The 133,978-nt window shown below is 37.3% G+C and overlaps 5 protein-coding genes and 1 long non-coding RNA gene across 9 annotated transcripts in view; 4 read left to right on the top strand and 2 right to left on the bottom strand.

The window, feature by feature from the left end:
- Positions 1 to 6,262: 6,262 nt before the first annotated feature.
- LOC121383662 lies at positions 6,263 to 8,635 on the top strand. The gene has a single exon (XM_041513756.1). It carries the CDS (start codon positions 6,263 to 6,265, stop codon positions 8,633 to 8,635), a length of 2,373 nt encoding a protein of 790 aa, XP_041369690.1.
- A 4,098-nt stretch (positions 8,636 to 12,733) lies between these two features.
- On the bottom strand, positions 12,734 to 13,495 carry LOC121383661 (uncharacterized protein F54H12.2-like). Its single transcript, XM_041513755.1, has one exon. It carries the CDS (start codon positions 13,493 to 13,495, stop codon positions 12,734 to 12,736), a length of 762 nt encoding a protein of 253 aa, XP_041369689.1.
- A 15,429-nt stretch (positions 13,496 to 28,924) lies between these two features.
- LOC121384433 lies at positions 28,925 to 35,933 on the top strand. Its single transcript, XR_005959385.1, has 2 exons — positions 28,925 to 28,974; positions 35,577 to 35,933. It is a non-coding gene; the product is annotated as an uncharacterized LOC121384433 (long non-coding RNA).
- Positions 35,934 to 40,534: 4,601 nt separating this feature from the next.
- LOC121383166 (hamartin-like) lies at positions 40,535 to 79,052 on the top strand. Its single transcript, XM_041512996.1, has 22 exons — positions 40,535 to 40,676; positions 41,765 to 41,944; positions 44,014 to 44,117; positions 49,180 to 49,332; positions 50,620 to 50,764; positions 51,416 to 51,570; positions 52,024 to 52,097; positions 52,957 to 53,129; positions 57,132 to 57,326; positions 58,045 to 58,121; positions 59,139 to 59,586; positions 62,487 to 63,074; positions 63,652 to 63,789; positions 66,308 to 66,474; positions 67,835 to 67,965; positions 68,819 to 68,915; positions 69,307 to 69,402; positions 69,770 to 69,911; positions 71,269 to 71,357; positions 71,916 to 71,984; positions 73,063 to 73,180; positions 75,752 to 79,052. The coding sequence occupies exons 2-22, from the start codon at positions 41,824 to 41,826 to the stop codon at positions 76,099 to 76,101; spliced, it is 3,630 nt and encodes a 1,209-aa protein (XP_041368930.1). The 5' UTR covers positions 40,535 to 40,676; positions 41,765 to 41,823; the 3' UTR covers positions 76,102 to 79,052.
- A 4,654-nt stretch (positions 79,053 to 83,706) lies between these two features.
- On the bottom strand, positions 83,707 to 92,148 carry LOC121384147 (28S ribosomal protein S18b, mitochondrial-like). 2 transcript variants are annotated; one of them, XM_041514398.1, is made up of 6 exons: positions 92,029 to 92,148; positions 88,978 to 89,122; positions 86,925 to 87,019; positions 86,272 to 86,343; positions 84,736 to 84,862; positions 83,707 to 83,917 (listed from the first exon to the last, which is right to left on the bottom strand). In XM_041514398.1, the coding sequence occupies exons 1-6, from the start codon at positions 92,092 to 92,094 to the stop codon at positions 83,835 to 83,837; spliced, it is 588 nt and encodes a 195-aa protein (XP_041370332.1). In that variant the 5' UTR covers positions 92,095 to 92,148; the 3' UTR covers positions 83,707 to 83,834. The 2 variants fall into 2 exon arrangements, with proteins under 2 accessions (XP_041370332.1, XP_041370331.1); XM_041514397.1 differs by having other exon boundaries at positions 92,008 to 92,127.
- A 2,572-nt stretch (positions 92,149 to 94,720) lies between these two features.
- Positions 94,721 to 133,978, top strand: part of LOC121384649 (serine/threonine-protein phosphatase 1 regulatory subunit 10-like) — a 40,470-nt gene continuing 1,212 nt past the window's right edge. The window contains exons 1-22 of one of the 3 annotated variants that reach the window (XM_041515126.1): positions 94,721 to 95,108; positions 95,336 to 95,398; positions 105,876 to 105,935; positions 116,154 to 116,251; positions 116,517 to 116,603; positions 117,236 to 117,420; positions 118,181 to 118,261; positions 119,993 to 120,277; positions 122,062 to 122,143; positions 122,998 to 123,143; positions 123,664 to 123,845; positions 124,461 to 124,647; positions 125,290 to 125,475; positions 126,305 to 126,369; positions 126,764 to 126,817; positions 127,316 to 127,443; positions 127,809 to 127,884; positions 129,596 to 129,901; positions 131,136 to 131,214; positions 131,903 to 132,085; positions 133,323 to 133,514; positions 133,893 to 133,978. The exon at positions 133,893 to 133,978 is cut by the window's right edge and continues 1,212 nt beyond it. In XM_041515126.1, coding sequence (XP_041371060.1) covers positions 105,915 to 105,935; positions 116,154 to 116,251; positions 116,517 to 116,603; positions 117,236 to 117,420; positions 118,181 to 118,261; positions 119,993 to 120,277; positions 122,062 to 122,143; positions 122,998 to 123,143; positions 123,664 to 123,845; positions 124,461 to 124,647; positions 125,290 to 125,475; positions 126,305 to 126,369; positions 126,764 to 126,817; positions 127,316 to 127,443; positions 127,809 to 127,884; positions 129,596 to 129,901; positions 131,136 to 131,214; positions 131,903 to 132,085; positions 133,323 to 133,514; positions 133,893 to 133,978 — 2,709 coding nt within the window. In that variant the 5' untranslated portion in view covers positions 94,721 to 95,108; positions 95,336 to 95,398; positions 105,876 to 105,914. Of the gene's footprint in view, positions 95,109 to 95,335; positions 95,399 to 98,073; positions 98,624 to 105,875; positions 105,936 to 116,153; positions 116,252 to 116,516; positions 116,604 to 117,235; positions 117,421 to 118,180; positions 118,262 to 119,992; positions 120,278 to 122,061; positions 122,144 to 122,997; positions 123,144 to 123,663; positions 123,846 to 124,460; positions 124,648 to 125,289; positions 125,476 to 126,304; positions 126,370 to 126,763; positions 126,818 to 127,315; positions 127,444 to 127,808; positions 127,885 to 129,595; positions 129,902 to 131,135; positions 131,215 to 131,902; positions 132,086 to 133,322; positions 133,515 to 133,892 lie in introns of those variants that run through there. The other 2 variants (XM_041515125.1, XM_041515127.1) reach the window with 2 other exon arrangements.

The raw sequence follows: 133,978 nt of genomic DNA, 5'->3' as shown, positions 1-133,978 counted from the left end.
GATTTCTGTTACAGTTTGTTTAGTCCCCATTCGTTTCTGTTTACAGTATTTTCATTGGTTTACATCACAGTTTGTTCAGTTCTTCTTACTGGTTTCTGTTAAAATTTGTTCAGTTTTAATTATTTATTTCTGTTAGTTTTGTTTGGGGGGTTTTGCCCTCATTATTGGTTTCTGTTGCAGTTTGTTCGGTTCTCATTCGCTTCTGTTTACTTTCTTCATTTCTCATTAGTCGTGTCCCTTTAATCATCGGTGCTATACTTCAAATGCCCATTTTTTTCTTACTATACTATTGATCTCAATGTAAGATGAATGACATTTTTTAACAAACAAACTTAAAAAGAAAAAGAAATAAAAAATTACCAAGCTGAGAATAAAAAACCAACAAAACCAAGAACGTACGCACAAACTCCCAAACATGTGCAGAACACAATAACAAACAAACCAAAAATATTATGCGTAGAACAGCCCTGACAAAAGGCGTTTGGAAAATTCAAAACATATGTTCGTTCTGCTGATAAGATGTAAATCTTAAGGCAATAAAGAACTTGAACTTGAACCAGCTTAGAAATGTCAGTGTAAAAACTCGTGACCTTTCTCGATAATGTTTCGTGAGTATCGGCTTCCATAATAACTTAACAATTATCCGTCAACACTGCAGGGTCGAGGCTTTGGTAAAAAAAAAAAAAAAAAAAGGCATTAAACCACGTGGAACGCTTCAATGTGTCACGTATTACAAACGGAGGGTTCTAAAGCAGTTTGGCAGCAATCATAACATTCCAACAAACGCTTTTAAACTTGCTCTGCAAAAATGGCACGCTAAAAAAAAAACGACTACGAAGCGCTCGTCGGCGCTGTACAAAAGTGTAAGTGTGCTGTTGAAGTCATTAAAATACAGAAGAAGAATAAATAGCAATTTAGTTGAGCTGTCAATAAACATATGCTATATAAAGTGAATAAGTTATATTTACCTAATAGGCTTGTTTTCGTCCTTGTGTTCTTTTGATGACAGTATCTAGACGAAGTATGAAAAAACTATCACATCTGAATGTGTTCAGTGTATCAATATAGCTGAACATCATACAAATATAATAGGTTGGGTTTTTTTCCTTCTTTCTTTTTTTTATTTTTTTTTTTTTTTTTTTTTTTTTTTTTGGGGGGTCTTTCTTTCTTTTTTTCTTTTTTTAGAAAGGTATGTTTTTTGTTAGTTTAACTATTTCTTTATTTATTTCATGTAATTTTTATTTTTATTTTTATAAATTCCTCTTTTAATGATTTTGTGTGGAGAGGTGTAACCATCCTTCTGTCTCTGAAAACAAGAAAGAAAAAGGTTGAAATTACCATTAAATATGTATATGACATGTACATTTTATTAAATTAAAAATAAAAATGAACAAGACGTGTATCTTGTGTAATTTTTTAATTTGAAGAAAGGAAGAGCAAGAATTATAGTTATTTTAAATAAAATACTCACAAATAATCCCCCAGCAGTAAAGTTTTACGCATAGGGTTGTCATTTTCTTCTTCCTGTTAAAACAACAATTAAAATTACTTCATATCTGAAGCATTCTACTATTAAAGGTTTATATTCTTTTCTAATGATCCTAATGCGATGGTGTTGCTAGAAATACCGAATGAAAAAGTACACTAAACAATTCACTTGATATTTAAAATGATTTTTGGCAACAAACATACAAACAAATAATTATAACAAGACTGTTATCACACACTGTTATACCTTAATTACACAACAGATGCTTACTCTTTTCCTTTTTCTTGATAAATCAAGTGGTCTCTCTTCTTTTCCTTTCTCTCCTTTTTCCTTTCTCTCTTTCTCCTTGTTCTCCTTCTCTTCTTTTTCCTTTCTCTCTTTCTCCTTATTCTCCTTCTCTTCTTTTTCCTTTCTCTCGTCTTCCTTTTCTTTTATTTGTTGTTGTTGTGCGTCATCACTGAAAATAAATATTACAAACTGATCATCATATATATTTTGTAATATATGTATATAATAATATAGTTTTTTTAGAAAAAGTAAACTATACAATTTTATCTAAGTAATATAGTGTATGTTTTGCAATATGATCTATAATAAAACTGGGCATTTACATTAGTCAAGCATGTTTATAATGTACAACATAAAAAGTAGGCCCACTTACGGATAATCTTCAAACAATTTGAAGAACTCGTCGAGACTGTAAATAAAAGAAAAATAAACAGATGAACAGTAAGAGTCATTGAAATATTCTTGGTATTTGTAAATTACATTAGTAAAATATAATATCAAACAGTAATGTATTGGGCTTTTTAATAACAACTCTCTAATTTTCCAAATGTTCATTGCATCTGTGTTAAAACTTTAAAAGAAGTTTCTTTAAATATCCGTTATAGTAGTAAAACGTTATTCAAAGATGATGAAAAGAATTATTTCAGAATAAAATATTACAAAGTTAATATTAAGTAGTATATACATACGTAGTTTCGTCGAACCAGTGTTCCATGATGCGTGTCTGTGGAGAGACATGCCTCATGCTCTTTTATATCTAAAGTTTCACGAAGCGCGCCAAAATTAAGGGAAAAAAACCTTTTACTTGTAGTATACTATATAATTTACATATACCGTTCTGATTTTCTCAGGGGCCTTGACATATTTAAGAAAATGTCAAGGATTCATAGTCATGTTAGTGCGTTTTCATTTCCCTCATTGCTTTTTGTAAAAAGCTAGTTCAATGCCACGATATTGCCGCTTTAGAACAGGCCACATCAGTGCACGGCACAAATATCATATTTATCATATGAACTCTGACATTCACCGGTTCTAAAACTCTGTGATACAGCTGGCGCTCAGATCATTATCAATGACTCGACCTAGTCCCTCGACACTATGACACCATTAGACAACAAGCACATAGCTGTGTAATGTTTTAGGCGCTAAATTCGGCTGGAGTAAAAGAAACACTTTTAGAAAATACCGACGAGTTCACTCACCGTAACTAATACGTTAAGGGCGTTTGAATTAAAATTAGAGTGATTATACAAATTTGAGTTCACTACTTACATCTGACATTATAGGGTACAAATTTATGTTTCATTGTCCTTAAAATTAATAAATAGTTTTAACAAAGACTATTCGGGTTTTTTTTTAATTGATACATTTAATATGATGTAGTATACAATAAACATAATACCAACCCTCCCCCTTGAGATGCGTAGCTGTGACACTGTCAGTCTTATGGCTAGAATGTACTGGGTTCGCATCACGTTATAGGTTCCTATTTGTTGTATCGCCATTGTATGTGTACGGTTTAGAACCGGTTTTTTTTTTTGCATTTTACACGAATCACGTATTCATCTTATTTGTTTAAACTGTAGTTGTTCTTACAAATACGCGTTACTTAGTAGGGTTTGAATTATACTCTTTTTATAATGCCTAGCTTTTTACATGTATTTCTTTAATGACAGTATTGTGTGGAGAGTACAAACTTAAAAAAAAAATTTTTTTCACAGTTTTGCATGCGTATCATTCAATAAGTAGCTTACTTATGATATATATATATATATATATATATATGTATGTATGTATGTATGTATGTATGTATGTATGTATGTATGTATGTATGTATGTATATATGTATATATATATATATATATATATATATATATATATATATATATATATAAAAATAAATAAACAAAGGCTGAAACTATGCAGACAAATATTGCGTGTAGTCTTGTGGTGGAAAAAAAAAACCTATATGCATTTGATGCTTTATTATTTTTGGAGACGGTAGGTGAGAAACTTAGGTGGGTTATTTTTTCCAGATGGATCGCTTCGTCGTCAATACCTTCGCCATTATCGATTCGTTCACCAGTAGTGATGAACTGCTTACCTGGGCTAAACAATTTGATCTGGAAAATAACGAGTATGTCAGTATGAAATTGATTGAATTAATTTGCAATGAAATCTAACAATCCGAGGGAGATAGTACATCCCCATCGGTTCCGGAGATCAGTGATTCTGAGCACTTGTGGTCTCCTGAATCCATAATATAAGAAGAATACGAAGAATGGTTCAAATTATGTGATCAGCACTGGAATCCAGAACACGACGAACTTGCCCAACTATGTATCGATGATGGAGAATGGCACTCAAGTGATGATGAGCCCTCAAAAGTAGCAACGGATAAAAAGAAAAAAGGCCTGCCATGTCCGTTTTGTTCTGCTACCTTCAGGAGAATTCCCGACGAGAGGAAGCATAAACTGGAGTGTGATCAGAGACCATCGCCACCACTGTCATCATCATCGTCGTCGCCACAACCGTCGTCGTCGTCATCTGAACCACCGGTGAAACGCCAGCGGACGATCAACCAGATGGGTGGAATTGGACCTGTTCCAGAAGCTCCTACACTCAGTCTTCACCATATACTTTTAACAAGAAAGATGTAAGGACTCACAAGAAGACGGAGGCAACTGACACGACGTTCAAAATTAAATTCAACGAACAGTGGCAAGGGGAAAAACTCAAAGATTTACACGGAGAATTACATACCATGTTCGAAGACGTTCTGGAAGAAGCCACCAGCAGTTTACTAGGTAGCGACCTTGGAAGGGTGATTCTTCACTACGACTCAACTTAATTCACCGATCGTGGTACCCCTGCAACCACTGTCCGAACTGAATGCTGGCGTCATCTTGGGGCACATCGAGAAAGTATTACAAAGCCAGGAAGATTTGCCTTTGGATGCATCCTTCAGCATTCAGATCGGCACTATTCAAATACCAAGAGGAGGAAGATCTGATACCACCCTGACTGATCTCACGGGTCCCGACAACTCAGTTCACATGAAGAAATCACTCGTCGAAATTGTGAACGACGACAATCTGTGCATGCCCCTAGCTATCGGTGCTTCCTGGGCCAAACTTAATTGTATCTCAAGCAAGGACTGGCAAGACTTCGTGGGTGACCGCCATTCAATGACACCTCTTATCGAACTGATTTTACGATACAAGATATGTCCACTGTCATTTTTCAAGAATTTAAGAAATAAGAAACGTGCTGAGCAGAAGATGCTAGCCGCGAAACTGTGTGAGTTGGCAGGTGTCCCGACAGATCGTCCCTGCAGTTTGAATGACATCCCTGCCTTCGAGAAGATATTGGGATGTCAGATCCTTGTGGTGAGTGCAGAGCTGGGAAACAAATTTCTAAGAGTGGGCGACCAGACGTCAAAGGAACCTAAATTATATCTATACTTTGTAGGCCAACCACGACCACATTTTCACACAATTGTGAAGATTACAGGGCTTTTTTCGGCGTCTTATTTTTGCCAATACTGCTTGAAATCTTACAACAACAAGACACATCATTCCTGCACATTAACCTGCATCGTGTGTCACAACCAAAACTGTCCCGAAACCGACGTGCAGATATCGTGCCTCCATTGTCACGTGACCTGTAGATCACTAGATTGCTTTTGGCGACATAAGCAACAGAAACGAGACAAGAAGGGACATACTATACCTTCCAAATGTGTGAGTTTTTGGAGATGTACCACCTGCAAAAAAAATCTTATGTAGAAGTGAGAGGGATCCTAAACTCCACACCTGTGGGGAATGGGAATGTCCTTGCTGCAACAGCTACGTGGATCAAGGGCATCTCTGCTACCAACCTGTCAAAGAAATCAACGACACCCGCACTAAATTCATATTTTACGATTTCGAATGCCGCCAGGACGAATTGCTGCAATGCAAGGAAGGATACCTGCCCATTGGAATCTGTCCCACGTGTCCAGGAGACAATTGCAGTCATCGATCACACTGTCAACATTGTCAGCAGTCGTGGTGTGGAAAACATCAACATGTCCCAAACTACCTGGTTGCACAGACAGCCTGTGAAGCTTGTAAGCACCAATCGGTCACAGAAGAATCGAAATGTACTGGATGTGGTTCAAGATGCCCCTGCTGCAACAAACGTGACAAGAAGAAACAGTATGTGAAAACACCATGTGAGCAGACTTGTGGATACCGTCAAGTCATCTTTCAGGGTGATGGAGCACATATTCAGTTCTGTCAATGGCTGTTCCAAGACAACCACAAAGATGTCACGGCTATCGCCCACAATAACAAGGCATATGATGCGTACTTTCTTCTAGAATACATGATTGACCAGTCAATGTATCCTCAGAAAATAATTTACAATGGATAAAAAATCATATATCTGCAACTGGAGAGAGAACTGAACATCCGGATTATCGACAGCTTAAATTTTCTCCCCATGAAGTTGGCAGCCTTCCCCAAAGCCTTTGGTCTGATGGAATTGAAAAAGGGATATTTCCCCCATTATTTCAACATCCAAGAACATCAAAACTACCATGGACCATTTCCAGACCCAGAGATGTATGGTGCCAACTATATGGAATCCAAGGAGAGATCAGAATTTCTGAAGTGGCATGCCGAACAGCGTATGTTCGAATTTCAAAAAGAAATGAAAGAGTATTGTGTCTCAGATGTGTCTGTTCTCCGGGAGGCCTGCTTAAAATTCCAAAAGCTCATGCTCGAAGTTACTGGTGAAAAGCAGATCGACCTTGACACCGACGCTGTCAGCTACATCAATGGCATCGATCCTTTTGCACATTACATCACTATAGCTTCGGTTTGTATGGGCATCTTTCAAAGCAAATTTCTGAAAGAACACCAGCATGCCAAACTCACAGATGGTCAACAGATCACGGACTGGATGACGGTCAGAGAGGATGGATCCATCAAGGTAAAACCTGATTTGTGGATGACTGAAGAAGAGCTGAGAAATCGTGGGATGACCATAGCTGAATCTGACACTGTGCCTAGTCCCATAGCCCAAGTTCCAAGCAGTGGCTATACAAGAAAAGACCAATTCAGCAAAGTATCTATACAGTGGTTGGAATGGGTTCAACACCAAAATCCTATTAAATACCAGATGCAGCATGCTCTTAATGGCGGTGAACATCTGGTACCAGACACCCATTATCGACTAGATGGCTACTGTGTTAAAACAAACACGGCATTCGAGTTTTATGGTTGTTTGTGGCATGGCTGTCGCCAATGTTTCCCACATGAGCGTTCTACCACAACACATCCAAGAACCAAACAATCCATAGAAGAACTGTATGCCTTGACATGTAGAAAGAGGGAAGAACTCAAAGCCAAGGGATACAAAGTCATAGAAATTTGGGAACATCAATTCCACCATCTCCTAAAGTCAAACCCAGAGCTGAAACAATTTGTGAACTCTTTGGATCTTCAAGACCGTCTCCATCCAAGGGACTCATTCTTTGGAGGAAGAACGAATGCAAGCACGTTGCACTACAAAGCAGAAGAAGGGGAAGAAATCAAGTATGTGGATTTCACATCTCTGTATCCGTGGGTCAACAAATATTGCCAGTATCCCGTGGGACATCCTGAAATCATTCTCAAAGATTTTAAGCCATTGGATGAATACTTTGGCATCGCCAAGGTGAAAGTGTCACCTCCCAGAAAACTTTACCATCCTGTCCTACCTTACCGTTCCAATGGAAAACTCAAGTTTCCACTGTGCAGAACCTGTTCGGATCAGGAATTACAGACGCCATGTCACCATTGTGATGACGAGAGAAGCATTATTGTAACCTGGTGCATCCCCGAAATTCTCAAGGCTATAGAGAAGGGATATAGAATCATCAACGTCTACGAAGTCTACTATTGGCCGGAAACTACACAGTACGAGCCAGCAACGCTTGAAGGTGGTCTCTTTGTTGAATATATCAATACCTTCCTCAAACTAAAACAAGAAGCCAGTGGATGGCCTGTCTGGTGTTTGACAGATGAAGACAAAGACCAATACATCAGGCAATACCGAGAAAAAGAGGGTATTCAGCTAGACAAACAGAAAATCATAAAGAACCCTGGACTTCGTTCGTTGGCCAAGCTGTGTCTGAACAGTTTCTGGGGGAAGTATGGCCAACGTTTAAACATAAAACAGTCTGCCTTCATTCACGAAAGCAATGCAGACGTTTTCTTTCAGATGTTGGCAGATCCCACCAAAGAAGTGATCGATTTCCACGTGTTGACAGAGTCCATTTTACAGCTCGAATACCAACACAAATCCACCTTTGTCCCAGAAGATTTAAAAACCAACGTTTTCCTGGCGACGTTTACCACTTCTTGGGCGAGATTGAAGTTGTACAGTGTGTTGGAGAAGCTGGGTGAAAATGTGTTGTACTACGACACGGACTCTGTCATCTTTGTGGCCAGACCTGGAAATTATCAGCCCCCTCTGGGAGATTATCTCGGAGAATTGACTGACGAATTAGATGGTCAGTTCATGACTGAATTTGTTAGTGGAGGTCCCAAAAATTATGGCTACAGAACCAACAAAGGCTCAGAAGTGTGCAAGGTGCGAGGTTTTTCTCTGAACTATGCCAATGCACAGCTCATTCACTTTGAAGCTATCCGTGAGATGGTCTTGTCACCGACCAGAGATGGTACCCTCACCGTGACGAACCCATCCAAAATTTCACGAGAAAAAAGGAAGAGAAAAATTTATAACAAAGTGGAAGAGAAAAAATACAAGATAGTGTACACCAAACGTGTCATTCTAGACAATTTGGACACTCTTCCCTATGGCTATTAAAGTTCTGTATGAATTATCAAACTTGGTATTTTTCCTCCATTTCAAATTCGGTATAAAACATCAAACTTGGTATTTTTCCTCCATTTCAAATTCGGTATAAATGATCAAACTTGGTACTTCCCCCCAAAATCAAACTTGGTATGAATCTGTATCTTTTTTTTATCGGACTTTGTTTGGTCGCAGTTCAAATTCACTTTTGTTTTATTTTTTTCATAATTAGTCCGATACATTTGTGATTTATGGAGTAAATACTCCTTTCTTTTCTTTTTTTGGCCGGCGATTCAAATTTTTTGTATAAGTAACCTAAATTATCCATGCCTTATCCCACTCTCCACTCACCTCTTGGACACAAACAAGTTGTGTTTACGGGGAAGCTGCAAACTATTGTATATAAAAAAAAAAAAAAAAAAAAAACCCACATGGACAATGTTCATCAAACTTGGTATAAAATCTCAAATTTGGTACAAAATCTCAAACTTGGTATGAAATAACAAACTCGGTATGAAAACATCAAACTTAGTATGCAATTCATGGTACACCCCCTCAAACTTGGTATATCCTACTCAATCTCCTACCTCCCCGTCGGTGAGTAGGGGGCAACAGTTCTGACTGGCTAACAGGAGAGAGTACCATATTTATTTTTGCAATAGAAAGACAGAGAGGGATACATTTAAGAAGAGGGACACAATTGAGAGTGGAGGGACACTCAGGGACACATTTTAGTCAGGAGGAACACATGCAGGGACACATTTAAGAGTTGAGGGACACATTTAGTCGGGGACACATTTAAGAGTTGAGGATCACATGGAGGGACACAATTGAGAGTGGAGGGACACATTTTAGTCAGGAGGGACACATGCAGGGACACATTTAAGAGTTGAGGGACACATGGAGGGACACATTTGAGAGTGGAGGGACATGGGAGGGACACATTTTAGTCAGAAGGGACACTTGCAGGGACAGGGAGGGACACATTTTAGTTGGAAGGGACACATGCAGGGACACAATTGAGAGTGGAGGGACACATGTAGGGACACTCAGGGACACATTTTAGTCAGGAGGGACACATGCAGGGACACATTTAAGAGTTGAGGGACACATGGAGGGACACATTTAAGAGTTGAGGGACACATGGAGGGACACAATTGAGAGTGGAGGGACACATGTAGGGACACTTGCAGGGACACATTTTAGTCAGGAGGGACACATGCAGGGACACATTTAAGAGTTGAGGGACACATGGAGGGACACAATTGAGAGTGGAGGGACACATGTAGGGACACTCAGGGATTGAGAATGTAGGGACACATTTTAGTCAGAAGGGACACTTGAGGGAACAGGGAGGGACACATCATTTGGAGGGACAAGTGGACACACATTTGAGAGAGGAGGGACACATGGTTGGGACACAAGGAAAAGGGACACATGAAGGACACATGTTTTATTTAACAGGACACTCAGGGACACATTTTAGGGACACATGTTATACAGGGGACACATGCAGGGACAGGGAGGGACACATTTTATGTTGGAGGGACACATGCAGGGACACATTACATGTCAGGAGGGACACATGCAAGACTCTTCCGATTTTAGTAGGGACACATTTGAGGGACACATTTTAGGGTCAGGAGGGAGGGACACTTGCATTTTAGTCAGGAGGGACACTTGCAAGGACAGGGAGGGACACATTTTATGTTGGAGGGACACATAAGGACACATTTTATGTTGCAGGGACACAGAGGGACACATTTTATGTTGGAGGGATACATTATAAATAGAAGTCATTGTGAAAAATATTGTTACTTTAGCAAAAACGCTTTTTAGTGATGGGTCGTGTCAGAAAAGATTGTCCCGTTCCTGGATGTCAGGCCAAGAATTTATTGAAACTATCTAATCATCTGTCTCAAGTGCACAATTTGAAAGACAGAGTATCGTGGTTGACAAAGGAGACATTTGAATCAGTGAAACCCACATTACCTAAAAGTGCCATTTCGTGGAGTCCCGAAGCAGTGGTCGATCCCACACGACCTTGGTGGGAAACACAGAGTTTGGCTCCATTCGAGCCTTGTTCGAGCATGTGTGTATCAGGTCCAACGGGTGCTGGTAAGACTCAGTGGGTATACAGACTTCTGAAAAACTTGAATGGTATGTACGTCAAAGACCCTCCAAAGAAAATGATGTATTGTTATGGCGTGTATCAGCCACTTTACGATGAGATGGAAAAAACTGTAGCTAACCTTACGTTTCATCCAGGATTACCTACACAGGTGGACATAGAAGACTTTGCTGATGAACAACATGGACTCGTCATTTTGGATGATCTCAGGCACCAAGTACTGAAACACAAAGACATAGAGCTACTGTTTACACAAGGATGTCATCACAGAAGACTGAGCGTCATATTCATTACCCAAAACATTTATGGACAGGGAAAGTCTGCAAGAACCATTGCTCTCAACACGTGGTATCTCGTTCTGTTTAAAAACGTGAGAGATACGTCGCAGATTATGACGCTGGGCCGTCAGTTGTTTCCAGGATGTGCAGGTGTTTTGGTGGAAGCTTATAAGGATGCCATGAAGACCCCTTTTAATTATTTGGTGGTGGACATGTCGCCCCATGGTGATGATAAGCTGAGACTGAGAACTCGGATATTTCCCAATGAAGACTCCATCGTCTACGTCCCGAGAGTATAAATAGCAGCCCATTTTTAAAGCCACGTCAAAATGTCTCAAGTCATCAAGGAGAACTTGTCTTTTCTTCGGTTCCTGTTGTATGGAAAATCCACGAAGCAGACAAATCTACTCTTGAAACACATTACCACGGATCAGTTGAAAACCTTGACCTTCATTATTGCCAATATATTGTATGGTGACGTTCCACTCTCCAAACAGGCATTTGAAAAGTTGAAGAAACACAAACAAGTATTACGTGTGTTGGGTGACAAGACGGTTTCTGTCAAGAAGAAGAAAAAGGTGTTACGAGCTGATATCATCGTACTCGTTTTACAGAGTATAGCACCCTTGTTAAAAACAGTATAATGCAACACGTGACAAAAAACATTCTAGTGCCAGAAGAAAAATATATACGACTATTAAAAGGACAAGTGATGGATGCAACACAACCCAAACAAATTCAAGATGGAAAAGGGCAAACACCTCCTATTGTGTCCAAACCCGTGGCTGATGTGAAAAGGAAGACAATGGACCCAAAGAAGACAGAAAAGATGCTGAACCCAGAGAAATCAATAAAGATGGAACCAACCATACAGAGACAGAAGCGGCCACCAGGAATACCACAACGAAAGAACAAAAAACAATTTAAATGGAAATCATTGTAAAGTGGAATAGAGGTCTGCTCCTTAACCCTTATCTCCACTGGTTTGAAACGGGAGCAAATAAAGTATTTGAAAAATGTATTTGTTATTATGTTGTTTATGTATTGTAGTAAAAACAGAACGCAGTGCCATACCTCCCAACCGTCCATCGATTCGAGCGGGACTTGTGTGGGCTAGCGAATTTTTGGGTTGTTTTTCATTTATTTCTAATTACAATCTCTGGTCTCTATAGAGACAACTACACATATATAAAATGGACACACATTGGGTTACATCGAGAGCCCTTAAGGGCAAAAACTATAATGTACAATGATTAAAATAAGTTAAGGCAAACTGATACACGATGGCTTCGTTGACTCTAGTATCTGAACAAAAATAATTTTGAATGTCTCTGAGCGAAGATCCCGTCGATTTCATCATGACATAAAACAAAGCAAAAAGTCCACACGAGTTGCTGTTGGCGTCTTGGAGCACCCTGTCGTTGTGCACAGTGTGTACACTGTTTCTCTGCAAAAAGGCTCGAAACTGTCTCTGGTAATATTCTGGAGGCTTTCCAAAACTGTCAAAGAATTCTCCATGGTGAGCACTGTCTAACCATATGGCCACCCAGTGTTGTCCTCTCATCGTCGAGGGTTCTGTATTGACGATGAATCCTCGTGGAAAACGGGTCAGTCGGTGCCGTGGAAGTTCGTCTGCAGCATAGACTCTGACATGTCTCGTGACTGGATCAGCGTTCAGAGCACATACCAACTGTAAGGTGTTCATGGTTCTGCATACAAGATGTTCCTGGCTCCGTCGATTTGAAGCAGAAGGTTGTCTTCTGAGTAGATCAAACAGTTGACTGTTTCTGGTAATGCTTTTTTAAACTGTAAGTCCAGTCGTAGATTACCCCTTTTTATAAGATCCAGGTATCCATCCTTCAAATGGTAAGGTTCCAAGGTGAATTGATGCAGAGCATATCCACTTCTAAAATCCTCCCTAGACACGTCCAGTCCTATGGATTCTCTTCCTTCGAACAAGTTGTTGTAGGCCGAGATGTACTGCTTGTTACCCACGTGTAGTGGTTGAGCAGGTAACGATTCTCCATTCACATATAAGGCAATGGTGTCGAGATCGTACATAGCGAAATTAAATGGATTTTTGGAGTAACTGCCATTGATTGCCTCGGCAGAGACCAGCGCCACCACGACTTTGTTGGGACATTTGTTTTGAAACAAGTGATCCCAAGTGAAGCTGAGTTGTCCCTTGGGTATGGAGGCCACTTTGATGTCGCTCCTCGTGAAAGGATATTTGGCTTCAGTGTCCTGCAACGTTTTGGCGTGGGCCGTAATGATGGCTGTGTTGGGTCGCACTTTGCAGACTCTGAGGTACACATCTTGGATCTTGACTTTGTAATCAGGATTATCTTCTCCTGCCATCAGATGAAAGGAAGGCCTGGTCCGGAACAGTTTGATCTGTAGATTGACGCCATTGATGAGATAACGTTTTATGTCGAAAAAGTCTTCATATAGCGGTCCTTCCATATCCACGGTGCGACTCAATTCACATAAATCACCTCTGTTGGAGCAAATCCCGCATTGATGCCCGTTATCGGGTCTACACTGTCTATAGCATCATACGAGTCTTTGTAGTAGAGCTGAGACTGAAGAGATGATTCTTTGGCTGTGGACGTGCCATTCAACAACACTTTGAGATAACTCTTGTAAGGATACAGATTGGTCGAGGTGGTGATGAGTTTTCCATTGAGTGTCAGATCCACTTGAGACCACAAACTCTGAAGCCACAGATTGACGGGTCCCACCTTTTCATCTTTTGTCAAGATGCTGCCATCGGCTTTGGTGATTTTGGCTTTCACGTGTAGTTTGGTACGTTTCAGGTCGATGTAATCGATGCCTTGTCCATAAACGTTAAACTCCACAGGACTGTTTTCTGTGGTGATCTGAGATGTGGGTCTCGTGTCCTCATAATAGATTTTTTCCACAGAAGTGAATGTACGTGGAAGTTCAAAAATAGATAATTCTTCGGCATGGGCCTCTACTTCAGCTTTATTCATATAGGAAGCCATCTTACTTCTTTTTACTAAAGCGATCTGTCTTCTGCTTTTTCTGATTGCTTCTGCTCGTTGTGTCTCCTTTGCGCTTTCTTGGTGAACTGACTGGTTACTCTGTTGCTTTCCCTTTTATACTTTTCAGAAGGCGTTTCTGTTCGGCCTTAGCTTGTTCCACCACTTGCTGCGTTGGGGAGACCATGACAACACTGGGTGCCGGGGGTTTGTTCTGTTCCTCTTTTTCTTTTTTCCACGTTGGGTCGTAGAGTTCTAGGCATCGATCCACACTGTACATGATCTGACTCTTTCCACCACGTTGAATTTCGAAGTGAGGCTGAAGTTTGCCTTGTGCCTGCAGCTTGTAGAAACGGGTCCACTTGTCGACGTTTGGAACGTATAGCTTGTATTGGTATGACATGTTGCTCCTCTGAAGGTTCTATCTCAAATGATGATGGTTTTTGACAGACATCCTATTTATAGAGATCCTGCATATCTCCAGCGATCCGTGACCACTGACCATACGGTTTTTGCTTTCATCTGATCCAAGTGACTGTCGTTCAAAATGAAGGCTAACAAAGGGGTGTTTTGTTTCAATATACGTTTTCTAGTTCTATTCATCACGGTCAGGTGATACCAGCATTTTCAACATGTTCAGATACTCGTTGTTAGACTGTAAAAATCGACGTTTTTGTCCTGCTCCGACGTTAATACGTCCGTCCAGCAACCCTTGAACGATCGCCACCAAGGCCAACATTTGTTCTGCATTCATTTCATTCAGTAATCCCAGAGTCATCTGATAATCGTGAATGTTCGTCATCATTTTTAAATAATTGTAATGTTTCAGAACGTATTCAGCCATGTCTTAAAACCAAAAAGGCTGTGGTTTCACGTGAAGTGTCACCGTCACTGGTTCCGTGATAAATGAAGCTGGATTGCCATCTGCGTCCTGTATATAGATGTCCACGATCTGCAGATCTTCCAGTCTCAGGGGTATGTAATGATATTGTGGAAACACAAATGACCTTTCCTTTTTATTCCCCATCAAACAGATGCGTCTCAACAGGGGTTACTGTTTTTTCACCCACATGTGAGCTGTGGCAGATGTTGGAACACATGTAGATGTCACGAACGTCTGATTTTCTCGAGACGTCCCAGTTCTGAATGGTGATTTCGGTGGCTGCTACCACCCACTTTTTACCGAGATGTAGTCTGTCATACAGATTGACTCTAAAAGACCAGTGTGTGTTGTCGGGAAAGTAAGACGTGCTGTCTGTACTTCGAATGGTAATGTACTTATCCATGGTGCTTATTAGTTTTGATCTTGGGATTTGGCAGCAGATAACCCAAACTACTGCTGAGTAGTGTTGTCCACAAGTCAGAATTACCTCGATCGAGAGATAAGTTGATGATACACGTAATCACCACTACGTATATGATGATGATCTAAGAGAAAAAAACTGTTTCCGATTTGGCCACACGTTTACCAAACAATGTCCTGGTATCACCCGAATGACTTCTTGACAAAGGATGTGTCTCTACAATTTCTTCCATGCTAATGAAAAGTCATGTGCTGAGGCCTTTTATACTGTTTGATATCGAACAACATCTGCTTCTGGAATCCACGAATTGTACTTCTTAGGCCAGTGAAGCCATTTCACCAACACTTCTTTCTGTTTGATACGAGTTCTCTTTTTTATGATATCTTAGATATGGTACAGTTGATCAGGATTCTCAGTCACCTTTTGAAGTTCAGCTGCATAGAATGTCCCTTCAATGGGATCGCCACCCCAGTCCTTTCCTTTAATTGGTACAAGTCATGGCTTTGAGACCAGTATCTCGTTTCAATGGTAAATATTTCACCAGACCATTTTTCTTGCTATTCTCGATCAAAGGTGCCCCGAAGATGACTGACTCTTACTTTGTCACCCACGTTAAAGGTAAACTTCTTCTTCTGGATTGTTTTCTTAGGTTTGATCAGATACTGAGACAATCGAACCTCTTGTTCATTCTGTTGGTTGACACTGTTTGGTGTTTGACCTAACATTCGATGTTTGGTATGGTTATAACTATGGACGACCTTCTCTAGGACATTCACGTTTTTTAACATGTAGCAATAGAGACGCATTTTGATGGTTTTAATGACACGTTCGGCATAACTCACTTTGGTTTCATTGAGAGTAAACAGCTGTGTTATGTCATGTATCTTCAACAATGCTTTGACCCTGTGGTTCTTGTATTCTGACCCCGAATCAGACTGAAACAGTTTGGGCTTTCTGGACTCTGATTTCCAGAATTCTGTCAAAGCATCTACCACATGTTTCCCCGTTTTCGATTTGAGTGGTAGAACCCACAAGAACCTGGAAAATAGGTCAATGATCACCATGAGATATTTCACCCCATCATTATATTTAGCCAAAGTGACCATATCCATGAGATACTTTCTCCTTACTTGATGTGTCATGGTATAGGTTTCTTGACCTTTCAACCATGTTTTAATACGTGTCAGAGAAATCTTAAATTTACCCTCTGCTTTGACAGCTTGACATAATTTAACAGGACCTGCATAACTCCCAGGGTGTTTTGCATCGTAGTAAAGTGACTCCAGGTACCATTCCCACTGAGATTCAAAAGATACAACACAAAATTTATTACTAAACAACTGATTGAAAATGTAGTACATAAAATGCCAAACATACAGTTATTACATCATGAAATAAACTCTAATGTCTGAACACGTTATTCACATAGGGACATCTCGGGGACAGTCTATAATGTTCCATCACTGGATCGTCCATTCTCTGCCATCAACAACAGTAACAGACGACAGCATCGTGATCCCCCGTGTAATAGAAACCTGCCTTGGTAAGTTCCCTCGGTTTTTGACTAACTATATGGGCCACCATCCAAATGTCTGCATACGTGTATAGAATTCTCTCATTTCGGGTCGATGACAGAACAGATAATGTCTCAAACAGTAGTCTTCTTCATAGTCATCGGCTCTATATTCTTGGGCAGCGTCCGTTTGATCTACGGGTTCTTTGATTTCACCATCTTCATAGTCAACATCTGTTTGGAGTTCACGGGTAGCACCTGCTCGATCTGTGGGTTCTTTGATTTTGCCATCTTCACGATCAGCATTCTCTTTACGAGTACAGTCACTTCGATCCATGATCTCTTTTCCATTTCTATTACAGTAAATCGTGTGACTTTCGGAACACTTGCAGATCAAGACGTCGTCTTCGTCGCTACTGCTGCTGCTACTAATGCTCCTCGAATATCCTGATGCCATCGTCTTCGTTCCAGATAGAGTGCAACAATACACAAGAATGTCAGAATCATAAAAACATAAGGCCATGATCGAGTTCTCAATCACGAATGAACCCCTGGGAAAGAAACACACCTCTTATATACAAGTCACCTATATACCATTTGGGTCAGTTCTGGCAATATCAATTTTCATTCTACTGATGATACTCGTTGGGGTTGCAGAACGAGCACTGTAGAAATCCCAGTTGTTTCTGATGGTCTTCCTGCATAGCACACGGTACAATCGAGTTCAGTTCTGGCACAAAGTCACTCAAAATTTTGAAACAGTCTTTCAGTTTCTCCCATTGTTGTATCAAAAGGAAAATCCCCTTTCTTGATGGTTTCATGGATTTGGTTTCACCACACCACCACCATTGTCGAATGTCTACCCCGGCAATGTTCTTGTCCACGCTGACATGGACATTGGCACCAATGTGATGGAACAGCTTGGTATCTTTACCGTGCTTTAAGTCCACTATAGTCGCGTCAATATGGCCGGCACATGTAGACAGTTCCACCCAATGCTTCATAGTCAGGGTTATACCCCGCTTTGTTGGGAACGTTTTTCCCTTGTCACTCTCAAATTTTCTAATGTGAATCAAAAGTTCTCTCTTCCACGGCTTCGCCATGACATAGACATTTTGACCAATCTCGTTTCAACACTGCTTGTAGTTGTTAAACTAGTCATATCTGGAGTTTAATGAACGTAGATCTGTTGTTTAGAAATTTCGGCGAGCGATTGACGATACTTAGAAAATACCCCCTTTATATATCCAAATGCGAGCCGAAATAGGTCAAGGACAAAGCATATCTGAAACAGTAAAAAATTGGCCAAGACCAATAATCGGTAAGCCAGGCCAAGGCCATCGAGACCCGTTTAAGTCTATCAGGGACATGGGCGGGATACCGGTAAAAATCGGTCACACACCTGAGTCACGGTCAGGTTCCACCAAGGTATACCAAAGTCACTGCTCTCTAAGTAGGTCAAGGCTAGGTGATGAGTCACACACCAAGTACGCCAAGGCTATGACTTACACCAAGGTCGCACACCTGCCAAGTACACCAAGGTCACGGCCAAGGTCAGACTATAACGACACACCTATGACTCGTACCAAGGTCAAGGTCATGACGCCATACAGGCCTCCTTACTACTCTCATCTTTTTCCATTTTTTTCCATTTTTCCATTGGAAGCAAGCAGTGCCGGATTTATAAGCGGGCAATTGCCCAGGGCTCCCTGCCAGAGCCTCCCCCCCCCCCCCCCCCGACTGAGGACTTCCTTTATATAAAACAAATGTAATAAATATTTTTTTTAAATGTAATAAATATAACATTAGTTAATTTTTTTATTTGTCATGTAATTTAATTTCTATGTTGAGGGGCCCCCGAACCTGAAGTTCCCCGGGCCCTCCAAGGTCTAAATCCGGCCTGGGATGTTTATATGCACCATCTCACAGACAGGGTGGCATATACCACAACAATTGATATGTTAGTCGAGGTGCACTGGCTGGAGCGAATAATAGCCCAATGGGTCTACCGACTGGGATCGATCCTAGACCGAACGCGCATCAGGCGAGCATTTTACCACTGGACTACGTTACCCACCCCACCACCAAGTCTCAAATACAATTTACAGTATTTAGTTGTACGTTATTTGTACTTTATATGTTGGTACTTATTTATACATTTATTTATTTATACATTGTGGTGTTGTACAATGGGTTAAGGTTAATTTTTATTGTTATATTACTGTGTTATTTTAAATAAGCCTATTTGTGGTTATATTTGTTTCAGCCTTTGAGATTTGAGCCTTGAACATGAGTCTGCGAGATGACAGTGATGTGACCATCAGCCTTCTGCAAGAGATGTTTACAGGCTAGCATGGTATGGTTGACTGTTAGGACGTCTGCAGGAGATGTCAACAGCCAACCAGACGAGATGAGCTAGTGACTGAACAGTTTGTTATCAACATGACACTGGATGAGTTATTCGTGATGGTAACGATGACAGTGAATTTCAGATGTGTTAATTAATTATAAAGACTGAACTAGCTGCAGAAGCAGATTACTTTTAGGCTTAGGAACATTGCATTGCTAGAAGGTTAGCGGACATTAGAAGATCATATTGGGATTGTGTCATCTATTGTATATTCATATTTTGTACATAAAATGTGTTCAAATGTTTTGTTGTTGGACTACTTTTTTTGACAGTGCATCTTACTGATATTCAATATCTCGTCCATGTGTGTGTGTGTGCGTGTGTGTGTTTGTGTGTGTGTACTCTAAAATAATTTATAATTATAGACAGAAGACCCCAATGTTCAGATCTCTATAACAACATTAATTAGTGATACCCCCCCCCCCCCCCCCCCTGGAAACATAATTCAGTTTAGACCACAAGAAAAGAAATTTAAAATTAAATCATTACGGAATAAGAAAATAGTGTACTTAATTGTTGAGAGTAGCGATTGTTTGTGACGCCGCAGTACTAACTATTCTTAGGAAAATCAATTGGTTTAAACAATATTTATTTACCAAATTGCATTGGCAATAGATTGGTCAATAAGATATTTCCATACATTATAAAATACAAATGCAATAATAAAACCCCCATTAAATACATTGTTTCTAAGACCAATATTTGTGTGTAAACAAGGTGCACATGCAGAGAGAGAGAGAGAGAGAGAGAGAGAGAGAGAGAGAGAGAGAGAGAGAGAGACAGACAGACAGACAGACAGAGAGATGGAGAACGAGAGAGATGGAGAGAGAGAGAGAGAGGGAGGGAGAGAGATAGAGAGAGGTGCAGACTTTACATCACACATCAAACCGTTTCCTTTGGGAGGGAGAGAGAGAGAGATGGAGAGAGAGAGAGAGAGAGAGAGAGAGAGAGAGAGAGAGAGAGAGATGGAGAGAGGTGCAGACTTTACATCACACATCAAACCGTTTCCTTTCAATAATGAACGTCTACATTGCTTTAAACATGAATTGCTTTAAACATAACTATATTCTAATGTGTTGAATAGTTGTGATTTCCTGATACGATATTTTGTAATCAATATGTTTATAATGTAAAAATGATCCCGTCACGAAGTTTAGTGTATAGAGGACAATAAAGAATATTTAAAATGCTCAGAATCTTCAATATGGTCACACCCACAAGTAGGTTCATCTGATATAAAACGCGAAATCCTGTGACCGTTTAAATTACTGATGCCAAGATGAAGTCTACAATATAATATTTGTTCTCTTCTAGTACCCAGGTAAACATATGTTGGAACTTGCTTGTCGTCCTTTTGTCATTTTTTTTTTTTTTTTTTTTTTTTTTTTTTGGGGGGGGGGGGTTTAAGTTAATAATGCTTTAGATTTTTTAGTTGGGTGTCTAAAGAATTTCATAATTGAGTTCGTGATGAGCAAAATGAATACGAGTGTAATTTAGTAGATGAAAAATTGTAATCTTTCATTTTGTTTCAAGCCATATAGAGTTGTTTCGCTTAGTTGGCGTGGCGTTCGGTTATTAATAATTGTGTACAGCATGATACATTTATGACGTCTGGAATAAAACCAGTTCCATGGCAAAGATTTCATGTTACTTACCTTTCATTGCTCCACATATAGTACGAATAGCATCTAATTTTAAAGTTGCTAAATGTTTCAACTGGTCCCTCAGATACTTAGCCCTAACATACTGACGTAAAAACCGATGTTTATGCCAAAATCCTTCACCGTCATCCGATCGAGCAAACGCAGTGCTAAACCTGCCCAATTTGTAACCTGATCGAGCAAACCCAGTGCTAAACCTGCCCAATTTGTAACCTGATCGAGCAAACCCAGTGCTAAACCTGCCCAATTTGTAACCTGATCGATCAAACCCAGTGTTAAACCTGCCCAATTTGTAACCTGATCAAGCAAACCCAGTGTTAAACCAGCCCAGTTTTTAACCTGATCGATCAAACCCAGTGTTAAACCAGCCCAATTTGTAACCTGATCGAGCAAACCCAGTGTTAAACCAGCCCAATTTGTAACCTGATCGAGCAAACCCAGTGCTAAACCTGCCCAATTTGTAACCTGATCGAGCAAAACCAGTGCTAAACCTGCCCAATTTGTAACCTGATCGAGCAAACCCAGTGTTAAACCAGCCCAGTTTGTAACCTGATCGAGCAAACCCAGTGTTAAACCTGCCCAATTTGTAACCTGATCGAGCAAACCCAGTGTTAAACCTGCCCAATTTGTAACCTGATCGAGCAAACCCAGTGTTAAACCAGCCCAATTTGTAACCTGATCGAGCAAACCCAGTGTTAAACCTGCCCAATTTGTAACCCGATCGAGCAAACCCAGTGCTAAACCTGCCGAGCAAACCCAGTGTTAAACCTGCCCAATTTATAACCTGATCGAGCAAACCCAGTGCTAAACCTGCCCTGTCCCTCACCGCCTCGGACGATTATGTTGGATTTTATTCAAAATTATGCAAAGTTTATTTTGTTTAATGACACCGCTAGAGCACATTAATTTATTAATCATCGGCTATTGGATGTCAAACATTTGGTACTTTGTATGTAGTTAATAATATTAGTGTGTATTAGTGGTTAGCCTATTATGTGAAATATTTCTTATCGGCGAACTGGAAAATTATCAATGTAATGGTATTTAGTGTCAAACAGGATTTTTGTTGTACTAGAGTGGGAATCTTTGCCTACCGTGTGCCAGGGAGCCATTCTGTGTTTTTGCCATATTTTCATTGACGACAGAGAGCTTTTATAACCGTCCAAATGTCCGTCTAGTAGCTCACTCGGGCTAGAGAAACTGGGTAGGAAATTAATTTCGTTTAGAAACATCCGCATGGTGCTGCTCACCCCATTGACTACCTTGCTTGAACTTTATTAATGTGCCTATATCCACTGAATGTTCAGACAGACATGTCCACCCTGGGCCCAACCTCTGGGTATGGCAGTGACTAAGTTTAGGGCAGAAGTGGGCAGCTGGTAAAGTTCGAGGTGGACGGAATTTGGAATGCCAAGTTAGAAATTAGGTCTAGGACCTAAACCAAAGAGTCGTTGCTCTTGTTAGAATGCCTTGACTACCAACGTTGTTGACGTCAACAATGCTTTGACGTCACATGATTATTACAGTAAGTTTATGGAACCGCTTGGAAGGTCGGTGAGTTTTTCCTTTGTATTTTTTATTGGTTTCTTTTTCACTTATCTGCAGTGGGGTATGGAGGCACTATCTGTAGTGGGGAGCTCAAATCAGATTTTTTATCTTTAATGATACAGAGTAGAAAAACAAAACAAAAAACAGTCGTCCTCAAACGGGAGTGCCTTTGCCTCCAACCCCCTTCCCCGGTTTCCGCTTGTTCTTGTTCGTGTTCTTTCTTTTTTCTTCTTCGTCGTCTTCGTCGTCGTCGCAGCCGTTTTCTTCTGTTATTTTTGGTGTGTTTGTTTTTGTGTACGCGTGCGAGTTTTTAATTATTATCTTTTATTTTAATAGTTCAATTAGTTTTAGATTTTTGTCTGTTTGTTTGGTGGTGGGTGTTTGTTTTTTGGGGTGTTTTGGGTTTTTTTAATATGTGTGAGGCGGTTGTTGAACGCTGTGTTTTTGTTTTGTTGTTTATTTGTTTGCATAGGGCGGGAGTTAGCCATTTATTTTGCCCATTGTTGATCCCATCATGAGGAATTCGCACCCATCCACCCACCCACCCTTCAATTAAAAATCTTGCGTACGGGCCTATACGGGTAAATTGTAAAATATGGTCCCTGTCTCTCAGCGTCTCGAACGATTATATTGCATTTTATTCAAAATTATGTTAATAAAGTTTATCTTGTTTTACGACAACGCTAGAGCACATTGATTTCTTAATCTTCTGCTATTGGATGTTAAACATTTGGTAATTTTGACATATTGTCTTAAAGAGGAAACCCGCTACATTTAACCATTAGTAGCAACGGATCTTTTATATTGGTGTTTTCTTCTTTTTCGTCTACTTTTCTGAAGTGGGGTATGGAGGCACTATCTGTAGTGGGAGCGCAAATGACATGTGACGGCATTGTAGCTGGGTGCAATTTCAGTCTTTATGACTTTTTTGGAACGTTTTGCAAAAGTAAAACCAGTCTTTCGGATAATTCAACCTCATTTAAAGATTGTATATTCATACCAATGTCGGTGGAAATCTGTGAATGATTAAAAACATAAATAATAAAGCACCTATATACGCCAATACAAAAGCATAGCGAATAAATTAAACACGCAAGTGTAAATACGTTTGGTGTCTATTAAGTGAAAATATAGAAAAGTAATTCAGTTATGTACGTTTGTAAAAAAAACGTGGTGTACCATTTTTTTTTATTTTTATTTTTTTTTTTAAAGAAGAAAGACTGACCTTAAAGCCGCACACCCTAGTTTCATCCAGCGAAAATAAATTATAATCTACAAACCTGTAACACACTTAGATCACGTTTTTATCAAATGGAGTGAAAAAGCAGGTTTTATATCGATAAATACCATGGGAATCTCCATGTCCCAATTGCTTGAAATAATTTTGAAAGTTAGTATTCTGATGTCACCGGTAGATGTCGCTCGAAGCACAACAATGCCTACGTCACGACAAATTTCACAGACTTGGGGTGCGTTTCTTTCACCTCTCCTGGACATGTTCCAACTGTTCTGTCCTGGTTGTATCCCCTCTCCAGATATCGTAAGACTTAGCAAAATTATTGGTTTTAAGGGTTTGTAACGTTTTGTATTGAGACACTTACTTGTCTGAACTTTATTGTTACTGAAAATGTTCACGAACTGTGAAGAAAAATCTCACAAATGAACAACAACAAATCGGATGTTGATTGCACGAACCGTGCACGAGAAAACAAACCGAACCAAAATGATAACGGTCACGTGATATACCAACGTCTGTGACATTGAAATGGAAATATCCCCTCTAAAAATAGATTAGACCTTGTCTGCTCAACGGGTTTTTTCTCAGACGTGCGTGCGATTTATGAAATACGAAAAATGCATTTTGTGGTATTACAAAAACCAGGATTACCTAAAAACACTTCAGGTGAATGGAAATGTATATTCTAAATAATAAACGGTAAGTAAAGTGCAATTTTATTTGTGAAAAAAATGGCTTTAATAGCGAAAAACAACGCCGTAATGGTTAACAACTAGCCGTAACTAGGGTGTGTTCCTTTAAATCTAGAGTAGATGTCAACGTTTAGCTGTTACTATTATTGTACCACGCTTTGGTGTCGGTCCCTTTGATTTTACCCGTGGTGTATCCCATAGTTAGACCACGGGCGTGTCTGACCTAAATTTTAGCGATTGCTGAATGGGTGAAGAAAGTTACGCCTACAGGTCACATCTATAGTTCAGCAGGAAGTAAATTAGAACATTGTTTTAAAAAGTAACACTTTCACTAACATTAGTAATAAAGTTTCAATATTAATCTGTAAATATAGGATATATATTAAATAGTTTTGCTTCATTGTCCATTACATTACTTTATCAGTTGCAACATTTAAAAAGGACGCTAATAGCAAGAGGTCATGGCACACCACCCACGTTTCTATATTACACTGTTCAGAAGGCTTTAAATGTATTTGAACACCTACAATTCAAAGGCTATTTCTCGCTCCTGCCTGGTACATCAAAGGCCGTGGTATGTGTTATCCTGTCTATGGGATGGTGCATATAAAAGATCCCTTAATGCTAATCGAAAAGAGTAGCCCATGAAGTGGCGTCAGCGGGTTTCCTCTCTCTATATCTGTGTGGTCCTTAACCATATAACCGTAAGTAAAATGTGTTGAATGCGTCGTTAAATAAAACATTTCCTTCCTTTCCTAAAATTCAAAATGTCCGGGCCCACAAATACATGTATTTTATTCCACAGACATCTCTCCACCACCGCCCCCATTTTCTTATACACTCCGCGGGCCCTGTGTAAGTCTTGAAAAGTATCCCACCCCCAAATTACCTGTTAAATATATATTCATTCGTCTGTTATAATTATATACATGACTCAAAGACAGTGTATGGGTATGGGTATCTCTCAATATAAAATCATGGCCAAGCTCGTGCCAAAATTCACCAACATATATATTATCTACATGGTAATTATCAATCTAGCAATATATTACATTATCCACTAAATAAACCTATAAATGCATTGTATTCACCTGCTAAACATTTCATTTTTTTCCGGGGCACTTTAAATTTCGAGGAGGGATTACGCAGCGCTCTCTCCTTGTAGGTCTATCCGCGCCTGTAATGTCAGATGAATTAGTATTTCTGACATGTTTCCCCGTATAGGCTAATCGAAGCAAGTAGTCCAAGGCGGACCCAATAAATTGCAAAACCCCACACATTTGCTACGTCCGATTCGGACTACGAAGCAAGGTGAAATGTACCCGCTAAAATTAAATTGTAAAACTTCTTTGCGACCATGGTCACGTCATGAAGGCGTGGTAATGGGGGCGTGATACAAGCTAGTTACCCCTCCATCACTCGAGATTCGTCTAGTTAGATCACGGTTATTGCGGCCGTTGAGTGACGGGTAATAGATCTCGGGTTAGAATTTTGTTTCTAATTATTTTTTATTTTATTTATTTATATATTTTTTTTTAATTATTAATTAATTAATTAATTAATTAATAATAATAATAATAATAATAATAATAATAATAAATAATATTTCATTTATTTATTTGTTATTATTTTATAATTATAATTTATATTTTTTAAATTATTATCTTTTGTTTCTTTGAAAAAATTTAAATTAAATTAATCATCCACAATATACATCACTAAATTACCCCTAAAATGCGCTTGTGATTAGTCATAAAATTTTCTATATACTAGTTAATTACAAAACGAATCCTTTTGACACTTACTGGTGATGCCCAAGACAAGTACAAACAAACCAGGAGCTTAGGCTGGCGGGGGGATGGGGGGGGGGGGGGGGGTCATCTGATACCCTCGTCCGCTGAGGCTAAACTATTGCTTTAAAGTTCAACATACATGTATTAGGCTATACAAATATCCAGGGAAATTATATTTGCTTGAATAATTTTAAATTATTCGTTATGTTTTTATATTCGCGTGTGTATATATATATATATATATATATATATATATATATATATATATATATATATATATATATATATATATATATATACGCTTTATTATTTACGTTTTTAATGATTAATACACTTCCACCAACTTTGATATGAATCTACAATCTTTAAATGAGGTTGTATTGTTCGACATACTGGTTTTGCTTTCACAAAATGTACTAAAAAGGTAATAAACAGTGGCGGATCCAGAAAATCCATTTAGGGTGGAGCAGTGACATGAGGTGGAATGCCAAGGGAACTTTGGGGAGGTTTGGAGGGGGATCGTAAAAAAAATAAAAATATATATAATATATAATAAAATTATAACTATCGCAAAATTTAGGGGGCACCGGGCCCCTCTCCCCCCCCCTCCCCCCGATCCGCCTCTGATAAATACTGAAAATGCACCCAGATGCAATGCCTTCTCATATTATTGTGCGAGTTTCACTCCCTTAATGGCGGATCGATCACGTGATTCGAAACATGGCCGCGCACAGTACTTTGACGTCACTGGCCAATAAACCCGCCTATATCCACCCTGGGCCCAACTTCTGGGTATCTCAGTGACTAAGTTCAGGGCAGAAGGGACAGCTGGTGAAGTTTGAGGTGGACGGAATTTGGAATGCCAAGTTAGAAATTAGGTCTAGAACCTAAACTAAAGAGTTGTTGCTCTTGTTAGAATGCCTTGGCTATCAACGTTGTTGACGTCACATGATTATTACAGTAAATTTATGGAACCGCTTGGCAGATAGGTGAGTTTTTCATTTTCACCTACCTTTCTGAAGTGGGGTATGGAGTACAAATCAGATTTTTTTTTTTTTTATCTTTAATTATACCTCAAACGGGAATGCCTGTGCCTCCCACCCCCTTCCCCGGTTTCTTCTTGTTCTTGTTCTTGTTCTTGTTCGTGTTCTTTCTTTTTTTTTCTTCGTCGTCGTCACAGCCATCTTTTTCTTTTCTTCTTTTTTTGTCTCTTTTTTTTTTTGTTGGATTGTTTCTTTTTGTGTACTCGTGCGAGCTATTAATTATTGTTTTTATTTTAATATTTTAATTAGTTTTAGATTTTTTTTTTTTTTTTTTTTTTTTTTTTTGGTTTTTGTTGTTGTTGTTTTTAAGATATGGGTGAGGCGGTTGTTGAACGCTGTGTGTTTTTGTTTTGTTTATTTGTTTGCATGGGGCAGGACATAGCCATATTTTGGGGCCATTGTTGATCTCATCTTGAGGAATTCGCACCAAGCCCCCATCCCACCCCACTCCCCCACTACAATTAAAAATCTTGCGTACGGGCCTATACGGGTAAATGGTAAAAGATGGTCCTTGCCCCTCAGCGCCTCGGACGATTATGCATTTTATTCAAAATTATGCAAGTTTATTTTTTTTGACGACAACACTAGAGCACATTGATTTATTAATCATCAGCTATTGGATGTCAAATATTTTCCCATTAGTAGCAAGGGAACTTTTATAGGCACAATTCCATAGGCAGGATAGCACATACCACGGCCTTCGATGTACCAGTTGTGGTACACCTGCTGGAATGAGAAATAGCCCAATGGGCCCACTAACGGGGATCGATCCCAGACAGACTGCGCATCAGGTGAACGCTTTACTGGGCACTGGACTACGTACCGTCCCGATCCCGATCCCACAGATAATGCATGTAGTTAATAATATTATTGTGTATTAGTGGTTACTACGTGAACTATTTCTTATCAGCGAACTGGGAAATGATCAATGTAATGGTATTTAGCGTCAAACATAGGATTTTTGTTGTATTAGAGTGGGAATCTTTGCCTATCGTGTGGTAGGCAGCCATTCTGTGTTTTCGCCATATTTTCATTGACGGCTGAGAGCTATTATAACCGTCCAAATGTCCGTAGAGTTCTCAGACGGCAGACTTCACTCGGGCTAGAGAAATTGGGTAGGAAATTAATTTCGTTTACAAACATCCGCTAGGAGGTGCTGCTGATCCCCTTGACTATATTGCTTGATCTTATTAACGTGCCTATATCCACTTAAATGCTTCAGACACGTCCAATCTGGGCCCAATCTCTTGGTATGTCAGTGACTAAGTTCAGGGCACAAGGGGCAGCTGGTGAAGTTTGAGGTGGACGGAATTTGGAAAAGAAAGAAAGAAATGTTTTATTTAACGACGCACTCAACACATTTTATTTACGGTTATATGGCGTCAGACATGTGGTTACGGACCACACAGATATTGAGAGGAATCCCGCTGTCGCCACTTCAAGGGCTACTCTTTTCGATTAGCAGCAAAAGATATTTTATATGCACCATACCACAGACAGGGTAGTACATACCACGGCCTTTGATATACCAGCCGTGGTGCACTGGCTCACCGACAAGGATCGATCGGAAATTGGAATGCCAAGTTAGAAATTAGGTCTAGGACCTAACCAAAGAGTCGTTGCTGTTGTTAAAATGCCTTGGCTACCAATGTTGTTGACGTCAACAATGATTTGACGTCAACAATGATTTGACGTCACATGATTATTACAGTGAGTTTATGGAACCGCTTGGAAGATCAGTGAGTTTTTCTTTTGTATTTTCTATTGGTGTCTTCTTCTTTTTCATCTACTTTTCTGAAGTGGGATATGGAGGCACTAACTGTAGTGGCGAGCACAAATCAGATTTGTTATCTTTAATTATACCCAGTAGAAATACAAAATAAAAAACATTCGTCCTCAAATTCTTGTTTGTCGTCGACGTCGTCGTCGCAGCTGTCTTTTTTGTGGGGGGTTTTGTGTACGCGTGCGAGTTTTTAATTATTGTTTTTTATTTTAATATTTCAATTAGTTCACCTAGTGTACCACGGCTGGCATATCAAAAGCCGTGGCATGTGTTATCCTGTCTGTGGGATGGTGCATATAAAAGGTCCCTTGATATTAATGGAAAAATGTAACGGGTTTCCTCTCCAAGACTATATGTCAAAATTACCAAATGTTTCACATCCAATAGTCGATGATTAATAAATCAATGTGCTCTAGCGGTGTCGTTAAACAAAATAAACGTTGCATAATTCTGAATAATATGCAACACAATCGTCCAAGGCGCTGAGGGACAGGGACCATCTTTTTACCATTTCCCCGTATAGGCCCGTACACACGATTATAATTGGAGGGGGAGGGGTGCGAATTCCTACAAATGGCAACCCCCCCCCCCCCCCTGTTTACGTAACGTTATAAAAATGTGGACCTTTGGTAATTTGGGGGAGGGGTGCGTACACACCCGTCGCACATCCCCGCACCCTCTTGCGTACGGGCCTGCCGTATGTTAAAAATAATGGACCATCTCAAATTTACAAGTGCTACGTACATTTCGCCATTTTTTTATTTGTGATACATAAATTCAAATTAATCGATCCCATAGTTTGTTCATTTCTCATTATTAGTTTACATTACAAATTGTTCAGTTCTCATCATTGGGGGCGGGACGTAGCCCAGTGGTAAAGCGCTCGCTCGATGCACGGTCGGTCTGGGATCGATCCCTATATGTGGCTATTTCTCGTCCTAGCCAGTGCACCACGACTGGTATATCAAAGGCCGTGGTATGTACTACCCTGTCTGTGGGATGGTGCATATAAAAGATCCCTTACTGCTAATCGAAAAGAGTAGCCCATGAAGTGGCGACAGCGGGTTTCCTCTCTCAGTATCTGTGTGGTCCTTAACCATATGTCTGACGCCATATAACCGTAAATAAAATGTGTTGAATGCGTCGTTAAATAAAACATTTCTTTCTTTAGTTCTCATTATTGGTTTTGTTACAGTTTGTTCAGTTCTCATTATTTGTTTCAGTTAGTTTGTTCAGTTCGCATTGCTGGTTTCTTTTATATTTTTTTTCAGTTTACATTACTGGTTTATGTTACAATTGTTCAATTCTCAATATTGCTTTCTGCTACAGTTGGGTTTTTTTTTTTCAGTTCTCATTATTGATTCCTGTTACATTTTGTTACAGATTTTTCTGTTCACATTATTTGTGTCGGAACATTACAGTTTGTTCACTTTACATTACTGTTTCGGTTATAGTTGTTCAATTCTCGTTATTGGTTTCTTTTATAATTTGTTCAGTTTACATTACTGTTTCGGTTATAGTTGTTCAATTCTCGTTATTGGTTTCTTTTACAATTTGTTCAGTTTACATTACTGCTTCGGTTATAGTTGTTCAATTCTCGTTATTGGTTTCTTTTACAATTTGTTCAGTTTACATTACTATTTCGGTTATAGTTGTTCAATTCTCGTTATTGGTTTCTGTTACAGTTTGTTCAGTTCGCATTGCTGGTTTCTTTTATAATTTGTTCAGTTTACATTACTGTTTTATGTTACAGTTGTTCAATTCTCAATATTGCTTTCTGCTACAGTCATTTTTTTTTTTTTCAGTTCTCATTAATGATTCCAGTTAGAGCTTGTTTTCTTCTTCTCATTATTGATTACTGTTGCAATTTGTTCGGTTCTCATTTTTTGTTTCTACAGATTTTTCTGTTCACATTATTTGTGTCTGAACATTACAGTTTGTTCAGTTTACATTACTGTTTCGGTTACAGTTGTTCAGTTCTCGTTATTGGTTTCTTTTACAGTTTGTTTAGTTTACATTACTGGTTTATGTTACAGTTGTTCAATTCTCGTTATTGGTTTCTTTTACAATTTGTTCAGTTTACATTACTGTTTCGGTTACAGTTGTTCAATTCTCGTTATTGGTTTCTGTTAGTTTGTTTAGTTCTCATTATTAATTTCCGTTACAGTTTTTTCAGTTCTTCTCATTAATGGTTTATGTTACATATTATTCACTTCTCAATTTTGGTTTCTGTTGCAGTCTGGCCGTTCTAATTACCGATTTCTGTGAAAGTTTGTTTCGTTGTCAATATTAGTTTATGTTACAATTTATTCTCTTAGAATTGTTTCAGTTCGCATTATTTGTTTATGTTACAGCTTGTTCTGTTTTCATTATTTGTTTGTGTTATAGTGTGCATTGTTGACTTCTGTTAGGTCTATAGTTTGTTAGTTCGCATTTCTGGTTCATGTTAGAGTGTTCGATTCTTGTGATTGTTGTCTATTACAATTTATGCAGTACGCATTGTTGACTTTTGTTAGGTTTTTTCATTTCTCATTATACGTTTCTGTTATAGTTTGTAGTTCTCATTATTGGTTTCTGTTTAGTTTGTTCCTTTCTTATTATTAGTTTACATTACACATTGTTCAGTTCTCATTGTTGGTTTCTGTTACAATTTGTTCAGTCCTCATTATTAGTTTACGTTACCATTTGTTCAGTTGTCATTATTGGTTTATGTTATACTTTGTTCAGTTCTCATTGTTGATGTCTGTTGCATGTTGTTCGGTTCTCACTGTTCGTTTCTGTTCGTTTGTTCAGTTCTCATTCGTTTCTGTTTACAATTTCTTAATTTTTCATTAGTTTATGTTATATTTTTTTCTGTTCTCATTATTGATTTCTGTTACAGTTTCTTTACTTCTCATTCGTTTCTGTTTATACCTTTTGTTCACTTCTCATTATTAGTTTACGTTACAATTTGTTCACTTCTCATTATTGGTTTTAGTGTATGTTTGTTGAGTTCTCATTAGTGATTTACGTTACAGTTTGCTTAGTTTTCATTAGTTTCTGTTTACAGTTTGTTCAGTTCTCATTAATAGATTCTGCTACAATCTGATAAGTTTTTGATTTCTGTTACAGGTAGCTCAGATATCCTTACTGATTTCTGTTACTCTTTGTTCAGTTCACATTATTGGTTTATTTTATAATTTGTTCAGTTTACATTACTGATTTTTTTACAGTTCTTCTCATTATTGATTTCTGTTACACTTTGAACAGTTCTCAATTTTGGTTTCTGTTACAGTTTGGCCTATCTAATATTTTACATATTTATGATAAAGTTTAGGCCGTTGTCAGTATTAATTTTTGTTACAGTTTTTATTAATGATGACTGTTACCGCTTGTTTAGTTCGCATTGTTGACTTATGTTAGGCCTATAGTTTGTTCAATTCTCAGTATTGGTTTTCGCAACGGTTTGTTCAGTTCTCATTCATTTCTGTTTACAGTTTGTTCATTCTTCATTATCAGTTTAAGTTACAATTGCTTCGATTCTCATTTTGATTTATGTTACAGGTTGTTCAGTTCTCATCATTTTATGTTACAGTTTGTTCTGTTTTCATTATTGATTGATTTCTGTTACATTTTGTTTAATTCCCATTCGTTTATGATTTGTTCATTTCTTATTGGTTTATGTTACAGTTTGTTCTGTTCTTCTTATTGGTTTCTGTTACAGGTTGTACAGTTCTCATTCATTTCTGTTTACAGCTTGTTCATTTCTCATTAGTCGATTATGTTACAGCTTGTTCATTTCTCATTAGTTGATTATGTTACAGCTTGTTCATTTCTCATTAGTGGGTTATGTTACAGTTTGTTAATTTCTCATTAGTTGTTTCTGTTTTCATTATTGGTTTCTGTTGCAGTTTAATCAGTTTTCATATGTTTCTGTTTACAGTTTTTTCATTCTTCACTATTAGTTTACGTTACAATTTCTTCAGTTTTCATTATTGATTTATGTTACAGTTTGTTTAGTTCTCATTCGTTTCTGTTTACAGTTTGTTCATTTCTCATTGGTTTATGTTACAGTTTGTTCAGTTCTTCTTATTGGTTTCTGTTACAATTTGATAAGTTTTCATTATTTTTATTACTGTTTATTCTGTTCTCATTATTGGTTTCTGCTACAGGTTGTTCAGTTCTCATTCGTTTTTGTTTACAATTTGTTCATTTCCCATTTGTCTATGTTACAGTTTGTTCAGTTCTCATTAATGATCTGTTTCAGCTTGTTCTGCTTTCAGTATTGGTTTCTGTTGCAGTTTGATCAGTTCTCTTACTTTTCTCTTTACAGCTTGCTCATTTCTCATACGTTATTTCTATAAAGGTTGTTCAATTTTCATTCGTTTCTGTTTAGTGTGTTATTTCTTATTAGTTTATGTTACAGTTTGTTCAGTTCTCATTATTGATTTCTGCTACAGCTTTTTCTGATCTCATTATTCGTTTCTTCTACAATTTGTTCAGTTCTCATTCGTTTCTGTTTAAAGTTTGTTCAGTTCTTCTTATTGAATTGTATTACAATATGTTCAGTTTTCAATGTTTATTTCTGTTACAGTTTGTTCAGTTCTCATTTTTGGTTTCTGTTACAGTTTGGCCGATCAAATTTATTGCCGATTTCTGTTAAAGTTCAGTCCGTTCTCAGTATTAATTTTTGTTACAGTTTGTTTTGTTGTCATTAATGATGTCTGTTACAGTTTGTTCGGTTCGCATTGTTTACTTCTGTTATGCCTATAGTTTGTTCAATTCTCATTATTTATTTGTGCAACAGTTTGTTGAGTTCTCATTCGTTTCTGTTTACAGTTTGTTCAGTTCTCATTAGTTTATGTTATAGTTGGCTTTGTTCTCATTATTGATTTCTGTTAGTTTTTTTAGTTCCCATTCGTTTCTGTTTAGTTTTTTCATTGGTTTACATTACAGTATGTTCAGTTCTTCTTACTGATGTTTAAAACAATTTGTTCAGTTTTCATTATTTATTTATGTTACTGTTTTTTTTTTGTTGTTGTTGGGGGGGGGGGGTGGTTGTTCTCATTATTGGTTTCTGTTGCAGTTTGTTCAGTTCCCATTCGTTTTTGTTTAGTTTGTTCATTTCTCATTAGTTGTTTGTGTTACAGTTTGTTCAGTTCTTATTATTGGTTTGTTACAGTTTGTTCAATTCTCATTCATTGTTTCTTTCTGTTATTGTTTGTTCAGTTCTCTTATTGATTTTTGTTACAGCTTGTTCTATGCTCATTATTGGGGTTTTCTCTAGTTTGTTCAGTTCTCATTCGTTTCTGTTTAGTTTGTTGATTTCTCATTATACGTTTATGTTAGTTTGTTCATTTCTCTTTATTTACGTTACAGTTCTCATTATTTATTTCTGTTATAGCTTATGCAGTTCTTATTATTGCTTTGTATACAATTTGTTACGTTCTCGGTCATTTCTGTTTACAGTTTATTCATTTCTCATTTAAGTTTATGTTACAGTTTGTTCAGTTCTCCGTACTGATTACTGCTGTTACAGTTTGTGCAGTTCTTATTTTTCTCTGTTTACAGTGTGTTTATTTATTATAATACATTTATATTTCTCTTTCTTCAGTTCTCCTTATTGGTTTTCTATTACAATTTGTTCAGTTTTCATTATTACATTTCGGTTTGTTCTGTTCTCATTATTGGTTTTTGCTAGTTTGTTCATTTATCATTATTTTCTGTTTACAGTTTATTCATTTCTCTTTATAGGTTTCTGTTACAGTTTGTTCTGTTCTCATTATTAGTTTCTGTTGCAGTTTGTTCAGTTCTCATTCGGTTTGTTCGAGATTGTTCTGTTCTCATTATTGGTTTCTGGTAAGACTTATTTTCAGGTTTGTGTTGTGAGTTCCTTGAGTTCAAAATATTAGTTTATTTTGTTGGAGAAAAATGGTTTCTTCTACATTTTGTAGAGTTCTCATGATTGATTTCTTTCGAGTTTGTTAATTTCTCATCACTGGTTTCTGTTACATTCTGTTCAATTCTTATTATTGTTTTTTTTGTTTTTGTTTTTTTGTTAAGTGTAAATTTCTCATTGTTGGATTCTGCTAGTTGTTCAGTTCTAAATTATATTGATTGATTTGTTTTGTGTAACGAAACCACTGGAGCACATTGATTTATTAATCATCGACTATTAGACGTCAAACATTTGATAATTTTGACAAAATGGTGGGTTTCCTGTCTCAGACTCACTCATTTTTTCCATTTTTCCATTGGTAGCAAGGGATTTTTATATGCACCATCTCACAGACAGGGTAGCATATATCACAACAATTGATATGTTAGTTGAGGTGCACTGGCTGGAACGAAAACAGCCCAATGGGTCCACCGACTGGGATCGATCCTAGACCGAACGTGTACTTATTTATACATTGTGTTGTATTGGTACAGAATATCATTATTGGAGAGCTAAGCTTAGTTTGAGTTGCACCAGAAGTAAATATAATTGTGGTGTTGTACAATGGGTTAAGGTTAATTTGTATTGTTGTATTACTGTGTTATTTTAAATAAGCCTATTTGTGGTTATATTTGTTTCAGCCTTTGAGATTTGAGCCTTGAACTTGAGCCTGCGAGATGACAGTGATGTGACCATCAGCCTTCTGAAAGAGATGTCAACATCCAACCAGACGAGATGAGCTAGTGACTGACCAGTTCGTCATCAACATGACACTGGATGAGTTATTCATAATGGTACCGATGACAGTGAATTTCAGATGTGTTAATTAATTATAAAGACTGAACTAGCTGCAGAAGCAGATTTCTTTTAGGCTTAGGAACACTGCATTACCAGAAGTTTAGCGGGCTCAAATTAGTGAGTCATGGACATTAGAAGATCATATTGGGATTGTGTCAACCATTGTATATTCATATTTTGTATATAAAATGTGTTCAAATGTTTTGTTGTTTGACTACTTTCTTTGACAGTGCGTCTTACTGATATTCAATCTCTCATCCATGTGTGTGTGTGTGTGTGTGCGCGCGCGTGCGTGTGTGCGTGTGTGTTTGTGTGTATACTCTAAAATAATGTATAATTATAGACAGAAGACCCCAATGTTCAGATCTCTATAACAACATTAATTAGTGATACCCCCTGGAAACACAATTCAGTTTAGACGACAAGAAAAAATTAAATTAAATCATTACGGAATAAGAAAACTGTACTTAATTGTTGAACGTAGAGATTGTTTGGGACTCCGCAGTACTAACTATTCTTAAGAAAATGAATTGGTTTAAACAATATTTATTTACCAAATTGTAATGGCAATAGATTGGTTAATAAAATATTTCCATGTATTATAAAATACAAATGCAATAATAAAAAACCCCATTAAAAACATTGTTTCTAAGACCAATATTTGTATGTAATCGAGATGCACATGTAGAGAGAGAGAGAGAGAGAGAGAGAGAGAGAGAGAGAGAGAGAGAGAGAGAGAGAGAGAGAGAGAGAGAGAGAGAGAGAGAGAGGGAGGGAGGGAGGGAGGGAGGGAGAGGGACAGAGAGAGAGGTGGAGACTTTTCATTACACATCAAACCGTTTCCTTTCAATAATGAACGTCTGCATTGGCTTAAACATAACTCTCGTCTAGTACCCAGGTAAACATATGTCAGAACTTGCTTATCGTCCTTTTGTCATAGGGTTTTGTTTTTAAAGTTAATGATTTAGATATTTTAGTTGGGTGTCAAGAGAATTCCATAATTGAATTCGTGATGGGGAAAATTAAAACGAGTGTAAGTTAGTACATAGAAAGACTGTAATATTTCATTTTGTTTCAAGCCGTAGGCCTATAGAGTTGTTTCGCTTAGTTGGCGTGGCATTTGGGTGTTTGGTTATTAATCATTGTGTACAGCATGATACATTTATGACGTCTGGAATAAAACCAGTTTCATGGCAAAGTTTTCATGTTACTTGCCTTTCATTGCTCCACATATTATTATGCCGAAGGTATACGAAATGATTCGGGTGAATTACGAAAAGCATCTAATTCTTGAAGTTGCTAAATGTTTCAACTGGTCCCTAACATACTGCCAAAATCCTTCACCGTCATCCGATCGAGCAAACCCAGCGTTTGAGATTATTGAAACCCGTGCACGTGAAACGTGCAATGCAAATAACCCATGGTTTAAACTGAGGGTAATCTGTAGATTTTCATAAACACACTGATAACCCAGGCACAAGAAATTGGCCCTTTGTGTGCACTTCTAAGTATGACATCATATTTTAAGGATTTTCCTTTTAACATTATTTTCCTACTAATAAACGACTTTATTAGACAGTATGACGGTACATGCTCTTAATTTCTTTTCGCCTGTGGCGATATTAATTGTTTTAGAAGGCCGTGTGCAGTTCCAAATGCACTTAGCCCAGATGGGCAATTTGTTACGTAATACCTTCGCGCGATCGTGCATTCCAATATGCACTTAGTCCAGCTGTGGAGGCCATGTGGCCAGTAGTTACGTAATACCTCTGCGGGTGCGGTTTTTACAACCGTGATTTGGCGAATGGCGACAGCCAGTCTGACGATCAGAGAAAAATATACCGACTCTGGGAGAGGTGGAAATATCAGATGATAGGTGAGGTACCGCCTTGTACCCACAGGCGATATTCGCCGTCTCTGAGAGTTTTGAATAAATAGCTAGGATTTTAGATATATCGAGGAGAAACATTTGGAAGTATCCAGGGGCACGGACGTCGTCCACTGAACGATCTATATTAGTTCAGACGGGACTTTGGTAAATATATATTTTCTGCTCTGTGTATAACCTTGATGTGATTGATGTGACTTTAAATATTTTAATACTGTATTATACCAATATTATTTAGACGGTGCTGCCGGTCATCTGACGCAGTAATCTGTAGGCTCACTGTCCTAAATAATTATAAAAAGCTTAACCAGTCATCCTAGAGAACCTAGGTAATCTGTAGGTTATTGTCTTTATTGTGATAGGTACCAGTATTAATGCTGTGTTACAAGGTTACTGAATGAGTAGTAAGGGTTAATTAAAAATTAACCAGTTAGGAATAGAGCTGTAATTCTTTTTTAATTAAGTTCCCCTGGAAGCGTTTCTCCATTATCGCACGTGTGTGTGTTAGCGTTTCTCAATTATCACACGTGTGGGTGTTGTGTCACGGTGAAGTGATTAGCATATTGTGTAAACTAGACACCTAGAGATTAACTAATTAAGTGATCAGTTCTGGGTTGTTATTATTGTTGTTATTAATTAACTACTGCGGCAGTACATTTGTCAGCGTAGGTTAATACAGATTCCAAAGTGTATTGTGTTTTTGTTGTGTTTTCTAGTGAACTAAACGTGCTATAATAATATATACTTTATATAAGATCTTATCTCTGATCATACCTAGACGAGCCACATTAGGGTATAACCGCCCGTTACAGAGAGATCTAATAGATATACAGTTAGGAGAGATATTTGGACAATCGTGTTTTTTATTCAGTTACGGGTATTATAGAATCCCCGTGACAGACAGTAATGTTTGTCTGCAGTGCAAATTAAAGGTATACTCTTTAGGGAAAAAACATCTGGTCTCTGGCCAGCGGGTACGTCGATTTTGACCCTCCTGCGTCAACTTTTTCTCTTTTTTTTTTTTAATTTCCCGCGGTATGACGTCAATTTTTACCGGGATTTTCTTGCTAGGACATAAAACCGCATTTGGAGCCAAAATGGTCTTTATACTGGCTTGGATGATTAGCTTTCTTTAATTTCTCTCTAAAACAAGTCCTGTTGTTTTGATGAGTAGCATAGCTTGTTTTTAAAATCGAAGTAATAAAAATTGCCTTGTAAAGGAAAATATTTAGGGTACAAAGGCAAGGGAGGGGACACCATGGCCATTGAGGATGGACCAAGGCAGATTTGGAGGATGGTAAAAAAACAAAACCTAAATATAACCACTTTTTCTGTGCAAACCATAACAAGACGCATCGCCGCATTAATTCTGGAACTTTTAGTTTGACCAGAGACCGACTTTTTTGTTTTGCGGGTGGTGGGTGGACTTACATTTCAACAAATCATTTATTTGACCCAAAGTGCCATTATGCAACTATGATGATACACATGTCCCTTAATTTTTAAATCATCTTCAAAAATATGCTAAGGTAGGAAAAGGCATCTTACTAAAATATATTGTCACTAGTGGTCATTGGTGTTACTCGGTACCTGGTAACATTAATGACAAAATAATTTTAAAAAAATAATTCATGTTTTTTAAAGAAACGGTTAAGAAAACTGAAAAGGTGTATGTTATAGCAGACGAACTATTTTTTATAACAAAACGTTTCTTAAATTGATTAACCATTAAAATAATAAGATTGTAACACCAATGACTGTAACGAAACCTTTATATTTTAACAACACATTCATGATATTAAAACAAAACTACTCACAATTCTACATACGTCTGCTCCTGTTGACAAAAATGCCGATAACTACTTGTGGAATGTTTCTTCCAGAGAGCATTCAGGTTCTTTTGTTTCTCATTAAGTACATATAGTAACACTAATAAAATAAAACTCCAGGGAGAAGCTTATATCGTCCACCATCTTCTAAATACGAAAACTATTTACAAGAGTCTTTGGTTACTGGGTAATTCAGACATTAGTAGGTTACGTATTACATTAAGTTTATTCATGCCAGGTCTTTTATTATATATTTTAACAGGGTATGTTATGTATATATATTGTGTTAGGGACAGGTAACACCAATGACATTTTTCACTAATCCTGAATAAAATCTCTATCAAAGCAGATTAGCAGAGAGAACAAAATTGCTATGACAGGATTATATTACATGTACTAAAAAGGTATCGTTAAAAACAACAAACCTAGTTTTCTATGTATAACTTTGAAAGAAAAAAAAAAGTGACATAAAAGTGACTCTTTGTGTAGAATGACCTATATGACATTGTCTATAGATTACTGGAAAAGACTTAATTTATCATACAAATGCAGATGTAGTTGTGCGTATGACTCTAGGCTGTTTAACGACAACACTAGAGCACATTGACTTATCGGCTATTGGATGTCAAACATTTGGTAATTTTGACATTAGAGAAGAAACCCATTAGTAGCAAGGGATCTTTTTAAATGCACCATCACATCGACATGGCAGCATATACCACGGCCTTTAATATACCAGTCGTGGTGCACTGGCTGGAACGAGAAATAGCCCGATGGGCCCACCGACGGGGATCGATCCCAGACCGACCGCGCATCAGGCGAGCACCTTACCACAAAAAAATATTCTTATTCTACAAGCATGTATTCTTCTCATGTTTGATTCCAGGCCGGCAACGTGGGATCGTCGTAATGTAAGCACATGTGGACTAATTAATCAAGTTACAAAAACGTGCTGCTCGGCCAATACTGGATAAACTGGGTTAAACATGTACCCGAGTTTGTAGCTTTAACTGAAATTATTACTGGATTCTTGCTGGTGGAAAAGTGTGGAGCTCCACTTCCGGAAGGAGTCTCGTGACTACTTTTTCCTTGGCCTTCAAGTGGGAAAGTTCCGGTTCATTAGGGTTTTTTGTGTGTCAGATCAGCAGCTGATTTGCTGTAGCTGTTCTCGTCAGTTCAGCTAATTGCCATGCGGCTTTGCATGCTTTTGATTTATAACCTCAAATGTAAGGTGTAATTTAATGATGACTGTTTATTATGCTATCATTATTCTTAATGTAATTCCCTCCTTTTTTGGAGACCTTGGTCTGATTGAATGATAATAAGTTTTAGTGCAACGTATTATTAATTAAGGATTTTCATGCATCTCTTAAATTAAAGTTTAAGCACAATGTTTTTTGGAACCATCCATGCTATTGTCATATAGCTGCAGACATAGTAAAGGTGGTCATCAAATGGGCAACAAGCAGAGCACTCTCTCTCTCTCTCTCTCGCTCTCTGTGTCTGTCTCTTGCCCTCTCTGTCTCTCCCCCCCCCCCCCCCCCCCCCCCACACTTTATCTTACAAGGCAACGGTGCTCTCTCGGGCCAGGTTGTAGCTCAGTGGTAAAGTGGATCGATCCCCGTCGGTGGGCCCATGGGCTATTTCTCATCACAGCCAGTGCACCATGACTGGTATATCAAAGGCCATGGTATGTGCTATCCTGTCTGCTAATCGGAAAGAGTAGCCCATGAAATGGCAACAGCGGGTTTCCTCTCAATATCTGTGTGGTCCTTAACCATATGTCTGACGCCATATAACCATAATTAAAATGTGTTGAGTGCATCGTTAAATAAAACATTTGTTTCTCTCTCTCTCTTTCTCTCTCTCTCTCTCTCTCTCTCTCTCTCTCTCTCTCTCTCTCTGAGTTGTTACTCTGCAATCATGGATTTTGTTTAAAATCTTTGAAACACTTGTTGACATCTTTAAAAACAACTATTTATTTAATTTTGAAACCTTGGACTGTTCTTGCACTCATTGTTTGGGTCTTGCCTGCCAGTGGCAGTAGCTAAGCCAGTAACTTACATACATGTGCATTTATTTTTGTTATGTATACATATATGTTCTGCAATAATCGGTGTTATTCTATCAATATTAAAGACAGTACACGACAAATGTACCAGTTTCAGGTAGCTGTTATATAAGGAAAATGTGTTAAAAAAGGATTGTAATATTTATGCATGTCTTTAATAATATGATTTCATGTTTTACTGAACATTACTGTTGTAATAATTTGGTGTTATATTTAAAACATGTCTTTGTAACTTGATTTCAGACCTCATATTAGTGTAGCTGCTTCCACAGCAGATTGGTTGGAACCAATGTGTGTACATTATGGCCACCAGTCTCCATGGAGACCGCACACAGCTTGACAGCATTTTCCCACTTCTTGAGGGATCTGACATTCATGTGGCCGAGGACATCCGGAAACTCATTCAAGACAATCTAAAGAGCAGTATGAATATTTAAAAATAAAATAGTGTTATAGCATTAGTTTATTCCTGGGTTTGACACCCAATATCCGATGTATTTTTCGTGCTGGGGTGTCGTTAAACATTCATTCATTCATTTATCCTTGGTTCCCGTAAAATAGATCTGTAATGTTATGGATTGTCACAGATCTATATATTTCCACAGATTTCATAAATACCAATGCATTGCAGACCATCAGCAATTATGTTGCAATAAAACTGGTCTTTGACATGTTGATTTATTTTGATGTGTCATTTAACGTGTTGATTTATGTTGATGTGTCATTTAACGTGTTGGTTTATGTTGATGTGTCATTTAACATGTGTTGATTTATGTTGATGTGTGATGTATTATAGATTTTTTTGGAAACCAGGCTTTAGTTGTACTCTGTCCCAGCTGTCACAGAGAAGTCTTTTTCAGATTACAGGGCCCATATATTCAGAGCGATCTTAGCACTACGAAATCATAAAACCATTGTAAGCTATGACATCACTATGGTATGTGCTATGATGACATCACAGCCTACAATGGTTTTACAATTTTATTGAGCTAAGGTAAAATATAGGCCCAGAGCCCCTTTTTACGAAGTGATCTTAGCTACTACCAACCTTAAAATTTACAACCGTTCGACAAAGCAACCTTAGTGCGATTTTAAACTCAAACGTACTACAGTCGCGATCTTAATTAAGGTTAAAATCTTATATTCCATCCCATCCTACAAAAATGTTTTTTGTAAATAATTTCAGTTTTGTTTTATGTAAGAAGAAAAGTAAAAGTGTTTTGGAAATAAGAAAAAAACCTACTATTTTTGTGTCCACTTTAGAAAACAATTGGCTCAGATGTAAATAACTTGTAGTTTTTGTTTATAGATCGACAACAGTCATTCTTCGCACCCTTGTTTTGGCTTTAAAATTTAAACTTGATTTTGTTTAAAATTATGAAAAATAAAAACATAGCGAAAGTAAACTGCGTTGTCTGCTCTGGGAATTATTTTGATGGGTCAAGGTTAGTAGAGTAGTTTTTATTTTAATGTAGCATTGTAATGATATAGCTAATTTTGAATTTAAATGACGTGAGTATTCCAGTGACGTCACTTTCCATATTCTTATAATTTAACAATAAACTCGGTGCATGACATTTACATTCTAATAACGCTGGGAAAATCCTAATGCAAAATTTCTATTGAATTTTGTTTTGTTTTAACATTACTAATGCATTTGGGTTGGGGTTTTTTAAAGTCCTGTAATTAAAAAATTGTACTACATGTGTATTTACGAAATGTGGATCTGAAGTGAAATTACAGTAAGATATTATATTTATTGTGTACGAATCCAAAACAAGGGTGCGAAGAGTGACTGTCATTGATCTTAATGGTGAAAAAGGCATTCTACGATCATCAGCCCATTCCACAACACGGCGTAGCTTACTATAATTGTAAATTACGGTTAACATTTACAATTGGTACGAGGCAGTTGTAAGCCATTAATGTATCTGTCAAATGGCAGTTAGATGATGATTTGATAATTTTCTAAGAAGAATACTAACTTTTTGTGTAATAATGGATCTAATATATACCAAATACCTTTTATGAAACTCTGTTCGATGAAAAACAGTCTAGGCCTAACGACCTTCACACGAAAATAAGGGAGATAACTCCCATGTCTCATGCATTTGGCAATTATCGCTTACCAAATAAGCTGACAAAGTTGCTTCATGGGTGTTAGATACCAATGAATACATCAACATGTTCCGAAAAGTCGGTAACCAATTTATTATTTAACTACTTCGTACTTCTTTGCAAATAATATATTAATCATTAAACGGGCACTTGCGACTACTGTAAGGTTGCTCTGTGGAACGGCTGTAAAATTTAAGGTGCCAATTGTAAAACTCACATTAAGTCACTACAATTAACCTTGGCTACAATTCTTTTGTGGAACGAGGCCCTGGAGCTTTACTATGTTTGTGAAGTGTAATCACTATCAAATTTAAATGTAACATACATGTCTTCTCAGTGACTTGCTTGATTATTTTTATGATTTTTGTTCTTAGATAGAGAGTCATGGCTGGTGCACACGTTGGTCGACTATTACTATGTGACCAACTCTGTGAGGGCAGGAGAAATCCTCGCTGAAGTCCGGGAACCCCAGGACAAGGTTTGCCATTGCATGTTTTATTGAATTTTTGGAATATAATCATGAATAAGAGATTTATCTGGGATTTTTTGCCATGGTCCCATATGTAATAGGATTGAGAAAATTAGCGTGAGTAAATCATACTTGAGATATTTTTTTAGATCATTGAATGATGCATTACACTGTTAAAATTGATTTATTTAAAGAAGTTTATTTAATTATATATATATATATATATATATATACTCTTCAAAAGAAGAAACGCAAAACCACATTGTCGTAACATTTGGAGAATTGATTTAATTATTGAATGGTGAGTCCGATAATTACCAAATGTTGCAGGATTGTTCACAATTCACTCTAGTCCATTGTGAGTAAGTGATAGGACACACCACCAAGGTCAAGGTCATCTGGAGTCAATACCGGGTGTGGCCTCCGCGTGTGTTGACAACTGCCTGGCACCGCCTGCCCATTGAAGCAACCAGAGTATGGATGATGTCCCGGGGGATGGTGGCCCACTCGGCCTGCAAGGCTGCTGCCAGCTCGGGCAGGGTCTGGGGCTGTGGTTGTCGCTGTCGGAGGCGTCGGTCCAACTCGTCCCATAGATGCTCATTTGGGTTCAAATCCGGTGATATCGATGGCCAAGGAAGGACATTAATGTTGTTGTTCTGTAGGAAAGCCGTTGTGAGACGTGCTGTGTGAGGCCTGGCGTTGTCATGTTGGAACACTGCGTTGGCGTTGGCCATAACTGGAACGATGTGTGGCCGGAGGATCTGGTCAATGTAGCCCTGTGCATTCAGGTTGCCCTGCACGTGGACCAGGTCAGTTCTGCCAGTGTGTGAGATGGCTGCCCACACCATGACACTACCCCCGCCGAATCTGTCCACTTCCTGCATGCAGTTTGCCGCATAACGTTCACCACGACGCCTATACACGCGACATCTTCCATCATGACGTCGGAGCAGAAATCGGGACTCGTCACTGAACCACACCTGTCTCCATCGCAGTTGAGGCCATTGTCGATGAATCTGGCACCACTGCAGTCGGAGTCGACGGTGTTGTGGTGTTAAGATGACACCTCGAACTGGACGTCTGGCACGAATTCCTACCTCACGTAGGCGGTTCCGTGCGGTCTGGTCGGATATCCTGCGCAAACCTGGTATTGCTGCGGCTGTGGAGGTGGCAGTAGTCAATCGTTCCCGTAGATGGCGTACCCGGATGTAGCGGTCCTGCCCGGGTGTAGTGACCCGTGGTCGACCGGATCTAGGGAGGTCACGTGTTGATCCATGTTGCTGGTAACGGTCCCACAGTCTGGAGATGGTGCTTGGGGACACATGGAATGCCCTGGCAACGGCCGTTCTGGATTCGCCTGCGTCTAGTCGGCCGATGGCATTGTTTCTCTGCGGTTCACTGAGACGTGGCATGTCCTGGATTGTCAACTGTCGGCCAGATACAGAGGCCAGGCAAGCGAACACCCTGCACTTTTATACTGTCGGTGTTCATGTTGCACGTGCAGACAACGCACGTGCAGTGGTGACATGGTTTGCACGTGGCTGCGTTTTTGCGAATATTCACATTTTGAAACTTTATTTTACAGTAGCTGCGTTTTATCGAATGTAACCGTGGGAATGTGTTTGGGACATGCAATGACCTTATATTCACAAAGCATGAACCGGTAGGAAACATAAAATCGGAGTTATAACCCATTTGTACCCTTTTGCGTTTCTTTTTTTGAAGAGTATATATATATATGTTATTACCAGAGTGTTTTTCAGTATCGTCATATATTAGGAATAAAAATCGTATTATGCTCGCCAGAGGCTCGCATAATACATTATTTTTATTCCTAATAATATGATATTGACGATACTGAAATACACGAGGGTAATAATCTCTTTATCATATAATCTCAAGCTTCATACAACATGTTTTTGTAAACTGTACACACAACTTTAATTCCAGTCAGCCATTACTAGATATTCAAATGATGTAAGAATATGTGGCGCCTTGTATTTTTGAATGGAAATGACGTCAAACTCGAATGACGTCATTTTGGATGTCCTTATATCAAAATAAATTAGGGCCTAACATTTTTTGTTTTCTGAACGCTGGACAGCTTTCAGTGTCAAATTGCCATTAAAATGTTTTTATTTAAGGAATATGAATGCATATGTCAGTTATGGAGTGTCACCAAAGTACGTTTGCTTAAATGTCAATAAACCTAGTGCCGTAACCTCAATTAATTTACATCTAATTTGCAAAGTTATCAAATTCTTAAAGTATGTGATCTGAAAAATATCACATATTTTGATTGCACTGAAAATGTAAGATATATGATAAATATATATACAGTATAACCTCGATTTAACGCCAACCTCTCGTATCGCCAACTTTCTTCCAAGTACCGTTTGTTTTCTTGGTTAATTCCCTCTATTTAGCGCCACCCTCGCTATCCGCCATCTGCCAAACATCTTTTTGAACAAAATGCATTTTAGATGTTACAGTCCCTCGATTGTATCGCCCGTGCTCTAATTAGCTGTAATCAAGTGGCTTGACAGGAGTACATTGGCCGTAATTAAGCTCTACAGGAGTTGTTACTTTTCGTATTGTCTAATGATTGACTGTGTTACAGTTAGTTGTCAGTGCAGTGATCCCGCAGTTCAAAGAAGTAGTGGTACCAGACAAAAAACCGGTTTGATGATCATGTGACAATAAGGGATTTGGTCGGGCCATTCTGGGTAAATGCGTAACATCAGTTGTTTTAGTCCTAATCAAGTATGACCCGCGTTTAATAAATAAAGAAACATCCTTTTTAACTGTTATTGTGTGTAAGCTGTATAAGCTGATGAGTTAGTTGCAAAGCTCAAAGTGAATAAAGAATTGAAAATTGAAAAGCTTTTTTAAGAGCAGGGCCTCTATGCGAGTTTCAACTCAGCATTTGGGATAAATATCATGGTACCGATCAGGCATTTCATTGCAGTAAAATGGATTCTAAACGCAAACGTGTCCTATTAGATCCAGTTCGCAAGAGCGAAATCGTGAAATATTCGAAGTTAAATTCATCTAAAAGTCAGCAAGACATTGCCAACCACTTTTCTGCTTTGTGGGCGTATCCAGTGAAACGACGAACAGTGGGCGATATTTTACTACAGAAGGAAAAGTGGGAAGATGAAAACGTTGAACCAGCCCGGAAAAAACTAAAATTGGCAAAGCATACAAATTTGGAAGAAGCATTATTCTTGTGGTTCAGTAATGCGTGTGCTCAAAATGTCCCCATCACTGACGAAATTCTAAGAGTTAAAGCCAGGTCATTTGGTGCTGAACTTAACATTGCCGACTTCGCCTATTCCAACGAGTGGCTTCAAAGATTCAAAGCAAGACACAACATCGCCCAGCATGTCATTTCAGGTGAAAGTGCCGGTGTTGACAGACAACGGATTACAGACGGACGGAGCAAGGCCAGTGAGATTATCAAGCAGTATGACTTAAAAGATGTCTACAACACTGATGAAACCGGTCTCTTCTACCGCATGCTGCCAGATCGATCCCTCTCTACGACGACCAACAACAAAGGCACCAAAAAATCCAAGGACAGGATAACAATTGTGTTGTGCACCAATGCCGATGGTTCTGACAAGTTTAAACCACTCGTGCTAGGAAAATCTGCAAAGCCGAGGTGTTTTAAGAACTTTAATGTAAATTTGTATGTGGACTACGAGGCTAACAAAAAGGCTTGGATGAACGGGGAGCTGTTTGCACGTTACTTGGAAAACATGAACACCCAGATGAAGCGCCAGAAAAGACACATTCTGCTTCTCATGGACAACACGCCTAGCCACATCATTCCAAAGAAACTTTCTAACATAAGAATTCATTTCCTGCCACCAACCACAACAAGCCATCTTCAGCCACTCGATGCTGGCATTATTCAAGCATTCAAGGGACAGTATAGAAAGATGCAACTTCAACGACTTGTGCAGTGCATTGATGACAACAAAACGGGAAATGAGCTCCAGTTGCCACTCTGTGATGGGATTCGCTTTGTCAAACAAGCATGGGATATTGTTAGTGCAACGACGATAAAAAATTGTTGGATCCACACAGGGATCATTCCACGAGAGCCTCACGATGAGTTAAGCTGGACAGCAGATGAACTGACACCTTTGCGGGATCTCGTTGGTGACGTCACACACAGACTTGCCATTGAAGAAGAGTTGAGAATGGGTGTTGATGAATTTCTTAATGTTGACAAAGAAACCGAGACATTCGCCAATCTTACTGATGAACAAATTGTGCAAAGTGTGAAGAAACCTGATGAAAAGTGTGTCGACCAGGAAGACGATTCTGACCCTGAACCGGAAGAAGTTCCCTCAGCGGTATGTGTGCGAGACGCGATCAAAACAGTTCTTCGGTTTATAGAAGGTAATCCACATTCAGTTGAGTCCGATGTAAATTCGATAATTTCTTTCCAAACAAGAGTGAACGAGTTAATTCTTCTGAGCACACAGCAGAAAAATATTCTGGACTTTTTTTAAAAAGGATTGACTTTGACACTGTGCTATTCAAATTTACTGTACTTTTTACCGTTTCACCGTAGGCCTACTTGTTTACGTTTTTATATTTCCAATGTTCATTCCTGATTGACAAATTAAAATTAATGTTTAACTTGTTACCTTGTTTTTTCTGTTTGTTTATTGTTGTTTTAAACAAACTGTATGACATTTAATACATGCAGATGTATTAAATGGAAAATATGTTTGGTGGCGCATCCTTGGCACCCTCACTTTAACGCCAACTCGATATAACGCCAAAATCACGTAGGTACCACAGTAGGCGGTAAATCGAGGGTATACTGTATATATATTTTGGTAATTTTTAAATTGAGAATTTTCAGTGTCACTTTCTTTTTCTGTCTGTGGGATGGTGCATATAAAAGATTCCTTGCTACTAATGGAAAAATGTAGTGGGTTTGCTTTCTAAGATTATACGTCAAAATTAGCCAATGATTAATAAATCAATGTGCTCTAGTGGTGTAGTTAAAGAAAACAAACTTTTTGATGAGTATAAATTGTTTTTGTTCCAGTATTTAATTGACAAGTTGCAGGATGGTATAAAAAGTTCAGAACACAAACTTCCATCTCTGCAGCTGATGTTGTACTTGGTTTACAAACAGCCACCATGGACACACAAGCTGGCCGAGACATCAATCTTCAATGTCATTATCAAGTGCCTTAAGGTAAGTCAATTAGTTTTTCTATTAGTTAAATATATTTATTTTTTTAAAGTTTTCAGTCACCTTGAAACCTGTTCAGTTACCAAGTGCACAATATGTTTAGAGCTGGGCGGTATACCGTAAATATCAAAATGCCAAAATTTCGGTATTGAAAAATGTTTCCCACCATTTAGTAAAGCTAATGCTTTACAATATATCTGATGAACGCAAAATGGATGAAAAGAAGAGCGGGTGAGAGGGCCTTGTGTATGGAATTTAATTTAATTTAGATTATTTACCATATTACATGAAAATTATTCCCCACGATTGTACTGTACATATTGTATATAGACATGTATTTATTATGTATGCTGATGAGTTGTAAAACTTACGGCAATAAATAAACTTGAACTTGAAAAAAAAGAGAGATGAAATTAGCAGGTGAACCTTAACTCAGGCATGCATTTAAAGCAGAGTATACCGAAAATACCGCTCGATATAGGTATTATGCCAATACCGAATACTGTATCAATACTGAGGTAAATCACCCCAAAAATACTGATTCTGAACTTGAGATTTCAATATCACCCAGCTCTAAATATGTTATTTTCATACATTCATGTATACCACACATTACTGTCTGCTAAAGTCCAAGTGTCTTTATATGAATTTTCTGCAGCATTTCAAGTTTTGGTAGGCTTTATAGGGATGCCAATACTGCCTTCTGCTTTTGATCTTTTTTTCTTTTTTTAATGGGATAAACTATATTAGATTTGTCTTTAAAAAAAAAAACTCTTAAAATAAAAATAATAAAAAATTGTTTTTAGGTTCTCTAAATATTCAGGGAACCATATTTGTTGGTGTTTATGTTTTTTTTAGTTTAAATACTTTTAAATGGCTGTCTACACGCAGGCTTTTTCAGTTCCAGTATTACCGGTAATCGAATACAGTTGTAAACTGGATTAATATTGTGACATCCAAGCCTTTTGTTTTTGTAAATATGCACCTTAGCACATGTTCATGACATGTAACTTTCATGAACAACTGTTAGTGTCTCTTGTGTGAATCTGCAATGAAAATAATGTAATACTATAAATTATGCGACTTTAGGTTGGCTGCGAACAGTGCAAAATTTATATTTACACATTCTTCCTCCTCCTCCCCCCCCCCCCCCCCGATTTACATTAATTATCTACAGTGTTAATCAGTCACTACCTTGCCACAGATACGAGTCTAAATTCATATTCCAGGGATTTTATTATTATTTATGTTCTTATTTCCAATGTATTTTCACTGGTATATTTATTGTAGACTGAGGTTGACATTCCCGTAGTGATGACGGCATTGGTAATAATAACAGTATTACTTCCTGTTGTCCCAGTAACTATTGCGCCTCATCTCCAAGAAATATTTGACATATTTGGTCGTCTGGCTGCATTCTCTGTTAAGAAACCAGGTTTGTTAATTTTTTAAGGATATAATACATGCTTTAATAAAATTGGCTTTTTTATTCTTAGGTTTTAAAATTAATGTATAACACAGATATTTTATAGCTTGTTCAAGAATATCCAAATTGGTTATTCTTCCAACAAAAAGTAGTGAGCCGTGGGTTTTACTGTCATTTGGTGGCACAGACTTTCATATACTTTACTTAACACCAAATTTTCATTAAAACTTACAAATATTCTGTATTTTGTGTGTCACATTGTATATAACCTCTGTGATTACTTTTGTGTTTTTATCTTTGCTATTCTTAACCATCTATGATTTCCATATGAAGTACTGAATAACTGCAAAATAAACAATGTGCTAGTGCATCATTAAACAACTATTATTATTTTTTACAACAACATTGTTGTGGAATTATCCATTTCTCTGTTGAGTTATCTCCCTCGTCACCATGGGTTTTTTTTTTTTTTACTTCATCCATGAATTCAAATCACTTTAATGACTGCCAACAAAGGTTTGTACTTTTGAGACCATTGATGACTGTAATGTTTGGTGTTTCAGCCATCACATGGTTTATCTGTTAACTCATGATACTTTAATGTCTGGCAAATGTTTGTAATTTTCCGACCCTTCACAACTATAATATTTGATGTTTTAGCCAACACACCAGATGTGTTTCTACTCCATCTGCAAGTGGCCCTGTATAGTCTGTTCCACCGTCTGTATGGAATGTATCCATCTCACTTTCTCACCTATCTTCGACAGCAGTTCCAAAAGAGGGAAAACACATTCGTATATGATGAAGTGATCATGGTAACGTAAAAAGTGCCTGTCTTGCTTTTGCTTTATCAGTGTCAAAACAAATATTCTAAAGTTTTATTATTGAGTGCTGCATTAACTTTCTTAAGCAGGTTTGCTTGATGACACTTAAAATTCTCATTTCAAAAATAGATTCCAGCTTGTCTTACGAAGGCCATACATATATAAGTTACTCAAATCTCTAATGACATCATATGTATGCAGTGTGTGTATGATGTTGTCTTGCTGCTAAAAGTCTCAGACTTAGAGCCTTGAATCTTGATTCTAAAAGTTTAATATTAAGCACCAGGCCTGGACTCAAATTCTTGGAGCTCTAAAGACATTCATTCATGCATTAGAATAATAAAAATTTGTTTTAATTGTACTGAAAGAATTAAACTTTGATGCAAATCCCTTTTAAGTGTAAATCTGCAGTTTATAAGAGTCTAATTATGTTTTAATTCACAGCCAATGTTGGAACGAGTTCGTCTACACCCATATTTGATCACTGGTTCCCGTGATAGTGAAATGACGAAAGACAGGTATTTTATTCTGTATATTAGCCCTTTAATGTCTAGCATTTTCATCTAGTAATCTCACTCTATCCCGTTTTTACATCAGTAGAGTTCAACAACTGAAAACCAAATATGGGTTTGGTAAATTCAAGTTAAACTTTAGAATATTAGAGGAAAATTTAATATTTTTTCTGAACGTAGAAAAACCATTCATTCTGCTGGACACATTACTGAATAATCTTTTCTACCTAAACTTTATTTTTGATAGCACAAACTAATAACACACATATGTATGATAAAATTAAAGACATACTACTGGCTGCTCCTAGGTAATGACCAGGTTGCCACTACCATACCATTCAGTGATTAAAAAGGACAATTGAAATTGATTGCACTGTGATGTACAAGTTAACCTGAAAGTTAAGATTTTAGTTGCAAAAGACATTTCAGTTTATACAAGTTAACCTGAAAGTTAAGATTTTAGTTGCAAAAGACATTTCAGTTTATTTTTACCTGATTTTTTGTTTTAGGAGACAAAAGAAAGAAAATACTACATTTGTTTTGTTAGATACCATTTATCTTCCAACTCGTCATTTAAAAATCTGTCCAACTTGGTTTTGCTTGTTAGATACGTTTTAAAACAACTCATAAATTAAATGGTATCTAACAGCCACTCTTGTGGTATTCTCTGTTTATATTATATGTTTGATTTTTGGTGACTTTTTTGTTTTGTTTTCACAAAGACTTACAACATTTTGTGTTTTTGCAGGCATCATAATAAGTTGCTGATGCATAGTAAAAGTGTTTGATTTGCTCTGTTGATTACCTGGAAATATCTTTGTAAACTAAAATGTTGTTGAATTTTGTCTTGCTTTCTTGTTGCTAGGTGGAAACGCATGGAAACTCAGGACATTGTTGTGGACTGTGCTAAACTCTCTTTGGACTCATTAGAAGGAACTTGGGAAGAATTACACTGCCCCATATTTGCACGTGGTCGATACCGAACTGCACCAAAATTGTCTGACTCTAATATGGATGTATCAGGAAGTCTGCATTCATGTATGTCAATATATTATACTGACACACTGAAAACGCAAAACAGATATTTTTCAATATTTTGTTGTGATTAATGAAAAATATATTTATTGGATTTAAAATAACAATTTATGAGAGGAAGCCATTGATTGGTACTTTTGTCTGGGTTTTAATCCTGGTTTTGTTCTCGTTACACATACACTTCCACAAACACACAAAATGGTGTGAAATCCGTTCACTACATGCTCAATCATGCTGCATGCAATGCACGTGAAATGCCAGTATGTGGACACACAAAAGTCACGTAATGGTGTCATATTCCTCGTCACATTAAGAATGCCACGACTCGGAGAAGAACAAAGGGAGTGAGAACTGGGCATGGTTCAAGGGGGGGACTTCGCAAAGCCAAGTTGCGAGGACCGTCCGAGTCCATCCATCAACTATTGGACGACTTGTTGAACGTCATCAATAGACTGGGAGTGTCCGTGATCGACCTCGACCTGGTCAACGTCCCGTTAGACCCCACGCCAAGATTGGCAGATTCGACGACACCATCTCCGTGACCAGTTCAGAACTGTGACGATGACCGCAAGCAACACGATAGGACTTCATGGAAGGCCTATCCATCCGATGACGGTCATCGTCGACTCAGAACGGCTGGACTCCCATACAACGGCTAGACGCCCATACAACATGACACCGCGACGTCGTGCTGCGAGACTACAGTTTGCTCTCCAGAATGGTAATCATCCACCAGCCTTTTACCGGAGCATTTTTTCTCAGATGAGTCCCGTTTCTCTGTCTCCTTTGCAGATGGAAGAGCACGTGTGTACAGGAGATTCCATGAACGGTATGCTGACGGATGTGCGAGGGAACATGATCAGTTTGGCGGCAGTTGTCTGATGGTATTGGGGGCAATCAACTGTGATTTCAGGAGTGATCTCATCATTGTCCACGATGCTCTTACAGCCCAGCGTTATGGTGATGTTATTCTAAGACCAGTTCTCCAGCCACTTTTGCGCCATCACCAAAGACCAGGAGGTCCCCTTCTGTTTCAACAAGACAATGCCCGTCCACATACTACAAGAATTACCCAGGCATTCCTGCAACAAGCCAGTATCATTGTTATGAACTGGCCCGCCGTTTCACCGGATTTGAACCCAATTGAACACATGAGTTAGGACGTCATGAACGTCACCACCAGCCACCACCGCGTAACGTCGCTGAGCTTGCACAGGCGTTGCAGGAGGAGTGGAGGAACATTCATATGGCTTATTTGAGACGTTTGTGCCAATCCTTTCCCCGTCGTCTTCACGCATGCTCACGGCCCAGTGGTGGACACACCAGATACTGACCTTGATATGGGTGGGGGGTGTGTGTTGAACTTTTCGATTACGAATGCAACTCAATTACTGATGATAACTGGCCATGTTTCCATGTGAATGTATCTCATGAATACCAGTCATTAATGTCATATTACATTATCCATCAATTCATTAATAGTTTGTCGTTATTTGCAATGAAAAGTTGGTTTTGTGTTTTCATTGTGTTTCAGTATAGTTATATATTATAATGTTTTGAGAGCAACTCAAATTTAAGTTGTAAAGTTTTTAAGAAAACAAAAAATTGTATCAAACTTTATTTATTTTCTGAGCTACCAAAATATGCTGTTGGTTTACTTATTAAATATTTTTAAAATATATATTCCAAATTGCTTTTATTTACACCAGTCTGACCACTAAGGAATTGCATTCATTTTTGGTTATCCTTAACATAACTGTGCTTATCTTTGAAAAAACAAAAATCAGGTAGTGGCAGTCACATAGATTACTTCTATGTTTTATTGCAAAGTAAGAAGCTGGGCCAGTTCCAGCTAAAGCATTTCCTTTGACTAGGTGTAAGAAAAATAGTCTTGATTTTTACAAACACTGATGTTGTTTATTATGTACTGTTTCTTTTAATTTTTTCAGAAACTTTCCATAAAATTAATTGCTGCAATTCCAAATTGTTAAAGGAAACATGTCACGTAACCTATATTTGGCACCAACCATGTACATTTAATTATAAATTGAATCACCTAAAAAAAATTAAAAAAAAAAATTAATTACTTAAAATATCTCCATAAGAAAACCCCAGATACGAGCTCTTAGCGGAAATTGCCGATCTTTAATGAGCAGGGCAATCACGAGGTCCGTGACGTCAGAGACGCGTCGCTTGATCTGAAGCCTTACACTTAAAAGCATTAGTCCGTACCACTCATAAAGAATCTAAGACTTGCACAGCTTACCAAAACAATGAGTGTTCGTTCGCAAAACGTTTTGCCATATCAATTTGAGCTGTTAGTAAATGAAGAAAGACACACATTTACTTACAACAGTGATACTGAAGAAAAAACGGATAGCGAGTCGGAGGGTGGAGAAACCGATGGTGCCAGACCAGACCAGTCGACCAATTTACAGCCTGGCGCCGAAAGTAACCCGGAGACAAAACCAAAACTCGGATGCTAATGCCGAGGTGTATACTGTTCATATTTAGCATAAAGATACACCTCGATATGATGTATTTAAATATCGCATTTTTCATGTTCGGGCTGTACATAATGAAATCTGTATGCACAGTGTAAACAAACGCTCTAATTTACAAGGCGCTTCACTTTCATTAACCTGACTTGTAAAACAACATAAATGACTTGAGAGTATAATCAACTTTTTAACTAAATACATTTCAATTTGCATCAATAGAACGAAATGGGGTTATAGTATTTTTCTCTTTTAAAAAAAAGCAGCATATTATTAGGCCTATTGGTAGGGTGCATTAGAGTAAAAACGACCACTCACGATACCCATGTGATAATTTTCTTTTCTTTGGTACTACGTAATTGGTCAGTTTTGTAATTTTAGATGGAAAAGTCTACTTAATCAAAGTTTTTACAGTAATGAAGCAGGGCGGCTGATAATGTCCATAAACATTGTACTATAGTCGCGACAGGTTACGCCACAATACCCTGTGATCTTAAAAAACTGGCAAGTATTTTGTACGTATGTCTAGACAGTGGTAATCACTTACCTGGTCGATACCCTGCAACATACACCTGCCAATCAGGAATCACATGTGCAGGCCACGGAAAGAAAGGACCAATTAACTAAAACAACACTCCGATTCTCAAGTCAGCCCATGGATGAAACATAATAGTTATTTCGACACCGACAGTAGTGGGTTTTGTTTTTTTTAAACATATTTAAATACATCGTACCGAGATGTATCCTCATGCCAAATCCTATGTTTGTATATGCCATATTTAATTAATTATTGACATTTCCTTCTTCGGACGGTGAATACAGATTTTGTTATGTAGGCCTAACATGAAAAATCTCTTCTTTTAAAAAAACAAAAAAAAATCGACATTTTTGTTTTAACATATATAAATACATCGTGCTGAGGTGTATCTTTGTGCCAAATATGTACAATGTACACCTCGGCATTCGCAACCGAGTACTGCTTTTATCTCTGGGTAATATTCGGGCTCCGGGCTGTAAATACTAAAATAGGGACACCAAAGTACTATGCGGTGTTGGTGTCCAATCTTTTGTTTTGCGATAAAATACACGGGTCTTTCTTCGGATACAATGCTTTGGAAAACCGTAAAAAGACAATCCCGATCGTTTAAACTGTTTATTTTTACACCCGAAGGCCACGCAGTACGGTACTGCTGGACTGAAAAGATCGTAAGGCCCTTACTCCATATATAAACAGTTAACAACAATGGAAGAGTACAGCGGCTCTGACGTCACTTCCCTTTTTTTCCCGAAGCTCACGAATAAATATGCATAAATCGTACTTTGATACTGATTGGCGTAATTTCTTCATTTTAAGTTAACTACGCGTATTTTATTGTTATAAACTTATTTGTATAGTATTTTTATATCATTTTGCTTTTAAAATGAGCTATAATATGGTCTTGTGACATGTTTCCTTTAAAAATAATATAATAAAATTACTTTAAAAATAAATTGTTGTATGTCTTAGCTTTGAACCAGCCACAACCTCCCTACCAAGAGAAATGGCTAGAGTTTTGTGAGGAACTGCCCTGTCTGGATCTCAACATGAAGAATAGTCCCTCCCTTATTCTGGGTCTATCTACTCCACCATCGTCTCAGAGAACCACCCCAGCCACCAGCTTCATGGACACCAGCGCTTCAAGCTTGCCGCCATCGTTTGCTGGTACAGCTTGACTAGATATATTAATAACAGCAGTTTACATTAGAGAGGTTTCGCAACAACACCACTACTGTTACGGATAGTGATAGGTCACCACTTTGAGTGTAGTTGGTGATGTCACAGCAATTTTCTTTCTGCTCTTTACTATTAAAAGGTCTGCTATATGAAATACATTTTATGGGTAATATATAATTTAAAAAATAATACGTAAATAACACTTCAGAATTTTTATATTGATGTTGTTCATCACCTCATGTTTGGATTTATCATAGTTTGACACCCAATAGCCGATGTATTTTTCGTGCAGGGGTGTCATTAAACATTCATTTGTTCATTCCGTTAGCCCCAGTCCCAACGCTAGGGCCCAACTTCTTGATGGTGATTCACATATGAGAGGTTTAAACCTTGAACTATGCTCAGACAAATTTAGTTTACAATGATTCATTGATCAGTGACATATGTTTGAAATGGTTTTGTGTGCAAAACCATTAGGTTAAAATAGCTTTTGAACATAGGTCAAAATTGAATTCTTAACATGAAATGCAAAGTTTGTTTGACCCGAATTTGAACCATGAATCTTGGTTTAGCAGTTAATAAGAAATTGGGTCTAAATGTCTATAACATTGGAAGCCTGATTTCAACTTGCAATTCTAGATACTCCATTGTCAGGTCTTATCATCACCATCCTGTGATTTATTTTCTCCTATGCTGTTGATTTCAGGCACAAATCCTACCACTCCAGTATTACCATCAAAAGATGGAACTCCTCGGCAGACGCCAACTATTTCTGATGATCTGGTATTTATTCTCTTTGATTCTTAGATATTTGGCAGTTAGTGTTGATATTTATAGAGATTGTCACGGGATCTCTCCTCACCCATTTTAAAAAAAAAAAATTTCATAGAATAGGTAAACCTGTTTCATCCTATAGCAGTCTGATTGAACTTTGCATAATTATATTGCAATCATCATGAAAATGTTCTTACTGAACATGGTCTTATTATTAATAATAATTATGTATTCTTAAGTTTTATTACTGATTGCTATCTTGTTTAAATTACATCATAACTACCACCTTCTCAGTATGATTTTTTTTCGACATTTATTTCATATTTTGAGATATTTATAGCTCATGGTTGAGTGGTCACTTTAACGGTTAACTATAATAAAGTAAAGTTAAAACGAGACCAAAAAAGGTTTTCCCAAGTTGTAGTCAGATATCAGGATTAGACATTACATGTTTTTATTTCCAATAAAGGCTATCTCAATTTTATGAAAATTATTGAAAATCCTGCATTAAAATTGCTTTTTAGCTAAAAGGACAAGTGTTGTAAAGAGAGAAAATAGACTTACCGTAAACAGGGTGTTCATTAATTTAAAGTTTGTTTTTTGTTTAACGACACCACTAGAGCACATTGATTTATGAATCATCAGCTGTTTGATGTCAAACATTTGGTAATTTTGACATATAGTCTTAGAAAGGAAACCCGCTACATTTTTCCATTAGTATTATATGCACTATTCCACAGACAGAATAGCACATACCACAGCCTTTGATATACCAGTCGTGGTGCAGTAGCTGAAACGAGAAATAGCTCAATGGGCCCACTGACGGGGATCGATCCCAAGGGTGTTCATTAATAGACCGTTGGCAGTGATTGTCAGTGCCTGCCTACTCACCCAACCCCTCTCTGCCTACCTATTATACTTGCAGTTAAACACCTAATTGTGCTCAGTAACCACCTAATTTTTCTTAAATAGTAACCTACACTCTTAAGATAATGATTGCCTTAATTAAAATTATCTTCATTTCAGCTTGGTGGAAGTCGCAGCACGGTTACACAGAGAGGTGACCTGAAGAGACTCAGTTTGGGAAGCGGTGCTGGTCGGGTTCCGGCTTTCGGCGACTTGAAACTTACCCCAGTCTCCCAGCCCAACAGTATCCCGCCTTCACCCCTCAAACCCGAATTCACTGCCGAGCCACCACTGGGCACGCACAAGGCTCAGCCAATGAAATCCACGATAAGAGCTTTACGCTTTGACAAAATCACTGAAGTTCGTGCCAGCTGTGATAGGAAGAGTTCAGTAGATTCTGACAAAGAGTTGACGGACAGTGGGAAGACTGACCTGGAGAAAAGTCTTTCAAGTGATTCAGATAAACGAGACAGCCTTGATGGTGATAACCAGTTAAATTCGTTGTCACAGCCGGTTTCTATGGATGATTTTCATAACATGGTGCAGGACATCTCACCGGCCGATGAAGGTTAGAGTCAAAGTGATAAAATGTGATGTACAAAGAATTGTTAAAATTACAGAAGGTGAACTTTTGTGAGAGGGACATAGAATATTAATAGGGAGAACTTGTCAGCATTAATGTATGCATGCTTAGTCCTTGAAATTCATAGCACTTTGGGGGTCGGGACGTAGCCCAGTGGTAAAGCACTCGCTTGATGTGCAGTCGGTTTAGGATCGATCCCCGTCGGTGGCCCCATTGGGATATTTCTCATTCTAAACAGTGCTTCACGACTGGTTTAACAAAGGCCGTGGTATGTACTATCCTGTATGTGGGATGGTGCATATAAAAGTTCCCTTACTGCTAATTGAAAAGAGTAGCCCATGAATGGGCGACAGCGGGTTTCCTCTCTATATCTGTGTGGTCTGACGCCATATAACCGTAAATAAAATGTTTTTGAGTACGTTGTTAAATAAAACATTTCCTTCATTTCATAGCACTTTGCGACAGCAATTTTATACATATTTATAGGATATTAAATGAGTTTCCATTTTCAGTTGTTACGAGCTTTAGCAACTGACAATGAAAATTATTTCACAAGGGACATAAACACGATATGAAATGGTAGTGAGTTTAATATCCTGTTTATTACCCATAATTGATCTTAATTTATATCACTCAACTCATTTGGTTGATGTTCCTGTACAGCAGGGGTGGGGAAAATTAAAATTGCCAATCGGTCCCACCTATGACATAATTAGTAGCCTACCCCCACCCCCCACCCCCACCCCCACCCCCCACCCCCACCCCCCCGGTTAAAAAAAATTTAAAACTATTTTATAGGCCTACTTGATGAATTTATAGTTTATTATCGTTTTACGGGACTTTACTGCTCGTAAAATATCCGACTGCACGTACACCCAATCCCTCAACGTACATTAAAACACCTACTTATCTGTACATTAAATGATGTTTCTAATAAGGAAGATATTAATTCATTTCATATTATGCTATGGTTCCTTACTATATTGTTTTATTGATGCGTCCTGATAAGTGTCGTTGAACAACCAACTTGACACCTAATTCAATGATACTATTGATAGAAGTTGCCGACTGAACGATTAATAATGTCGACGCTGATTGGTTCACCTTGAACTTGAGCTACTGTGTATGACAACTGGTGTAAACCATTTTGCTTCCCATAACATATTATATACCCATCCCATTCATAATAAACATGACAAAAAACACCAAGACATTTTCAATTATCAAAATAGCAATTTACTTGTATAATAATGAAAAACACATTTAACAGTCAACAATAAATACATTTAGCACTGTACTCTTTATGTAAATGTCATGTAAAGTCTCTCAGCGTTCATGTACGGAAGTACTATTTTACAAAGGCCTGTTGGCGACGCGACCCGACAATTCCCCATACAACTGTCGACCTCCATCATCACAAATTAGCCACTTAAATTGCTTCAACCACGCCGACTGAAAACATCGCACTTTAACTTTCTTCTTAGCTGGGGAAGAACCGTATCTACCTCGTCTTGTTTTCGTTTTTTACTCTTATTTACCCATGTAAGCAATGACATATTGATATCTCAATACAAATCGCAAGCATCTGCTTTTCCCAGCAAAACAGTATACATACGTTAAACTTAAAAGTTTTGTTTTTGTCGACAAGTATAGGCATACCTGCAGCGTATTCATATTTGCAAAAATAGTATCACCTTTGATTAAAGATGAACTCTAGGTCTTTGTTTTAATTAAAGCATACGTCCTTCCTTCATTATCACCAATAAATGGTATCATCGCTAATAAGTAAACCTTTAATCTCGTGACCGGTTGTGACCGACTGTTCATTGCGGTTTTTGGTGCTAATCCCATTGATGTAATTATTTTGTTATTACGCGCTTTGCTTCATGATCACAGTGATATTAAAGATTACTGGCCGACTTAATTAAACCTATTGTAATTGTGTACCGATCGACACCTGTGCAGGAACAAACTGAGAAGTGACACAAATAGCTCATTCACCGTGTTCAACGTTTCTATTTCCGGTCATTGATAGAAAAACAAAACATGACCGATTGATTTGTATTAAACGTGTGACCGGTTTAAATGTATCACGACTCAAAATAAACACCTGTTAGTGAAGTAGGTAAGTAATGAGTTGCAGAAACATCAATAACAAATTAAAGTTGTTTCCAATAATAAAAATGGACAGACGCTTCGGACCGAAAAAATAATAAAAGTGGGACCGGCAAACACATGTTTTCAAAAAATTATTTCGGTCTCAAAGATTGTGAATCGGTCCGAGACCGGCAAAAAAGGGCTTTTCCCCACCCCTGCTGTACAGTTATAGTGCACTAATCGATGACATCGAAATGTTGCATCCCTTAACGCCAAGTGGGACGTATCACTTTGATATATACCAAGATATTTTTAACCATATGGGTAATAAAATAAAATAAAACCCAGTAATTATAAAAATTGTTCTTGCAGATCGATTTTATAACTGCTTTTGCAGCAGTAGGCCTACTGCTGGTTGTCGCTGGGAAAAAATGCTTGAATCTTATGTGTATGTGTAACTGTCATGGAAAGTGCTATATAAAATTGTTTTAACTATCCTGAACTTTTTGTTAATACCAGCGATAGTTTTTGGTCAGTTTTTTCTTAGTCTGATTTTAGTTTTTCTTGTATAAAATATTGTTCACAAAGTAGACTAGATTGAATTGGAAATTTGCCTCCATTCAAGTGTTTGAATGAATTGGAAATTTACCACTATTTAAGTATGTGAATGAATTTTCAGCTTTGTAAAGATTATTTCAGCTTTTATTTTTTTAAATGGATATCACACCCCTGTGAAACCTCTTAACATATATTCAGAAACTGCATCCACTGTTGTTTTGTTATGGCAGATACATTTGATCAGGAGGTTAGCGAGCTGACCAAGTCTGACAGCAGTGACAGTTGCGAGCATCCTTCAGACCCGCGGCAGACGGCAGAGTCGGTGAAGCAATTCATGAAGAAAGTGAACCGAATTCGCTTCAACAGTCTGACCAACAACGGAAATTTGGACCATAATTCTGCGGGTCCTGAAAAACGTGGATCCGTAAACCGGTCGTTGTCCTGTCCACTTTTAGAACTTGAGGATGGTGTGGCCGAGGAATCTGAAACCCTGTCCCGATCAGCATCAACGACATTCTCCAACCACGAGTCCGATTTCACTGCAGGCCAGGACGTTGAGTGTGAGACTGATGGCAGACACGCTGAAACAAAATCAAGTGATGATACGAGGGAAACAGCACATTCCTCAACAGGACTTGGTCCTGCAGAAAATAACGAGAAACATCCCTCGGTTGTTAAAATTAACGAAGCAGTTAGTGATCCAACATTTAACATAGTGAACATTTTTCAGACGTTGCTTTCTCCGTCCACTGTTTGTAGAAAATGTCGGAGTCAGAGCGATGCAAAAGATGTTTCCAGCTCTGGTCAGAAATCCTTTGGTAAGTTCTCATTTTGTTCACATTAAAAAAAAAAATTGTAATATGTTGTCCAGTAAGTAAATATCGTAGTGTTTTCTGTAGCTGGAAAGGGAGGAAATGCTCTTTTTTTGCCATTGCCGGAATAATATTTGAACTTTAGTTTTTCAAAAGGTTTTATTGTTTATATGCATTTCCCATTCATACTCGAATACATTCAGAATGAGTTGTCTGTATTTGTGATCTGTATTGATGTTTTTAACTATTTAGTATTGGGGTAACAGATTATCTTCCACTGTTGAGTAAAATAATTTTAAAATGGAAGAACCATGTGAAAACAATTCTTTGTCTTGGTCTATGTGTAGACATTTAGTACACACTTTGAGAAATATGTTTAATTTAGCTTTATTGATGTCTAAATGCATACATTTGGTTAATTAAGTATACAAGTTTCTTGTGCATATTTAATAAAACACAGTAATTTCAACTCGCCCTGTGCTGTACTTTTCTAGGTTTCAGATGTAAATAGATCACGATTGATTTAACATTATTTACCTTTGGTTGTGTTAATTTACCTTTGGTTTTTTGGTGGGGTCATCAGAAATGGCTCAGTTTAATAAAATGTCGCCGCCCGAATTGCTTGACCAGCATTTGAAGATGGGTGGAGAACTTCATGCCAAAGAGTTGACCAAGATTCCTCTGACCAGCAAGGAGAATGTCAACTGGACACACTTCGGGGGTAAGTTGTCGTATTACTTCAACGACATGAGTAAGAGGGGAGCACATTCTATAGTGTGTGTGGGGGGGGGGGGGGGGGGGTATCCACAAGCCAGGTTGATATTTTTATTTATACAGAGTGAGACCAAAAATATTTACCTTTTTGTTTTCGATTGCAAGGGTACCCCCCCCCCCACACACACACACACACATACACCACCCAACCACTCTCCCCAAAGCCCTCCCCCACACTCACCACCTACCCATCACCACCACCACCACGGTTCTTACAGGCCTGTAAAGTAGACAGTAATTGAATGAAAATATAACATAGTGAAACTTACGTTTCTTGATTGCTGTTCCTGAATTTACCACAGGCAGGTGTTTATACTGTAATTATTAATCCCCTACTAGTCCACATTTTCTCTCTGTGTCGGTTTGGACGTTTTTTTAGTAATGCCTCAACTTGAGCTGAACTTTTTTTGCATAGCTTTATCATATAGAGTTGCAGATCAGGGGCCTCATTCACAAAGCTCTCTTAGGCTCTGCTAGACAACAAAGCATCCTCTTTGTAAGTCTTTTAGCATTGCACTGCGAGATCGCAAAGTTGCGAGAGTTTAGTAAATTAGGCCGCAGGTTTGACTTTCATTAGGATTGGTTAAGAATTATGGCCCTTGAACTTAGAAGTTTGATGTTTAGCCATTGATTAATAATTATTATAATCACTGTGCTCTAGTGGTGACGTTAAACAAAACAAACTTTTTATAGAGATAGAATTGATCTAAACGAAATACATTATTTACTTTTTTCATGTCTGTTTATAAAAATGTATACTACACAAAAGAATTTAAGGGTCAGACGATATTTTCGACATTATTTTCTGAATGTCAATTATATTAGCTAGACCATAATGTCACACATGGTATTGTTCCATTTTGACGAAAGTGGGTCTAAGCAACCCATAAATGAATTAAAATCCACTGTCATTGACACTGTCGACTAGTTCTAATGGCGAAAACATGCTTACATTTGCACGTAAATTAGGGCGAAAGCGAAAGGTCTGCTAAGTGCCCATAACTTGCTTTTTCACAAAGCGCTTCATTTGCACGCTTTGCACGTGTATTCCATGTTCCCAATGCTGAATTTCCGTATAATTGGAGCTTGCGTTCGTGTACGGTGCACACTCCAAATTCGACAATGGTACGACTTCAACTGACTATCGAAGATCGAGGAAGGGCTATTGCTTGGCTTCAGGATGACAATACGCAAAGAAATGTTGCTCTGAGACTTGGTGTCAGTCAGAGTGTCGTTGGCCGACTGTGGCAACGGTACCAAGCAACGAATTCTGTTCGAAATCGTCCACGTTCGGGAAGACCCCGAAGCACTACAAATAGAGAGGATCGCTACATCACCAATATGGCTCTACGTCAACGCACAACCACTGCACGCCGATTACGTGACAATCTGCGGACTGCGACTTGAACTCGAGTGTCTGATCAAACCATACGCAATCGTCTGAGAGCCAATAATCTACGCTGCCATCGCCAGGCTGTTCGACCACCACTCCTACCACGTCACAGAACGGCCAGACGTCACTGGTGCACACTTCATCTGCGGTGGCAACGTGGGGTCGAGTGATGTTCACTGATGAGTGTAGGTTTAGTCTCCAGTTCAACGACGGTCGGGTTCGTGTCTACAGACGTCCTGGGGAGTGCTTCGCTGACGTTAACGTTAGACAACGTCACCGGTTCGGTGGTGGCAGCGTCATGGTGTGGGGCAGCATCTCTATCCACCACAGGACCCCCTCTATGTGGTGGATGGCAATCTGAATGGAATCCGCTATCTGAATGAGATTATCCGGCCGTTGGTTCTCCCAGGCCTTCAGCAGATTGGCGGCGGGGCAGTTCTGCAGGATGACAATGCCAGACCCCACCGCGCCAGGGTGGTAACGGACTTTCTCAGACAACAAGGTATCGCCAGGATGGATTGGCCAGCATATTCGCCTGACTTGGCCCCAATAGAGTACGCCTGGGACGAATTAGGCAGGAGAGTTCGGGATAACCATGCCCCTCCGGCCAACCTTCATGATCTGGGTCAACTTCTTATGGCAGAGTGGCAGGCCATTCCCCAAAAGTTCTTCAGACGTCTGATCAACAGCATGAGGCAACGATGTGTCGAGTGTATTCACGCCAGGGGTGGATTCACACACTATTAAACGAATGTTCTAATGTGTAAAATCCATGTTTGACAACCTTCAACTTTGACAGCATGTCATGTGACTTTCTTGTATACAGTGACGTTTATTTGTGGTTTTTTGTAAATATGGAACAATAAATTAAATTTTTGGTGTAGTTTACATCATCAATCTAATACACTCTGAAACTTATTTGGTTATAAATTTTTGACCCTTAAATTTTTTTGAGTAGTATATATCCTTGTGAATTTCTATTCAATTAAAAACAGTAGATTTTAAATATTACTCTGAAAAAAAAAGATATTTGATTTGAGAAATGTGTTATATCTGTGTCCATGTATTCCAGGTGTACCACCAGCTGATGAGATTAACATTCTGCGTGGACAAATTCTTCTGCTTCACAATCAGATCTTGTACGAACGCAACAAGAGAGAAATGCACGCCATGAGAAACCGACGATTGTTGAGAAAGATCGCTAATGCTGCTGCTCTTGAGGAACACAACCATGCAATGGCAAGCAGTTTGTTATTTCTTGACACAATAAAATATTATTTACTAACAACCATGCAGTGGCAAGCAGTTTGTTATTCCTTGACAGTATAAAATACAGTCAAACCTGTCTTAAGCGGTCACACAAGGGAATAGATAAAAGTGGCCGCTTAAGACAGGTAACTGCTGAGTACAGGTTGCCACATATATAGTCTTTAAAACATTTGTTGTTGTTTCTTGTTTTACCGTCTGTACTGCTAATCAACGGATGTGTGATACACAGTTGACTATAAGTCAACTTTTGACGCTGTCTCCTTCACAAATAATGCAGATAGAATGTATTAAATTAACCGTTCTCTACAAGTTTGTTTCTTTTTCCATTTAATTATTTAATTCCTACTTCATGCAGTGTATTGTCATAGTACGTGAATCTACAAATGTCAAGCGTAGCTTGCCCAGGGGCAATTAGATGCATTCCAGAGTCATGCTTTCTTAATTGTTACGCAGTAGAGATGTCGGGACTGAATGGGTATTAGTATTCCTGAAGGTGTGAAGATTGGTTATTTGCTGCACCTTATCACTGTTGTTAAAATATCCCTTTTCTGTAATAGTAAAACTTTACTGTGATCGCTTAATACAGGTATTTTAGCGATTTGGGATCTGATTTAGGTGGCTACTGGCCGCTTTAGACAGGTGACCCCTTATTATAGGTGCATTTACATTATAAATCGTTTGGGGGGGAAGTGGCTGCTTAAGGCAGGTGACCACTGAGTACAGGTGGCCGCTAGGACAGGTTTGACTAGTGTTAATAACCATGCAGTGACAAGTACTTTGTTATTCCTTGACAGTATAAAATAATGTTTAATAATAACAACCATGCAATAGCAAGCAGTTTGTTTTTCTTTGACAGTATAAGCAGTTTGTTCTTTGATGATAGTAAATAATATTTAATTACACATCATCTGAGAATAACAGCATTTTGACTAACATATCAATTTTGTCATCTGACAAAAATGTGTTTGAAATTAGCTCCATTGTACACTCCTACACTTGGAACTTTGTAATTCTGAATTGAACTTTTAAATTTTTATATTGATGTTGATTAACAATTCATTCAGTTGAACTTTTAAATTTTTATAATTAATTCATATATTTACTTTTGTTTGACATCCAATTGCTGGTGTATTTTTCATGCTGGCGTGTCATTAAACATTCATTCATCCATCCTTCTCTCCATTCATTCATTCATTCATTGTAATTCGTATTTCCCACTCGTTCAGTCCTGTAGCAAAATGAGAGAACCTTCAGTTTTCCTAACATTTGTTGTTCTATGTCATTGTCATGCCTGCTAAATGAGTGAGTTGATGTTTTCCTCTATATCCAGGCGAACCAGATCGATCTACAAGGCAGTGAGATTCACAACCTCCGAGTTTCACTCCAGTTGCTACAGAATGAGAACCAGCAGCTCAAACAGGCCAAGGAAAGCAACGAGTATGAGAAACTTGTCCAGTTGAGGTGCGTTTAATATCTCCATTCAGTACTTCATGCGCGATCGGTCTTGGATTGATCCCCGTCGGTGGGCCCATTGGGCTATTTCTCGTCATAGCCAGTGCACCACGACTGGTATATCAAAGGCTGTGGTATGTGCTATCCTGTCTGTGGGATGGTGCATATAAAAGATCCCTTGCTGCTAATCGAAAAGAGTAGCCTATGAAGTGGCGACAGCGGGTTTCCTCTCTCAATATCTGTGTGGTTCTTATAACCATATGTCCGACGCCATGTAATCATTAAAAAAATGTGTTGAGTGTGTCATTAAATTAAAACATTGCCTTCCACTGAGTACTTCAAAAAAGATTTTAATGAAATATTTTCATGCTTAATTTTTAGTTATTTATTTTTCAAAATGCCAATGTGTTAAAGGTAAAGAGAGGGAAATAAAAGAACAAATGTTTTTAACTACATCCGGTCTTCAAAATTAATGTTTATAAATGGATGTTGGGAAAATTGAGGTAAGCCAATATATTTAGTTTAAAACATTTGCAGAACCATGAACCAGATTGTAATGTGAAATAAATATATGCTATACAATTATTAATAGTGGCTCATATGATATAGAAAGAGTATCCTCCAAATTATTTGTTGGGGCTTGGGGGTGACTGATGCATTATTATTTTACTATTTAAAGTTGCCCAAATGGAACTTTGGCGACCTGTCGATGGACGGTTTTGGGACCTAAGTATTGAACAGGTGTGGCAATTTAGTTCACTAATGGGTGTTGCCAATTGATGTAAAACCATATTTTAAAGAGTTTGTTTGAAAACTATTTACTGAATAAATTTACACTTTTGTATGATAATTATAATTTTAGGACCACCCTGCAGGAGAATAAGGATCTGAAAATGGCGAACAGCGAGCTCAAAAGTTTGCTCATTACCCAGCGTGAAGACCATGACAAGTTGAAGAAGGTTACCATTTGGTTTCTTTGATACTCTGCCTTGTAATGTGTGTCTTAAATGCATGTGTTTAAAACCTTTAAAATAAATGTGTTTTATCAATCTAATTTATGTCATGTAGACTCTCGCTGTGAAGATTTTGATGTCCTGACTCATTTTTGTCATGTAAGGATGTCATGCAAATCGTATTAACAAAAAAGTCAAATATCCGGTTCAGTAAGAAATGTATGTTAAAATTACAGTTATTACACCAGGCCCCCACCCCCACGCCCCACCCCACTAATAGTAAACGGGTTAATCTGTAAATTATTGTATTGGTAAGTATGTTCATAATTTCAAATATTGGACATACCATTTATTTGCCTTAGAAGTGAAAATCTAAATATATACAGGCATATTTCAGCATCTGCAAGAAACAGAGTCATGCCTGTTCAACACTAAGGAGGAGAAAGATATTCTTCAAAGGGAAGTTGACATCACAAATAAACTTAAAGAACAGGTAACAAAACTGCCATACTACTCGCTGTTTAGTGTTTTGTCTATTACTGTTAAATTCACAAAGTAGTTTTGGGTGGTTTTTTATATTCCAACTTTTGTATTTCAGTTGGTTTGAAAGGCTATGGTATGTGCTTTCTTGGAATTAACCATTTGTTTTAAATGTGCCTTCCAATTTTGTGGAATCTGTGATTGGTAGATTTTATTATTTTTATATGCCCACACAGTTTTTCTATAGTGTTACGTGATAAGACTATACTTGGCGATTGATATTACTACTCTAGTTTGGGTAATAAAGGTTGCCTCCTTATATGAGCATTCTTTCTATAACATGGAAGCAAAACTGAAATCTCATTGCCTCTGTTATTCAGATATTCCAGTTACAGAAAGAAATCCTCTTGATGGGAGAGCTTCAGCAGAAATACCAAGAGAAAATCAACGTGTTACGGCCTCAGCAGAACGCCAAGGCTGAGCAAGATCTCCTGGTGACGTCGCTCAGAGCTGAAATGAAAGGTAAACTAATGTCTAAGTTAAGTTAGGGCGTAGCTCAGTGGTAGAGAATGTAACTGAGGTGCAGTAGGTTGATGGATCAATCCCTGTCAGTGGCTTTGAGGTTTCTCCCATCCCAAAGAGGGTCCCATGATTGATATGGAAAAGTCATGGTCTGAGAAAGTGATTATAAAAGATCTTTTGCTGCTTTTCAAAGGGAATGGTCTGTGTGACAGCAGCAAGATTCCTTTCTCGATCAAATGTTTAAATAACCTTATGTTAGATGCCAGATAGCTACAGTTTATAATTTGCTAGATGTCGTTTAATAAATATTTGTTTTTCCTTTTCTTTTCTGTCTTGGTTATTATTATCAAGGTATTTGTTACTGAGTTTGGATGTTGATACCTCTTTTAACCCTTTTATTTTGGAATATACCGCCATGCACTTGAGTGCTATGCCAAGATTAAAGATTGGTTATTGTATGAAACAAAATTAATGAGATTTAGTGTTTCCGTTTTACTTGTGTTAACCAAGCCTGCCTCTGCCTGTTTTTCCTAATATTGCTCTGGGGAATAAGAAAGAAAAGGAATGTTTAATAATACCTAATCAAATTACACTACAACTACAGTAGAATCGTGTTGGGTCGGACTCGAAAGGGTCGAACAAAAACTGAAGTCCTAAGTTACACTTACACATTGTTGACTGAATGGTTAGATTGAACTACCCAATGGGTCGAACACTTTCTCGAGTACCAGTGGGGTTCGAGCCAACGGAATTTAACTGTATATGGTGTGTGTTACATATGGTTATTTTGAAATTTCATTAATGAGACTTAAACTGGGGGGAACCCTCTTCGCCACATAGGCTACTCCTACCTGGTAAGTGGAATTTTTCCTTGGGAAGAACCATACATACACTAGCCATGGCTTTTGATGTACCAGTTGTGGGGTAGTTATTTTAATGGGAGGAAATAAAGAGCTCATCAAGAGGAACTTGATCCTGAGCTACATCCCTCCACACCAGGGAACTAGAAGTAACATGTTAATAGCTATTGCTTGGCTGTTCAAACCAGTCTATAAGATGATGCATTTTGGTTAGTGAGAAAGTTAAGTCGAAAGGGAAAACGTCTTAAATTTCGGTCATTTTCTTTAATTAATCTAGTATATATCTTTTATAGCTAAAATGTTGAGTTTACATTATGCTAAGAAACTAACATGTACTATAATACAAATACCTTAATAAATTATTTTAAATGGTTATATTTTAATTTGACAGGGATTGCTCTTGTCAGTATCTCAAAATCTGCTGTTAAGTATCTTAGTATCATAGAATCATTACTTTCTTATTACTTTTTCATTGAGTGGATATTTTTTTGTTACAGCTATTAAGGCTGAGTTAAAACAAAAGACAGTGCAGCTGGATTTTATGAAAGCTAAGGTGATCCACTTTGAAGAGATGAACAGAAGCAAGGTACAGTTACATTGACATGTGTCGGTTGTTTTGTTTCTACTGCTTTATTAGTGGTTTTTCATATTTCAGATGTGCTTCTGAATTCTGATTGGTAGATTGTTTAGGAAAATGGTCAGTCCAATTAAAAGTAGGACCATACTTGTTATTTTGCTTTAACCTTTCATTGGTGAAGTTGATTGCATTTCAGTTAGATTGGATGAATGGTGTGTTTTTATTACATTACTGGTCCAACCGGAGTGGACTATAAGTTTCATCTCCGTCCTTCTGTCTGTCTGTCCGTCTGTCTTTCTGTCCGTCTGTCCAAAAGAATGTTGGGTCAGGTAGGGGATGTGTATTGTTTAGCAGTACTCTCAAAATGCTTGTTATCCAAGTGAATTAGAACTGAATCCATCATACAAATACGATAATCAGTTAAAAAGTGGCTGACTGATTCAGATCTGGATTGCTGCAGCTTTCATCCACAACTGACAGTGTGTAATCATTCATTTTTTGTATAACATGGCTAACCATAAATTTTTAGAAATGATGTTTTACCTCTCTTTTTTTACATATTCTTAGGAGATTGCTATCCGCAATGTAAAAACTAATTTGGAGAATGTGAAGACGAGTCATGAAGATGAATTAAAGGTAGTAGTTTGGAATATACATTACGGTTCAAACAATTTCTCTATTTAAATTTGTATGGGCCTTCCTCTATATTGTTTCTAACAGTTTGAAGTTTTATTTCAACTAGTCAATATTACAAGTAAAAACTAAGTTTTTTTATATTCATGTAGCTTCGTCAGTAGTGAGAAACTGAGGAAACCTGATTTTGTCACACAGGCTACCTAATTTTTTTATATTCATGTAGCTTCGTCAGTAGTGAGAAACTGAGGAAACCTGATTTTGTCACACAGGCTACCTAACAATAAAACAACATCCATATGAACAGCACAGCAGATACCATAGTGTTTCAATGTACCAGTGTGGGGTACTGGTTGGGGGGTGAAAAACAAGCAAGCAATTCTGTGACTCATTACATTTTATGCAAGTGCTACCATTGAGCTACATCTCGCCCCATAACTGAAATAGTAAATACAGGCATCAAAACAAATATGAAATACAACTTTTTGTTCATCACTCTCAGTACACAGTGTTTATTTGCAAAACATGTTTGTATTTATAGCACCTTTGTTGATGATGGATGGCTGTCATTTGTTTTGTTTTTAAGATTTAAACGTGTTTTAAAAATCAAAGTTTTACTTACATTTTTATCAGTCATTTACAGTTATGGTATAAATTGTGCGTTAAAAATGCATGCTTCTTTCATTTTTTCAGTTTGTTGTTTTTGTTGGTGGTTTTAAGTGGAACTAGAATTATGAATTGATAATATTCATTAAGTTTTTCATTAGTTTCCATAGCCATGAAGAGGGTCTTGTTCATATTATGTTGAGAGAAGGTGGAGAGATAAGTATCCTAGTTACTATCTGGTTCCCAACCAACACTGAGTCTTCTTACAAGCTTCTGAAGTTCGTTTAAAAAAATGTTAATAAAAATTAAATCCCATAGTATGTATATCTTCCTTTAATCACTAACAGAATACAAAAAATACATTAAAAAATTTAACTCATTTTTAACCATTCAACCATGAAGTGGGGAAATCTCATTTGTGTGTTAATACAACTGCCTTTGAAGTAAAGTTTGACTGAAATGGTTGTGATTGTAGGCTGTGGAAGACAAGTACAACACAATGATGCGGATGAACCAGCAGCTGGAAGGAGAGATCCTCAATCTCCTCAGTCAGATAGATCAGCTGTCTGGAAAGATTCATTCTCAACAACAGGGTAAGTAAATCATCAGATAGATCAGCTGTCTGGAAAGATTCAGTCTCAACAAAAGGGTAAGTAACTCAGATAGATCAGCTGTCTGGCAAGTTTCAGTCTCAACAACAGGGTAAGTAACTAATCTCAGATAGATCAGCCATCTGGCAAGATTCAGTCTCAACAACAGGGTAAGTAACTCAGATAGATCAGCTGTTTGGAAAGATTCATTCGCAACAACAGGGTAAGTAAATCATCAGATAGATCAGCTGTCTGGAAAGATTCATTCTCAACAACAGGGTAAGTAAATCATCAGATAGATCAGCTGTCTGGCAAGATTCAGTCTCAACAACAAGGTAGGTAACTCATCTCAGATAGATCAGCTGTCTGGCTAGATTCAGTCTCAACAACAAGGTAGGTAACTCATCTCAGATAGATCAGCTGTCTGGCTAGATTCAGTCTCAACAACAGGGTAAGTAACTCATCTCAGATAGATCAGCTGTCTGGAAAGATTCATTCTCATCAACAGGGTAAGTAACTAATCTCAGATAGATCAGCCGTCTGGAAAGATTCATTCTCAACAACAGGGTAAGTAAATCAGATAGATCAGCCATCTGGAAAGATTCATTCTCAATAACAGGGTAAGTAACTCAGATAGATCAGCCATCTGGAAAGATTCATTCTCAATAACAGGGTAAGTAACTCTGATAGATCAGCTGTCTGGAAAGATTCAGTCTCAACAACAGGGTAAGTAACTAATCTCAGATAGATCAGCTGTCTGGCAAGATTCAGTCTCAACAACAAGGTAGGTAACTCAGATAGATCAGCTGTCTGGCAAGATTCAGTCTCAACAACAGGATAAGTAACTCATCTCAGATAGATCAGCTGTCTGGAAAGATTCAGTCTCAACAACAGGGTAAGTAACTAATCTCAGATAGATCAGCTGTCTGGCAAGATTCAGTCTCAACAACAAGGTAGGTAACTCAGATAGATCAGCTGTCTGGCAAGATTCAGTCTCAACAACAGGGTAAGTAACTCAGATAGATCAGCTGTCTGGAAAGATTCATTCTCAATAACAGGGTAAGTAACTCTGATAGATCAGCTGTCTGGAAAGATTCAGTCTCAACAACAGGGTAAGTAACTAATCTCAGATAGATCAGCTGTCTGGCAAGATTCAGTCTCAACAACAAGGTAGGTAACTCAGATAGATCAGCTGTCTGGCAAGATTCAGTCTCAACAACAGGGTAAGTAACTCAGATAGATCAGCTGTCTGGCAAGATTCAGTCTCAACAACAAGGTAAGTAACTCAGATAGATCAGCTGTCTGGAAAGATTCAGTCTCAACAACAGGGTAAGTAACTAATCTCAGATAGATCAGCTGTCTGGCAAGATTCAGTCTCAACAACAAGGTAGGTAACTCATCTCAGATAGATCAGCTGTCTGGCAAGATTCAGTCTCAACAACAGGGTAGGTAACTCATCTCAGATAGATCAGCTGTCTGGCAAGATTCAGTCTCAACAACAAGGTAGGTAACTCATCTCAGATAGATCAGCTGTCTGGCTAGATTCAGTCTCAACAACAAGGTAGGTAACTCATCTCAGATAGATCAGCTGTCTGGCTAGATTCAGTCTCAACAACAAGGTAGGTAACTCATCTCAGATAGATCAGCTGTCTGGCTAGATTCAGTCTGGCTATCTGGCAAGATTCAGTCTCAACAAGTCAAGTAACTCATCTCAGTAAGGGCAGACAGACTTTCTGCCAGAAATGTATTTGAGGATACGTAATAAAATGAAAACCAACCATGAGTATTTCATGTTTTGTGATAACTTTTAAACAGCAGTTCTCTTGCTATCATCTATTTTTTTTAAAAATTTAAATATATCCATTAATTTCCAAGACTTGGGTACGTAATTTTACCCTCTGTACCTGGGTCACAAGATTGATCTTCCTTAATGAACTATTTGTAGGATAACTTTTTGGCATTTAAATTGTTTTCTTATTTATATAGTCAGTGATAAGTAAAAGTAATTGTTGCTCAGAGCTCAGTAGCGAGACTTATTAAAGATATCTATCTAGAATATTTGGTGTCAACATCCATGGATAACTTCATTGTCAACAGCAGTAAACGAATGATTTAAAAGATAAGATGTTTTCATGTGTCAAATACATCACATATGCAGGAAGTAAAATATGGCCTGCTGTTATATTTTTAAATAACAGGCCAAAAAGAATATGGCCTGCTAAAAAACAAATATGGCCTGCTGGAAATAAGACGGCATGTGGTGAGTGGAGGGTTTGAGACAGTGTGTGGAAAATAAGGTCCTCTGAGATGTATTTTAGAGCATTATAAAAGAATCACAAGCTCAGCCTCAGCTAACTAGAAGATGAGATGATCGTACATCCATCTGTCTCCTGAAAAATGACCTGCAAATTTTTTAAATTATTTTAGCAGGTTAATTTTTATTTCACCTGCTAGCTCTAAAAAATGGATTGCTTTTCACTTTTCCAAAGCCACTATTTCGAGTCCTGCATATGATTTGAAAACTGTACATGTATGTTTGTTTTAACTATGAAATATTTTTTTTTTTCATTTTAGCAATATCTCCAGACACCAACGATCCACATCGTCCTTTGTTTCAAGGTCAAGAAAGAGGTGACCTTCAGCCAGTCTCGTTAGACAGTAAATCAGTAAATGAGACGCACCTCAAGTCTCGGACAGCTGAACAGTTGTCGTCAGAGTGCAGTGCTAGTGAGCTGCTTCAGAGTCACGAGAAGTATTCCCACGGGGAGCTGGATGCGTTTCCGCGGCAGAAGTCGTCCTCCCAGTGTAGCGACACGTCATTAGGCCAGTCTCAGAGGACTTTGTACACGGACAGTGACGACAGCAAGTCATCCAGCAGCAGTAAGGCAACAGACAGCGGGTGTTTCGAGAAATCCACAAAATAAACATTAATGTAAATATAATAACTGTACGTCTGTGCCAAGTTGTGTGAATATTTATGTATGATAAAAAAAAAATTTTTTTTACATGTGATGTTATGACTTGGGAGTTAATCGAAGTGAAAATGGTCAGGTCAGGATTTGAGATTTTGGTCTTAAGCTGCTATAATTAATAATAATTATTATTATAGTTTGAATGGTTTATTGTTTGTATGGAATGAATATATATATATATATATAAAATTTTAAAGCATTTCTTGTCATTAAAATAATGTATGTAGTTCTGAGGAATTACATGTGGTTACCTTGTTTGTAAAATATTTCGGAATGAATTAGTTTATTTTCTAAGGGAATGTGTGGATTTATGATCATTATAACCTAGCTTTTTAGTGGGATTTGTAACAACTAAAGTCCGAACCAAAATTGTTAACAACTACGATAAATTATTCTTTTACCTTTAATTATCATTATATTTCCCAAAAATTTTGTCCAGACACAAATTATGAAAAAAACATTACAGTGACACAGATTCCACATGAGACTGTAGCGATGTCACCAATATTGACTTTGTTGAGATCACGTAGGACAAAATACATGCATTTTTCTGCCGCCTGCCATTTTACTCTTTTTATGGAATACTTTTCAAGAGGGGTGAAAGCCTCCAGTATGTGACGTAATTAATATGAAATCAATGTGTTCTAGTGGTGTCTTTAAACAAAATTAACTTTAAAAAAAAATTAATACGACATCATCACGTTTGATTTTATATTGTAAAACGTTATGACTCTGTTAGATTAAGTCATATCCTTTCACCCCTCTTGGAGAGTATTCCATAAAAAGGCAAAATGGCAGACGGCACAAAATTACATGCTTTTTGCCCTATGCAATCTCAGCGAAGTCGATGTAGGTGACATAGTTATTATCAAGTACGTGGAATCTATGTCATTGTAATGGATTTTTCAAGATTTCTGTCTGGACAAAATGTGGGTAAAATCTAACAAAAAATAAAGGTAGGAGAACAATTTATCGTAGTTGTTAATAATTTGGTTCGGACTTTAGTTACCTAGATGAATAACTTCAAGTTTGTGATAAAGACTGATTGTCTTCTAACTTACTGCTGCCCTGTACCAGCCTTGTTAAATGAATAGTACTTAAGCCTGGTATTTGCTTTGCATCTCAGTAGTCGGCTATGTTAAGTTCTTTCTCAAACAATGCAATTAATGTGTAATCTGTAGACTATAGCTCAGAAAAACAGTAGTTGATGAAATTAGCCAGTTGCCAGCTTACCTTGAGAAGCCACCAGACTGAAACCCAGTGTGAGTGTTCTACACCATGAGGTGTAAAGCCAATACACTATCTCACTAGACAATAACCACTAGAGTCCAGACTCAAAGACTCTTTTAATAGTCTGAGATTTTAACAACATGGCAATGCCATACAAATTGCATGCATATGACATTTTTAGACATTTAAGTCTAGAATGTTCGGATGTGCCTCGAGATGAAAATGTCCCAATGATCCTGGTCCAAAAAATAAATCCAGGAATCTTTGTAGTGTTTGAAAACATTGAGGATTATTGAGAATGTTTTCTCAAAATAACATTAACAGAAACAGTTTTTGTTTGGTAATAACATCTCGAATTGTGAAAAACTCTGGAGCTTTCTCATCCCTAGGTGTGTCTACAAAAGGATCCTTGATATAAAACGCAAATAAATCTTAATTAAAGAAGCTGTGTTCCCATTTGTTCTTGCATGCATTTGGTTGTATTAACCAGCAGGATGGTGACATTTTTAATCCAGGTACAAAAAGCAATCTATGTGCTGTTGCATTTAAAATATTGAGATGGTGTTCCATAATATTTATGGGTTGGTTTTTTTTAATAAGTGCCTAAGGTGTTTTAGAAAGTAGAATATAGACTAGCAGTTGTGAAAAATGGCCCCAGCTCATGTATAGCAGAATATGCTATTGGTCTGTGATTTAATTACTAAAACCTCTTGTAACTAAAATATAGACTGATGAGTTGTGATGTTACCAAAGAAATTAATTTTAACTTTTACATTTGGTGTTTTTTTACTTGTTTTGTTTTTGTTTTTAGGGGGTGGGCATTAAATCAAATTACCTTGATAATATCAGTGGATGAAAATAAGGGGTACGAATTGGAAGGTCTTGATCAACATAGGGTGTTGGGCAGAAATAAGGAAAATTCAGGTACACACATAGACATGCCAATACAGAATTTATTTTTATTTTTTACAAGATGAGATCTACATTAAAAAATTTCATTAAAAATCTTAATTTTTATTTAATAAATTGTAATACATGTATGTAGTTTGTTTTCCTTTATTAGTGAAAGGCCTTCACGTTTCTATTGGGGAACTGTAATGCATCATCCCATAGACAGGATAGCACATACCACAGCCTTTGATATACCACTTGTGGTGCACTGGCTGTAACGAGAAATGTCCCAACAGGGCTTAATCCTGGCACATCAGGCAAACTCTATGGGTTCCACTGTAAATGTTGTATTTTATCTAGTGTAATGTTATCAGTTAGATGTCGCAGATCTTGTAATTTTTAATTTTATAGATCCTATCTTCAACTGATCAAGGTCTATGCAGCTACGAGTCAAAGGAAAAGTTAAATTTTATATTAAAATTGTAAAAAAAAAAAAACATATTTGTGTCTTGTAAAGCAATGCAATAACTCAACACTGCCTTCTGGTTATATATACAATTTATTCAGTGATACACAAAAAGTTTTTATATTTCACACTGTATTATTTTTTTGTGATAAATATGATGTAGATACATGTACAGTATTATGGACAGTATTATTTGTGAATTATCTAACAGTGCTTTGTGATGCAGGTTTCGGTGTGATTATTTAGATTTTTTTAAAACATGACCAGTATACTTTAGATTTAAAAAGAACACTGAAAATAAAATGAATTGTGTGCCTAGTGATTCTCTTTATACCTCTCAGCAGTTTAGTAAGACACCCATTTGTTTGTGAACTTGGATATGTCTGCATTGATTTATATTAATTCCATATTGGTAACATTATCTGTTACATGTACAGAAATTATATCACACTAAGGCTTTGCTTGGTCATTTATTCTACCTTGGATTAGCAAGTAATTCATTGTGTATCCTTTTGTTGCTGTCCCAACTATTCTGGATCATGTATGTAATTTTTCAGTTTTCCTGCTGTGAGATGTGATTTCCTGACTATTGAATATAAGTACGAGATAGAATACATGCAGAAGAATCTATGTACTACAACTTATCTGAAATATTCGAATAGTGTTGCAAATACTGTTAAGTGAATTATATTTTTATTTCACATTCAACTACTTGGTACACCATTACACCACTAAATTGTGAGATACTGTTCCGACAGATTTGTTGGGTAAACTGTAGGGGCCATCATTACTAAATTCTTATAGAATCTGTAGCAGTTTCGTTATGGACAGAGGTGTACAAGATGGAGGAAGTGAGGTTGCCATTTTAAAAAAAAATTGAAATTCTGGAGACTATTTTCATTTTGAGAGAGAGCAGTCGGCTAAAAAAATCTGGCAACAGCCTTATTTAAGAAAGTTAAAGTTTGTTTGTTTAACAACACCACTAGATTACATCGGCTGTTGGATGTCAAATATACTGACAATCTGCTAGGGGTGTTTTATATACTCTTCCCCCATAGGTAGTACAGCACAAAACACAGCCTTTGATATACATAAAATGTGTTGAGTGTGTCGTTAAATGAAACATTTCTTTCCTTCATTGATATACAAGTCATGGGTAACTGTTAAGGACCAAAATGTTCGGGGTGGGGGTGGAGTGGGGGATAGAAAATCCCAGAGAGAGGATGGGCCTACCTCAGGTGAGTGCAATACCGACTGAGTTAGATCCTACCTGCTGTCTTTTTAGCAAGTATTGCCTCTCCAGCACTAAAAACATTTGTATGCTTATGGCAGTGGATATAAGCACAACAATCTAGTTAAAATGAATTGACTGTTAACTGGTTAATATAAGTCCATTTATACATGATATCTAGGCTACATAGGGGAGGATAGAAGTGGCCTATAAGAATGATGGCAATATATGCATGCTTTTCCACATCCGTGTTTTTGTTTAGGTATTATGTAACCAAGTTCTTTAAAAAGACAGTCCTCGGCTTGCTACCATTATGAAGACGTTTACAACTGACAAAGCCTTTTTAATATCTAAATTATGTATTAAATACACTTTCCTAGAATGTCAAGTATTACTTGTAGTCCTAATGTTTGTAGCAGCCCAAACTTCCATTTTATTTCCTGATACATGTATATATATTTTCTCGTACATACAAAATGACTTGTATGTGAAGTGAAGTTGGGCTGCTGCAGACATTAGGATGACTAGAAACACATTGAACTACAAACATTAAGATGACTTGAATCACACTGAACTACAAACATTAAGATGACTTGAAACACATTGAACTACAAGCATTAGGATGACTTGAATCACACTGAACTACAAACATTAGGATGACTTGAAACACATTGAACTACAAGCATTAGGATGACTTGAAACACACTGAACTACAAACATTAAGATGACTTGAATCACACTGAACTACAAGCATTAGGATGACTTGAAACACACTGAACTACAAGCATTAGGATGACTTGAAACACACTGAACTACAAACATTAGGATGGCTTGAAACACATTGAACTACAAGCATTAGGATGACTTGAAACACATTGAACTACAAGTTAGGATGACTTGAATCGTGGATGACTTAGGCATTGGTCTACAGGCTGGTAGGTACTGGGAAACAGACTGAACTACAAACGAGGATGACTTGGATCACATTGAAATACAGATACAGACTCCAAACCCTGAGCATGAGGATGGCTCCGCAAGAACTCAAACATTAGGATGTTGAACCACTGAACTACAAACCAGTGATCCATAACTGGTTCAACAAAGGCCATGGTTTGTGCACTATCCTCCCTGGATGGGAAACACATGCAAATAAAATGATCCCTTGCAGTGGCGTCTGTCATAAACAGAGTAGGTATGTGGATCAATAGCGTAGGATTTCCTCTAAGACTCCAAACTGTTAGAATGCTCCATGTTTGATGTCCAATAGCCGATGGTAAGATAAAAAATCATGTGCTCTAGTGGCGTTGTTAAATAAAACAAACCATACTTTTTACTTTTTAGGATGACTTGAAAGACCCTTGCTGAACTAAAGAGTACGTAGCTTTAGGATTTCCTTGAAACACATTGAACTACCATGTACAAGCTTTAGGATGACTTGAAACACATTGAACTACATGTACAAGCTTTAGGATGACTTGAAACACATTGAACTACATGTACAAGCTTTAGGATGACTTGAAACACATTGAACTACATGTACAAGCTTTAGGATGACTTGAAACACATTGAATATACAAATAGTAATATTCTAATGATAAAATGTATTTAATATGTAATTGTAGTTGTTAAAAAGGCTTTAGTAATCTCAAACTTGTTACAATGGAAGCCATTTAAGGACAATCTCTTTAAGAATTAATATTATTTAAGAATCCAATTCTTTTTAAAAATAAATTTACTAAGGACAGTTCAACTTGTTTGCAAGTTTTAAATATGTATATTGTGTGTATATTTAGCTTTTTACAGTTTGTTAAAAAAGAAAAGAAAATGAAATGTAATCATTTCCCATAAAACAAGTGTTCTGATTAGGAGATAACCACATGGAGTTTTTAGATTTGTGGGTGTTATTGTCTATTTGATCCCACTAATATAATTTTTGACCGAACGCATTAGCCTGAGGTCAAAAATGAAACATTTGCGGGCATATGGTTATGTCCATTGTAAACTGAATCATTTTTCTACGGAACTAACTGTATATTTGGTATTTCTTGAAAAAAATACCTGGCTACAATCTAACTGTAGACCCTTTAATCGTCAACTTCGCCTGTTCCAAGTGCTAATGACGTCATTAGCTTTCCGGGTGTTATTGTCTATTTGATCCCGGAAAAAGAATGTACTTAACTAATCACAATACAGAACACACTCGCAGTCAGTTTACAATATGCATTGTAAAGACAGTAATATTTTCATTAATGTATTAGTTTCTGCTGGAAAAGAGGCTCAATAAGAAGTATATTTTGTACTTAATAAAATAGAAATTATTTATGCAAGACTAAATTAATTTAATACAATTGTTTTTGTTTTTTTAATGTGATAATTATGTGCATGTAAGGAGAATGCATGTATTTCAAGGATATTAAATGGATAAAATCAGTCGGTAGTTATTTGTTTTTTCGATTTAAAGGAAATTTTAATTCTTTGCTACTTTAAAAGCAGCTCAATGTGGTGTCCTCAAAAAGTTATTTTGACACTTGACCAACAGGAGAGAATGAAGGAAATGTTTTATTTAATGACGCACTCAACACGTTATTTACGGATATATGGTGAAGGACCACACAGATATTGAGGAAGGAAACACACTGTTGCCACTTCATGGACTACTCTTTTTTTTTTGATTAGTAGCAAGGGATCTTTTGTATGCACCATCCCACAGACAGGAAAGCACATACCACAGCCTTTGATGTACTAGTCGTTGTGCACTGGCTGGAGAGAGAAAAGAGAAAAAATACCAATGTCGCCTCTTGTGCTATACCACCACTAGAGCACATTGCCTAATGGATGGCAAACAGTTGGTAATTCACTCGTAGTCATCAGAGGAAACCCGCTACATTTTTCCTAATGCAGTAAGGTATCTTTTTATATGCATTTTCCCACAGACAGGAAAGCACATACCACAGCCTTTGACCAGTTGTGGTGCACTACTGGATGGAACAAGAAAAAACCAATCGGTTCAATGGATCCACCGAGGTGGTTCGATCCTGTGATGCACGCATGTTAAGCCAGCACTCGACCCACTGAGCTAAATCCCACCCCCACTTAATGATAAAGCAGCAGGGGATCTTTTATATGCACTTTCCCATAGACAAGATAGTACATACCACAGCCTTTGTTGTACAAATCATGGGGCACTGCTTTTGTCAGGAACCCATAAACACATGCCTCGTCAATGTACAGAAATCTGTCCAGTCAGCCTGTGAGCTCCATCCCACACTAGGTAATCTGTAGAAGACTATCTGTTGTGCAGTAAGTCGGTGGATTAATCCCCTCCGAGGACCCATTGAGTTATTTGGTGTTGTGTTCAGTGTTTAGTAAATAAAGGATGGTGGTTAAGTGGATGTCCCATCAGGTGAACCATAAATATATAAACAGTTGGGTCATCAGAGTGTAAAACGGGCGCAATACCCAAATTGGTTTTTTTGGGGGGGTTTTAAGCTTAACCTTTTGACAAAATTAATTACTCTTATGATTACTGAATGATTTTCTTTCTTAACCCTAAATGTAACCCATTTTCTTTCTGGAATAGACCCCCTGTTGAATGTGGTTGCATTCAATTCCATTGCGCCATACCCAAAAATTTCTTTCTGACAGAAATACTGATTATATTAACAAGAATGAGGTGTTTTTTGTGGGTAAAGAATATGTGATGGTGACATTTGTTACCCATTTCATAAGATTACACAAGTAAAAGGTATGGTTTATTAATATTAAAGATGTACATTACACGGCATTCAATATGTATGTATCAAACTGCAGCAATTTCATAATTCTCTTTTGTGTCCACATAAAACAACTAAGTAATGTCTGTCTGGTTCAACTGAATGATTTCTTCGTCGATGAATCCAAATATTCACTGTAGTCGTATTCACGAAAGGGAACAATATCTTCTATCAAGCCTACAAGAAGACAACAAAAAGTGTTACTTTTAGATGGTCTTACAAAAACACACAAAAAATAAAGACAAAAATATTTTCTTGCCCTATATGGCTAACTTCAAGCCAACTTTCAACAATTAAGGAGGAGGAGGAAATGTTTTATTTAATGACGCACTCAACACATTTTATTTACGGTTGTATGGCATTGGATATATGGTTAAGGACCACAGATATTAAGAGAGGAAACCCACTGTTGCCACTTCATGGGCTACTCTTTTCAGTTGGCAGCAAGGGATCTTTTACATGCGACATCCCACTGACAGGATAGTATATACCACAGGCTTTGTTACACCAGTTGTGGAGCACTGGCTGGAACAATTAAGGATGCATGTATACTCAAAATTAATTGAGGGCCAGCAGATTTTTGAGTGAACAGAATGACGTACAAAATGATATGTATCATCATGAACCAGTGTGTAATGAATACTAGCCACTGCATTTCAGTAGTTTTCGTAAATTAACGAAAAACCCAATATTGGCAAGATCTGTTCATATATCATGAGTCAGATTACACTAAAACAATGTTTATTCATATTTACAAAATAAACTTAAATTCAGCATTTGACAATTTGCTTTTTACTAGCCACTGGGCATGGCAATGGTAGTTATTTACTAGCCCAACATTAAATATCACTAGCCATGGGAGTGGGGCTACCATAATCTAGAAATCTTGATATAGCTCAAAGTTAATTAAGAAAGTACAACGAAAAACCCATAAATTTGGGTCACATTTTTCAGATAGGTGTTGGCCATCAAGCTTTTTCATTCCAAAAACTCACCATGATGTCTGGCCTTCAATATTTCATCGAGCAGCTTCTTGTGTTGTTTCTGACACAAACCCGTCTGGTGTGGATTAAACACCTCCCCGGTGTGTGGCGACACAAACTGCTCCAAAAGTTTCGTATTCTGTAAACGAACAAGTACTGCATAAGTGTTAAGCATTGGTAATGCAAGTTAAATCATTTTGCAATTCACTTTCCTACATCCAAGTATTTTTATTTACTTGTTACATCAAAGGCAACGTGTACAGAAACACTCTGAAAACAAAACAAATGTTTTTCCTGCTACACAAGAATGCATGGCCTCGGTGGCGTTGTGGTTAGCCATCGGTCTACAGGCTGGTAGGTACTGGGTTCGGATCCCAGTCGAGGCATGGGTTTTTTAATCCAGATACCGACTCCAAACCCTGAGTGAGTGCTCTGCAAGGCTCAATGGGTAGGTGTAAACCACTTGCACCGACCAGTGATCCATAACTGGTTCAACAAAGGCCATGGTTTGTGCTATCCTGCCTGTGGGAAGCACAAATAAAAGATCCCTTGCTGTCTGTCGTAAAAAAGAGTAGCCTATGTGGCGACAGCGGGTTTCCTCTCAAAATCTGTGTGGTCCATAACCATATGTCTGATGCCATATAACCGTAAATAAAATGTGTTGAGTGCATCGTTAAATAAAACATTTCTTTCTTTCTTTTTCTTTGATGCACATATGTATATTTAACATAGAATCATTACAAAATTACCATGTACAACACTTGCAATTGAAAACTTTTAGTAAAATCTTCACTAAGGAATCTGTATGTTTTAAGTGTAATTTCTTTATAATTATAGGCCTATATCAAGTAGTGACAGCATTTTTATATTAATTCTGTAATCATCATGGGTATTAGGGGCCGTCCATAATTTTCAACATTTTCACAAGCGTACAAACTGTGTGCGGGGGGGGGGGGGGGGGTAAGGGGCCAGCGTACACTTTTTTTTTAAATGAAAAATGTTGATCAACATTTTTCATTTGGGGATGTACGTTTTTAGGAGGGGGGTGGTCAAAAGTGTACTCTTTGTACACTTGTGAGAATGTTGAAAATAATGGACGGCCCCTTACTACTTTCTTTAAATAAAGATTAATATTATTATTAAATATTACAAATTTGTAGCTTATATTAGAAGAGTTTAACACCATGAAAGTTGTTAAGAACAAATCTTTCTTCTGCATTTTGTTCTCCATAATATTGTAACTTGAGAGTAGGGAGACTGTTGTCTTTGAAACACATTTTGAATTGCTTGCTACTGATTCAAAGCTAACACTCTATGATGTCATGCACCTTGGCTGCCATCTTTATGAGAAGGGTCTATATTAGATAAAACAATAGTGACCGATGGCCATGTTGAACAGGTGGCTGTTATATACAGGTAAAATAAAGAAGAAAATGCATTATGCAGGATATATTGTGGCCGTTATGGACTGGTGGCTGTTATATACAGGTGGTCGTTTGACCAGTATTAATTTTTACAAGATTTTTCTGTACAGAAATGCATACCTACCGTATGGTCAATGACCAGATACTCGTCTCGACAGATTGGGCATGGATTTCCAGTACTCATAACACCAGCTCTCTGAAATATGCATCACAAAAGCATAAACAACTTTTTTTCAAATTATTACATACTAAATCATATCTATTAGTTACAGGTATTTTATCTCAACTGAAAATGCCAAATACTCCTTACAATACAAGTCTTCCCACAGGCAAAGTGTAAATTCCCTTGACTACGGTATACAAGTATTTCAACAGTCACTCAATGTAAATTCCCTTACAATAAAGAAAGGAAGGAAATGTTTTATTTAACGACGCACTCAACACATTTTATTTATGGTTACATGGCATCACACATATGGTTCAGGACCACACAGATATTGAGAGAGGAAACCCGCTGTCGACACTTCATGGACTATTCTTTTCGATTAGCAGCAAGGGATCTTTTATATACGCCATCCCACAGACAGGATGGCACATACCACAGCCTTTGATATACCAGTTGTGGTGCACTGGCTGGAAAAAGAAATAGCCCAATGGGACCACTGACAAGGATCGATCCGAGACCAACTGCGCAGCAAGCGAGCACTGTACCACTGAACTATGTCCCGCCCCCTTACAATTCAAGTCTTTTAACAGTGACAGTGTAAATTTGCTTACAATACAAGTCTTCCGCGTCCTCGGAGCTAATTGGCCTTTGAAATTTCGTCTGTAGTGTATCCAGATAGGTTGGTCACCATATGCCTCCGCATAAGCTAAAACAAAACCATCACAACTATAAATACTTGGGGCCGATTTCATATGTCTGGGTTTCGAAACACCGGGTTATATCAAAATCTAGGTTTAACACTGGTTTACGTAAAACGCTGAAAAACCTGACCAAGACATACACCCGTGGTGTATTTCACATGTGTGTGTTTTACCCGTGTTTACAAAACCACTCTTTTCACATGGGTTATCCGCAGATTTGGAAAGGGACATAAGCGAGGAATAGCTTACACTTCATCACTTTGTAGTTGAAACTCGTTACCGGTATATTGTTAGCATTTGCGTTCGAGATGGAGGATTAGCTACCTCCTCCCCTCCCCCCCCCCTCCCCCCCTCCCCCGCAAATGTGGAGCAAACCTCCACATTCTGTCAAAAATGATGGATATATTTGGGAAAATGAGCTGGTCTGAAAACGTTTCACCATGTATTTCCATCATTTTACTCACAATATTAGTTATAATCCATGTCAAATGCTTACAGAACCCTACATAGCTGTTGGTAATAATGCAAATATGAATAAACGTTTTGTTATTGGCATTTCCCTTTAATTCTAAGATAATATTAAAAAACAAACGCCTGAGGGCACCAAGATAACGTATGGTCAAATTTTCAAAACTGTGGGCCTGTACCGCCTTGTTTCCCCTTTATTAAGACGAGACAAACACGAAAGTATGTCATTATAAGACTGCAGTCTATGATAGACGTTTATTGCTTTGATACCAGTGGTAACCAATCAACTTTCATTACTAGTACTTCCTGTTTTCGTGCAGTTCATACACCATGAAGAAAATGTTTATTTTTACTAATTTAATAAATAACTATATTTATTACCCCCAGTGACCACTCATAACCGGGAAAATATTTTCTGTATTTTCTCAATGAGAAATATTATGCAGTGTTGTGACGTATAATATTACTGGATGATTTGACGCTTACAAACCAATGACTTTGTTGGTACTAAATATAAAATCATCGCGATTTGGCAAACACACAAAATGACGTCATGTACTTTAATGAGTTTGTGTTCACGACAAATCACAAATCACAAATCATTATTTATATTTTTAGCAGAATAACGATAACTTCTGTTTTTGAAAATTATCTGTGAACGTGATTAAAATGCAAAATTACAGCAATACCCAGAACAGTGTGTAAAGTGGTTTACATTGTTTCTATAGCCTACATGTATGTGCATGTGCGCCTAAAATAAAGGCGTTTAGAGAAAACATAGCTGGGGTAATAAACATAATAGCAAACTCAGTACCAGTTATTATCAATGTATGTCCCCGAGTGAAATACTTTTCATCTATCACTCGCTAAAGCTCGCGACAACTAAAAATGATTTGATTTGGGACATAATTTTGATAATAACTGGTATCTCGTTTATTATCCTCTATATATCTCAGATGCTTTGTTGTTCATTCGCCACGAACATGGTGAAGGGGTGGATCTAATTATACAGTCGTGCTACAAAAAAACCCAGGCAAAAGGTCATCTTGTCTAAAGGGGGAGGGTGTTCGAACCCCCCTACCCCCACCCTGTATTCATTTCTGTACAGTGGCGTAGGCAGGATTTTGTGGGGGGGGGGGGGGGGCACCTGGCAGCCAAGTAAACAATGATATTGAGTACGCCACTGATCACCCCTAATTTTGCCGGGATTGGGGTGGGGTCATGGCAGATGAATACAATTAATTTATTTGTGTTTAGTAGGGGACATGTAATATAATCTTGACATAGTGTTTCATTTTCAATACTGTAGGCACCCCTTTATAAAAAATATTGCACCCCTCCATGAATATTATAGGTTCCCTTTTTAAATGTTGCGCCCTTTCTATGAATACTTTAGGTTCTCTTTTTTAAACTTGCACCCTCTCCCGTAAAACATCTTGCATCTGACTTTGAAACTAAAGTTGAATGTGCACAACTTGAATTTTATATTATGTACCTTTGCTGTCAAGATATCTTTTGCTAGTTGGTGCATCAACTTCAATTCGAGGAGGTTTTTCTGGCACTGCTTTCGTTTCCTCAGACTCTTCAGTGTCACTAAGTCTCACTGATGCTCGACTGATTGCCCGAGAAAACTTCAGTGGCTGTAATATGAAAATGAGTTAGCCCCACTAGCCCTGATTCCACTAGCCCTGGTTACACTAGCCCCAGATTGTCAGTCATATTGGCTGTTACTGCCACCGGTTGTCATCCCCATTATAAACAAACTAAATCAAATAAGTAATTATAAAAATGAATATAGTTAAATAAATGTTTTATTCGATAGTGTTTATGGTAATAGCACTGTAATAGTACTTTAATAATACATTTAAAACATGACATTTCAAAACCATACAAACAATGCAACCCCTCAGATACTACAATAAACACATTTCATTTCAAATTCTTAGTCTCGCTACATCTCCATTTCATGCCCGCCTTTACTTGTGCGTTCTTATGGAAGACATAGTCATCCAAAATTGCTACTTTATTGCCTCTGGCACCCTCTACGCCATAACGCACAGCGAGCATTTATCTGTATAGTCACATTTGCAACATTCATATATAGAGGTCCCTACTAATTAAAATTGAGGCATTAAAATGGTATCTCATCTATTGTGTCTACCTAATCAGTAAAACAAGACATGTTTATTTATTAATAGTTTATATACTCTTCAAAAGAAGAAACGCAAAACCACATTGTCGTAACATTTGGAGAATTGATTTAATTATTGAATGGTGAGTCCGATAATTACCAAATGTTGCAGGATTGTTCACAATTCACTCTAGTCCATTGTGAGTAAGTGATAGGACACACCACCAAGGTCAAGGTCATCTGGAGTCAATACCGGGTGTGGCCTCCGCGTGTGTTGACAACTGCCTGGCACCGCCTGCCCATTGAAGCAACCAGAGTACGGATGACGTCCCGGGGGATGGTGGCCCACTCGGCCTGCAAGGCTGCTGCCAGCTCGGGCAGGGTCTGGGGCTGTGGTTGTCGCTGTCGGAGGCGTCGGTCCAACTCGTCCCATAGATGCTCAATTGGGTTCAAATCCGGTGATATCGATGGCCAAGGAAGGACATTAATGTTGTTGTTCTGTAGGAAAGCCGTTGTGAGACGTGCTGTGTGACGCCTGACGTTGTCATGTTGGAACACTGCGTTGGCCATAACTGGAACGATGTGTGGCCGGAGGATCTGGTCAATGTAGCCCTGTGCATTTAGGTTGCCCTGCACGTGGACCAGGTCAGTTCTGCCAGTGTGTGAGATGGCTGCCCACACCATGACACTACCCCCACCGAATCTGTCCACTTCCTGCACGCAGTTTGCCGCATAATGTTCACCACGACGCCTATACACGCGACATCTTCCATCATGACGTCGGAGCAGAAATCGGGACTCGTCACTGAACCACACCTGTCTCCATCGCAGTTGAGGCCATTGTCGATGAATCTGGCACCACTGCAGTCGGAGTCGACGGTGTTGTGGTGTTAAGATGACACCTCGAACTGGACGCCTGGCACGAATTCCTACCTCACGTAGGCGGTTCCGTACGGTCTGGTCGGATATCCTGCGCAAACCTGGTATTGCTGCGGCTGTGGAGGTGGCAGTAGTCAATCGTTCCCAAAGGTGGCGTACCCGGATGTAGCGGTCCTGCCCGGGGGTAGTGACCCGTGGTCGACCGGATCTAGGGAGGTCACGTGTTGATCCATGTTGCTGGTAACGGTCCCACAGTCTGGAGATGGTGCTTGGGGACACATGGAATGCCCTGGCAACGGCCGTTCTGGATTCGCCTGCGTCTAGTCGGCCGATGGCATTGTTTCTCTGCGGTTCACTGAGACGTGGCATGTCCTGGATTGTCAATTGTCGGCCAGATACAGAGGCCAGGCAAGCGAACACCCTGCACTTTTATACTGTCGGTGTTCATGTTGCACGTGCAGACAACGCACGTGCAGACAACGCACGTGCAGTGGTGACATGGTTTGCACGTGGCTGCGTTTTTGCGAATATTCACATTTTGGAACTTTATTGTACAGTAGCTGCGTTTTATCGAATGTAACCGTGGGAATGTGTTTGGGACGTGCAATGACCTTATATTCACAAAGCATGAACCGGTAGGAAACATAAAATCGGAGTTATAACCCATTTGTACCCTTTTGCGTTTCTTTTTTTGAAGAGTATATGTACAGGGGAGTAGTCTAAAGAAATGGAACATCCATGGCACTGGCAGCCATTAATTGGTAATTTTTCAGGGCTAGTGAAATCAGGGATAGTGGGATGATTCCATGAAAATAGTTTAATTATCAGTACTATATTAATCAATAATGAATGCACAACATATGATCAAATATTCTTTTGAGCACCGACAGAGATGATAAAATACATTTTAGTGGTGAATATTCACTGACAGAATCCTATCTAAAAATTAAAATTATTCAATAATTTTATTGTTACAGAGAAAACGTGCATTTAATTAACACATTCATCTAGATATTATTTCAAAATCCTGCTTTGGGGATTGGGGGGGGGGGGGGGGGGGGGGGTCCGAGTTACTGTATAAGCCATAGAATATAGATATAAAACTGATAAATCATTAAAAATATATTTATATTATATGAAATAGCTTTACATCAACAAATATTCGGTCTAGATGGGCTATAGACATTGCAGTGTACATGGGCTATGTACATGCATTCATGAATCTATGACTGTCACAGTTACGACAGTATGTGTGCACTGTCACGACTGTGCAGTGTGTTAGTCTGCTGCATCTGCTGTCAAACTAGTTCATCAAGATTAACGTTAATCTTGATGAACTACTGTCAAACTAGAATTGTGCATATGGCACGGGTCTTTTGTGCGCGTGTGCTTTTTATTTTATTTTTTTATTGGGGGTGGGGGTCAATTTGTTTTTAATCGTTTATAACCACATTCGTGACATTTCTCTATGGTTAATGCAACGTAGAATATTCCATTCCTGGTGTAAAATAGTACCTGACTGCATTTAATAAATACCTGTCCACTGAATAAAACACGTTTAAAAACGCAGGCGACACAAGAAGTAACATTTGACACAGACATGTTTCAATCACGTTTCTTTAAAATCATTTGTTGAAAGAGTTATCTAACCCTTGCACTACATTGGTTAACTTCGAGCGACCACTTGTGTAAAATGCGTAAGATGGGACTAACAGTTTGTTTTGTTACTAGCTTTCACAATGCATCTCAGGCGAGCACTACTTTTATTGGCGATTAAACTTGCATATTAAATATATTTTCTTGTTTAGAATAGGCCTACCAGTGTCTGCATCATTAAGGCGTACGGGGCGGGACGCAGCTCAGTGTTAAAGCGTTCGTTTGATGCGCGGTCGGTCTAGGATCGGTCCCCGTGGGTGGACCTATTGGGCTATTTCTCGTTCCAGCAAGTGCTCCATAACTGGTGTAACAAAGGCCATGGTATGTACTATCCTGTCTCTGGAATGGTGCTTATAATCGAAAAGAGTAGCCCGTGAAGTGGCGACAGCGGGTTTCCTCTCTTAATATCTGTGTGGTCCTTAACCATATGTCTGACGCCATATAACCGAAAATAAAATGTGTTGAGTGCGTCGTGAAATAAAACATTTCCTTCCTTCCTTCGCAATCTGATTAAAATTAGCTCTACTGGTCTCACCACATGTAATAGTGGAGCTAATTTCAATTAGATTGCTCCCTTCGTTAAGGCGTACGGGCTCCCATTTTAGTAGGGGACGGGGCGGCTGATTTTTGCCCGAATTAAATGAAAATGCCCGAATATGGACAACAACATTAATTTATTCATGTAGACGAATCACTAGCATTTTTATATGCACTGCAACTAATATTGTGGGGAGAATGATGTAGTGTGTTTATTAGTGATTAATATGTGAACAATTTGTTAGAGAATTCGAAAATGATCGGCCTCGGTGGCGTCGTGGTTAAGCCATCGAACATAAGGCTGGTAGGTACACGGTTCGCAGCCCGGTACCGGCTCCCATCCAGAGCAAGTTTTAATGACTCAATGGTTGTCCACTACACCCTCTTCTATCTCACTAACCACTAATAATTAACAACTAACCCTCCCGTGCAGACAGCCCAGATAGCAGAGGTGTGTGCACAAGACAGCGTGTTTGAACCTTAATTGGATATAAGCACGAAAATCAGTTGAAATGAATGAGCGTGATAGCTGTCCAAATGTCCGTTTTGCACTCTTGCTATAAGACTATCGGGCTATACTTTAGAACAATGCTGGTGCCGTCACAAAAGCTAAGATCTACTGCAAAGTAACATTTTCCGAGCGACAAACCAGTACTTACCACGGACACTGATTGGGACGCAGCTCAGTGGTAAAGCGCTCGTCTGATGCGCAGCCGGGTTAGGATCGATCCCCGTCTGTAGTCCCATTCCAGGCCATTTCTCGTTCCAGCCAATGTGCCACGACTGGTATATCAAAGGCCATGGTATGTGCTGTCTTGTCTGTGGTATGGTGCATATAAAAGATCCCTTGCTACTAATGGACAAATGTAGCGGGTTTTCTTTTTAAGACTGCATGTTAGAATTACCATATGTTTGACACCCAATAGCCGGTGATAAATAAATCAATGTGCTCTAGTGGTGTCGTTAAACAAAAGAAACTTCTTTTCTTTTTCTTCTTTTTTTTTTTTTTGATTGGAACGTAAAAAAGGAGAAAAAAACAATTCATAAAGGACGATCGATCCAGGGAACCATCGCACCTCAAAAAAGTGCTTTATGACTACCACTGAGCTACATCCGGCTCTGTCGAATCTTCAATGTCAAGTGAAAATCAGTTACTAATAATATTATAATCGCAGAAATCGCAGTGAGAATTAAAGTTTGTTTTGTTTAACGACACCACTAGAGCCCACTGATTTATTTATTGTATGTCAAACATTTGGTAATTCTGACATGACCCGCTTAATTTTTTCATTAGTAGCAAGGGATCTTTTATATGCACCATCCCACAGACAGGATAACACATACCACGGCCTTTAATATGCCAGTCGTGGTGCACTGGCTGGAACGAGAAATAGCCCAATGGGACCACCGATGTGAATCGATCCCAAACTGACCGCACATCAAGCGAGCGTTTTACCACTGAGCCCCCTTACCCAGCGTTTAAAGTTTGTTTTGTTTAATGACACAACTTAAGCGCATTCATTTATTTAATCATCGGTTATTGGATGTCAAACATTTGGTAATTGTAACATTCTGAAAAGGAGGGATTATTTTAGGGGGGTGTAACTCCATCTCACGCCTCCCTTCTATACAGATATGGCTCTGACGTCGAAGTCTACCAGAATACAGGACTATTTCAGTGCTGGTGACGACTGCTCATAACACTACTGTTACAAAGCGTGACCTTTCACTATCCACAACAACCACTTGGCAGAGCGCCCAGATTCTTCTAGGGTATTAATATTCAGATAGATACGAAAGGGTTGGAGAAATGTTGTGTAAAATATGATAGTATGTTCGTAAAGAAATTCTATCATTTACCCTTTTATTGTTCCGTAATTAAAAAAAAATGAAACTAATTTATATTGTGAATTAGTATTTTGGCTACTATTGTAATATTTTTGGGAGAATGTTGTAACTACGTCTCAATTCCTATTTCCCTTCAGTTCTAAATATATAGTTTGTGACGTCAGGAACACCGTGCTAAACCCCACATCGTTAGGGATTTGCTTTTGACTGGTAAAGCAAAGCAGTTTGGAAAAATAATTTCGAAATTTTTGTTATTTGTGCAGTATTTTCACAAAATATTTTGTACATTTACACGCGTAGATCCTATTATTGAAAAGGGACGTCTTCATACTTAATATATATCTATTTTAAAAAGAAAACCCTAAACATTTTAAGATTTGATGAAAGTACATTGAATCACTGATCACAATTTCCATCATCACCATGTTACATGCATACATGAACATGGCAAAGAAATAGCCGTACCTTCAAGAATCATCAACACCCAGAGTACATGCAAATTTAATTATTAATATGATAGTACTCTGAGAGAAGTGAATATGTGATAAAAGGAGTAGTGTACGCAGGAGAACTGCGTAAGTGTCTTGCGATCAAAGTTCGTTTTATTGACTGATTTTGGTCTCATATTTATAGAATGGTCATTTTTGTTATTGAATGTGTATAGGGCAGATGTATATATTTGTGTTACTTATCTGCAGGGGTGGACAGTACTGTAAAGTGAGGTAAGCAAATAAAGCAAATTAAAAGCTTGTATGTTATTTCGCTCAATGACGCCATTTTTTTTTTTTTTTTTTTTGTGAAGATTGTACTTCGCTCTTCACATCGGGGAGTAAAATGTGGAATGTGTTGATTTCGTGCTATGAAGGTTTGTATACTTTTGTGGATTGTACATTTTAAATATATTTAAAACACAACATTTTGGTATAAAATAATACTTATTTACAAGTTAACATTGCCAATGTAGCATGGCCGTTAACAGATTATCATTATGACCAAATATGGTAGTCATGTGATCACTTAATTAGGGCTTGGCGTTTATCACGTGACTTCGTCGATCTAGTTGAATGTTAATTCTTGTGTATTAATTTTAGGTTAATAATTAAATCTAGACTGAAAAACAATATTTTAAGTATTTAGATTTTTTAAATGATATTTATTTATTTTATTTTGTTCAAAGTGAATGGATGAAACCAACATTCTGAGTTAAATCAGTCTCAAATAATTACATGGGGGTTGAAGCATTGGAGGGAACATTTTGTTCAATATTGCACCTGAGTGATTTGCTATGCAAATTTCAGAGATCGCTACACAATTCTAAAATGTTAAATTGTAATTGCTAATAAATTTTTCTAATTTATTATTAAATGTCGCCAATTAAAATGTTGAAAATAAAATGTTTCCTTTTGGGTAGAGCGACTTGAAAAAACTGCGAAGGCCAGTTTCTTTACTGAAGGGGCTTTGTAGAGATAAGTTCTTGGATGGGTGAATTTTATATGCTCATCTGTTTGAGGCTAAAAGCATACAAAAGATCAGTTAATGGTCCTCAGAGTGGTCATTCCAACCAGTGCACAGTGCCTGGTATATCAAAGGCTATGGTATGTTGTATCCAGTCTGTGAGATGGTGCATGTAACAGATCCCTTACTATTAATGGGAAAATGTAGCAGGATTCCTCTCTGAAGACTACCGATTATACAGATTTATCCAGGCATTCTGTGGGTCTGGACATAGGACCCTTCCCAAAAGAAAGTGGCACTGAAAAATCCCAATTTGTACACTACAAATTCCCAATATATATATATATATATATATTTAATTATGTCTTTTCTAATCAGTTAATTTAATGGCAATATACTGCATCATTCAGTGGCCTGGAAACCCAAGATCTCAAGTATGATTTACTCGCACTAATTTTTCCAAGCCAGTCGGACATGAAACCATGGTGAAATATTCTGTATAAATCCCTGGTGTATGTAAGAATTTCTACATGTGTCGTTAAACAAAACAAACTTTAACTTTAATCTGAGTGGTAATAGTTGATATCTGATAAAACCATCCATTACTTTATTCTTCTTGTTGATCTGTTCTAATATATATACAAATATTTATATTTTGACAGGTTTAAAATACAATAGTTTAACACTTTTTCAACACTAAATTGTATTTTTCTCAAAATGTCCATGTTGACCCAGGCCTCTAAAAAATTGCGAGAAGATCTTTAAATTTGCACGTTGCTCACGCAAATTCAAATTTTGCGTAACCTATTTTTGGTTTGTGCAAAATTTGGAGTAACATTTACTTGGATATAATGGGTTATGCAAAGAGGAAATGGGTTACATGGATTAATTTTTTTGAGTAACCGATAATTGGCTCACGCAGATTTTCAATTCTTAGATGCCTGTAACCAGTTAATATTTCAATTGTATGATGTAGGGAAAGGTCTTTATATAGACTATGCTTGTTGACCAAGCCCATCTGTTAATATATAAACAGAAATAAATATTGTTTAAACCATATCTGTTTGTACTAACACTAGTAGTAACAGGCCTTTGTAAACAGCAGACTTCATCTTTGAACCTCGAGTATGAAATGGTTTTACACTGACATGAAGAGGATACAGGGCATAATTGTGGTGTGAAAAATTGAGTGTCTTTAGGACATTGTTTGCCACTAGAGCAAGCCTGACTCCTCAGTTTTCTCTGTATTATTATTCATTTAAGTTATTTTATCATGAATCTTATATTTTTTGTTTTCTTATAACTTTCACAATAGCCTGTTAGTATAGTGATAAACTAAAGTTAAAGGGTTTATGCCCGACTTTAATTCAGTCTTTAGTCCCAATCTTGGGGCAGGATCTAGCTCAGTCAGTTGGATTGAATGACTTCGGTGAGCCCATTATCTGATTGGTTTTTGTTTTTCGTTCCCCCAGCTGGTACATATCCTGACCTCACTGTTTAAAGGGTCTGGAACTATTACTCTTAGCTCTCATGCGATTAGTTCAAGGAGAGTATTCTTTAGCTTCTGATAGCATGTGAATTAAAAAAAACCCACCAAAACATGTAGTACTAGACAAAGGTTAAATATCATTGCTTGATTGGTAATGTATTAAATGGCTCTGCTGTCTAGACATCCCCCCTGCCTGCATACATTTCTGCACACGGACCTGGACAAGCAGTCGCAGATCTGATGAAGCAGTGCAGATTGTGTAAGTTCTGGACATAATAGCAACATGGGAAAGAGGGGGGGGGGGGGGGGGGGGCAGGATTTAGCTCAGTTGGTTGTTTGCACGCTTGTGTTGCAGGATCGAACAATCTCAGTGGATCCATTCACCTAATTGGGGTTTTTCTCATTCCATCCAGTGCACCACAACTGGTCAAAGGTCATGGTATGCGCTTTTCTGTCTGTGGGGAAAAGTGCAAATAAAAGATCCTTTGCTGCATTTTGAAAAATATAGCAGGTTTCCTCTAGGTGACCATGTCAGAATTACCAAATGTTTGACATCCAATAGCTGATGATTGATTAATGAATATGCTCTAGTGGTGTTGTTAAACAAAAAAAGTTCTTTTTTAAATAGCGACCAATCTGAACTCGTTTAAAACCATTAAAATAAATTTGCAAATACAACACATTCATAGTATATTTGCAATTTATTTGGGGGTTTTTAAATTTATTAAATTGTGAAATAAAGAGAATTATAAGTCATGAGAAGTAGAACATATAACTGGTAAAAAAATTAGTTTAAAAAAATGACAAAAATTATTTTCATCATTCCAGATGATGTAATGTTTGATACCATGACCTCTGATAAACGAATCATGGAGTCTCTAGTTTCAATGAAGCTAATTCATTAATGTCACTTGAACTGACCTAATCTGACCTGGATTTTGTTGCATCCGTCACATGATGATGAGTAACTAAGGGTGTATCCCTATGTAATAAATTACATTAGCATAGCCATGGATGTTTGTGGGTGTGTGTTTGGAATTGGAAGTTTTTTCTAAATCAATGTTTTAAACAAGACAATACAATTGGGTGGGGTTTTCTTTCTTGGGGTCAGTTTTGAAGCAGTTCAATATTTGATGGTTCCTCGAGGTATGAAAAGTATTGTCTTCATTGTAGTGATTTATATTTGGATTTTGCATGAGTCATTACATGTCATTATATATTGCAGTGTTTGAAGTTATTACTGTATTAGCTAATTTTCATTGTATATTGACAGTTACATCATCTCCCACTCAGAGTGCTCTGCAAGGCTCAATGGGTAGGTGTAAACCACTTGCACCGACCAGTGATCCATAACTGGTTCAACAAAGGCCATGGTTTGTGCTATCCTGCCTGTGGGAAGTGCAAATAAAAGATCCCTTGCTGTCTGTCGTAAAAGAGTAGCCTATGTGGCGACAGCAGGTTTCCTCTAAAAACAGTGTTTGACGTCCAATAGCCGATGATAAGATAAAAATTCAGTGTGCTCTAGTGGCGTCGTTAAATAAAACAAACTCTTTTTTTTTCATCTCCCACTCAAGTCTACAATATGGAGATGCTATAGAATTAATTTTACACCTTGAAATGTTTTAATAGTAAATTTTTACTTTAATGTGAATGAGGTTCGGATATAGCTCAGTGATGGATTAATTATCTGAGGTGTGTTAGGTTATGGGATCGATCACCCTCAGAGGACATATTTTTACCTCATTCTAATATGTGACCTACGACTGGCAAAAGTATTGGTATGTGTTATGGCAAAGTGCATATGCAAAGACTGCTTGCAGCTTTTCAATAGAAGCCCAAGTAGGTGCAGATTTCACCTCTTATCTCAAGTTCATTTGTCTGTTAGCAATAAATTAATAGGAAAGTTCCAACTAGAAAGGAATTGGAAAGTGTATATAGACTAATCATTAACAAGGTTTGGTGGTGTCTGTCCATCCGTAAACTTTTTATTTCAGGAGCATGTCTTTATCAATTCATATAGGATTATCAAATCTTCATTCAAGTACAACTTGGGATGGCCGTGTTGCGTACCATAACTAGGTCACCACGCCCTATTGTTCATGCATTACTGTATATTAAATGCGCATACCCTAGTTTCAGCCCATAATAATAGACTCCAAGTTTGGTTGATTTACAAACCTGCAACACACATTTGGATATTGTTTATAACAGAGAGAAGCTAAAGTATGTGATGTTTAAACGGGGAAATGCCGTCAAAAATAACATGAGTTTGTCTCATTAACCATTAATTCTTAGACAAACGTGCATTTTTAAAAACTAGGGTATGTTGCTTTAATTGAAATCCTTGTCCAGGTCATATCAGATCTTGCATGCAAGTACAACTTAGTTTGTTGGTATGTTGCTTACCATAACTAGGTCACTGTGACCTACTTTTAACATTACTAAACATTGGGATGGCAATGTGTTGTATACCATGACCTACTTTTGATAGGCAATTGGAAAAGTAATTGAACTTTCTTTTTTTGAGTCTAGGTGCATTTTTAATGGTAGTGCTGTTCATAAAGTAGCATTTTTAAATAATGTTCATTCTGAGGATATTTCATTTTATTATGTAAAATTTTTTAGGATCACATACTTTTAGAATTTGTTAACTTTGGAGATGTAAATTAATCACGTCATTATTGACATATAAGCAAATTTACTAGTAAAAACAAATGTAATCAGTATGAAAGTTGTCTTTATAACATTCTAAAAATGGAAAAAATTATATATGTATCAATTTTTATTTCTATTGTATGATACTGACTATATTGGAACACATTCCAGTGATAATTTATCAGTATTTGTATGATGAATGTTTGTGTTTCTTTATTTAAAGAACCACCACTTGCAGATTTATGTTTGATTATTTGTTGGCTAGTGTTCATTGTCAAAGATGAAAACGGGTATACCGTATATGAACATGTATTATAATTTTTATTCATGTCGAACTAGTGAGGGTACGGGGAACTCGCATTTAATGCTGGTATATTATGTTTTTCTGGTTAGGTTTATACAGGATGGTTTTTTTTTGTATGTATAGATGCACGCGCGTGCACACACACACACACACACACACACACACATACATTGAGTGGCCATTAGATACCATTCACAATGCATCTTACAAATTTTAAAACGTCTCTAAGAAGTGAAAGTGAGTTGGATATGTTTTTAAACCACGAGTTATAAGATAATGGTATATAACAGCCATGAATGTAGTATTCTATTTCTTACATATCCTTAAAAAAAAAAAAAAAGAAAAAAAAAAGGTTTAAAATAAACTTATACATCTTTTTCAACTAAAACCTTTACTGCTGTAGAGCTTGTAGTAAGCTTATGTGTTACAGACAAATCAGTTTCAGGTTAACTTTTATGCCACAGAGAAGTCAATTTTAATCATGCTCTTTTTTTTCATTGGATGGTAATGGCAGTGACGAGTCATCACCTCGGAGCAGTCAGTTGTATGTCTTTAAATTGTTATCACACATGTTATTAGTATTTGTTATCAAAAATAACACATGATGCTCTCACCAACAGATGTATAAGAATAATTATTCTTGCATCTATTAGATTTTCAATATTTTATTGAAGTATGTTGCCAACGTGGTCCATATTTTAGTTCAGTTAAACGTTTGTTTTATTTGCCTTGCTTTTAGATCAAATAATTAATGTAGATTATTTTTAAACAACATAGACTAGAGCAAGATTTGGAAGCAACTGACCCTGGCGACGTCCATCCATTGGTCTGGATAAATGCAGAAATGGTATTTAAATTAAGTTCCCTGAATGATTGCAGCCATTTCATACACAGATAATTATGTCAACTTTACTAACATACTGTACTTCAGCAACAGATCATGATTTATTAAGACTGATTACCATACATGATATGCGCTGATATGATCTAATTATGCAGGCCTCCGAAATTTGCATGAAGCATTTACGTTTTGTTTTGCATAACCCATCATGACCATATTAGTGATGTCCTAAATTGATTCAGATGCAATTTGTCTTAAAATAAAGTCCCCAGTTGACCTGTTTGGTTTTTCTACAGGTGATATAAACTTGTATATCATAGGCTGTGGTATGCACTGTCCTGTCGGCATCAAAGTTCATATAAAATATCCCTTGCAGCTATTCAGTAACAGTAGCCTATGGAACAGAAGTGGATTTCCTCCCATCTAGACGAACTTGGTGATTTTTCCATTTCCTTAATGGCGACACTGATGGCAGTTGGTGTAGCTGCCTTGTGAAATGCCATATGTCAAGGGCTGTACTGACAGCAGTTTCTAGCTGCTGGATAAAAACAATTGCTGTAGGTTGAAGGGATACCTTTATAAAATGTTGTAGGCAGGTTCAAAATTGCCATAGGTGATCATTTTTCCCATGACAAAAAGCATTCAGAATTGCCATCACTAACAGCTGAATTGCGATAGGTCAGGTGCTTTACTGATAATTGTTTGCCATCGGATAAAAATTCTTGACATTGCTTGAAGGGATAATGTTTTTAGTCCCCTACTTGTCTGTCCGAACTGTCCCTTATATAGTTTTCTGGATGTTTTTTCCCAACAATGCCTTGAGATATTGTATATAGCTTTATCATGTTTTGTTAAAGATCAAGTTTAACTTTCATGGAGATTACCCATTTTTGACAGTTATGGCCCTTGAACTTGGCAGATGCAAAACAAAAGTTGAGGAAATTAATTTTCGTAAAGCCTCATGATATTGAGCTGAAATCTTATGTATATCTTTATCATGTTCTGTTAAGATCAAGTTTGACTTTCATGTCAATTTACCCATTTTTTACTGTTGGAGCTTAAAAAAAGAAAAGTGTTTCCTGTTTCTCGATCTACCCTATTTTATGTAGGGACCATGACATTTTTTAAAGCAAATAATGAAGCAAAAAGTGTTTTATGGGTTTTTTAATCATGATCCCTGTTCCTACCTACCCTATTTTTTTTTCAAGGATGAAATCTGAAACGCACACTTTTTTTTATGCCTTATGGCAGTGAAACAGCTGAGATGAAAATTTCCAGATTTTTATATCTTTTTAATTTTTTGATAGCAATTCCTGAAGATATTGAGATGAAATTTTGTATATAGCTTTATCATATATTGTTATATACCAAGTTTAACTGTCATGGAAAGAACCACACTAGGGCACATTGATTAATGTTTTATTGGCTATTGGGTGTCAAAACATTTCATAATTCTGACAGTCATGAGAGGAAACCTGCTACATTTTTCCTAATGCAGCAGGGGATCTTTTATATATACATTTTTCCACAGACAGGAAAGCAATCAGTTGAATGGATCCACCTAGGTGTTTCGATCCTGTGACACAAGCACCTCAAGCGTGCATTCAACTGACTGAACTAAATCCGCCCCTAACTTTCATAGTGATATACCCATTTTTCACAATGTTATGGCCCTTGAATTTAAGAGATACGGAAATGTGTTGGGTTCAGTATTGGACATGTATTGCTTTAGCAGTACTCTGAGAATGCTTGTTAATTTTGTGTTTATTTGTTGCAAAGTGGGTTTCTTCCATCTAGACAAAGATGGCCAATCGTCAAATTTACCATACAATGTAACCCTAGTCTAAAAGTGCTACAGTATCATTAAATGGATAATCTTTCCTTTTCCTGATTTTCGAGAAAGCATGCAGAGCTCAAACTTAACAGCAGCACTGATGGCAATTAGTGTAGCTGCTTTGTGAATTGCCGTATGATAATTTTCTTTTCTTTTTTAAATTGCTGTAGGCAGGCTCAAAATAACCATAGTTGAGAATTTTGGCCGTGTCAGAAACTTTAAAATTGCCGTCAAGAAATTCTTTGGTTCGAACCCTGATATGCATTGTATATATTTAAACTTTTAGTGAATTGTTAGTTAATTTTTTACCTATGTGGAACTGTCAGTGTTCATTTTTGCCATCCATCAACCTAATAAGTTATCCAGTGTTTTAATGGTGTATTTTATAAGGATTAATTTTTTCATGTGCTTCAAAGTTTATAACAGACATTCTGATGCTGAGAACCCTGGACTATGCGATAAAAAAAAGCATATATTAGTTCTGCAATTGAGAGAACTGAATGATTGATAAGCTGAACAAGAAGACAGTTTTGCCTTTGAGTGACAAGTGAATACTTGCAGTGCTCCCACTGGAATAAAGTAGTTAAATGAAAAAAACAAATGCACATTGTATTCAGAAGGGATTTTTGTAAATTCGGAATATTCATGAACTTTTAGTTGTGCACTTCCAATATTGAATGTTTTTACAAAACTGGACTTGTCTTCTGGAAGTCCATTGGAGAGAAACAAGGTTTTTTGTTTAAAATGATTGTAGCTTTATGTATGTATAACTGTTTGATATCCATAGTCTAATGGGAGGGGGTAGGGGGTGGTGGACTACTGTCTGCACTTCATCTAATTCTGTACAGTATATCAAACAAGTGGTTTATCTCTATTTCCCCCAGTTTTAGGCTAATTTTGTAAAAATTGTTAAATTGTGTTATGTTTTGTTTAAAAGGAGAGAACAACAGGTTCATTGCAATCTAATTAAAATTAGCTCCACTATTGCATGTGGATTTAACAGCAGCCTGTTGGAGCTCCTGTCCAGTTGACCTTTCATTCGACCAGTGATTTGAAAAGAATTTGAAAACAGGATTATGCCGAGGGTATACGAAATGATTAGGGTGAATTACGAAGTATGCTGGAAACTAATTGCAATATAAAATTTTATATAAAGTTCATTTCCAGACGAAAAAAACCATGATGGTATAGCCATAAAATCTGTTTATACTAGTATACAATCCAGAGTTTATTACTGCACTTTTCCAGCTGTTTTTTCAATGTTGAAATAGACCAAGAAGTTCGCCTATTCCATAAATAGTCTCGCCCGATATTTTTAGAATTTGTATGCTCCTGAATAATGCTATAAAAGACGAAGTGTAATTGGTCGATATTAAAATTGTTATTTATAGAAAGAAAAAAATGTTTTATTTAACGACGCACTCAACACATTTTATTTACGGTTATATGGAGTCAGACATATGGTTACGGATTTTTGAGAGGAAACCAGCTGTCGTCACTACATGGGCTACTCTTCCGATTAGCAGCAAGGGATCTTTTATTTGCGCTTCCCACAGGCAGGATAGCACAAGCCATGGCCTTTGTTGAACCAGTTATGGATAACTGGTCGGTGCAAGTGGTTTACACCTACCCACTGAGCCTTGCGGAGCACTCGCTCAAGGTTTGGAGTCGGTATCTGGATTAAAAATCCCATGCCTCGATTGGGATCCGAACCCAGTACCTACCAGCTTGTAGACGGATGGCTTACCACGATGTCATCGAGGCCGTTGTGTTATTTATAGATGAAATGTCACCTGGACATGGGAGTCCACACAATGCTGTTAGATCTACTGGTAGACCCAATAGAGCTAATTTTAATCAGATTGGGTTCATTGTTTCTTTTGATGTAACAAATTGACTACATTGACGGGGTAACTGTCACTTTTATTGAACTTATGTTTTGGTATTCTGTATCTGCTCTATACACATTCATTTTAAATGTTTTATTAGGTCACCTGCACTAACGTGAAGTGACCTATGGTAATAAATTTTGATGCAATGATACGCATTGTCGGTTGTGCTTAAACTTTTTATGTTTTCAACTTCTTCAAAATTATTTGCCCAATTCCAACTACATTTTGGTGGAAGCCTCCCCAAGAAACAACTTAATGATTTTTTTTTTCTTTTCATTCTGACCCCATTTCTTTCCTCCCCCCATCATCCAGAGGCCTGATGGACAAAGTTCAAAGGGGAAATCAAGCCAATTTAAAAAAATCAACTTATTTCCAGAAATGCTACAACAGAGGAGTTCATATAGGTCTTAATTTATCAATGTCTGGTCGGGGGGGGGGGGGGGGGGGGGGGGGGGGGGGGGGGGGGGGGGGGGGGGGGTAAATATATTAGTTATATAAAAAAAATTCATTTCAACAGTTATTTCTTTGATTTCTTTTTAAAACTTGTCCATTTCCAAACTAAATTTGGTGGGAAATGTCCTTGAACAATGGAGAAACAAAATCATGAATTTGGTAATTCTGACCCACCCCTTCACCTCACTGGAAAACCCCACTGGAAATAGTGGGTATTGTGCACTTCATGAGTCTGGTAGGTAGACTCTGCAATTTACTCGGTTGACTTTTGGGTCCATGTGCCATTTGTTTGTTTTTTTAATTAGATATATCACATTTTTTATTATCTGAAGCAAACTAAAACACAAGTAAGTTATTATATTGCTTGAATAGTTGATGCTAAAACAATAATTACTAACTTATTTGCTTTTCTTTTGCAGGCCTTGTTGGTGACCACAGTTTGCAGTAATTGGTGATGGATGATACATTCTAGTGCCATGGTACACAGACTTTCCTCAGTCCAATAAAAGCAACATTTTCAAACATGAACACACACTGTAGACGAATGAGTACCTTGTGAAAAATGCATCTGATTTTTCATAGTCTGCATCTCTGAAAAGAAAAAAGTGTCCATAACAATATGTTTATTTAAAGGAATTAAAATTTATAATCGTAAAGTAAAAAAAAAAAAAAAAAATGGAAGGCTATGAGGAATGATATGCAGACACAAGGTAACAAATGAGCTACAGGTTGCAGTACACACTAAATTCGAAAAAGCCAAACTTAAGAAACCGTGAATAGGCAGATTATGAAACTACTTTTTGCATAGTTCCTTTAGAGTACTAGGACTTTGTTTTTAAACTTCAGGGACATACAAGGGATTTACACAACTTTTAATAAGCATATAGATTTACTCGAGTGGCACTCTTAAATTTCGTAGCTGTATGTATGTAGGTTCCAACTTTGGGTGCTATCGTAAAACAAGTAGAGGGGGTGGTATTTTATGTAGGTTAAGACATGAAAATTGGTATATTCATTTATTTTTCAATATCCATAAAGATATTTACACTAAATGGAAATGTATTTATAGGTATCCAGGTCTTAAAGGTTTGGTTTATCTCCTATTCTTTTGACCAAAAGTCTGCAGTTGCAGTTGAGTGACTAAAATTAGTAATATTGCATCATAATTAAAACATGTTAAAATGTGCTTTGGAGAATTTAAAATTTCAAGGTGTCGTTAAAGTCAATTTTAACTGGTGACATAGTTAAAGTGGATGTTATTGTGACTTATTTAATTTGTGTAGACCGGGGTGTTTTTTTCGGATGTGAACCCACACCTTGAGGGATACAAGTTTCCTAATGAGACACAAATGTACAAAAAACAATTGAATAATTATTTCAAAATTGTTTGTAAATGGGCAAATTTTATTGTTGCTGGCCAAGTAGTGTTTGGTAGAAAAGTGTATTTGGCCCATTGGGCTATTTCTCATACTAGCCAGTGCACCATGACACTGGTATTTGAAATTTTGTCTGTGGGATGGTGCTTATAAAAGATCCCTTTCTACTAATGGAAAAATGTAGCATGTTTCCTCACTTAAAATTACCAAATGTCTGACATCCAGTAGCTGATTATTAATAAATCGGTGTACTCTAGTGGTATCATTAAACAAAACACGACTGTTCTGGCTGTCAAAATGGAAAAGTAAATGCGTTGAAGCAGATTTCCATACATAACTATTTTTATACATCTGCAAATGATGACTCCGCTCCAAATATGCTTTTCTTGGTTTACATGGGTCCCATAACCACTAAAATTACAATTTTTTCAGTATATCTTGCCCACATCTTGGATTTGCCCTTGTTAGGGATTACTCTTTTATTGAAAAGGTGGATTGCACATGGATGTTTCTCATTCCAGACACTATTCCTCAAACTGGTGCAACAAAGGTGGTGGGATGCTGCTTGTAAAAGATCCCTTGCTGCTATTGGGAAAGAGTGGCTTGTGTGTGGGCAGTGGGTTTCTCCACTTTGTTGGATGCCATACAACTAAGTGCGTCGTTAAATAAAACTTCCTCTGATGACCATGAGTGATAATTACCAAATGTTTGACATCAATAGCCGATGATTAATCAATGTGCTCTGGTGGTGTCTTTAAACAAAACAAAGTTTAACTTTAAATAAAACATTCCTTTCTCTCTGCTCTTGATTAGTTTGTTTTCAAGTTTGTTACCATGTGACTTGTTTATACTGCTCAAAACTGGGAAGACCAATACTACCATTAGCCTACAAGCTAATATGAATTCATTGCATCTCGCCACGACTGGTACATCAAAGACCGAGGTATGTGCTATCCTGTCTAAGGGATGGCGCATATAAAAGATCCCTTGCTCTTAATCGAAAAGAATAGCATATGAAGTGGCGACAGCGGGTTTCCTCCCTCAATATCTGTGTGGTCCTTAAACATGTCAGACGCCATATAACCGTAAATAAGAGTGCATCTGTAAATAAACCATTTCCTTCCTTCATTGCATCTTTATTTTGGCCATCAGAATTTGCTTGAATTTTGCTTCAGATCATGACTTGGTTGCTTTCCTGACACTAGACCTCATTCTGCATAGTATTTTATGGAACATTCAGTGGATTGGCAGCATTTTAATACTGTCATCCCCTTTATGTCTTGCATTCATTGGGTTTTTTTTTTTTTTTTTTTTGGGGGGGGGGGGGGGGTAGATTTTTTAAAAATGGTTGTTATTTGAAAGAGTTCATTAATTGAATTTACCGATATGTTGTAAACATGTTTATTTGTGTTTTCTTTAAATTTCTAAAATCATTATGCATGGGTGGGGGATACAACCTGCTTATCACACCTAAATTCGAGCAGTTAAAACAAAAACATAAGTAGTAATATGTCAGTTTGGCTTTGACTGTTGGTATAAAAGTTTGGTATAAAAGACAGTGATTGGAGGGTAAGTTAATGTAAATGCACTATAAAAACATCTATTTTATATGTACGCACTCAAGGACTTGTGACCGGCGTCGTAGTTAGGCCATCGGTCTACAAGCTGGTAGGTACTGGGTTCGGATACCAGTCGAGGCATGGGATTTTTAATCCAGGTACCGACTCCAAACCCTGAGTGAGTGCTCCGCAAGGCTCAATGGGTAGGTGTAAACCACTTGCACCGACCAGTGATCCATAACTGGTTCAACAAAGGCCATGGTTTGTGCTATCCTGCCTGTGGGAAGCGCAAATAAAAGATCCCTTGCTGCTAATCGGAAGAGTATCCCATGTAGTGGCGACAGCGGGTTACCTCTCAAAATCTGTGTGGTTCTCAACCATATGTCTGACGCCATATAACCGTAAATAAAATGTGTTGAGTGCGTCGTTAAATAAAACACTTCTTTCTTCGTTTTTTTCAAGGACTTGCGAGCGGGATGTAGCTTAAGCGGTATTGGAAAGAAAGAAAGATGTTTTATTTAACGATGTCTGGTTAAGGACTACACATATTGAGAGAGGAAACCAGCTGTCGCCACTTCATAAGCTACTCTTTTCGATTAGCAGCAAGGGATCTTTTATATGCACCATCCCACAGACAGGGTAGTACATACCACGGCCGTTCATATACCAGTCGTGGTGCACTGATAGGAACAAGAAATAGCCCAAAGGACCCACAGACTGGGATTGAGCGAGCGCCGTACCACTGGGCTTGTCTTGCCCAGTCAAGCGGTATTGTGTCTGCCTGTGAAGCGGTTGGTCATCGGATCGATCCTTCTCAGTAGACCCATTTGCAGTTTGGGCTATTTTCCGTTCGAACCAGTGGTCCACAACTGGTTCATCAAAGGCCGTGGTATGTGCTATCCTGTCTGGGAAAGTGCATATAAAAGACCCCTTGCTGCTTATCAGAAAGAGTAGCCTATGTGGCAGCAGTGGGTTTCCTCTAAAGAAATATGTCATAATGACCATATGTTTGACGCTTAATAGCCAATGATAAGATAAATATCAATGTGCTCTAGAGGTGTCGTTAAATAAAACAAACTTTACTTTCAAGGACTTGCATATTTGTTTGGTCTTTCTTTTCTATCCAGAACTTACATTTGAATCATGATAACTGGATCTTGTTTAATTGTATTTCATGCATTTTAAGTGATAACTGGTTCACATACATATACTCCAAACAATTTTTCAAGACTTGCATTTTTGAAAAGTCTATTGTCAACTGTAGGTCAAACAGGGTTGTTGTGGGTTTTCTCTCCATGTCTGTCCACTTTTGTTTTAATGGAATTGTTTCTTTAAGCTTTAACTTCATGTTAATGTGAAAATCTGTTCCTATTTTAATGTGGATCAGTTTGTTATCTTGGTTATAACTTACAGCCTTGCTCAACTTTGTATTTATTTGTATTGCAGGGGTCATAATTGCTCTATGGTAGTGTGATGGGTTGTCTGATTGATAGACACTGTTTTTCCCCCTCATTCCAATAGGTGCCCTATGACTGATATGTACTACGGTATCAATTTTATTGACAATTGCATATAAAATATCCTTTGCTACTTTTTGATGGGAGTAGTCCGTGTTGACAGCAGTTTTTATTTGGACCCAGACTATAGTGTTGAAATAGTTTAAAGGATGCTATATCAAAGTTGTAACTACAATATTTCATTAATTTCACGTTGTTTGTAATAGCTACAAATTGGTCGACCGTGTGCACACATACACACACAAACTTTGCATAATTAAATAATTTGACAATAACAAATTATAATGTCCATTGGTACGCCCATTGGGCTATTACTCGCTCCATTCGGTGCTCGGCTGGTATGTCAAAGGCTATGGTATGTGCTATCCTGCCTGGGATGGTGCATATAAAAGATTCCTTGTTGCTAATCGACCGGTGTCGTGGCAGGTCATTGGTCTACAGGCTGGTAGGTACTGGGTTCGGATCCCAGTCGAGGCATGGTATTTTTAATCCAGATACCGACTCCAAAACCTGAGTGAGTGCTCCGCAAGGCTCAATGGGTAGGTGTAAACCACTTGCACCGACCAGTGATCCATAACTGGTTCAACAAAGGCCATGGTTTGTGCTATCCTGCCTGTGGGAAGTGCAAATAAAAGATCCCTTGCTGCTAATCGGAAGAGTAGCCCATGTAGTGGCGACAGCGGGTTACCTCTCAAAATCTGTATGGTCCTTAACTATATGTCTGACGCCATATAACCGTAAATAAAATGTGTTGAGTGCGTCGTTAAATAAAACATTTCTTTCTTTGTTGCTAATCGAAAAGAGTAGCCCATGAAGTGGCAATGGCGGGTTTCCTCTCAATATCTGTGTGGTCCTTGACCATATGCCTGATGCCATATAACCGTAAATAAAATGTGTAGAGAGTGTCGTTTTAAATAAAACATTTCCTTCTTTCCTGCATATAAAAGATCCCTTTCTACTAATTGAGAAATGTAGTGTGTTTCTGCTCTGAGTTATTAATCATTGCCTATTGGATGTCAAAAATTTGGTAATTGTGACATATACTCTTAGAGAAGAAACCTGCATTTTTCCATTAGTAGCAAGGGATCTTTTTATGTGCACCGTCCCATAAACAGGATAGCACATATCACAGCCTTTGATATACTTGTCGTGTACTTCTTGAAATAAGAAATGGACCCACCAATGGGGATCAGGTGAGTGCTTTTCCACTGGGCTAAGTCCCACCCCATCTTTTGCCTTAAGTGTTAAATTCGGAAAAAGGGAGGTAGTTATTTTAAATGTAATAAGGGAAATGTTAGATTATAATTATACCTATTTGTGAATTTTATAATTGTTCAAGGACATTTTTAAATTGTTCAAGACAAAAATTAAACTTTTCATAAGAGTTTGTGACAAGAAGTTGCACATTCTGTAGTAAATGTGTTCAATGCATGTTTTCGAAAGTTTTTTATATTAAGATAATGAGAATGGTAGGCAATATTGTGGACATGTACTAAATTTACTGCTTTTAAAAAGACTATCCGTGATGGAATGGGAGTGAACTAAGATTTGTGGGGTTTTTTTAAAAAGATCCATTGGATATGGGTTTTGTTACTGCAACAAGTGTTCCTTGGTATATAGAGCATTTTCCATAAGTGCAATGTCTTTAGCATCTGTCCTTTTGTTGGATAGACTCATTTAGGTTTTTCTGTTTTGACCAGTTGTATAGGCTTACCATTGCGTGTCTAATGTCCTTTATGGGAAGTGGGCAGGGCAGTCTGTAAAGCACTAGTCTGGAGCACTTGAGTCGAAGGATCACATCCCCTTGCTGAACTCTCACTGGTTGGGTTTATTACTGTCCCAGCCAGTGCCCCATATCTGGTATATCAAAGGCTTGTCGTATGTGCTATCCTGCGTTGGAAGATGCTTATAAAAGTTACTTTGCTGCCATATGGAATAGGTATTTTATATTTGTTGATTGCTTGGCATTGTTATAAAACTGCTTCTAATAAACCGATTTAGAATTATTTTAGCAAGTGGATAGGTGTACTGAATATTTAGAGGGTATACTGAATCTTGTGTGTACAAAAGGATTGAATACTCGTTAGGGTGCATTTAAACGAGTTGTGCAATACATTTTTCAATACATTTTATCATAAAATCAATTAGTGTGATAAATTGAACACAAGCATGTTTAAAATGTGAAGTTGCTAACAGTTCGATTGCATAATGAATGAAAAGTATATAGCTATGGTATGTAAAAAGTGGTTTAATTTCTGTCTGCAATGTGATTTGTGGGTGACATTAACATGGGTACATTTCAAGATCGCTTTCTAAAATATTGTACACACATTAATCTGATGGGTCTTTTGCTATGAGGGATTTCACTTTCAATATATTTTCAGTTACCGTGGAAACTGCCAAAATTTACCAAATTCATCATTTATGGCACAACTCTTCAAATTTCAAGATAACTTTATAAAACACTGTACATATATTGATCTAGTGGTCTAGTAGTGCCTTTTGCTATAAGGGAGTTTTCATTTTTGAATTTTATTTTTTTCTGTTGCCATGGAAACAAATGGCCAGAGTAACCAAATTCACTGTTTCTGGAGCATAACTCCAAAACTGTTCCAAGATAATTTCACGAAGCTTTGTACATAATTAGTAGTGACTTTTGCTATGAGTGAATTTTTCATACTTATCTGTTCGTAGCTTGGAAATTGTTTTAGAATGTCCAAATTCACTATCGTTCCAACCAGTGTACCACAATTGATCAAAGGCCGTGATATATTCTTTCCTATCTGTGGGAAAGTGCATAGAATGAGCATAGATCCTTGCTGCATTAAGACGAATGTAGCAGGTTTCCTCTGATTACTACGTGTCAGAATTGCCAAATGTTTTGACATCCAAATACCCGATGATTAATTGATCAGTGTGCTCGAGTGGTGGTGTTAAACAAAACAAACTTTAAATTCACTATTTCCAGAGTAGAACTTCAAAACTATTAAAAATAACTTCCCAAAATGTACACATCAATATAGTGGCCAAGTAACAAGTGCCTTTTACTTTGAGGGAGTTTTCATTTTAAATTTTAAAAAATGTGTTGTTGCCATGGAAACCATAGCCAGATTCACTAGTTAGGGTGCACAGCTTTAAACTTTATCAAAATAGCTTCCAAAAGCTTTGTTGATATATTTATCTAGTGGTCTAGTAATGACTATTTTTCATTCTTTTTTTTTGTTAGCATGGCAACAAATGGCAAAATTCATTGTTTTATTCACTGTTTTCAGAGCACAACTCCAAAACTGTTAGATAATTTCCTGAAGCTTTGTACAGGTACCAATCTAATGGTCTTATATAATGGTAACATTTGTTACAAGGGAGTTGTAATTTTTTTCTATTTTTCTGTTACCATGGATACAAACAACCAGAATGACCAACTTTACAGTTCACATAATGATGGGGGCTTTAATATGTTAATGTGCTTTTTCTGTGTTTAGCCCTGTTTTTAAAAAAGTATATGTACTATGCCAGCCAAATGAATGTGGTTTCCATTATATTGGTGGAGGGATGGGGCATATTGAAGACCTGTCTACCTTGTTAGTTGAGAAATTTAGACTAAAAGTAAAGTTTGTTTTATTTAACGATGCCACTAGAGCACATTGATTTTTTATGTTGTCATCGGCTATTGGACGTCAAACATATGGTCATTATGACACTGGGTTTTTTTTTAGAGGAAACCCGCTGTTGCCACATAGGCTACTCTTTTATGACAGGCAGCAAGGGATATTTTATTTGTGCTATCCCACAGGCAGGATAGCACAAACCATGGCCTTTGTTGAACCAGTTATGGATCACTGGTTGGTGCAAGTGGTTTACACCTACCCATTGAGCCTTGCGGAGCACTCACTCGGGGTTTGGAGTCTGTATCTGGATTAAAAATCCCATGCCTCGACTGGGATCTGAACCCAGTATCTACCAGCCTGTAGACCGATGGCCTAACCACGACTCCACCGAGGCCGGTTAAAAATTTAGACTAATGCAATCATGTATTGACTCTTGCTTCATTTGGACATAAATGTCAAAGTGGACTAAGTATATGTAAAATTGGTTTCAGATAAATTAGTCTATAAACATGCACGTTTTAAGATACAACCTGTAGTGTAGGTGGTCTCATTTGGGATACAATGTAGTTTGGTAGTAGAGTACATACCTGGGTTTGATAGGCACCATGACTGGTATACCAAAGGCCATGGTATGTGCTATCCTGTCTGTGGGATGGTGCATATAAAAGATCCCTTGCTACTAATGGAAAAATGTAGCAGGTTTCCTCTGACTGTCAAAATCCAGTAGTCTATTAATAAATCAATGTGCTGTAGTGTTGGTGTTAAATAAAACCAACTTAAACTTGATAGGTTGTAGGATCAACTCCCACCCTTGGACCCATTCCCCCACACCCTATTCCAGTGCCACCTGATCTGTATATTGGAAGTTGTGTCAATAAGAAAGTATAAAAACTACTAGTACTACATGCTGCTATTCAGTAGTAATAGTTTAGATGGTGGCATTGGGCTTTCTCACTGCTGCCTAAGGGGCACAGATTAACAACATTAAACATCTTTTTCTCTAGAAATGTTTCCTGTTGGTTAGTGTGACAAGTTAGAAATATTTTGATTAAACATTAGACCTGTTTACACAGTATAGCATATATAATAGTGAAAAAGTTACAACTGATTTTTGTTGTTGCCATTAAAGTTTGTTTTTGTTTAATGACACCACTAGAGGACATTGATTAATTATTCAACGGCTATTGGATGTCAAACATTTGGTAATTCTGGCATGTGGTCATCAGAAAAAACCCGCTACATTTTTCTAATGTAGCAAGGGATCTTTTATATGCACTTTTCCACAGACCGGGAAGCACATACCATGGCTGTTGACCAGTTGTTTTGCACTGGTTGGAATGAGAGAAAAACCCAATCAATGAATCCACCGAGGTGGTTCGATCCTGCGACGTAAGCAACTCGAGCACACACTCAACCGACTGAGCTAAATCCCACCCCTTGTTACCATTAGGCCTTATTGTTAAAATTATACCTCTGGACATTTTTTTTTCTCACTTGAGGACATTAAAAAATTGTACATATTTCCAGGCAGGCTAACAGTTTTTGTTGACTTGATGTTATTGGTTTTTACTGCATTCGAAGCCTTTGTTAAGACGTGTATAGAAATCATGAGAAGCAACAGCTGGTCTTAAAAGTGATGAGTCGATGCAATTTACTGGTCTTGTAAATAAGGGATTTACTCCTTATACTGATATTCTAGGTCAATAGCTGACATAGCAAAATCTTGAATTAGCATTTATATTTGTTTTATATATTAAAATATGCTAAAAAAAACCAACAACCATACTTTGAAGCATTATGTGCTGTGTAAAGTAGGTTGTGACATTTTGTTTTAGGGTGTAGGGTTGATAAATAGTCCAATGTCTCTTTAATATATGTGTTCTCGATTAAAATGTCGGACTAAGTAAAATTACATATTAGTTGCCCAACATCTTTTTGTTTTTTTGGTCATTAAAACAACATGAATGTGAAAATAACTTTTATAACCACTACAACATGTGCTTGGTTATTGGATGTGTGACAGTTGAATAATATTTAAGTCACCAGGTTTTGGAATTAAATTTAAGTTGGTGTCTGATATATTAAACATGATCGCTAAGTCTAGAGAGAATGAAGTTTTGGAACTAAATGATAGTTGAAGAACCTGCTATGAACTCTGTGGTGAATAACTCATAGCTACTCGAAAAATGCTTATAAGACTAGTTTGTCAAAGTTCTTATAGCTGGGGTAAATGCTCCTTGCTTCCTTGTATAAACATATCGCCTATTTGACTATCCGTTTCCTTTTTCACTCTCGAGGTGGGGGGTGGGGGCTGATCAGTATTAAAATATTGTATTGCGTCTTACAATTTTTTAAGAATACATGTATCAATATAAAATATATCTGTAATCCAAGATAGTAGTCTATTTAACTACCCGGTACAATTCTTGTCTATGTGTTGCTTTTATGATTTTATGCCAATATGATACTAAGTTTCTATTCTCAATGTCAAAAGTTTATTGAATAAACTTGCATTCAATTTTAACTGTATTGCATTTCCATTTACTCCATTTTTGCTGCTTTGATTTAAAAGAATGGATAATGCTTCATAATTTAGTGTGGTTGGTTTATTTAAATTTAGTTTTTTCTTTCTTGTAGGCTCCAATTGATCCACATCAGTTATTAGAAGCATTGAAACCATTGCTGTCATTGTCTGGCGGTATTAAAGGTGCAACTGAAGCTGCTCGCATATCAAGGTAGGACTTCCTGTCTAATTAGTTTCTGTTATTGAACCTTTCGCAAGCATTAGCTTCGATTTTTCTATTTAATTTTTGTTCTGTATATTTCTGTTTATATCTGATGTAATCACTGACCAATCTCCCATTCTCAACAACAGTCATAAAGCAATAGGTTGTTAATAAGATTATGGAGTGTCTGTAAATTGAATTTGGTGTGTGTATTCTTTGTCATGTGCATGGAAAGCCTTGAATAAAGTTTTGTATCTGTATTTTTCTTTTTTAGTCTTATGAAGGATGCTAACAAACTGGTTGCAAGATGTATTTACTGTAACATCCTCAAGTGTACACAAGACCAAGATGCTATCAAAAAGTAAGGAATGGTTTTTGTGTTTTTCTAAAAAATATTCATGAACATTTTCTCAGAGAATTTTCTTAAAATAATCCATTGATGGCACGACTACTGACTTCAGGAATACTAGTTGTAGAGAAACCTACATAAAATATAAAATAGTAATTTCATTCACATCTGTTTCAAGACAAATGTTTACTGTTAATAGTTTTTAGTCTGAAAATGTGTAACTGACTACTGCAGACCTTTGTTTGACACTTATATAGTTGATGACTTGATATATTTTTTGTCTTAAGGTGTAAGGAAATGTTTTATTTAACGATGCACTCAACACATTTTATTTATGGTAATATGGTAAGAGAGGAAACCCGCTGTCGCCACTTCATGGGCTACTCTTTTCAGTTAGCAGCAAGGGATCTTTTATATGCACCATCTCACAGACAGGATAGTACATACCACAGCCTTTGTTACCCCAGTTGTGGAGCACTGGCTGGAACGAGAAATAGTCCAATCGGCCCACTGATGGGAATCGATCCTAGATCGATTGAGCATCAGGTGAGCTCTGTACGACTGGCCCCTACGGTGTTGTCGTTCGTTCATTCGTTCATTTATTCATTTATTCATTGAGACTTCTACACTAACGTCCATTGTAGGTTTGTAGAGTCTGGAGGCTGGGATGTATTGAATACTTGGCTGCAGGATTCAAAAGAGCTGGAGAATCACCCAGTTATGCTTGAGATTCTCAAAGTTTACCAAGCGTTCCCAGTTACTGTGAGGATGCTGAAACAGAACAATGCAGCTAAAACGATAAAACAGCTGGGCAAAATAGGTGATGAGAGTAAGTATGACTTGACACAGAATTTTATCCTAACAAATCGAGATCGTGTGCCACCTATTTTATTATGTTTGTCCTGGGTTACTCCAATGTGTTCTAACAAACTTGGGCTTTGCTATTCATATTATGTAAAATTGCTATTCCCGTATCAGACGAGTAGGTGTATTGCTGAATTCTATGCGTAACGTTATCAGTCATTACCATGAAAGGCAAACAGTTACTCGTCATTGCTCCACCAAACAATGCCTGAAACATTTCGATAGGTGGTCAGTTGATCACCATATAAACTTGCGTATGTTTATTTGAATCTTGTCATCTTTGCAATAATCTCCAGAGCAAATTAAAATACATGTGAGAAGGCATGCTTGGAAAATGCACGTATATACAGTACTAATCAGTACTTGGTGAAAAAAGAATCATTTGGTATGGGAAAAAGCCATACAATAAAGAGTGAGATGTGTTGAATAGAATATGCTGACTTTTAACTGATTGCTGGAGTATAGAGCTGCTGGTTTATATGTGTGTGAGAGAGCAAGAGCGAGAGAGAGAGAGAGAGAGAGAGAGAGATATATATGAATATGTTAGGTTTATTGTCTTATGGTTTTAGGTTTGGAGCAGTTGATTTGAATAGTTTCAGATATGATGTTCCATTGTTGCTGGTATTTACTCGTCTTGAATATATTGTTTTTATGGGGGAGGGGGTGAATTTAAAATAAAAAAAATCTTTATAGTTTATATATATCATTTATTCCTTGTCTTTCAGAGGTGAAAATGTTGTCGAGTACAATTGTAGAGTCATGGAAGAAGAAAGTCCGGGAGAAAACTGGTTCAGAGAATGATGCTGGTATGCGTAAAATAAACACTTCACTTTGTGGAGTTATTTTTAGTTCAACTGGAAGGTAGTATAGGTTTCATCTCTCTTCTGTCCATCTGTCTGGTCAAGTCAGGTCATAGGGCTTTACATGCACATTCAGAGCAAGCTGTTGTAGTGCACACCATCCAGGACAGGAAAGGTGTGTGTGTGTGGGGGGGGGGGGGGGATAATGGTGCTATGGAATATTGAATGGAGCATGAATTATGCCAAAAGAGAAAAGGTGCACAAGTTTGATTGAGGAATTTGGGCGCAATTTTGAACGGTCGGTCGAAAAGAAAGTTCCGGACCTAATATAGCTTTTGACATTAGTGAATCGAGAGTAGCTCGTTAATTAGACCTCTATGATGCTATGGTGTCTTCCTAGGTTGCCCATAGGGCCCTTAAAAGGGCCTGACTGCTTCTGGTCGTTGCATGACAACCCAGGGAAGACTCGTCCAATTGTGTAAACACCAGTAGGCAAGGTGCTGTCATTCCGGGTTTTTTTTCCCAAATCATCTTCTTGTTGTAGTTAACGACGTCGTCCTCTTCAGTGTTACCAAGTAGACTACCATCTGTCTGGCCATCTGTCCCATATATAGGGTTTTTTTCACAATGCCTCAAGATTTTGAGCTGAAGTTTTGTGTATAACCTTTTCATGTACAGTTAGGATCAAATTTGTCTTTCATGTTGAGTTACCCATTTTTTTAGTTATGGCCTTGAACTTAGGAGATAAGAAACTTTGTTCTGCCCAGTAGGTGATGTGTATTGCTTTAGCAGTACTCTCAAAATGCTTGTTCTTATTACTAACTTAATATACATTTTTCTCGTGTCTTTGAAGCTGATCTATTATTTTGGGGTCTTTTTATTAATAAATTATATTTAAAATGATGTTACCTGTGAATGCATTTTCCATTTAATTGTTGATTCTGGAAATGGAAACCTCACCACCCATCTGGGTTTTTTCTCCAAAATAGCATGGTGGATTTTTTATTTTGTTGAAACAAATGAGGAATTTTTATCTAGGTCGGTGCTCAGACATTGTATGCAAGTCCAAAATTCCATAAAGGTTATTGAATTTCTATTATTAGTCCCCTACCAGTCTAACCAGAGGGGACTATTGGTTTCATGTCTATCCCACATCAGGGCTTCTAGAATTTTGTTAAATTTTGTTAAATTTTTGGTGGGTCTGGTAGGGGACATGCATTGCTTAAGCAGTACTCTCGGAATGCTTGTTCATATTTGAAAAAGTCTAGAAAAATGCAGTTTTTACAGTGTCTAAAGAAATTATGGAAAATTAGCCCTTTACAGTTCTGACATTTAAACAAGTTAAATCTCATAAGCTACAAAGCTTTTTCTATTGATCATTAAATTTGTGTTGTGTTCAGCATTGGTAGCTATTAGCTGATTTCCAGTTTATGCACTTGTGTATTCAGAAGTTAGCCATGTTTCTGCGAGTCTTAAAAAAATTTGAAAAAAGGGTTCATTCATTGGTTCCTAAAACATTTATTTCAACTTTTCAGAACACACTAAAGCAAGATGACTTAAATGTAACAATGTTTAAAAGTAGGTTTTTTTAATGTTATCTCAAGTAAACCATAGTTTAGTTACTCAAAGTGTAAAAATTTAAAGTAGTAAAATTGGGTGATAATGCATTTTTATCAAGTATGAATTTGTGTGGTTTATTGAAATTCTTTTTACAATGTTTGTCATTCTTTTTTCCAGATAAGTCAAAGAAGAAAAAGGAAAATAAAAACAATAAACATAAAGACAAAGATAACAAAGACAAGAAGGAGAAACCCCATCATCATGCACACCACCATGGTGATAGTGTTAAAGAGTCGGACAGTCGGCTTACGGACAGTACATCAGCAGACTCGACTGCTAAAAGTGATAAAGCTGTGATAAATGATAGAACTAACCACTCAAAAAATACTGACTCTAGTGATTCTTCTTCCAAGAAAAGAACTTCAACTGTAAAATCATTTTCTGGAAAATTCCGTTCTACAGGTTAGTTGAGGCAGCTGTTCCTTGAAGATTTTACTGAAAGTGCTCGGCTCTGTGATCTGTGCCAAAATGGCCGTGTTTATGCAGCAGCTTCCTTACAAATATGATTATATGATTGTTGCTTTGTTATTTATGTATAAAAATTAACTTCGCCACACAATTGTACTGAAGTGTTGTTTTTCTCTTGTGTGTCATTTGCGAACCCATTGTTCTGTTTATATTTTGCATTAGTAAAAGATATTTTAGACCAGGTAAGAGAAGAGAAATTCAGTGTTTAGCTGCACAACAGGGTGGTCTTTTAAAGTACATCGTCAAGATTAATTTTTCTTAACCCCCTCCCCAAAAAGGCAAAAACTGAAGGTTCATTAGACAAGCATGTTCATAATAATAGTGGAGAATGTATGAGGAAGTGTGGAATCGTGATGATTATTTTACATGAATTCACTTTTTGAATGCATTATCCAACTTAATCTAATCATATTCATACTTTGACACCCAATAGCCAAAGTGTATTTTTGTGGTGGGGTTTTGTTAAACAGTCGTTCATTTCCAACATAATCTAATCTTTTTACTAAATGTATAATATGACAGTAAAATTTATATTATTATAAGTTGTTGGGGTTTTTTTTAAAGAATTTAGCTAAAATCACAAGGAATATTTACACAACTAATAACCAAAAATGATTAAATCTTTTCATTACTGGTAGCTGTTGATATGATGGAGAATGTATGAGCATGTGTGGAATTGAGTTGATTATTTAACATGAATCCACACTTCAGTGCATTGTCCAATTTAAACCAGTCTTCACTAAAGGTACAATTTGGCTTCAAGAGTTATTCTAATGGTTTTGTTTTTTTAATAAAACAATTCAGCTACAATCACAATAAATATTTACAAAATTAATAATTTAAAATGACAAAATCCTTTCGGCCTTTGCCTGAATGGATGAGTAACAGTGGATGGATGATGGCAATCATGATACACATGCTAAATGTATAATCTAGATTGTCACTTTAGTATTGATAATCTTCATTATATTGTATCCGTTGTATCAGATTTACAAGGCATAACATAGTTCATTTGACCGTGTGTGGCAAGATGTAGTGGAGTGATGGACATCAAACTGAGGAGTGATGAATTATAGAATGCATCCATTGAATCCATCGGGTTTTTTTCCCCCAGCCACTGCCCCAGTACCAAATACATTAGGTGTATGTCGGTGGGAAAATGTAAATAAAAGATCCCTTGCTGTTATTTGTTAAGATAAGCTTGTGCCAGCACTAGGTTTTCTCTGTATTTTAACAGATATCAAATAACCACATTAGACATTGAATGGCATTGGTTTAAAACATGCTGAAGTGTCATTAAACAAATGGTTTTCCTTTTTATGATAGGAATAAGTAGCCTGTCGGCTGAGGCACTGTTCACAATGCACATGTTCCCTTGGTTGTGGGTTTAGATTCTGACCTGAATATTATATTGTCACAATTGTAGATTCATGACAAATAATCTACTTCACACAATAGTATGACATTATAGAAATGGAATAATATAAAACATTTTCACAAAATTCATCTTCAGTTCATTTCAACATATCAAATTCTAAAACAATACCAGTTTTTATTTATGGTGGTTTAATTAACTAGCATATTAAGCCATTTTATATTTAATTTGTTGTGGGGTTTTAAGACCGATGCCTTGTGATTTTGGCCTAAATTTGTTTCAAGTAATGAGAACACATCACTTTGAAAATAAAGTTGTCTAACTGAAGTTATGATAATTGCAGGTTTAGAAGATCAGACATTACCAGCTGTAAAGAAAAAATCGCAAGATAATATTCCTAAGGCACTACCGCCTAAGCGAATGCTGTAAGTATTGAAAGTTATTAAAAGCTACAGGTTATTTCAATCTCTCTCATCTGTATTATGACTATTTTCTTGTTAAGTTTTTTATATTATCGGCAGTGTGACAGTATTCTATCATGTGTCAACTTGAAATGTAGCATTAAATACTGCCATTGGTGACATTTAAAAGAGGAATTGTCATAAACTGTTTTATCTGGCCAGTAAATTGATTCAACAAGTTAATTAACACATCAGTCTTAATAATGACAAGACATTAATAAAAGATACAAATTATGACTAATGTCCTGTTGTTTAGATATTTTAGAATTTATACTTTGTATTCCAGCTTGAAAAGAAAAGAAAAAACATCCTTCATACAAATAATTTTTTAACCTCTTGATTTCAGGTGGGGGGTTTTGGGTTTTGGTGGGTTTTTTTTTTTTAAAGATTTACAGGGTTTATGCCAGAGGGTAAAATAGATATTGTGCCATACCCAAATCTTTGGCAGATGTTATTTTTTCAGTTAACCGTTTGACAAAATTAATTATTCTTATTATTACTGTATGCTTTTCTTAATCCTAACCCTAAACTTAACCTGTTTTCTTTCTGGGGGAGGCACCCCCATATATCTTTTGACTCTGGTTGCAGTCAGTTCCATAGTGCCATACCCAAAAATTTCTTTCTGACAAAAACACTGGATTTTGAATAGCATTGTTATTCAGAAATAAGCAGTGTTATAATTTACCTGGTTCTGGCACCTATTAGTACAAATAACAGACTGGTAAATGTAATTTCAATAATTTTATACATGTTTCATCTTTAAACTCCGTATTTAGTAGTTATACGAGTTCAGACATGTTTGGAATTGTTATTTGTAGTCCTGATCTGAGACTTGATGAACATGTTGAAAAGAAACCTCGTCTTACACTCACAATGCCACCGCCCACGTTGCCTGGTGCTCCAAGCAGTATTTCACCACCAGAAGTTACTCACGGCAAAATCAAGCTGATTCCTCCAAAAAGACGTAAGTACTGATCAATTTGATATTTATTGGCCTGTTCATATTCTGAATTTGAAGCTTTATTGAAACTAATTAATGTTTACTTTGAAATAATCTTTGATTTAACAGTTACACATTGTTTTCTTCTAACCACTTTTGGGTGGCTAAATAAGTCAAAAATTGTTTGCACTATTAATAAATAGAGCATAAGTCACTTGGAATTAAATAGCTCAATTTACAAGTGAAAACAATTGTATTAGTACTATCATACTTTTTAAATATGCAGACTATGGATTATTGAAGCTATTTTAGTGCTACGAAGTCATAAAATCATCTTAGGCTATGACGTCACTACAGCACACACCATAGTGACGTCATAGCTTAAGATGGTTTTATTATTTCGTAGTGCTAAGATAACTAAGAAAATATGTGCCCAGGTTATTGTTTTTGTGATAAAAAACAACAACCAACCATTGGTTTCAAATACAAATGCAAGCATTAGTTTTGTAAATGTCTACAGCTGTATCTTTTATTATATTCCTAGAACCAGCTCATGAAATCCAAGAAAGTAGTGGTTTTATGGACAGTCTGACAAAGCCCGTTTCATTCGGTAGTATGAAGAGAAAGAAAAAGGCATCGCCCGGAAAACCAGGAACACCACCTACTCCATCAACTCCATTATCACCAACGACAGCAATGGCACACAAACTTCCATCAGTTCCATCTGTAAGTAACTTTTAAACAGAAGTACATTTACTGCATTTTGTTTCAAAATAGGTTTCGAGCCGGGACGTAGCCCAGTGGTAAAATGCATGCCTGATGTGCGGTTAGTCTGGGATCGATCCCCATCGGTGGGTCATTGGGCTATTTCTTGTTCCGCCCAGTACACCATGACTGGTATATCAAAGGCTGTGGTATGTGTCATCATATCTGTGGGATGGTGCATATAAAAGATCTGTTGCTACTAATGGAAAAAAAAGAGCAGATGATTAATGTGCTCTAGTGGTGGTGTTAAACAAAAACAAAACTTTAAAAATAGGTTATGATCTTATTTATCCTATTAGAATTGTATGGGTTTTTTTTTAGGGGGATTTGGGGGGGGGGGGCGTTATGTTTTTAATTTGTGCATTTTCAGTTTCATATATTTTAGGATGTTAAAAACATTTAGTACTCGCTTTAATAATAGCATACTCGGGTTCTTTTTCTGTCATAAGACATTTATACTAATGGTAATAACAAATTAAATAAAGTACAGCAGATAATGATCAACTTTTTCTTTACATAAAACACTTTCTTGGCTATTAATTGAATTAATATCAATGTTCGATGTATATTTTTCAGTTTTATCAAGATACTCTAGAAACATCTGAAGAAAAACCCGAGGAGAAGGCCGAGGTGGAAAGCACGTCTCCCACAGAAGACATGGATACATCTGAGAATGGCAGCACCACATCAACAGTGACAAAAGGTAGTGATGAACAGGAACAAGAAATGGATAAAGAAAATAAAGACACCACTGAAGACAAAGGTATGCCATTATTGGTTCTATTCAGAGTTGAAGCATATTAAATATGAAGATTTTTCTTCATCTGCCCATTTAGTGGCTTAGCTGTTCGTCATTTCTCTTCAGGCTGACAGAAAAGTTTGTTTTGTTTAACAACACCACTAGAGCACATTGATTTATTAATCATTGGCTATTGGATGTCAAACATTTGGTGATTTCGACATAGTCTTAGAGAGGAAACCCACTACATTTTTCCATTAGTAGCAAGGGATCTTTTATATGCACTATCCCAGACAGGATAACACATACCATGACCTTTGATATACCAGTCGTGGTGCACTGGCTGGAACAAGAAATAGCACAATGGGCCCACCGACGTGGATCGATCCCAGACTGAGCACTTTACCACTGGACTACACCCCGCACTCCCCAGGCGGAAAGGTGCTAGGTTCGCTTCTCAATATCAGCTCCAAACTAGAATGAGTTCTAATAGCACTTCTCTGTTTCTAACCAATGACAACAAACCATTAACATCTCAAGCATGGAAATCAGCGGGTTTGTCAATTTTTAAGTCCGAAACTGAACAGATCTCTACTGGTAGTTACGTTAACTTAAGTTCGTTTTTGCTCTACTGTTTTGTTGATGAGTTTGTTTGTTATTTAACAGATAACACAGAGCCGGCGGTCAAAACTGAAGAAGAGAACAATTCTGAAAGCGTGTCCTCATCAGAGCCAAAAGGGGTCCTAACCACAGGAGCAACAAAGCGGAAAAAGCCAAAAAAGACTGTGTCTTGGGCAGCTGATGCCCAATTGAAGCAAACCTTTTACTTTGAGCTGGATGAAACTGAGAGAGGTATAAACAATTACTTAAATTTAGTGAAATCCAAAAAGGTGGCATATTAGCGACATAAAATGTTAGTGAGGTCGGTATATTATCAGACATTAAAAAATGAGCTTAAATTGTAGGATCAGCTGAAAATACTTTTGATATATCTTGCCATTATGCAGTTTACAGATAATTACATTTAGTAGAAAATTGCAGTAATATGCATACTAACTAACTATTGTTATCACCAATAGCATGTAACCATTGTTGTATGTTCAGTTAGTCACGACCAAAATAATCAAGCAAATGTTTCTCAGAACAGTCTTTAAATTTTGCATAATGAAATATTACTGTTTTGTATGGCCATGCTAAATTCAAAAATGTGCCCCAAAATATGTTAACTTTTTAATAAAAGCTTTTCTTGAATGTTAGCTGCCATGAAGATTTATTTAAATGGGGTTTAAACGTGTTTATTGTTTCGCCTTTACCGAGTAGAAAGTAAATATTACTTTACCAGCAGCAGGGACGATGGTCTCTTAACTTTTGTGTTCAGCTCAACATTAAAGTTTCGCATTTAGCTTCATTTCTCATAAAACTATAAAGTCCTGTGTCAGTGAAACAAGGTTTATAGTTGCACCTATAGATGTTCATCATAATGCATGTTGGGGGAGGGGAGGGGAGGGGGGGGTGAATTTTGAAATTTTATTTGAATTTGGATTTTTATTATTAATTAATTAAAAATTTTTTAATATGTATTGAGATAACATCTATGGATGCAATTGTTAGCAACATCGAATAAATTTACTTTGTGGCATTTTTGTTCAGTAGTACATGTAACTTTTTATCTTATTTGTAGAAAATGTTAACAGGCCCAAAAACTTCAATGAAATGAAAAAGCAAGAAGCCCACTTGGATAAAAAGGTATGAAATTTATTTCATTTTAACTGATATTTTACTAGACCGCATTGAATCAATTAATCTGACATGTACGTTCAAACAACATTTATGTTAATTGGAAATTTAGGGATGCCAGATTTGGGGTAATATGATGTCATGTTTAGTACTTAAAGCTTAATGACAGTTATTATGGGGGATGCTCAAATAAAGGTTTATCTTTAGTAACATGCCTTTATATAGTAGCCATATTGCATTGATTATTTTATTTGTTTGTATGTAACATGCTGAAGAAATTGGTATATTGGGATGTCATTCATCACACTTAATTATTTGAAGAAATGAACAATTCCGACACTAACGTTTCGTTTTTGTCTTGATAAAATAAATGTTGACTGTATTAATTGTTGTATCATTATAGGCAATGGAGACTGCGAAACGGTTGATCAATGACAACATGGTGGAAATGATGCAGGTATGTAAAATGCCAGAGAGGATTCCTTGTGACGTAATAAAATTGTGTAAACATGTTACAATATTCATCAGTTTCACTTTTTAACAATATATTGCATATTGTATTTTGTCTCTAAAAGTATTTATTGTGGAATTCATCATCATGCATATTAGTATTTAAACATTGTGCATGGAGTTCTTGCTGTTAAGTATTTACAAAGTGGTATACTTTATGTGCCGTTTAAACTAAGAGTTTAAGTTTGAAGTGTTATCAGAATCAAGCATTACATATTCACATGTTGCTAGGATTCTAATTTAATGAAGTCTATTATCCTGATAAAGACAAAAACCAAATTCATCTATTTTTCAAGCAGGTTAAGAAAGATCCATTCTGAATTTATTGATGTGATTATATTTCATTTTAAGAAACAAAAATAATCCCCAAACCCAAAACATTGTAAACTGTTTAATGTCATATTTCTTGCACTGTACTGTACTATAAGTGTTATTTATATTGTAGTGGCGGCGTCCTCCTCCGCTGGATGTGGTTGGTGGTCTGGTAGATAGAGGTGCTAACAGCATTGAAAAAGATATCCAGAAAGCCAGGGAACAGAAAGTCCTTCAGGCAATATTTTTCACCAAAACCATGTAAGTAATATCCTTGCTTAAAATATGTACTAGACAAGATGTTGTCTCTGTTTCGTAGTCACAAGTTTTCAACTCGATTGTAGTTACAGAACTGGAAAACCCCCACCAAACGAACGATGCAGTACAACTCTTGTTTTGTGGTACTGAGTTTGGTTATTGCAAATAATTAATAAAACGAAATGAGATTTTCAATAAAATCAGTTAATGTAAACATTTTGTATTACAGCTTTGTAATATCATTGCCTACTAACAAAACAAAGGCACCTTTGGGCTTCTTGAGACTAAGTATCAATATAATTGTTTTGAAATTTGTGATTCATTTTAAAATTTACTGTTATTATTATTTATTTATTTTTTGTTTCCAGGCTTCCAGACGCTCCTGCTGAACCAGAGCCAGAACCGATTGAACCATCCCAGCCAAAAATCATCCCACTTGAAGATGTGAGTTCATTTATTCATCCAACAACATATAAATATTCCTCTGTTTCGGGCATTATTATTTTTTTATATATTTTTTATTAAACCTCTTACTTCATAATTTTCCCTAAGTAGTAATACAATATTTAAATCAGTTTTAACTCGACCACACATTCCATCAGTCACACTTCTGGAAATTCTGACTTCACATTAATGATAACTTTCTATCATTATATATGAGAAAGCTATAGGATATGCATTTTTTTATGGGTGGCTGTGGGTGTTTGTTTGTTTTTATGTTAATAGGTGTACAGGCACATATGAATTTATATCAATACTGTACCTATAAATGTGGGTAGTTGGACATGAATAGCACTGGGAACATTCAGTTGATTATTTTTTAAATTTTTAGATTAAAAATGAAAAGTCAGTTTGTGGTCATATTGATTAAATATGTTGCATGTACTAAGCCCTCTAAATATCTTATATCGGTTACATCTTGGTGTTTTCCTGTAACTAATACGTGATCAGGTTCATCAATCAGGTTCCCAATGCATGTTTCATCAAATTTTTCTCAGGCGACTGCATACTGTAACAAATAATACCAAAATGAAACAAATATGTATCTAATTATGTTTATTGTATTTCTTATGGCGTTAAATCTTACTGGTATCATTTTAATTGCATAACATCTAACAGGATTTCATATCATAGAAACTAAATGGGTCCTACTAAACTTCCAAATGAATTGACTGATCCATTCATCCTATTTTGCCTTCTGGTTGAAATTTCAGAATTCTGTTTATCCTGAAAAATGCCACATAACTACTAACTACAGTTTATTTCAAGAAATGACTGCTGGAATTTTAGGCACATTCTAAACAATAAATAATTAGCAAATTTTAGCGACATTACAGTCCTGCAAAAACAAAATACCTTTTTTTAATTATACTGGCTAAATAAAATTTAAGATCATTTTAAAACATTGCACAGAAAAGGTACCATTATTAAGACTTTTCAAAGCTTTGAAAATTTACAAATCAATACAAGACTTTTTAAAGGTAGCACCACAAGCTGAATCGATATCTGACCATAAAGTGTATTTTAACTTTACACTGAAGAAGTCTCTCATTCCCAAACTCTTTTAGAAGGTTAATTTGAAAAAACTAAGAACAAGACCTGTGCTAGGCAATGGAATGAAATTTTAATGTAATGCTATTTTTAGTCCCCTGACAGTCTTAACTGGAAGAGACTATGGAAACACCATCTTGTATTTGTTTAAAAAGGTTTAAAGTGTTGCAAACAACAAACATTCTGAGAGTACTGCTAAAGCAGAACATGTCCCCTACCGGGCTCAAGAAATGTTCATATCTCCTAGGTTCAAAGACTATAACTGTTAAAAATGAATCAATCCCTGAAAAACTATATGTTTGGACAGATGAATAGAAAGACAGATATGAAACCTAACCCTTCCAATTCCTAAGATATGGAAAATTATATACCAGCATAAAACAAAACAATATTTGAATAGAAGTACTGTATAAAAATTCAGAATGTAGAAAGAATATCTATATAAATCAACTTATTTTGACCATTTTATGATTTTTCAATGTATTTTGCCATGTTGAGTAAATTACAATGTTTTAGTTGTGCCATATGGTTGTATAAATTAATTGAATTTATGATGTGTTTTTGCTATGACATTACTGAACAATATCTCTCATTTTTTTTATAGGAAAGTAATTCAGGTGAGGAGTTTGTTCACACCTATGACAACGTGAAATCTGCACCAGTGATGTTGCATCCTTTACCGCCACCAGTCAATCTACAGAATGTGCCAATTGATCCGATGTCTCTACCATATGACCCCGAGTTTAATCCTCATGCTCCGATTGCCAACGCAAATGGCAGTTTCGAACTTCCTCCAGAGGTTGCCGGTGTCTTGGCATCGTTCCAGATTGCACAAGCCCCAGGAGAATCTCCCCAGAGTCTGGCCAACAACACACTAGCCAACGTTCAGCACATCTTACACACCTTAATGGTCAGTAGTTTGTTAAACAGTTATTTGAAAAACGGTTATAGGTTGTTTTGTTTAACCACATCACTAGAGCACATTGATTTTTTAATCATCAGCTACTAGATATCATACATTTGGTAATTTTGACAGTCTTAGAGAGGAAACCCACGGCATTTTTTCCATTAGTAGCGAGGGATTTTTTTTATATTCACCATCCCACAGACAGAACAGCACATATCACAGCCTTTGAATATACCAGTCGTGGTGCACTGGTTGGATTGAGAAATAGCCTATTGAGCCCACCGATAGGGATCAATCCCAGAGTCAGACCAACTGACTTCAGGCAAGCACTTTACCACCGGACTATGTCCAACCCCTTCTTTGAAAAGTACTTGCTTATAACTTCCATGTATTGCTTTAATAGTTGATATACATTTTTACCAAGTGATAGTCATGAAACTGCACATCTGACTTGTTTATTAATGACCGGCGTCGTGGCAGGCCACCGGTCTACAGGCTGGTAGGTACTGGGTTCGGATCCCAGTCGATACTGACTCCAAACCCTTAATGGGTAGGTGTAAACCACTTGCACCAACCAGTGATCCATAACTGGTTCAACAAAAGTCCCATGGTTTGTGCTATCCTGCCTGTGGGAAGCGCAAATAAAAGATCCCTTGCTGCTAATCGGAAGAGTAGCCCATTTAGTGGCGACAGCGGGTTTCCTCTCAAAATCTATGTGGTCCTTAACCATATGTCTGACGCCATATAACCGTAAATAAAATGTTGAGTGCGTCGTTAAATAAAACATTTCTTTCTTTGTTTATTAATGTGATACTGGAGCAAGGTAAACATTTTACTTGTTTGAAAGAGTTTTACGCTACTAATGAAGGTATTGTAATTGTGTAATATGCTCGAAATGAAATGGGGTTATGGAATGTATTACAAAATATTGAAGGAATTCATGTGACCATATGCTTATAAAACGTTTAAAGTCTAGACCCAAAGACTAATAGAGTCTGAGACATTAACACCATACAAACTGTATGTGATTGACTTCAAAGATTTGAGTCTAGACTCAAGTTTTATAAGCACAGGCCCAAGTGTTGGACTACCGTAATACTTCCTGCCTACTTTAAAAAAACCCACCAACTATGTTGTAATTATGATGTTTGTTCACTATTTAGCATTTGACATATGAGTCATCATGACTTTGTTCTTATAATTTCTTTGAACTGACGAATACTTTTATTGTCTACAGGCTGGACAAGATAGTAAAGCTACAGAGCTGATGGATAAATTGAGGCACGCACTGGAACCGTTCAAAAATCAGCTGCCAGGTAAGATGAAACTAATGCATGAGCTTTTGTCTTGCTTTGACAAAGTCAGAAGGTGAAAATTAAATATCTTATTTTTTCAGCGACCGTGTCAACTTCCATTGTGTAGCTCTAGCATTAAGTCTTTGTGTTTAGCTCCAGTTCTCACAAGCTACAATTCTGTGACCAGTAAAACTTGGCTTATAGATGGATTAGAGTATTATTGTTTGTGCATGTTAAGAATTTTTATTTTTTTATTATTATTTTTTTAAACATAAGATGAACATCTATGGATGCAATACCAAATATCGTTTATGGTAGTCGAGACATTTAACTCTGCAGAATTCTTTCTTCTATTTTTTTAAAATGTGCAAATTTTTGTTAAACAAGAGCCTAATTATGTATGGAACTTATAACAGATTGGCTGCATTCTTTTGGACATGCACAGACCATTCATATTATGCTAGCCATTTTATGTTGGATACAAACAAGTTACTTATCTAATGGTAGCTGAGAAAATTGGTAACCAAGAGCTTGCATGTATCATGAGACAGAAGAGCAGTATTTGGAAGAATATTCCCAAGTCTGCCATTTGCTTTAATATAAACTTTCAACCATGATATTGGTACATGACATATTTTTGTTGACCATGCAGCAATGATATTCTGTTCTGTTGATACCGTTACTCACAGTAGTTGTGCTCTGTTTGCAGAATACCTCCATGGATACTTCCAGCCTGGAGGACCCCAGCATGCAGGCATGGTGCCGCTAGGAGGTATGCCGTCACGACCTGGTCTCCTCGGCAATGCTCCACCCGGTTTCCATCCCATGATGCCGGGACCCCCACAAGGACTACAAGGTCCCCCTGGACCTCGTCCATGTTTCCCACTTCAAGGTATGGATTAATAGCAGAGCTTATATTGGTCATCTTGGAGTAAGACTGGAGTGGTTGTTGGTGTATTGTGGGGGGGGGGGGGGGGTGGTTGTGTTAAGTGTGAGGTTTTTTGTTGGGTGGGACTTTCTATTTGTGGTTATCAGCAAATATTGGATGTTTTGGGATGATATGAATTGAATTTTGACCATTATTTAAAATCTCCTGTTGATAAGTTCATTTGGGGGAAATGGTGTCTTTCAGATGAGGTTTCCTGGGAATTATCTTGATACTGTCTGATCTAGCTTGTAAATAGACCACTTATGTTATACATAATGTATACCCTTCAAAGTTTGCTGAGGATCACATATTTGTGATCATGGGAAAAGTTAGATTTGAATGCAGACATTGTTAGACTACTGACAGTCATGTCAGAATATGTCCACTGTGTTGGTGGGTAAGTAATGGTCTGGATCGGCTAGGCTGGTAAAACTAATCTCGATGTCATGCTCGGGGGAACACTGACAGATGTGTCCATTACTGGAATGAAATACTGGATCCCTACCTTTAACGATACACAGGTGCTTCAAGTCCTAGTTTCATCCTGATGGACAATACACATCTGCATAAGCTAGAATTGTTGATGACCATCTTCAACAGGAAACCAATGTGCAAATGGAATGGCCAGCTCAGTCTCCAGACCTCAATCCAATTGAAAATGCTTGAGGTCCAGCTATTGTCCTTGCAAGTCCTAGGATTGCACTTTTGGAGGAATGGAATTATCTTCCACAAATACAAGTTCAAAAACCTTTTGGGAGCAGCATCCAATGAGGACATCGTAGTACATCAGTTGGAGACATTTCATTGTTGTTCTATACTGGTCTTCACATGCAATTGCCAAAAATAGTTTTTAGGGAAGTGTTCATTCTTGTAGTGTATTTTCCCACTCTCTAAATGGGCCTTCCGATGCCATATAATCGTAAATAAAATGTGTTGAGTGTGTCGTTAAATGAAACATTTCTTCCTTTCCTCTAAATGGGCCAATATTTGCAATTTAATTGCATTCATTAAATGTTTACCTGTTGCACTTTTGTATTATTTAGCAATTAATGTCAAACTCTTAGGTGATCTGTAGCAAACTTTGAGGGGTATACATAATCATAATCCAATAAGCATAATCCAGTTTTCATTAGGTTTGTATTTACTATGTCCAGCATTGACAGAATGAAGCAAACTGTACATATTATTTTCATGTTTACAGGTCCTAATCAGTTTGGACCAGGAGATGACCAGTGGGGTGAGAACATTATGGGTGGACCACAAGGGCCAATGAGAATGCCTGGACCAGGCTTCCCAATGAGAGGCCCTTCCGGACCTCCAATGGGTGGACCGCGCGGTCCCCCACCCCGCATGATGAGAGGAAGAGGTGACAGTCGAGGTGGACGAGGAAGAGGTAACATCATTCATTTAAAACTATAAAAGAGTAGCCCATGTGGTGCCAGTGTGTTACTGCTCATAACACAATCTTATAATTAAAATGTGTTTGGTGATAGTCGAGGTGGACAGGGAAGAGGTAACATCATTCATTTAACACTGTAAAGGAGTAGCCCATGTGTAAAGGAGTAGCCCATGTGGTGTTACTGCAAACATTCAGGCACTAATCTAAGATTGTCTTTGAAAAAGTAGGCCTAGAATTGAATCCTCCCTTCCCATTGTTATTACTGTAGTTGAAGGAAGGAAGGAAATGTTTTATTTAACAACGCACTTACTGTAGTCGAGTCATCTTGTGACCTAACTGTTTTTCTAATCAGCAAGTTGTATTCACTTTCAGGTATACCTCCTGTTTGTCGTCACTTCATGGCCAAGAAGAAATGTCGGTTTGGAAACTCTTGTGGTTATTTACATCCTCAGCCTGAT

This window comes from Gigantopelta aegis, chromosome 10 (genome assembly GCF_016097555.1).
Source record: "Gigantopelta aegis isolate Gae_Host chromosome 10, Gae_host_genome, whole genome shotgun sequence".
NCBI classification, from domain to species: Eukaryota; Metazoa; Mollusca; class Gastropoda; order Neomphalida; family Peltospiridae; genus Gigantopelta; species Gigantopelta aegis.
The sequence above is the reverse complement of the archived record's forward strand: the minus strand, read 5'-3'. Positions and strand labels throughout refer to the sequence as shown.

Bases quoted from the DNA above. Each gene is read 5' to 3' on its own strand.
- LOC121383662 (XM_041513756.1), top strand. From the start codon at position 6,263: ATGAAGTTGGCAGCCTTCCCCAAAGCCTTTGGTCTGATGGAATTGAAA.
- LOC121383661 (XM_041513755.1), bottom strand. From the start codon at position 13,495: ATGGAAGGACCGCTATATGAAGACTTTTTCGACATAAAACGTTATCTC.
- LOC121383166 (XM_041512996.1), top strand. From the start codon at position 41,824: ATGGCCACCAGTCTCCATGGAGACCGCACACAGCTTGACAGCATTTTC. The intron at 51,571-52,023 runs GTAACGTAAAAA...TTTAATTCACAG, and splicing joins TATATGATGAAGTGATCATG to CCAATGTTGGAACGAGTTCG. The intron at 59,587-62,486 runs GTTAGAGTCAAA...TTGTTATGGCAG, and splicing joins CATCTCACCGGCCGATGAAG to ATACATTTGATCAGGAGGTT.
- LOC121384147 (XM_041514397.1), bottom strand. From the start codon at position 92,094: ATGTCTGTGTCAAATGTTACTTCTTGTGTCGCCTGCGTTTTTAAACGT. The intron at 89,123-92,007 runs GTACTATTTTAC...TTCATATTACAG, and splicing joins TATTTATTAAATGCAGTCAG to CCACTGAAGTTTTCTCGGGC. The intron at 87,020-88,977 runs GTACATAATATA...GTTTTGTTTTAG, and splicing joins AAGATATCTTGACAGCAAAG to CTTATGCGGAGGCATATGGT.